We start from the raw sequence: 142,320 nt of genomic DNA, 5'->3' as shown, positions 1-142,320 counted from the left end.
ACAATTGCAGCATTTGCTGGGGAGCTGCAAGGAGGAGAAAAAACAAAACCCAAAACTAAAAAGCCAAAGCTGAAGAGTTTTTTTTTTAAACAGCAATTTATAAGCACAAATTCTAATTAATAAGAACCACAGAAAGCCTGAAGGAAACGGCAAGGCAAATTCAACTGCTCCCAATAGGATCAGAAAAAATCCATAGAATGCAGAGTGTCAGGTCTGGCCTTTGATTACATTTGCTGTTCTGGTTGTTTGCATCAGCTTATTTTTAATTGCTGGTTGCTGTGTTACTGCGGCTTCAATGTGATTTCCCACAAACCAGGATTTCACCTAAAAGGCTTTTTAGCCAGGTGAAGGAGAAGGAATGGAACTATACAATTTTAAGGAAATATGCTTTCAGTAATTAAAGACAAATTAGGTGTAATTTGTGTGTATGTAAAGGAGATGTTAAATAATATAAATCTAAACTGTCTGAACCCATGTGTATAATAAGAAAGGCAGAGATCAGGGCTTTAGAGTGCTGGGAACTGTAGACAGACACGATACAGATACACATGTACATATACCAAATGTATTTGAGCACATACATGATGGCACTTCAGAAATCTCTGCTACTTTTTATTCTTTTATGTTGACTTAAATGCAGCTTTGAGTTGTAACTGTGCACAGAGTGGATCATATTGAAATATAGATAAATGAGAATAGAACATTGAGAATATTGCTTTGAATCCCTGTTGCTTGTGATGGCTTTTAAAACCTGCCTAAAGACAGTAAAACAAAAAATTCTCCATTGCATCAGTATGTCTGCTTATATTCTCTCCATTATTACAGCAGAATTTTCAGGAGTGACAGGAATTACAGCAGCAATTGTCAGAAAGTTAAAAACAATACTCAGATCCCAGGCAGTCACAAGAATGATGCAAACCCAGGAAACCACTTTTGTTCAGCTTCTAGTTTTGATCTATCTACCTTTTGGTTTTTAAAATCCACCCCCTCACCCTTCCAAGTTTTGCATCCCATTTCATATTGTCAGCCCCCCAGGAGATTTTTTCATCCCGTTCCCTATTGTTGGCCCCCCAGGAAATGCAGAGGGAGGGCAATATTATTCTGCAGGTGCTTGTTGACACCTCTGTCTGCTTCTGGATCTCCAAATCAATCCTAGCTCTGCATTTTCCCAGCAAATCAGTTCTGCTGTGCCCCATCACATGCTCCCCTTCCCACAGCTCCTTTGGGTCCATTAATCCCCTCCACAGCAAGGGTTGCAATGAGGATGAACGTGAAAAGTGACCCCAACAATCTCAGAGTAGGGAAGGGGAGTGGCCTTGTCCTAGATTCTGTTTTCCTCTCCTCTTTTTGTAAGAAAGTTCCCTGCTGGGATGTTCCCAAAGGAATGCCTGCCTCTCATTAAGCTGAGTTTACCCCCAGGTAGGTCTGATCCATTCCAGAGGGCAAAAGCTTCTAACATGGCAAGTCCTGACTAGGCCACTCACAAAACAAGACAGTAAATCATCAGCATTTACAGCAGGGCTGTCATCCCTGGGCAAGGACGCCGTGGATCATAAACCGCCCTGCTGGAATCACAAACCACCACTTATATCCAGAGACTGAGCAAACACAGCAACCTCAGAAATGTCAATATCACTGTTTCTATCAACAGAAATAAAAAATGCTTACAAGAACAAAACTTAAATAAGAGATGTTAAAAATAATTGAATTGACTAAAGAATGCGGCCAGATGAGGAATGAAGACACAGCACACATGACTCAAAGCTGATGGAAACAAATTAGTCAAAGGAGTCCTTGCCAGTGGTATTCACCCAGCTCTTGGCCAGAGAGCTCAGGATTTTGTTCTGTTTGGCAGGATTTGAGTGTTTCTCTAAACGTGATCCCTCCGAAGTGTCCAGCTGGTTCCTGGACATGAACTGCTCTCACAGCTCAGACTCCATCCTGCACAAGGTCTGCCCAACACCTGCTGAACACAGCAGGGGCACAGCTGCTCCTGCCAGGAGGATGCACGTTCTGCCCATCTCAGCCATTCTCACGAACCAGGTCAAACTCCTTGGTCACACACCTGGCCACAGAGGGGTAGATTGGCCTCTCCCACCCTATAAATGTAGAAACCAACAGAAACCCTCCTGTTTCCTATAAGAAATCCACCCTTCCTGAAGGAAAGGTAATACTGGGAGTCAGTTTTTAAACTCCAGTCACAGAAGGTAAAGAACAAAACCCCATAATTGCCATCACTGAAATATCTTAAGGCTTTGAACCCAACCAAAATATGATGAACCAGGCCCTTCCAATGGGAATAGGGGCTGGCTCCCCATATTTCATCCCTGCCTTGGCTGCACCACTATGGGGCAAGAGCAAGTCTTGGCACACGTCTCATTCCCGCGGCTGTTTTGCTCTCCCTGCTGCCAGCAGGTCCAGGCATGGGTTGTTTCTTTGTGTACACAGGGTGGTATTGATGGAAACAAACAGTTGAGGCTTGTGGGACAAGTTCTTCAGGTGGCTTATGGGAAGGTGCTTGGGATTTTCCCTGTTCCTCTTCCTCCTCATTGTTGGAACTGACTGCCAGTGTCCTCAGCAGAATTTACCTGAGCGTCACTCCATCCCAGAAACACTGATACTGTGCCTACTGCAGCTCAGAGGTGCCTTGTGACACTTACTATTGCTTATCCAGACATGGCTGATTTAGCCATTTAAACCAGATGCCCACTAAACACAGTTTTCTCTTTCATCCTGTCAGGATTCCTCTCACTGTAATTCTTTTATCTGGAACTTCCACAGATTTAATTTTTCCTTCCCCAAATGAAACTTTTTGCATAATTACATTAAATAATTATTACATTTTTTGTACCTTTAAATTGTTTTGCTGTAAAGTCCAGCCCCTAGTTTTATTAGTTTACGCTGACATGACTCAAAGACAGAAAGGGCTATCCCTGTTCTGGTCTGACCCCTTATAAACCATGGCTCCTTTGATATCACCCCAGTACCATCTTCATGTGTCCAGCAATGTTGTTTGGCCACGACATGCCCTTCAGAAGGGTTCCAGTACTCTTCAGAGCACAAGTCATGGAGAATCTTCCCCCGTGTTTGACAGTTCCAAAGGTTTCAACACTCACTGCTAAAATCGTATTTCTGTCTTAGACCTGGGTGACTGATTTAATCTTTTATTCAGCTCTTGTTTTAGTTTACTTCACATCATAAATATTCTACTACTGGCCCTTTTCCCCTCCAAATTCCTCTTGTACCTGTTGGGAAAACGGGGCAGGAATCCCCTGCAGGGCAGCAGAGGCAGCCTTTGGCTGAGCACCCCAGCAGCAGCGGGGGAACCCTCAGGGCACCTCAGCTGTTGGGCAGAGTCCTGGCTGCCCCCTGAGCAGCTCTGCTGGGAAACCCTGCCCAGGCCACAGAGCACCTGGGGAGGCACAGGGAGCACACGTCCCATTGGTGTGACCAGGAGGAGCCTGGCCAGGCCTCAGGGGGGTGCAGGAGAGTCCCAGGGACACCAGGGACAGCAGGGACAGCAGGGACACCAGGGACAGCAGGGACACCAGGGACAGCAGGGACACCCAGGGACAGCAGGGACAGCAGGGACAGCAGGGACAGTCAGGGACAGCAGGGACAGTCAGGGACACCAGGGACACCAGGGACAGCAGGGACAGCAGGGACACCAGGGACACCAGGGACACCAGGGACACCAGAGACACTCAGGGACAGCAGGGACAGCAGGGACAGCAGGGACACCCAGGGACACTCAGGGACACCAGGGACAGCAGGGACAGCAGGGACACCCAGGGGCACCAGGGACACCAGGGACAGCAGGGACAGCAGGGACACTCAGGGACAGCAGGGACAGCAGGGACAGCAGGGACACTCAGGGACACCAGAGACACCAGGGACACCAGGGACAGCAGGGACACTCAGGGACAGCAGGGACACCAGGGACACCAGGGACACCAGAGACACCAGGGACAGCAGGGACACCAGGGACAGCAGGGACACCAGGGACACCAGGGACACCAGAGACACCAGGGACAGCAGGGACAGCAGGGACACTCAGGGACAGCAGGGACAGCAGGGACACCAGGGACACCCAGGGGCACCAGGGACACCAGGGACACCAGAGACACCAGGGACAGCAGGGACACTCAGGGACAGCAGGGACAGCAGGGACAGCAGGGACAGTCAGGGACAGCAGGGACAGCAGGGACAGCAGGGACACCAGGGACACCCAGGGACACCCAGGGACACCAGGGACTCCACAAGCTGGATGATGTTTGACATGCCAATAGGATATTTTTTTCAAATAGAGCCCTTAGATAATACACAGACTGAAACATTTCAAATGGGTTTTTTAAATGTTCCTACAAGGTCTTCCATACCTTCTGCACTGCAGTCATTTTCAGTTATTAAATGATTCTTAATCATACACACACAGTTCTTTGCTGATAATGTTTATTCACTGGGAGTTACTTTGGAGTCCTGGTATGACATCATATATTCCAGTTTAAGAGACAATAGACCATGCCTTTTTCCTTTCTCTTTTTTAATGTGGACATGAGATGTCTAAGGTCAGGTCCTCTAAGGAGAATTTGGCCTTTAATGTTTTTGTTTCAGACTCTGATTCCAATTATAGTTGTAGTTCCACCCAACTTGAGTATTTTTGTGTTTAAAAAAAGTTATGGGCTAAATTAATTTCTGGTTTAAATCAGTGTACATGCATTGGGATAAATTTGGATCAGTGAAATAATGATGGCAAAGCAACTGAACCACATGATTTACTATGCTAAATACAAAGGCTGAATCTAACTGCTTCTCCCAGTCCTTCTTTCTAGACACGTGAAAGTAAGGAAATAAACAAAGGCCTGACTGGCAGAAGAAATAGAGCTGTAACAGAGATGTCACATGCTGACTGCCAGGTGATTTTCACAGCCTTTGTTTCTGTTTTTTCTATTTGAAATGCATGTAAAGTATGGTTGTCTCTGCCTTAATCCCCAGCAGATTATGTTAAATTATCCATATTTCTAATAAGCAATATAAATAATTAGGCAACAGTACATGACAAGAAAATTACATTTTGAGCTACTGCTGACATGCCTTTGGTGGTGTTGGCAGAAGCACATTGTTGTGAAATGGGAGCAAGGCTGGAAAAGCCCAGTGAGAAGCACTGAGGGAGCACAGCAGGGTCAGGGCCAGGTACTGCTGCTGCCAGGGTGCATCTCCTGGGAGCCCATCCCAAAACCCAGGGTGCATCTCCTGGGAGCCCATCCCAAAATCAACTGTGCATCTCCTGGGAGCCCATCCCAAAATCCACTGTGCATCTCCTGGGAGCCCATCCCAAAACCCAGGGTGCATCTCCTGGGAACCCATCCCAAAATCCACTGTGCATCTCCTGGGAGCCCATCCCAAAATCAACTGTGCATCTCCTGGGAGCCCATCCCAAAACCCAGGGTGCATCTCCTGGGAACCCATCCCAAAATCCACTGTGCATCTCCTGGGAGCCCATTCCACAACCCACTGTGCATCTCCTGGGAGCCCATCCCAAAACCCAGTGTGCATCTCCTGGGAGCCCATCCCAAAATCCACTGTGCATCTCCTGGGAGCCCATCCCAAAACCCAGGGTGCATCTCCTGGGAGCCCATCCCAAAATCAACTGTGCATCTCCTGGGAGCCCATCCCAAAATCCACTGTGCATCTCCTGGGAGCCCATCCCAAAGCCCAGGGTGCATCTCCTGGGAGCCCATTCCAAAACCCACTGTGCATCTCCTGGGAGCCCATCCCAAAACCCAGGGTGCATCTCCTGGGAACCCATCCCAAAATCCACTGTGCATCTCCTGGGAGCCAGCCTGTCCCAAAATCCACTGTGCATCTCCTGGGAATCCATCCCAAAACCCAGGGTGCATCTCCTGGGAACCCATTCCAAAATCCACTGTGCATCTCCTGGGAGCCCATCCCAAAATCCACTGTGCATCTCCTGGGAGCCCATCCCAAAATCCACTGTGCATCTCCTGGGAGCCAGCCTGTCCCAAAACCCAGTGCCACATTGTAAATAAATAGTGAGGACAAGCCAAGGCCATCATTACATGAGTAAAAGTGTATAGAACTGGTTCCTTCTACTCATGAGCTTACATAACACCACCACCTCCCCAAAAACCTAACTGCCCAAAGAAACAAAAAGAAAAAAATCAAAAACTAAAAGAAAAGTCATAAGAAATGTGAGCTCAAACGCTGCAGCTGCCTGTCAGCAGGGCAGGGGACAATCACCCCTGATGTGTCCTGCTTTCAGTCCCCAGCAGTCCCGTGGCTGCAGTGCTGTTCCACTCCCCAGACTCTCACGAATGGTGATGCTCCAAGTGTGGCCAGCACATGGTCCCAGCCTTTCCTGCCCCAGGCCCAGAAGGGATGCTGCAGCACAGAGGGTGTCTGTGAGATGGGACATGGCATTTCCTCTGCTAGGAAAACATCTCTGAGGCTTTCAGAACAGCAGGAAAGGCTTCATTCATCTTTTCTCTGCACTGGTGTGAAAAACAGGCCAGAGGGATCAGCCAGGGCTGCCAGAGGGGCAGGATGCTCTGTCCTGGGTGCCCAGGGAGGGGAAGCAGCCCCAGGACTCCCCAAACCCTGGTGAGCAGCAGCAGCAGCACTGGCCTGAGGCAGGGGCTGGGCTCATGTCCCTGCTGCTGTCACATCTGCATGGCTCAGACAGAATCACATCACACTGACAAACTGTTTCAGTGGTTTTTGGGGAAAAAACAAAAGCAAACTCTCTCCCGTGGAAGTGCTGGGGGGAACTAGCTGACACTTAAGGTCTCTTCCAGCCCAAACTATTCTGTCTCTATGGAATTTCCTCATGCTAAGTGAAAGAACAGCTCAGGAACTGCAGTCCTGCCTGCAGCTGAGTATTTCACAAGCTAGCCCCTCTGACAGACACCTTCAGGCATCCAGAACTTGCCAGCTTGGTACTTTTGTCTGTTCCAAATAATCTCTTCCACTGAATGTGCCAAAACGTATTCATCCCACAGGGATTAAATGAGGCAGCAAAGACTTCAGGAGAACAGATTTGTTCCCTTTTCATCATTATCAGTTTCAAGACAGACCAAACAGACCAAGAATAAGATTGGCATGGAGGAAAGGAGTTCATAACACTCATTGTAAGTCCCTGGCTGCACTGGAGAAAAAGCTGAAGTGTTGCTGTTTCACAAAGGCAGAGCCAGTCACTGCCTCACCAAACCACATGGATAACCTCAGCCACTGATGGCAAGTTCTGGCTCCTGAGGAGACAGGTCCAAAAATCCAAATGATTTTAGTGATAGTAAAGAGTTAAAGTGGGGCTGCTTTCCCATTTCCCATCCTGCTGAGAGAGTGCAGAACCAAGCCCATTCCAGGTGCTCACCAATCATTTACCATCACTGTACCACAGTATTCTCTGGCAGATGTTTCACTTTGCCCCCACCTCTTCTTCACAGAGAACACGGAATCACGCGTTTCCAGGAATTAATGATTTATGTTAAACAAACATGACCATGCCACTGAAAAGCTTATCAAAAGACCTGAAAAATGCCATGCACATGTCAGATTGCTGCAGAGATCTGCTTGGATGTGCTGGGCTTTTGGCATCAAGGGTGACCTTAGCCAGAAGTCACAGGTAGCTGGCAGTGGTGTGTGACACAGTCTTCTGGAACACGCTGCAGGCCTTGACATTTGGCACACTGCTCACCTGAGTAGCCCTTGCCCAGTTTAAGGAGTGGCTGAGGGAGTGCACTTCATTCTGTTACAGCCAACTGATTACCAAATCTTATTTCCCAAACCAAATAAAAACAAATGTTTCGTTTTCAAATCATTACCACAAGTGTCATGGCTTTCAAACAAATTTCACTGAGCTTTTACTCTGATCATTGTGATTAGTGCTAAGGACCTTGGCAGCCAGCCTGCAGCTGAGCATGGGGAGAATCTAATCTGAACCTAGGATCAAGATCCTCACAGGCTTCGGTGATGTTTCACTGCACTCAGATGTACATGAGGTTTAAATCTGTCTTTATTAATGCTCTCTGTGAACAACAGGCAGGTTGAAACTGTGTTCCACAGTTCCTACTTTCAGTCCACTCTTGGAAGGCAAGACATTTGTCAACACCTTCATAAAGTCACTGTCAGTTTGAGGGTTTGTTTTTTGTTTAATCTGAGTCTGTGGTGAGGCTCAGGCAAAACAGGTCTAATGAATCCACAGCTTCCTCTGGCACTATCGACCACTTGTCAGCCCACAGCGCTCACAAATGTCATTTATTTACCTAGGAGGTGGCCTCCAGAGGGTTACATCAACACATGTTGTGCACACACGGCGCTAGATTATGTGAACCTACGTCTCTGTGGTTATCTCTGGTGGAAGCTGACTCCTGGTATCACAAGCTGACACTGCCCCTCTCTAGTACAAGGTTCCTGTGTTGATACTGATGGTTTCAGATTTTATCCCACAGAAACATTTAGATTCTGAACAGATGCCGCCTTGAGATTTACAATTTACATCAAAACAATACCAATTTGAAAGGTTTCTCTATTGGTTTTCCATAGCTTCACTCTTTAGTTTTATTTTTTTCAGGTTTTCATAATGAATCCTTAAGACCAGTATATGAAAACACAGCCACATAAACAGCTGGAAGTCAGTATTAGCTGTCACAAATTTAGTAAACAGAAATATTTGTAAACACATGTGAGCAGTCTTGAAAAGCCAGCTCAGACCATCTGCTTATCTCATGTATCGGTCTCTCCTGGATAACGAAATCAACACTTTACAAAGTCAGTTAGCAAACCTACCAAGGACCTACCAAACAAAACCCCATGAAAGGCAGCTAAAAGGTTTTAATGTGACAGGAACAGCAGTCCAGTTAAGTTGCTTGCCTTTCCTGATGGAACCAGTTTCACCTTGTTTCACCTTGCTTTGAGATTTCGGTTCCATCCCCACAGTGTTTCTAGACTGTTTGCCTCAAAAACTTGTTTTATGTCTAATATATTACTGTTAAATGGCACTGGGAGTTCTAGTCAGTCCTGAAGTACTTGCAAATGAGCTTTTGCCATTGAGCCTCCCAACCTAAAGATACCCATCCCTGAACATTACTGAATCAATTTCTATTTCATTAATTTGTAGCATCTGAAGCATTTGTGCTTTCCCAGACTGGGCACTCTGGTTCACGTGCTGCCCTTGGCTGGCAGGGTGAGTGCACACAGCATTCCTGGAGCTGACCAGCTCCACATTCATTCCCCAGTTCCTAAAGAGACTGTCCACATTCATTCACCAGTTCCTGAAGAGACTGCCCACATTCACCAGCTCCTGAAGAGACTGTCCACATTCATTCACCAGTTCCTGAAGAGACTGTCCACATTCACCAGTTCCTGAAGAGACTGTCCACATTCACCAGCTCCTGAAGAGACTGTCCACATTCCCCAGTTCCTGAAGAGACTGTCCACATTCACCAGGCTCCTGAAGAGACAGCCCACATTCATTCACCAGGCTCCTGAAGAGACAGCCCACATTCCCCAATTCCTAAAGAGACTGTCCACATTCCCCAGTTCCTGAAGAGACTGTCCACATTCACCAGTTCCTAAAGAGACTGCCCACATTCACCAGCTCCTGAAGAGACTGTCCACATTCACCAGGCTCCTGAAGAGACAGCCCACATTCATTCACCAGGCTCCTGAAGAGACTGTCCACATTCATTCACCAGTTTCTAAAGAGACTGTCCACATTGACCAGGCCACAGCTGGTGGCTCCCCCTTCCACCCCCAGCAGGATGGAGAATAACCTGCAGACAGTCTGATTCCTGTTCTCCTGTGATCTCTCATGCCAGAGCCTGTAATGTGCATTCCCTGCAGAGCCACAGGGCTGCCCTGTCAGACTGAGCAGCTGAGTGTCACCCAGATGTGGAAGGAGCAGAAATCAACCATCAGTGCAATGAGGGAGTGACCAAAGCTGCCCTCACTGCGCATGGTGTGGATGAGCCCACAGCAGGAGCAGAGCAGAGCCTGGCTGCCCTGTCAGCTGCAGCTGCCTTCATTCCCAGTCCTGCTGGAGCACGGGAGGAAGGGGTGTGAGCCCCTCCTGCTCCTTCTGGGCACAGCCCCAGGTGTGAGACATCACATCCCAGGGACATGCAGTGGCAGGAACCTCTGCTAGATGTTTCCAGGCATATTAACAGCTCAGAGGGACATACTGCATAACCTGACCTGCTACAGAAAATCACTTACTGATTTCTTTGAGTTCATTGAATACATCTATTCTACAAAATATTTAGAAAAATATTTCTAGAACTGTGTAAGCAAAAAATCTAATAAAATGCCTGGCCTTTTTTTTTAACTGTGAAATATGTTTTTCATTGCTCACTGAATGTCTGACTTCAGATCCCAATATTGATTCATATTGTGTATCAGATCCAACAGTGAGGGGTCCTAAATCAGCTCTGGTCTGGTTTGGGGTATATAAAACTACTAAACTAAAATAAAGCTAAACATATCACTATGAATTTCACCTTTCAAATACTTCAATCCTTTTCTTAGTTCTTTCTGAATTCTCTGATTTTTTTCAATATAGAGCTAGACTTAGAAGGCTGATTTTACGATACAGACACCATTATCCTCCAGAAGAGAAATGAGTCCAATTGTCTCATTCTGGCCCTAAAAGAGCTGTTCAATTAAGATTGCCATTTAGGCAATAACTGCCTGTTGGAGTAAAATTGATAAGCTACATACAAAAACGCTGTCCAGTCCATTATCAAGACTACTGAGCCAGTTGTTCCCCAGCAGAAATTCTATGTTTACTCTGTGAAAATATTTTTCTTCTTAAAACTTCCATTGGAAAATATTTATTTGTGAACTGAAACAACTGAAATTGGAATAGACAAGGTTCCAAGCTGACCATAAAACTGTCTTTAATTAAGAAATTGGTTGAACTCCAAATCCAGGGCACGTTCTTTGCATCTGAGACAAGCAAGAGAAACAGTTTTAAAGCCACATGCCTCTTGTGACAGATAAGCATTTCACTAGAAAGAGCTAAGTGCTTCCTTCCTTTGTTCTAATTTCAAACCAGAGCAACACCAAAAAAACGACCTGATCAGTAGTTCCTACACTGAGGTCATGATGAGAGGCTGTACCTAGTTTCTGACCTGAAAAGATGTCACACATGTACTCTGCAGGGAGCAGGAAACTGCGTGAGTGCTTCCTGTGGGTTTGAGCCTCACATCACACTCTTGGCAATGGAGCGAGTTGTCTTTACATTATTTGGGGGTTTTCCAGTCAATGGCCTATTTTCTATAGCAGGGCAACTGAAACAGAGCTGCTCTACAGAACTCCTGCACTGCAGTCAGAGGCTCCATTACAAGCACAGTGAGTGACAGCAGGGGGACAGAGAGGCCTGGAATTCAGTGTCACTGTCCCTGGTGTCCCTGCCCCGGTGCCCGGGTGCTCAGACAGCCCTGGAAAGCTGATGCTGCCATTCCACCACTGCTTCTGTTCCAAGGCAGCTCACCCAAGCCCGAGCATGCTCTGGGTTGGTGTAGACATACCCCCAGGGCTTGTTTGAATTAGGATCCCAGCCATGATTACAGCTGAGTAAAGTCCAAGCACCTCGCACAGATGTGACCTAAAATCCTGCTGTGCTGGCTCCAGGGGCTGCACAAGCCTGGCACAACTGTGTCTGCAGGCAGCACCTGGGGCCAGGGCCAGAGCCCCCTCTGGGCTCTGCTGGAGCAGCTGCCACGTGGCTGGGCACAGACTAGGGCTGAACTCGAGTGGTGCCAGTGGGGGCTCATTCTGAACAACAACCAACAAACAGTGCTCACAAACTGTTTGGATGCTTTTACTGGAAATAACCAAGTCATATCCTTGGCAAGGTTTGCTACTCTGCATTTTCTCATGTTCAGAATAAAATTGGAGAAGAATATCCCCATCCCATCCTTCCCTCTTTGCTCATAATTCAGTGAAAGAACACTCACTTAAGATTCCGCTCTCATATTATCCTTTGTTGCTACCTCCCTAAGCCCCACACTCCCAACTCTCCAATTCTGTATTCCTTGTGTCTGAAGAAAATTCCTACCTCACAGAGAAAGCAGGAATTCTCAGGCTGTGAATCCCACATGCCATCCATGGGTGATAATGTCCATTTAGTCAGTGAGTCCCTGAATGGAGGTGAACTCTCCCCTCCCTGCCAGGTGCAAACTCGGCCCCTTGTCCCCTGTGCTGGATCCCAAACATGGCCATTGCCAGCTGTGGGTTCAGGAGAAGGGCTGGAGGACTCTGTAGAAAATTCTCTGTAGAAGATTCTTTGTAGGAATCACATAACCCAAAAAGAATGTGATTTTACAATTTATTTTTTTTTTTTACCAGTGGGGGAAGAATTTACTGGCATCAAGATTTGAACCCAGATGTTTTCATCAGGCACAATTTTGTTTTTCTTTGCATTCAATCATGACGCTGAGTACAGCCTACAGTTGTGTTAGATTAATGCACTTACAAGCAGGCAGCATTCCTTACACATTTTCATTTACCCTGCAATATGCATTTACTTAGTTCCAGCAACACAACAATTCGCTCTGGCACCGGCTCAGCTCAACGCTTCAAAAAGACTCAACTTTAGCTGATGGGGGATTTACAGCACAGTCATTTCTCCTGCCTTTCCCTTTATGTCAGCCCCACTGGTGACCACAGACAGAGGCATACAGATGTGCCTACACATTCAAAGATTTCTAAACTGGTCAGGTTTTAAAACCCAATAAAAAGGAATTCTTGTTCCAAAATCCAGCAGCTGGCCAGAGTTAAGAAGATCTGATACACCAGAAAAAGCGGGAGTCAGGGGGATTACCCTACAAAGCCAAACACAAACTCTCTCAGTCCTAAGAGAATAGGCTTCAAATTCAATTTCCAAATGCACTCAGACTAATACATTACCATAGAAAATCTTCTCAGGAACCGTTACTGAATAAGCATAAACCAACCAACTGAAAGACATTTAATGACCAAACAAAGTTAATTCACAAGTGTCAGGGAAAATATACACAAATACTTCATATTTTGCTTCAGCTAATAAAAAGTCAGGAAAAAAATCTAAATAATTAAATATGTAAATAATTAATTTTTTTTCCCTCACAGAACAGCAGAAAATTGTATAGAATTCAAGGTGCCTTTAAGAAACATAAACCAATGAAGATAGCCAAGAGCAGGAAGCTGCTGCAGCTCCTGGAGAAAGCAAAGTTTAGCCTCCCATAGCTGTGCTGTAAGCACAAGGTCACAGTGGATGTTGGACCTTCTGCTGCAGTTTTCCTGTACTGTGTGAAACATTAAACAGGCCCCCAGAGAGGGATCAACAGAAAAATGATTTTTATTGAGGAGCATGAAGATGAGTGGAGTTGATGCATCACCCGCGTCTCTGTCTGCCACTGGGTCTGTGTTGTGAGCAGCAAGTCAATTAGCGGGGTAATTAACAAACCATTGGTGCAGAGCTCACCCTGCCGGTGTCAGGAGTGTCCTTGGAAGGGTGAGATGGACAATAAAGCAAAAGCAATCTTCATTTTAGACAGCTGGGAACTTGTCCACCTTTAGCCTGAATTACCCAGCTGGACTTTGCACAGGGTACGATCCCAGTTTTCCATCAGCTCTGCAGGAGGATGCTCCAGAGCAGGGAACTGCTGCACAGGATTCCCTGGGACTCTGGGGAAGATGCACCAGCTCTGGGTGCAGCACTGTTTGGGCTGCACCTTCGTTTCTCCAAGATCCTGAGGATGTATGAACTGCTCTGATGGCTTCCCCAAACTAGTTGCAACTAGTCTTTCATGAGAGAAAAAAATAGGCCTTAATAAATCTAGTGTTTGGGCAGAAAATAACTTCCCTCTTATTCAAGTTGTGCCCTGGCTGATTCCAGAACTGGTCTGTGCTTGTGCTAAATGCACTGAGAGCTAATAAAAACTGCCTTGGATTAGAAATAGGACTCTTTATTCAGCATTCCAAATGGAAACACTGAGATGGCTGAAGAGTTCATTTAGCATTTTGATTTTATTCAGAGGCATTATTTCCATTGCAGGCATTTATGAACTGGCAAAACCCTCCATCCCAGGATCCTATAATAGTGCTTTCAGTGCTGTTTCATCCATCCCAGCAAAAGTGATCTCTTCAATGCAAATACCCACAATATACAGTGGAAATGGAAGTGTCACCATTTGGGGTGTGCTCAGCTGGATCATGGCCTGCTCCCCACCACGCTGGGACACCTGATGTATTCCATGACATGGCCAGAAAGTCAGGGGAGTTTTCTTGAATTTAGTCTAGAACTATTCTTTCATTTTCCATAAATGCAGATTTTTAGCACTATTTTTTTCATTTTCTTTTATGTTTATTGTAGCACCACCTCTGCCTGCAGACACTGAACACCCCTGTAGACAATCTCAACATTTCATGGCAAATTTTCCAAGCAATCAAAGCAGCCCATTTCTCCTCTCATTTACAGTGGTATAAATGAGGGTCGCTTCAAAGTAGCAGCTGAAGCAATACATGTAGAAAGGCAGCAGAAGGGGCTGGAAAACAATTCCTCACAATTTGTAACTGCTTGTGAACTAAGGACTTCTCAATTTGTATGGTTTAGAGTAGAAATCTTTTTCTCAACTGAGAGCTCTGTCTCAAGTGACAGAAGCACTGCTTATACTTCCCCCATGGCAAAAAGCAACATAGAAATGGTGCTTTACCCCCAGGGAATTTTATCAGTCAGAATGGGTTTGAATTCACATAAATTAAAGCTCTGCTCCCACCCAGCACTGTCAAACAGCTCCAATTTTCAGCTGTACACAGTGCAGTGTACACAGTGCAGTGACCCAGCTCGCCCTGCTTCAAGAAAAACTTTGAACAAGTTTTCAATAAAGGCCCCCTCCAACCAGTATCTCTGTTAGTCTCTTAGACAAACACTACACTGACATCTTGAAGAAAACCCCAAATGTTCCTGTGTCAATAGAAGGAAATATTCATGTGTCAATATGCCAACCCCAAATCAGGTGAGCAGTGGGCGTGAAGCCTGATTTCAGTAAAATCTGGAGAGTCTAAAACCACGTGCTCTATACTACTGGCATCTCCCATCTGTTCTGAGAGGCAGCTGCATTTTTCCCTCTCTCAAGGCTAGCTGTTGTAAGTCCCATTACTTGCACTTTGCATAGGCAAAAGTCCCTATTACTACAATATTCCACAATTACCATAATGATATATGTGGGTATTTGAGCGCTGTGAGCTCACTCTGCAGCAAACCTCAAAGCACCCAGCTGCTCTGCTCTGCTCTGCAGCCCTTGCTGTGTTTTCTAAAATCACTTGGGGCTCAGTCAAACCTTCCCAGCACAGCCCTCTGCTCATTATCATCCTACTTCTTAAACATTCCCTCCCTCCCGGCCCGGCCCTGCGCTATCTTCCCACACGGGACACACCTCACAACTCCCCAGATAGGAAAGCCAAGCAAACAATCCTCCTGCCGTGCCTGAGCTCCCAGGGTACAGCATGTGCAGCTCGGGGCTGACAGCTGACAGTGCTCACTCAGACACATCTGCTGATAAGGGTGAATGGGTTTGTGCATTTCCTCAAAAACTCCGCGTCCCATTAATCAGCACCTGAGAGGAACCGGTCTGGCAGTGATTCTGACACTGACTCCTCTCCTCGGCCTCTCCAAGAACATATTCCAGAGAGCCGTCGAGTTATCCCATCAAGATCACAGGAATGCTCTGCTTGGGTACCTTTGGTGCTGATCTGGCCTAACACAGAGTTCAGCTTTTCATTCTGCAGCACCTGCCATCAGAAGGGGCCGGGAGGTTGTAACACAGTTCAGGTGTGCGGTCTAATCTATAAAGGTCTCGTGTATAAAATTAGTTCACAATTTTAACCACTGCAGAGCTCCAAAGCCAAAGCCAGAAGACTGTTTTTTTCATTCATAATTAAAATAATCAGTGCAGTCCTTGATAAAGCAAGTTCACAAGTATTTACCTTTCAGTGTTCATTTTTCTCAGGACAAACCTCAATATGCAGAGTTCACCTCTGAATTCTACAGCAGCAGGAGGAAGTATAAGACAGGAATTGTTCCCTATCTCATTCATCACCTCATTATCAATGACATTTATATTTTTTAGTGGAGGTTGTTAAAGCAGGACATGTTAAATGCTTGGGCCATTTGCAGGACCTGCCCAGCTAATTTTTGCAGTTTGTTTGAGCACATAGGTATGTGAGGTTCATGTGGTGATAAGAAATGAATGTTACACTGAATGATCAAGGAAGGAAAGAATTCAACTTTGCGTGAGAGGAGGTGAAGCCGGGACACAGTGACAGAACCCAGGGTGGAGAAGCTGAGTTGCTCTGCTGGGTGTCCCTGGGCTCTGACTGGGTCCCTGCAGGACATGGGCACACTGGGATCCTTGGCTGTTCTGCTGCACAATTCCATGCCCCACAGAGACTCTAGGAAATGATATCCAATCCTGATGTGAAGGTGTCTGAAGAAGGCACATACAGAGTAATTTACCAATCAGAACAACCCAAACTCTGTCTCCTCAGCCTGAGCCCCCTTTACATCATTTCATTTCTGCAGAACCTTCCCTTGGTGTGGTACAAACTGATTGTTCCTCCTTACCCTGCAGTAGGAAAGGGAATGCTCCTGGACAGTGTAACTCAGGTCACTCAGCCCCTTCTGCAGTGAGTGCCAAGTGAAGTTTTATACCTGCCCCTGCAGGAGGCAGCTCTAGTGCTGATTACCTGACCTGCTGCACTGCTCAGGACTCAACTTCCAAACCACAGAGCATTCACCAAGCAGCCATCAGTGCAGACTGACACAAACACTCATTCTGAGCATGGCAGCCTCAGCTTCATGGGGCTTTTGCTAAATTTGTGAGAGGCATTTCAAAAACAGAAATAAGAAATAATGGTACATACACTCGTAAGGACTGTCCCACTGACAGTGAACAGCAAAAGGATAAATAATAACACGAGTATCTTTTACAAATACAAATAATGAGACAATGTAGAGTTAATGAATTCTCAGTCAGCTATCTCTCTTAAAACTTGTTGCAAAGACTTGAATTTCTTCTTTTCCCAGCTCTGCATTCTCTGAAGAATTTTATAATTTATTGTCTCAAGCCATATTTGGTATTTAGTGCCTCAAGAAGCTTGTGAAAAAAGATCTGTTTGTTACATGAAAATGAAAACATGTTGTGGTTTCACCTCAATTTCTTTCCTTCTCCCCTACTTCTAAAGAGAAGAGACAATTTTAAGAAGCAGGAAAAGTAAACAACTTGGATATAAAAAATATACAAACACAAATACAAACAAAAACAACTCCTAAGTTAGGAAAAAACTGGAACTTGTGCCTGGGGTAAAGCATGTAAAAAGTGGTGATTTATTCAAGGGCAGAATTTTGGCATTTTCTTTAGCTTCAAGTAAATAAATAAGACAAAGCAAAGTCTTTTCATCTGATTGTTTTACAGTGCCTGGGGCTATGTACGTTGGACACTGTTTGCAACTGTTTTCATTTAGGGATGAGTGAAGTGGTTCAATTAAAACATGAGCAGCTCTGAACCTTTGCTATGAATAAATCAGAATATTTCTCGGAAGGTTCAAGGAAGTCCAGTTAATTGTCAGTATTTATCTCTTTGTAGTCATGTGTTGTGGCACTGTCTGGATTCAGAAGTGCCACCATGTAGTCCAGCCCTATTATCAGCTGACCAAAACAGACTAAATTGGTTGGGCCAGCAGCATGGAAATTTGGGGGAACTAACCCAAATAAAACACAAAGTTTTGAGGTCCACCCATTACAAAATTCCCACACCCCCTACTGCTCCCTTCACTTCTGTGGGAAAAAAGGAGCTGTGGAACCTGTGAGGAGAGGAGCCCTGGAGCATTGAAGTGGGAGGCTGGGTCTGCAGCACAGCCTCTGGAGGTGAGAGGTGTGAGAGGGGCATGAGGAGTGCTTGGAGGAGCCCATAAGGGAGAAGCATGAATCCTTTCAAAGAAACGTGTAAATAGAAGAATACAGGTATTTTTCTACAACGGGGTATTGTGCATCTCTTGCATGTCAAAATAGTTATAATTGTTATATTGCTTCCTACTGAGTGGAAGATTTAGAAGTGCACCTTTATATCCATGGAAGAGTAGCAGCAATTAGCAAAATTCAATTAGAAGTGTGAATTCTTTCTCAGTCTGGATTACAGTGTCTTTAAATTATGGAACAGTAAAACATTTATTGTAATATCCTGAGTGCACAGATGTGCTCAATGCTGTTCTTTACTGTGTGCCATAAGAACTCTGAGTACACCGAGACAGCCCTAAATTCATCAGTTCCTGGTTTTGCACATCAGAAGGGCCCAGCTGGCATGTTATGCCACAGCATCCATCCGTGTAGCTTCCATATGTGAATTCCCTTATCCCTTATAAATTCAAGGCTGTGCTCTGTTCTCCTGCCAAACCTAAGCAGTAGCTAACTTCTGAGGATGCTCTCAATGTTCCATTTACTCATTCTGTGCAAACAGCTGTTGAAGAGCTCCAGATAATGAAACTGAAGGCAAGCAGGTACAGTACTGTCACAGGAAGATTATTTCTTCCATGCAAGGCTGGGCATTAGAGAGGACATGGAACCTGACTGCAATGACTAAAACTTCATACAGACAATGATGGTGAAACCTTGTTGGAATTTTGATAATTTCGATCCCTCAGTTTTGCAAATGTACAGGTAACAGAAGTGTATTGTCATGCAGAGATAAGGATGTTATTTTAAAAAGAAATGCATTGTTACTACATTAGCTCACAGGAATGTTTACAATTTGGAATGTGTGCTCTGTTTCAGTTTCTGAGCACTAGACAGTAACTACTTCAGGCTCAGGCTTCTTCCACTTACTATATTTAGAATTTAGCAGTCACTTTGCACTGAATGACATCTTTCTTCCTTCATGCTTCTCCTGACTATTCCCAGTTCTGAACCTGAAGTTTATGACAACATTTTTCCTGAACTGCTGTCCATACTGTGAGTCCCCACTGAAGCTCCTTGCAGTGCTTTAAGGAGCACTGATAAATGGCCATTACCCAGCTGACTGAGCACTACAGAGGATTCCTGGCTCTGAAAGAGGCAGCTCCAGTGTGAGCTCAAAAATCCATTCATTCATTCCCTCCTTCCCAGCAGCATTCCTTGGCCTGGAGCCAGATGCCATTTGACGTCACGGCTCCAACCAGGAACATAATGTGCTGGCACTGGGACAGGAGCTCTACTATGGAAAAAAACAGCAACAAGTAGAAACTTATCACCATGCCTGGGAAGAGGGAGTTTAGAGAACGGGGCTGAGGGCAAATCAGCAGAAAATTCAATGAACTATGTCAGGTCCAATATTTGGCTTTTGCTTTTCTGCACAGCACCTTCTTAGGTTACTACTCCAAAGCACCAATCTTATTAACACAGACAGCCCACAGCAAAAAGATGTCCTAAAACACTTTATACTTTCCATTCTACTCTTTGCAGCACTTGCTGAAGTGCTCCAAAAGGTCTGTTCTTTCTTGCTTTTTATTTCAAATTATTTGAAACACAATGATCCAAAGATTTATTTTTTGGTCTGCGATTGATTTGCATTTTAAAAAAATCTCTGTTCTGTTTATTTGAGTTAAATATTAAACAGGTCTTTAAGTAGAGACTCCGCAGTGTTAGTACACAAAACTCAGAAGGTGGTTTAAGGACAGAAAAACAATCTTGTAAGTCTCTGCATAACCATAATTGAGGTGCTGGGTAAAAAACAAAGACCACCAAGCTTCCAAACTAACTACTAAGCACAGAAGTAAAATAATAATAAATATTAAAAGGACTAGGAAGTATTTGAATAGCAACAAGTGCAATGGGTATTGCTGATATGAATTTAGAATGCCTGATTGACAACCACCAGAGTTCCATCACTGATACCCTGATACAGCTGTAGCATTGCAGCCACTGACTTATAGAAGTTTATAGGAGAAATTTCCTGAACTGTCTGTGAATGTTAGATAGTCTATCATGGAATTAATTTTGGAAACAAACGTATTATGTCAGTAATTTAAAATGTAATTCTCAATAAAATCTTCTGGAGATGTCCATCACCTTCCTGACTGTTGGAGTTCTTGGGCTCTTCACAGAAAATGCTGAGTTTCAGCTACTCTGGAGGTTGAGGCTGCTCAGCAGATGCCACCAGACGTGTCTCTGAATGTCAGTGCCTCTTCAAGGAGTCCTTCCTGCTCACTGCAGGCAGGAAGGACACGTTGGGAAATGAGCTGTGCACTTCCTGCCACAGTGTGAGCCTGAACTAGACTCGTGAATATCTCATTACATTCCAGAAGCCAATTTCAGCAATTCCTTCTGGCCCAGGTCATCAGACTCACAGCATCAGTAAGTGGAGTGTCCAAACCCCGTTTCAGCTGAATATACCCAGTCATCAGGGACATATGAAGCGAAAAAAGCTCACAAACATTACGTTTCACTGAAATCTGGAACTACTTAAGCTGAAATGAGCCAAATCTGGACAATAGCATCCCCACTCTTCACAGAAAAATGCCCTGCCCAAGCCCACATATCTGCTCCATGGAGAGTTTAACTGGGGTGCCAGTGTCTAATAAACCTCTCATGCCTTGCTTATCTCATTATCCCAGTACCTGCTAATCAGCAGGAGCAATACAGGCACAGTTAATAATGACTGATAAACCTGAGCCCTGCTGAAATACCATGGGCAGTGTCTCTAGTGAACTGCAAGCTACACCTACCCACATCTATACATGGATTAATGAAAGGGAATTTTTGTCATGTCACATTATCATTAAAAGATTATCCTGGCTTCATGTTCATTTGAGTTAAAACCCCGACATGGGGAAAATATTACCTATCCATTTGACATTATTTCATAATGACTAAATTAGAAGTTATTTTCCTTTTCTAATCTCATAACATTTAAACCATAATTGTAACATTATTTTTCCATCCCTTTTGTGAGTTGTTCTTATTGAACAACTGCTCTTAGTTTGAGCAATAAAGAATACTTTCAAAGTAGCCACAGATTTATCTCTTAATTTGTAATGGATGCTCTGCTAGCTTCACATCTCACTGAGCCACTTCTCTTTGACCAAAGCTTCATTACTGAGCATTTACCACTCTTTGGTCAACATCAACTGCCCTGAGGCTCATACATTCATCCTTCTCCTATGCCTGGCTTTGCATTGATAAAAGCTGCTTCACAAAAGCAAAAAAAAAAAAAAAAAAAAAAATCTTACAATTATTCAACTCAACATTTTCCATACTTTTAAGCTCTAATGCAAAATTTTGATCTCATCTCAGCTGGATTTTGCCTGCCAACAGTTTGGATTTTCTCTAATCCCTAAAAAACTGCTGTATTGAAAAAACAATTGGTTGGATGCCTCTTGTGAAATCATTAATTTGACAAGTTCTGTGATATTTTTGAATAACTTATTTAATGGATTTCCTCATCTTCATTATTTCCTTGGGATCAATGGCTTATGTGCAGAATGTGCAAACCTAAACACAAACAAGCCCCAACCGTCTCATTGTCCCCACACACAATTTTGGTTTTGGGTGTGCAGAGCCCCACCTATTCCAAGCAGGGACACGGTGCCAGAACTCCAGGCCACGAGGTGGATCAGGCATCCCCTGGCTCTGCTCATCTGGGCAGCACATGCAGGACAGGCAGGGCACAAACACTCCCCCAAGAGGAGGAGTGAAACCAAAATGTGCAGTGAGACTGAAAAAGGCTGAGAGACACTGGATGCAACCACTGCCTGAAGCACCTGAGGCTGGCCGGCAATCATTATCTGAGAAATATCCTCAAGTATCAAAATCTGTTCCAAACTGGAACAAACTAAAGATCTTCCAAATCTTTTCCTAGAGGAGAACACGAGCACGTAACCCTTGTAACAGGCAGACAAATCTCAGAGAGCCAATTCTTTGAGAGCTTCTCTGAGGCACGGGAGGCACAAGGCAGAGCTGGGGCTGCCAGCACTGACCACTGCACCCCTCCACCTTCCAGAATGGGAGGGTCCCTCACATCCTCTTCCTTTGGCTACAAATTCCATCTGAGGCTCACATGTCTTTTGTAAAAATTACATATCCACAAGTGTTTTCTCTTCCAGAAACAGCATTTTTAGACAAAGGATGCTTTCTAAAACATTCCCAAGCAGTGCTCAATCCCTGCTCTCCCAAGCTCAGCTACCTGTTTCTATTTCAGACAAGGAAAGTAAACCTTGAACCCCAGACTATTGTGATTCACTGAAGTGTTATATGGTGGAATGAATTTCAGAGATGCTGCCTCACTGAAAAACTGCAATTTCCTGTGAAGACACCGCCTTTTCCTGCACTTCAAACTATGCTCTGGCAGCAGAGATTTTTCACTTCATAAAACAAGATGTTCTAATTGAAAACATTGAAAATGCTTTGCTGTAGCAGAAATGAAGTCCCTTGTTTCAAGTTCTTTGTGGGAAAAAAAAAAAACTACAACAACTAAAAAGCTAAAATTTCTCTGAAACCAACTGTAAAATAGTATAGAAATTATCCTGTTGGGAACAGATCCTCTGTGGATAAAGGTGGTTTCTGTTTTTTTAAGAACCTTAGTCCTTAAAATACATATTAGTTTTGGTTGCTACGCACACCTGCTCCCTGAGAGGTCACTGTGACCCATTCATATTGATCTACACGCAGATAGGAGTGAAATGTTGATATTTTGTAAGTGTTCCATGTTTTCACTGACAACATTTTTCATAGGAACCAGAATAAGTCAGTTTGGTTAAATTTTCTCCTGTTTTATCAGCTACAAAAGAGAGACTCATTCCTGTTAGAAGGGTTTTCTTTATAAAGAAAATCTTGTGATTCAATTCTTTATCAGGAGCACTCAGAGAGGATTCATATGTGGTGTGCCTGATGCCACAGACAGACAAAGGAACTGATCTTTAAAGACACGAAACTGGCACAATCATTCTTGGAGCTTCCTTTGGAACACAGTAGCTCTGAAAGCCAGTGGTGACAGGTTAGCAGAGAACACAAGCCCTTACATTCAACAGACAAAGTGTTAATAGGCTGAAAGAGAACTTACAGGTGAAATACAACCATTTCCATTTCCATTTCCATTTCCATTTCCATTTCCATTTCCATTTCCATTCAGCATTAAGGTAGCTGGATGTCTGGGCTGAGAACACCTGATCCAGGTGGGAGGGTAGAGGCACAGAGCAGATAACTCATCTCAACCATCAGTGCACACTGAGAAGGGGTTTGGTTAGGGGCTTTTTAGTACTTTAAAATATTAACAAAGACCTGAAAGCCCTGTTTCTGTTTCACACATTTGAGAAGGCATTTTCCAGGCTTTGCAGAACCAGATAACTGTCACTGAATAATGACACAGTTGTTCTCTAATTTATACTGACAGTTGTTTCACCTACCTGGCAGGTCAGAGAGAGCACCAGCAGCTCTCCACCACCACAATTATGGATTGTGCAATTTCGTTTGCATTTGAGAAAACAACGGATAGACCCAAGAGGATTTTGGAAGAGCCAACGTGGGTTAAACCATCCCCTCCCCAGTCCCACCACCCTGCCCATTCTCCACCCCAACGCCTCCTCCTGCACACGCACAACTTCTCCCTTCTGTTTATTTTTTGTTTTAAACACTCTAAGCAGAAATTGACTTTGGCTGCTTTTCCTGAACTCTGAAGTGTTTGAGCAGATAAGACTCAGATAACCCATCAGAAGAAAGTTTCATAGGTCCCTCTTCTCCTGGCAGGTGGTCACCAGGGCCAGCCATGCTCTGAGGTTTCTTTGCCCTGCAGAAGGACTTTTCTGTCTCATTTACTTTTCAAACTGGCCCAGACTTTTTTACTGTATCTCACTTGTAAAAAATGTTTCAGCTGAAAGATACTTGTTTATATACAGTGCAGGGGAAATACAATGTGTAAATCTCCCTGCTGCCATCCCAAATGCAGTGGTAGTTTCAGTTTTATTGAGCCCCTCGGACTCAGCAAAAGGGAGTTGATCTGAGCTCCTCTTTCATTATGGGAAATAAATAAAGAGAGACAAAGCTCTCAGGGTAAAAGCACTAAGATGTGCCTCCAGAAACAACTGCTCCTTAGAGGACAGTATAAAAATAGTCACACTTGTTTCAAGGAAATACTGGTTAAAATGGATAAGATCTTATTTTCCTATCACTATTTTTTCCACTTAAAGACTTACCTGAAATGAGAAGGCTTTTGTTCTCCTCCTAGACAAAAAGGAATTCAGGCTGTTCTTTCCACACAAGATATTTGTTGTAACTACAGTTTTACTTATGGCTGGCATGGATTTTGTCACAAAAATAATAATAATAATAATAATAATAATAATAATAATAATAATAATAATAATAATAATTATTATTATTATTATTATTATTATTATTATTATTATTATTATTATTATTATTATTATTATTACAAATAACAACATTTTAGAACACTAGAAATATTGTTTATGTGCCATGTGGTTTACTGTACTAGAGACCTCATCCTTCTTAAAACTAATCCAGAAGAAAACTCTTTTTTTTTTTTTTTTGTGGGGTGTGGTTTTTGGTGGTGGTGGTGGTGGTTTTGGGGGGTTTTGGTCTTTTCCAAAGTAGCTGTGTTCCCACCTGCATTCCCCAGTGCAGCTGCATAAACCCTGGGGCTGGCAGAGCTGCAGGGCTGGGGTACCACAGAAACCAGCAGCAGGTGGCAGAGGAGGTGAGGCTCGGTCGGTATGGCTGCCACACGCTTTGCCTTGGACACCCAGCCTCAAGTGCAGCCAGCAAATCATGAACAGAGCTCACTTTGCTCCAAGCTAAGGCTACTGGCAGCAGGGAACTCAGGGCAGACTGCAAAACCCTGCAGGAATCCCAGGTAAATCTGCAGCAGCTGCTTGCCCTGCCTGCCATGCTGTGCTCGCAGTGCCACCAAGGACACCCCTGTCTCAGGAAAAGCCTGTGCTGTGTCAGTAACCACATAGCTAATGCTCCCCTGCATTTGTAAAACCAGCAGCCACAACTCTGAATGAAATGCAGACATTGAACATTTGTATCTTCAGTGTGAGGGGAAAAATATTTCTGCTTGCCAGACTAGAGATGTGCAGAGTGGAGCACTCACTGTTCTGGAGCCCTGGAAGCGGAGGTGAAATGATTCCACAGTCAGGGATGCTGCATCTGCTGCAAGGAAAAAGGATCACCTAAGGAAAGGGTTGCTGAAAACATTCTCTCATTCATCTAAAACACTGCATAAAGCACGAAACAGTGGCTGAAAGCCTGGGGATAAATTACCTTCCAATCAAACACACACACATCTCTCCTGACACTAGAGAGTCCATCACACCTGAGTCCCTCGTGACAGAACCAACTGCATTTGGAAATCTTTATTTAGAAAACTAAACAATCTAGCAAGATTTCAACACAGACCCCCTAAAGCCTAATGCTGCGAAACTAAAGCCAGCTCTGCAAGTGTAACTGTACTCTATTATCACATTAGCCATAAAAAAGTCTTCCTAATCGTTATTACTTGACTTAAAAATCCTGTGTATGAGTAAAATCCAGGCTGTGATCACCACGAGCAGTAAGGACTGGAGTGCCACCCAACGGTGAGAGAGTCATAACAGCCCTGATTAAAGATTTCTGCCTCTACCTGCTCCTGCCACAGCGGGGAATGAACCACCCTGCAAAGCCATGGGGGCTCTAAAAGATCCGAACCAGCAGAAGCTGCCCAGGCACACACACACACACACAAGTTATTTTCCTTTAACAGAGGCAGTAGCAGAGTTTTTGGTATCCTAGTCCTGTTTACAACTTTCAGGTGCCATCCCATCCCATGCAGAACAAAAGCCAAAGCCTGAGAGCTGCCAGAGCAGCGAGCCCTGGGCAGTCACACCCCACTCCACAGCGCAGTTTGTGCATTTGTGTATTCCCAGCTTTCTCCATAAGTTGCTTGGAGCTGTGCAGGATGAACAGAGGATATGAAATGTAGGATTGAGTTTGGACAAGCACCTGCCTATTCCTTGAAGTAGAAATAAATAACATAATCCAACCCTTTCCCCTGGATTCTCAAGGGGGACATTTCAAGGGTCAGGCTCTAGTGGACAATTTGAAAACCAAAACTTCTGAATCAGACTATACTGGGATGAAAAAACAGTGTGCCTTAAGTTGCACAGGTTGGAATTATTTTGGGAAGGGACTGCCTTCCTCTGTGCAAAGTGCAAGAAGGGTTGTGTCCTGAGACCACAGATCATTTTCATTTACCTAATCCTGCATTATTATATGGATCTAAGTCACCAGTAATACTTTTAATCTCTTCTGTGTTTATTTTTTTTTCCCTGCAATACTTAGCAGATTTTGCAACTTTTAGTATTTTGTAAGGTAGATCATAAATTTCATAAAAGCTGTTAGGAAATTTTTTGCTGCTCTGCATTTGTGTGGAGGCACAATTTGAGGATTAAATATGTATTAAAGGGTGAACATGTTTGTAGGGCACAGATGTCTGATCCAAGTGGCCGTTTCCAGCCCATATTCTTGGCTGGAATATATTTCAGACCTTCAGCTCTACTGGGACAGGTATCCAAAACCGTGGAGCCAGTTGAGTCCAATTCAGCACTGGGGTAAACCCCCTCTGGCTTCAGCTGAAGTTATAAATCCAGAGATTAATTTACCCTTTTTCCATTGCAAGCCAGGACTGGAAATGTCATGAAAACAGATGTAACAATTCCATCCAGACATTCCTATTACCTTTCCTATTCTATCCCAACCATCAATAAATTGTATTGTAAGATGTTTGGGGTTTTGTTTGTTTGTTTTGGTTTGGTTTGGTTTTGGGGTTTTTATTTTTTTAATTTTTTTTTTTATTTATTTTTACTGTTTCCTACAAAGAAAGGATAGAAGGAAATAGTTCAGAAGCCACCAAAGAAACCTTACAAAACAAGCCAAACTTTGCCAGGGCAAATTTTCCCTGCAGAAGCATTTAAGACTGAAATATTCGGCCACTGGCAAAGTACATTTTCACAATGAGGAATGGAAGGGAATAGTGTAAAGACTTGCACGAGGAGGGGCTGTGCCGTGCCCACCCGGCCCCGGCGCTGCTGCGGGAGGGGCCGCGGGCGGCGGGCAGGGCTGGATTCCAGCGCTCCCTGCATCCCGCAGCACCGCGATGGAGCAGTGACACCCAGCGAGCGGCTCCTGCCATGGCTGCGGGGCTGCGGGACGCGGCCGCCGCGGGGCTTCTGCCGGGGCTCCTCACCGGAGCTGCGCCGGGACAGCAACGCGGCTGCGGGCTGGGGAGAGGGGCCCGGGCCGGGCACACCCGAGAAACCCCGGACCGTGCACACCTGAGGGACCCCGGACCGGGCACACCTGAGGGACCCCGGACCGTGCACACCTGAGGGACCCCGGACCGGGCACACCTGAGGGACCCCGGCCCGTACACCTGAGGCACCCGGGCCCGTGCACACCTGAGAGACCCCGGCCCGTGCACACCTGAGGCACCCGGGCCCGTGCACACCTGAGAGACCCCAGCCCGCACACCTGAGGGACCCCGGCCCGGGCACACCTGAGGGACCCGGGCCCGTGCACACCTGAGAGACCCCGGCCCGCACACCTGAGGGACCCCGGACCGTGCACACCTGAGGGACCCCGGACCGGGCACACCTGAGAGACCCCGGCCCGCACACCTGGTCACCCGGGCCCGTGCACACCTGAGAGACCCCGGCCCGCACACCTGAGGCACCCCGGCCCGGGCACACCTGAGAGACCCCGGCCCGCACACCTGGTCACCCGGGCCCGTACACACCTGAGGGACCCCGGCCCGTACACACCTGGTCACCCGGGCCCGGGCACACCTGAGAGACCCCGGCCCGTACACACCTGAGGGACCCGGGCCCGTGCACACCTGAGAGACCCCGGCCCGCACACCTGAGGCACCCCGGCCCGGGCACACCTGAGAGACCCCGGCCCGCACACCTGGTCACCCGGGCCCGTACACACCTGAGGGACCCCGGCCCGTACACACCTGGTCACCCGGGCCCGTGCACACCTGAGAGACCCCGGCCCGTACACACCTGAGGGACCCGGGCCCGTGCACACCTGAGAGACCCCGGCCCGGGCACACCTGAGAGACCCCGGCCCGTGCACACCTGAGAGACCCCGGCCCGTGCACACCTGAGGGACCCGGGCCCGTGCACACCTGAGAGACCCCGGCCCGTGCACACCTGAGGGACCCGGGCCCGTACACACCTGAGGGACCCGGGGCAGCGCACACCTGAGGCACCCGGGCCCGTGCACACCTGAGAGACCCCGGCCCGTACACCTGAGAGACCCCAGCCCGCACACCTGAGAGACCCCGGCCCGCACACCTGAGGGACCCGGGCCCGTACACACCTGAGAGACCCCGGCCCGTGCACACCTGAGGGACCCGGGGCAGCGCACACCTGAGGCACCCGGGGCAGCGCACACCTGAGAAACCCCAGACCGCACACACCTGAGGGGCCCGGGCTCGCGCACATCTGATGGACCCTGGCTCGCGCACACCTGTGTAACCCCCCAGTCCTCACACACCTGAGGGCCCCCCCCCAGCTCTCACACACACCTGAGCCCCCCCCCCCCCCCCAGCTCTCACACACCTGAGGTACCACGGGACTGACGCGGCTCGCTGATCCCCGGCCCGGCATTGAGTCCCAGCCCGGTCTCTGATGTCGCATCTCCTTGTCGTCACTCTCATCTCTGCTCACCTGCCTCCTGGCAGGTCTGTCCCAGCGGAATGCCTCTGCCCGGCTGTCCCTGCTGCCGAGGGATGCTGCCCGGCTGTCCCCGCTGTCCCCTCTGTCCCGCTGTCCCCACTGCCCGGCTCCTGTCCCGCTCCCCACGCGGACCCTGAGGCCACACGGGCCCCTCACAGCTGCTGCTGCTCCTGCCCTGATCAGGCAGCAAAGGGCGCAGCTGACCAGGCTGACCAACCCTGAACATCCCAGTGTCCCCTCCAGGACTGGGTACCTGAACCTTGCGGGCACAAGGTGCCAAGGAGATTAAGCTTTCATGCTGGAGCATATCCACAAAGATGGGGAAGGGTCTGGAGTGTCCTGTGAGGGGACGGAGGGAGCTGGGAAGGGGCTGAACCTGGAGCAAAGGAGGCTCAGGGGGAATTTCTGGCTCTGCACAGCTCCTGCCAGGAGGGGACAGCCCCACGTCGGGCTCTGCTCCAGGGAACAGGGACAGGAGGAGAGGGAACGGCCTCAGGCTGGGCCAGGGCAGCTCAGGGTGGGCACAGCAGGAATTTCCCCATGGAAAGGGGGCTCAGGAACTGGAACTGCCCAGGGAGGGCTGGGGTGCCCATCCCTGGAGGTGTCCAGGGAATTCCTGGAGGTGGCACTCAGAGCTCTGGGCTGGGGACAAGGTGGGGATGGGCACAGCTTACATTTGATGGTCTTGGAGGGATTTTCCAACCCAAATGATTCTAGGATTTGGCATAAATTGGTATCTGCATATTGTGAGGGTCTCATTTTTCTAGCCCTGGATATCGTTGCATGTAAAAGGAAAGCCAGAATTCTGTAGCACATCCATCAATTTTCTGTGCTTCACCAAAGCAAGAGTCACAATGTGTGCCACTCTGCAAATTGCTTCTTACTTCTTTTATATGGGCATATACAGATAAAAGCAAATATTTATGAAGTAGTCTATCCGCTCAAAAATTTCCAGTTATTTAGTAAAATAATTTCTTGAACCAGACTGACATATTTAAACTGTTACTTGTCACACACCTTGCCATTGTGATGGACAGAGATTTATGAAGAAATGTAAGATACACTGATTTTCTAGTTTACTCTGTGAAATCTTCAACCAAATATCAATTTGTTTGGGATATATGACTTGGAGTATCTATGTCTGTATGGTTGGAATACCTGGATTTCAAATTCAAGCACTGTGGATGAGGGCTTTCTGAGATGTGTAGGCTACAACTGCATTTGGAAATGAATGGCCTTATGGAAAAGCTGAGGTAGACTGACAGGTTTGCCTCCTCGGACAGGACTATAACACCTGGGTAGCAATGGCCATTTCGGAGCAGGAATGCAAGCGCCGAGAACAGATGATCCAATACCATCCGGAGCTTACATCAAAAGGCACGGGGAAACTGACACGAGTGACTTCGTTCTGCAGGCCGTGTAAGAGCGGAAAGCCCCTCCATCTTCTGTCTGCAGCAAGAGAGAATCAATGTCCTGCCGGCGGCTGAGCGAGCCCCGGACCCGCATCCCAGCCCTGTGCGCTGCCGGACTCGGCCCTGCGGCCCCTCGGCCGGTGCCCTCGGTGCCCGTCCCCGCGCCGCCCTGCCCGCAGGAGCACGCCAGGACCGCGGGCCGCGCTGCGGCGGCAGCACATGAATGACCCGAGCCGACCCGAGCCGCTCCTGGCGGCCGGGACAGCCCGGCCCGGGGGCAGAATGGCCCCGCTCCGCCGCGTCCTCGCCATCGCCGCCGCCCTGCGGCCCCTCCGCCGGGCCGGGGCCGCCGTTTTCGGGGCCGGCCCGGGGCCGCGGGGGCTGAGGGGCCCCCCGGGCCCGCCCCGCTCGCAGCCGGCGGCGGCCGCGGGCCCGCGGGCTCGGCGGCGGCCCGGGCGGAGCGCGCTGCCCCCGGCGCGGCCCCCGCAGCCCCCCGGGCCGCGGGGCGGGCCCGGCCCCGCTCCCGCCGCCCCGGACGTCGCGTCGCCGGGGCGGGTGCGCAGTTCCGGCGGCAGCGGGAGGGCGGGGGCCGGGCAGAGCCGCCGCGGCCTCGGCAGCAGCTGCAGCCGGAGCGGCGCGGGGGGCCAGGCCCCCGCCATGGAGATCGAGAAGGAGTTCCAGCGGCTGGACCAGGCCGCCAGCTGGCCCGCCATCTACCAGGTGAGGGGCGGCGCCCGCCGGCTCTGCCCGGCCCGGCCCGGCCGGCAGCGCTCCCTCCCGTCCCTCCATCCCGCTGCCCGCGATGCCGCCGCCGCTGCCCCGGCCCCGAGGCCAGCCCTGCCCTGCCCTGCCCTGCCCGGGCACCGCCGCCCCCGCTCCCCGCTCGTTCCCCGCTTCAGGGGGCGCCGGGAGCTGCCCCGCTCCCCGGGCGGGTCCCGGCGGGGCAGCCCCGCTCGGCGCTGCCCGCCCGGAGCCGGAGCAGCTGCCGCGGGCACATCCTCAGCCCTGGAGCCCCGCGGGGCCATCGGCCCGCAGCGCTGCTCGAGCTGCCCCTCCCGAACCGGGGCAGCCGATCCGCCAGATTTGTCTTTGGGTTAGAACGGAGGAGCCGCGAAGGGGGCATCAAATGCGTTTGGCTTTTCAGTCACCTTAATCATAGAACAGAGCCTGAAGCAGCGTATTAGCAATACTTGTGCAGCTAGCTGGTACTGGGTTTTTATTGTGTCGTTTACTGCATTTAGATTTTTTTTGGTGATATTTAAAACAACCCTGTTGCAAACGTGAATGCTTGCAACAGTATTTGCCTTCTGGATCCAGCTTCACGTACAAGCCACAGAAGTTAGTGCTTTTATCTTTAAAAGTTCTTCACACCTTTATCTAAAATGAAGTTTAAGAGAAGCTGAAATACATGAATGACTGGGCGGATGTGTTCAGTCAGATCAGGCAGCGTTGCTGTAACATCCATTTGAATGTTTAAGCTGGTATATTGCATAAATGAATGACTCGAAGTTCACGTTTGCAGCACAGACGTTGAGCTTCGCTTCTTTCAGTGTGAATTTCTCTGGCAATAGACCACTGAGGGAAGGAGGTGTGTAAAAGTGAAATAAATGGACTTCAGTTTCAGAATCGCAGCAGGCAAGTTTTAACATCAGTAGCTTGCAGGGTGAACATCTCCAGTTGTCTGGCATTTAGAGAATAAGCATGACATGTTGAGCCTGCTTTTCGGAAGGTCCATCTCCTACATTTCCCTTCCCTGCCGAGTGTCAGTGCATGCTGACTGTATCAGTTGAAAGTCATGTGGATATATGACGTTATGTTTTTGCTGAACTGTTCTGGATGATTTGGTGTGTTGCAGGCTTAGTGCTCAGGAAATGATTTTGAGTAATAGAGCTTTGTAATTGAAGTGGTACATTTCTACAGGTACAATTTAATTACAGAAGTGAAATATCTAAGTAGAATTAGAGAATGGCCCATTTTCAATGAGGGATCAGCATTCAGTGATATTTTAGTCCTGCTCTCTTTGAATGATATGACTCAGTGGCCTGCTCAAACTGTGGCACAGCATGAGCTTTGATTGAGGACTAAAATTCAATTTAAAAAAGGACTAAAGTGATTCTTTGATTTGCATCCAACTATTGACAAGCACAGGGGGTGGGTTTTTTACTTGGTTTTTTCCCCCTGATTGATTAGTAAATATGTGCATCTATGTCATGAGATTCAGTTTCTCAACTGCATCCTGCTTTTAAATAAGCTGTTGAAAATGGCATCTTGGCAGGTCATGTACATCTGGAAGAACAAGGTGCTTCTCTATAAGCCGTGCTTTTGGTGTCTGAGCTGTGACATTAACAAAACAGTTTTCCTACAACGCTGGTTTTTGCTGAAGAATGCAGTAAGTAGAGCAGTGTATGTGGTTGGTGCAGAAAAACATCTTCCCCCAGGGTAATTGTGCCACGGCTCCTGGTACCTCAGTGTTATGACTGTAACTGCAGAAATGCAGAAATGTTCACCGGTGCTGCAGGTGAAGCATCCTGCCTCTGGCCCGTGTTCCTTGTCCCAGTCTGTTATCTCGAGATGCAGCCCAGCATCTCCAGGAGGAGCCAGCAGCAGACAGGGAGGAGTGGCCACGGGAGACGTGTCTGGGTGCCACATGACTTGCAAGGGTTAAAATTGTCCATGCTGCTTTTCTTTGGACAAGCGGAAGCTGTGTTCAGCTATGATAGTACAGCTGTGAAAGAATAGAATTTAGATTACCTTCTTTTTTCAGCAGAAGTAATCCCAGGATGGGGACACAAACATTTCAAAATGCAGACCTTGTTTAGGTGATTTTGTGATGATCATGTCTTGGGCACTGCACAATATGGAACCATTCTCTGTACTGCTGGTCAGAACAGGGTGAGCAGTGATGAACTTCTTTGTGTTTTCTTACTCTGGGGTTTCACGGAATGTTTATTTGGTTTTTAATACCTATTTCTATCCCTTACTTTCCTCTAGATTTACTTGTTACAAGAACTGTGAGCCATGAGTTCCTGTGGAGGTTGTTCAGGGACCCAAGTGAGAAAAATAATTGCTAGGTTCTGGCTGTTGCTTGTATTTTAGGGAAACATAAGCATAAGAAAGGCACATTCAAATTAAAATCCTCTTCCATGAAACAGTGAGTTAGAGGAATGTGAGCTTTACCATGTGTGCTAACTGTGGTAAAGGTGTGCAACAGAGAACAAATGCTTAAGGGTAAGTGAATGATATGCACCCTGCAGAAATATCATTAGAAGTATCTGTTGGAATGGGAAGCATTCACTGTGGAGATGTCACAACAAAAAACCCATACCCCAAAGCTAAGGAAAGCACAGTTTAGGCTTTTAAAGCAGGGAAGAAAAGTAAATATTTGTCCAGAATATCAAAACAACACTGGGTTGTCATTTGCTCACAGTGAGTGCAGTATCAGATTTTCATAGTAATTTTACATGCAGAAGTCTTTCAGAACTTTAGGAGGTATTTCAGTTTCTAACTTCTTACACAGGGTGATAGAATGAGATATTATCTTAAAAACACATCCCTCAAGTACAGGTAGAGTTGCTTCTTGTGTTTATATAAACCAGATATGTTGACTTTAGCATGTTGGCCAATGATATTAACATGGATGTGCTTCTCAGGAGCAGTAAAAATACCTCTGAATTATTTACTGATGTACCATTCAACTGGGGATTCCATTCACTATGGATGGAGGCAGAGCTGTCATTTGGGGACAGCTCATGCAGAGTTTTCCATGTGAAGGTAGCAAAATGAAACTAAAATGAGCATTATTTTCTAGTTTTTATAGTTAGTGGAATTTATAATAAGAACTGGATATAGTTGAGATTTTCCAGCATGTTTGGAAGTGAGTATCCTGAAAACAGAACTACCTATCTCTGGAAAGCTGAAGTGTAGTTGGAGTTGGGTTTGAGGCCTGTGAATAACTGTTCTCAGTTTCTCTATTAATTTTTAAGGGTCTTTTAACCAAATATTAATGTGAACATTAGTTTTTCAAACCTCTCTAAGCTAAACTAAAATACTACAAATTATGAAAATTAATGAACTTCATTCAGATTGTGGGAGGAAGATAGAAAGATATCATGGACATTTTGGATATCCCTATGTCAAGACAGAAAAGGCATGGGAAGTTTTTTAGGTATTCGCTGTCTCTGGAAAAATATTTGTAGAATATTTTCTTATGTAGGTGGATTTTGATGCTGAAAGTAAACTGTGAAATGGTTGACCCTGAAGAATTGTAACAGTGTGGCTGTGTTGTGTATTTAAAGTCAGTGGACAGGAAGCTCTACAAGGGTTGGTTGGTTTATAAGCTGCAGCAGGAGTGCAGGCTGCAGTCTGAAAGCAGTTGGGTTACTCCTTTGCTTGGGTGCTAAGCGGCAGATAAATTGTGGCATGAACATGACTTCTCATAAATGCATCTTTGTGCTTTATTCTGCCAGTTCTAGCTGCAGGTCTCTGCATGCAGTGCCTTGCCACTGCTTAATTCGTGCTCTGTTGATTCATTTGAGGCTCAGCATAATTGGCTCTGGTTGTGGAAAGCTGGTTTTAGACTCAGGGTTGTAGGGAGTCTCTGTTCCTTCAAGCAGCTGAAGATATTCCATGTTTTCCTGTGCTGTACACTGATCTTCCTGCACGTGGGCAGGGTTAGTGATGTGTGGCTCACAAAGTCAGGATCCCACCCTCCTGAAGAGCAGAGCTGCTGTTCAGCTGCAGGTGATGGCACCTCTGTGCCCCGGGGCTGGCTCAGGGCGCTCTGCGGCCTGGGTTAGATTTTACTGCTGCCTCTCTCTTTCAGAGCAGCACCAGTTGTGTCTGCTGCTGGCAGATTTGAGATTGGGTAATATATAAAACATATATATATATATATATAAAGCCACCTGAGCCACTTACTCTTGCTTTTTCTACAGAGTTTAAAATCTAAATACTTGAACCCAGAGCTTCAGTGATAGTCTTGCTGGAAGCAGAGCATGGAAAAATGGAGCCTGTTGTGGTTATCATTTGCTAAAAATTTAGAAATTATACAATGTACACACAGTGCTCGCCTGCTTCTGAACATTTTTTGCAGGGTTTTATGGTGTTAGTGTGTTCTTGCACATGGTACTATTGCCTCCTCTGTGTGCTGGAAGCACAGATGTATGGAAGAAAACTGTTAAGGAGAAAGCAGTGTTGGACACATGCCAAATGATGGTAAATTTCAAATAGAAATAGCCCTTGTAAGCACAGAATAAAATGTGGTAGTGGTAGACCAAATATTTTTCAAACTAAAATAACTTTCTAAATGTGCTGGGTAGGTTTGAAATAACAGTTCATCCTATAGTTAACTAAACATTAAAATTAAATGTTTCCCTTCCTAATACTTGCTTTGCAAATGGACTTTATCCAAAGGTTCTCTTTAGTTGAGTCTTCAAAAGATGTGGCTTCCACTGAAATATCACTGCTACTTTCTTGTAGACATGAGAATTACCAGGTTTTAGATCAGTGTCACTTGCATGACCTAAGTATCTGCTTGGGTTGTGAATTTAGCCTCATTAAATACCTGAGGATACTCAGTGCTTCCTTACCCAGTGATTGCTTCTCTGCAGTGTTCACAATGAACACAGACTTGGTCTGATCCCTGAGCTGGGATGTTTGCAGTGCTTACCACTGAGGTTTTCTGGGGTTTTTTTAGTCATTGGTCAGCTTGTTTCATGTTGATTTGCAGAGGTGGTTTTTTCTCCCTGGTGCCAGGAGACATGCCCTTGCTGGTTTGACTGGGAGAGGCACTTTGATAGAGCATCCAAATGCCTCTGTGTGTTCGCTTTGTAGATCGTGTAGTACAAATGCCAGTTCATTTTCTACCATGCTCTGTGAATTCAGATGTGCTTTTTCTCTCACCCACGCAGAATAGAGCTAAGATTCAACAGCTTGCCTGTCATATTATACCAAGAAAAACTGGTAAAAGCGATTCTTGGAAATGCATGTGATTCTGCTAATAATGATAGCTGATCTACTTTCAAATTGGGTTGCATTTTCTGCATTTAACAAAGCAGGTTCATAGAACAGTAGAAAAATTTACATCCTGGTTCGGAAGGAAAATGAGCAGGCATAATATGAAACTTTTTGAAATCTTTTTCTATTTTTTCTTACTTTTAATTCTGTACACTTTCCATGTGAACAGTTATCTCAGCTCTTGGTCGTTGTGGATGCTTTAGGAACTTGTAGTTTAAGGGGTCAAAAGTCACCTTCAGCACTGAGGGTGAAGAGATCAGTGATGAAGATTTACCTGTTTCGCTAATGATGAAGAGATCATTTAATCAGATTTACATTGTTCTGTGCAGATTTTTTCTTTTCCTTAGAAGGTTAAAACAGTTTCTACATCAATAGAAATAGAAAATAAAGCAAGAATACAGCAGATGTTGCATTCTGCCAGTGTAGGCAATTACAGAAAAACTTCTGTGGAGTACAGGGGTGAGTGTGGGGCTGGGCAGACCTCACTGCAGGCAGAGGAAACCTTCCCCTCTGGGCTGACAGCTCTCTGTACTTCGTGGACTAAAATAATTGCTAGTTCAAAATGCTGCTACATAGTACTGAACCTAAAGCAGCTATTATATTTGTGATCTGTCAGGTGCTTTTGCTTGTATCTGAAGTTCCCAGAATTTTATGCTGCTCCTGTCAAGTACTTGATGCATCAAGTACTTGATGCTGAGAGCCATCCTACAAAAGCCACTCTGTTTCTCAGATTCTTTATATTTATATGGAACAAGTGCTCTACACATAAAGAGGAATGTTCTCATAACCTTCTTCCCCTGTGCACAGTTCAATGAGAATTGCTTGTTTATACCATTCCTGATCCCGCAGTAACAGGTTACAGTAACATAAACAGCCTGACCTTTTAATGCGATGGCAGGAAGTAAAATGTGAAATCTATTTTAAAAATGCATCTTTGACTAAGGAAGAGTATACTTCCTTTTTCTGACAGGAAAAATAACCCATGCTCGTTCAGAAGATCTCAATTCCATTTTACTGTGTGTGGCCTATTTTTTCCAGTCTTCTGTACAGTCATTGCAGCTGCTGGAAGTAGGACTAAACCTCTGCCATCCTCACGTGGAATTGTATCTCCTTTGTTAACATTTGCACAGCCATCAGTGACTAAAGATGGGGGCTACAGGAAAAACACAACTCTGACACAAGCAAGAGGTTTTAGTAAGAGGAACTTCTTTTGGAAAGAAGGAAAGGGTGGGTCATGGGAGCAAGAACTGGAAAAATACTACATAGCTTCTTCACCAGCTGAAATACAGATTGACACATTTGACAGAATTTCCCCATATTTCCAGAAGTGGAAGAGATATGGGGAATTCTCTACCCAGTAAAGGAGTGGGGGTGGACAGCTACCCAGCTCTGGAAAATGGTTTTGTTTTCTTCCTTAAGAGTTTAATTAAATTGGAAATCAACAGTCACTTCTTTCTTAAGCTTCTGCCAGTGGAGGATTTTCACAGTAAATTGCAGCTGCTACCTAGAACTTTGTGGTCTGTGGGGTGTCATGAACAAGAATCGTGTTTCAGCCTGTACTTTTTTCATTCCCAGTATTGAAACCTTCTCAGAACTGGCCTCAGGTGTTAGATGAGCAGAGCAGATCTGCCCTGGTGCTGTTTCCTAGGGAGTGTGTGCAGGACTGGTGTGTGTTGGGAAGCAAGAAACCCCTGCCTCTGATCCCTGCCCGTCCCCTGAGCTGGGGTGGCATCAGTAGGGCACTAAAGTGGCAGGGCTGGGGTTGGAGTGAGCACTGGGGCAGTGCTCTCTGGCACTGAGCAGCCTTACCTGCCTGGCTCATTAATGATTTCCCTTTGGGAATCATTGCCTTCTGCTCTCCAGCAATGCCTGATAACTGCCACACCTGCTGAGAGATAAACCAGGGCAGCATGTGGCACCTGGCTCCCGTTGGCACAGCAGGGCACGGCAGCCTCGGGCTGGGCAGTGCTGCCTGGGGAGAGGGAAGCTCTGATCACTTGGAGGTGAAGCCCACAGTGCTCAGCCCTTCTCTGGAGCGGGGCTCAGGGACGGGGCTCTTTTCAGGCACCCTCAGCTTCTGCGGCTTCTTTGCCCTGTGTGTCCATCAGACTGATCTGGTGCTCAGCAGAGGCAAAAGATTGGAACAGGAGGTTGAAAATATGTGAAATCTTTAGAGCTGCTGAGTTGCTGGATTTATTAGCCCACGTGAGAGCATTAGTAGAGAGGTCTAATCTTACCAGTCTTTTTAGAGCCTGTCAGGAAGCAGACAGAGCAGAAAGGTTTCATGGAAACTACTGACTTATGTCTTATCTGTCATTGATTTTGTGTTTTAATTTGTGTAAAGCTGACCATCAGGGGCCTCCACTGGGAGCCAAGCCCGTCAGACAAGGCTTTGCTTGGTCACCACACAGTCCAGTGCACAGGATACTCCTCTGTGACTGACTGGCTACAGCAGGACATTCCTTGTGTGCTGCTCTGCCTGCTGAGTTCTCTACCACATGGAATTTGGGGTGGTAAAACTGTTATGTGCTTGTTATCTTGTAAGAATAGCTAAATAAGTTAATATTACTACCCAGTTAGGAGCAAGCATTCAAACATTTATTGCTTTCATGTAATAACATCTACATCTTTTGGGTTTTCTTGTTCCAAAGTCTTTGCTAAAAATGTGTTCTGCATATTAAACTCTCTCTCTACAGGCAAAATTGTCTTGAAATACTTACAGAAGAATAATATAATCTAGAAACGCTTTGCTGTCAGCAGTGTTGATATTAAAGGAGGCATTTGTGTGTGATTCTGATTGTTGATAACCTTTATTTGTGGATTAGTGCTCAGAAGCCTTTGGTGTAGCTGTCTTTTGGAAGTGGGGAGTGAAAAGGGTTGTGATAGATGTGAAGGGTTTATTTAAAGATATTTACTGCATTTTTCAGTATTATTTTTTTTCTGTAAGTGTTCCAGATCTGTTCTACAGTTGCAAATGAGGATTTGAGGTAGACATCAAGTGATAAAGCACGTTTAGTCACAGCTGATAACTGGCTTCGGCTGGCAGGAAGTGGAACACGATGAGCAAGAGTCTGGTGGAGCCTGGGGTGTGGTGGGCTCAGTGCAGCCCTGCCTGGGCTGCCAAGGAGGGCTGGAAGCAATGGGAGTCATGTGTTTCCAGAGAGACACTGCCACGACAAGAGGTAGAAGCTGTGAGAGTTGCTTGGCTGTGCTAAATCAGCTGGTTTAGTTCTCAGAATTAATTCTCTTTAAGTAGCACGATGAGTAGATGTATGAAGTGGCAGAACTGTTTATCTCATCTGATGCACACAACTGACTCTCACTGCAGTCTGTTTCATTAGCATGGGGAGCATTCACCCGTCCTTTGAAGGCCTGGCTTGTCAAGTTTTGCAGTCTTTTTCATGTGCTGGAGTGCAGAGTATGAATCTGTCCTGCATTAGGAGGTCTGTGAGCATTTATCTTGATTATGTGATGTCCCTGTTTAACACTGACATTTATTTTTATAAACTCTCAGTTACTTTCAGATGAGAAGATGTCCTGTACAGCTGGGCATGAAAGCTCTCTGTCCCTGTAGTGATAGATAAAACATCCTATAATAACACAGGATTGGTTCTGTCAGTGTCTTGAAGCATTGCTTTGCAGCTTGGAGAAATAAAAATACTGAATACATTTTAGCTTGTAAGCTGGCTGGTTTGGGGTGGTGTTTGAGCCCAAACTGTGTTTGGGCCTGGAAGCTGAGCAGCTCAGAATGCTGTAAGGTTTAATATTAACCTAGCTTACTTAGATTGCTTTCCTAAACAGAAATTAGACAGTCATGTGGAAAAGCAGGAGTATCCTAATTCTGCTTTATCTAACATCTGTTTTCAGCAGTACTATTTGTTCTCAGCAGGTTTTTGTGTGCATTGCAGTAGCTTGGCAACCTGTAGGTTGCACCATTCAGTGAATTCAGTATGGTTTTAATCATCACTACGATTTTCCTTTCCAAATTTGAATATTTAAGTACAGTGGAGTGGGCATCTGTAATTATAACTGCAACCCCATGTTAAACAGATCCCAGCTGAAAGAAGCTGTTCATTCAAATTTGTAATCCAGCAAGTTCCTTCAATTGCTGTCTGAAAGTCTTTCTTAAGAGAAGATACTTTAAAACTTCTTTCTGGAAATGGTAGTTAAGCAGTTACAGCTACTTTAGGTTCCCAAAGAGGGATTTGGGCAGTGTGCTGAGAACCAAAGCTGCTGGAAGCAGGGCTGGTTGCTGGTTCTGCTGTAGGAGCAAAGCTTGAGTTTGACCTTTCCCTGCATGCAGAGGCATGAACCTGCATTGTGCAATCCTGGTAATTGTACATTCTCTTTAAACTCATGGAATCTTGTTAGGTTGGAAATGATAAAAAGCTTTTAGTAACAGTGTAGTGAGCATGCTTTGGCAGAATGATTCTCTAGTTCCATTGCCTGTCTACTTACTAATGGCCAACATGGTGAAACATTCTTGTGCCATAGATTAGAACTTGCTGGAGTTTGGTCTTATACCCTTGATTGTAGGGAACAGATAGAATGCAGACCCACTTACATTAGGGAGCTGGTGCCTGTGTAATATATGCTTCATCATTTTGAATGCATGGGGCTCCTTGATACTAAATAAATTCAGTTTCCCCCCTTGTGCATCTGACTTAAAGTCTGCCTCTCAGGAGTAAAGCAAGGCATGGTACAAACAGCTTCAAGGAAATGAAGTTTGCCACTGAAGAAGATGTAGATAATGATATTTTTTAATAGGTAAAGCAGAGTTCACAATTTCCTATATAACAATTCCTCCACTCCCTTTCTGGTGTGTTTTAGTACTTCCTCCACATACGACCTTATATCTTGGAGAATTTTTATGGAATTAGTAGAAAGTTGGAAATATAGCTGTTGCTTGTCCCACAGCATTCTAAATAGAAAAATAACACTGACATGATCTGAATATGTGTCCCACTGTAGTAATGCTGTGACTATTTCATTAACCTGTGTATATGCATTAGAAAGTCCAGTTTAGCTTTTAGATTCACATTGCAGTACCCAGTGTGAATGAAATTATTTATGCAGAGGAACACCCCTTAGCCATGAGGGAAGAGAAATGTGCTTCATACTCTGACTTTGCTTTGTGTTTCAAAATAATGAACAGTTTACTTGTGTTAGAGCCAAGACCTTTCTTTCTCATCTGAAGCAGCTGGGAACTGGAGCTTGTCTTTGCCTTTCAAGGCAGGCTCTTCTGAATGCTCCAGGTGGAGGGGAGTTGGCCTTTACCTTATCAAATGAGAATATTTGCCTTTATAAATTAAACAGAAAGAGTAGTGGGAAGTCTCTCAAGTCCGGATATTCTGTTGCATCTGGTGTGGTAACAGCACTGTGCTGTGAAGGCTAATTTAGTAGGTTTTGGAGAGGGGAAAAGTCTTTGGGGCTCTTACAATATGCAAACTAATTACAGGTTACCGTGAACACAGCCGTTTCTGGCCAAGCTGACTAAGCTAGGAATTCAAATTACTATTTTTAGCCATCTTACAAGGTCTCTAGTTTTCAATGATACCCATGTTATTACTTCTAAAAATTATATTGTTGTATTTATCACCCTGACAATAAGCATTTTTAGTGAAACCAGTCCCTTACTTTAAAATCGAACAAACTGTTTGCAGTTCTGTGAGATATTGTGAAGATAGCTTCAAAACCACATTCTGAACTAGTTTCTTTTTTTCTAATAAGCTTTGTTTGGAACTTTCTGCAAAGATTACTGGATGAGAGAAAGCATTCCTCAAAATCTGAGTGTACTGAATAGACCTACTTCATGCATAAATTTATTCCTTTAAAAAAAAAAAAATCAGTCTAATTTTAACATAGCATATGGCGAGCTGGTGTCTAAAACTGCTTCAACTGGCTGTTCTTTCTAAATGCATATATAGCTCATTTAACTGCAGATAAGTATTAAAGAAAAACCATTGTGATTCGTATTTTCTTCTGTGAACACTAGCTTGCTTATTCTGTCCTATAAATTACAATAGATAAAATCTGAGTTTAGTTTTAGTCAGTGTTAGGGGTAGAAAATGAGGCTTACAAATTTACTGTTTTCACAAAATCCTGTTTCCATGATGGTAAGAGACTTTCAAACCAACTCAGACCAAGAAAATAAAAATGAGGCAAACTCCAGAAGTTCTGATTCCTAGGTAAGAATCATTTTGTTTCTGGCTTTGTGTCATCGTGGAAAATAGAGAAATACACCACTGAGAGCAGATCTAGAAGTGCTTTTGTATTTCCGAGGAGTTTCTCACCAGGACTGCAAGAGGAGTGCAGGATTCCCTGAATGGTGCCCCCTTCCAGGGCCAGTTCTTTGTTCCACAGTGCTCATGATGGGGTAGGGGAGCTCATCTAAAGCTTTCTTCCCTTGCCTCCAGGAACCAGGCGAGAAAAAGAGCCTACAAAGAGCCTGAACAAATTGCCCAGAGAAATGGCCTCCCTGCTGAAAGGAGAACTCCAGAGTTGTCCCAGCACAGCCAAGGGCTGGGCTCCCGAAATGCTCGTGAGACAGTAAGTTAGCAACTGAGGAGCTGGAGCATCCCAGCTGGGAACAAACCCCCTGGGAAAGCACAAGCAGCTCCCTGGGAGCAGCCAAGGGTGTTGCCTGTCCTTGCTGGGGCTGGCTTGGGGCACCACTGCTCAGGGAGGACACGAGTGCTGCTTGCAAGAGTGGAGATCAAAACCCCTGCTCTAGAATGAGGTCTCATTCTCATTGAAGCCCTGTAATGTTTTAGCAGTCCAAGAAGGCAGAGATGTTTATTTTGGAATGTAATGACAACAACAAACTTGACATTAGGGTATTCAAAGGACAATAGCAGTGATGTGAAAAAATGTGTGGTATTTTGCTTTGTAAACTCTAGAAGTATGTTTTTGTAGCTCTGAGTCTGAGATGAGCAAAGGGTTATGTGTGTGCACGTTCTCACAACCAGCCCATGTTTTCCCTTTGCAGCAAATGCTATTGATGTGTTAACAGCATAACAAAAAGGAATTGATGATAAATCTTGGAGTGTAACAAAGTCTCCTCTTCCCCTATTACTCACTGCATTGCCTGTGGTTTTGGGAGGTGTTGTAAGGTGCCAAGTCATGTTGTTGAATTTGTAAAGAGCTTGATAAGTAAATATGTGAAGTGTGGAGCTCTTTGACAACTCAGATTTTTTGTTTTGAGGCAAGTGTGGTTCTGTAAGGCCTCTCTGACACTGGTGAAGGTTTTGCTCTGACTTTGTCTCTGTATAGACATCACTTATTCCACCTAGTTTGTAATACTTACTTTGAGCACCCACCAGAATTTCTGAGCCCAGATTATTTCCTGTTTTCAAGTAGTAATGTAAACTTCTTTGGTCTTCATTACTGGTAACCCCTTTAATGTAGTCAGTGGCACCTTTCAGGAGAGGTGTCTGTTTACTTCTGTTGAAGCCCCCTCACCTCTCTGCGACAGAAACAGTGCTGCAGAATGGGCTGAGAAGTGTCAGAAGCATTGTCCTGTTTTCTAAATCCAGGGTTAGAAATCCTTGGGATCTTATTCAGGGAATCACATGCCTTCCAGGGAATTGTCCTGGTGCTAAATGTATGGGTATAAAACCAAACTGAAAAAAAAACCTCAACATCACCACTAGGAGACCATTTAAAAACCTTCTCTTTTTCTGACTTGTTAGGATTGCCTTGAGGATTAGAACTGCAGAACGTCCCAAAGTTTGACAAATAATTTATCTCTGCTGGATAAGCAAAAATGATGGGTTAGGAGAGATGATGACTTTGTAGTAGCTGGAAGTTTTAGGCACACCACAGATGCTGCTCAGGTCTTGTGTATTTGTAGGTGCTGTACCTGTCCCTGAGGGAGTCACGTTCTTACTCCTGACTAAACTCCCTGGTGCTTCATGGCTGCTCCCTAATTAGCTCCAATTAGGGCCGAAAGGGAAAGCTAATGAGTTGGTGAGGTTGTGTTCCCAGGAAGGTGTGGCTGGTGTTCGGGAGTGCTTTACAAACACTTGTCCCTCTCCTTCAGCTCCTGTCCCAGCAGAGGCCTCGGGTTCAGCAGCGGGCGCTGCGCTGGCAGCCGGGCAGGGAGCAGGATCGAGTGTCCTGGCAGCTGCAGTGTCTGGGCAATCACCTCTGCTGGGAGCCCGGGGCTGTGTTCTGCTCCCGTGGCTCATTTCATGACTCCCTGGGAAGGGGGCTGTGAGCTCGTATGGGCTGTGTTGTGGGAATGGCCCTGGTGCTGGCTGCCTCTGGAGCACAGCCCCCCTGGAATGCTTCTGCAGCCTGACTTTGGTTTTCTCTGTACCTTTGGTCATGCTGTGCTAGGCAAGTAGCTCTCTCACATATGGTACCTTATGTTGAAAATTATCTCAGCAAGGCTAAGATCACTTGGGAATGGCAAACTGCCCTTTTTTCTTTGATAGTTCTGGTATTTTAGCAAATTCTGCAAGTCACAGATGAGCAGATGTCACTACTGGACTTGTCTCGTTATCTGTTATTGTGACCAGTATTTTTAAGATACCAATTGGTAACCTAGATGTGTTAAACTCATGTAATCTCCAAAAGGATTAAAAATAATGCTGTGATAGTTCTGCATCTATGTGAGTTTAAACCGCTGATGAGACTACACAAATGTTGCCATTTCTTTTTTGAAAAATGAATCGAGCATTGGCGATCTTATTTTGTTTCTTGAAAATATTTGTCCTGAGTGAAATGACTGCGGTGTTTGTCTGTTAAGCAGCTAAAGTGCTGTGCTGTTTGTTTGGCTTTTAGTCAACACACTTTCCAGGAAAAGGTGAAAGGACACAAACACCACAGACGAGTTTCGGTTGTAGCTCAGTGCATGTGAAGTGCACCTCTTAATCTGAAGTGAAGGCTCTTTTTAAAAACCTTCATTGAGGCTTAGTAAGAAGAGTGGAACTCAGATACCTAGGGCTGGTTGCTTTCAAACTCACTTGTGATATTACTGATGGAGTGCACAGAGCTTGTTCTGTGTCTGTGCTGCTGCTCCCTGCAGTGGGGCTGGCACAGGTCATTAGACGAGTGTATTAATGATCTTCCCAACTGATTTAGGAGCCTTCAACTGTGACAGTGAAGATCCAGTCCTAAGCAGAATCAGTCCTGGATTCTCTTGAGGCAGAGGGTGATAATGTCCTTCTCTGCTGGGACAATACCTGGTTCTGCAGTGGCCTTTTGGATTCCTCCTCAGCTGCAGGTAACCCCAGATATGCTGCAAATCCGTATTCTTTCAGTGGGCAGTGTGCCAGCATGCCCAGCTGAATAGAAGAGCAGGATGTGTTCAGAGCCAGGGGTCTTGGAGCAGATACATACACTGGGATTAAAAATGGGAGAAAAGGAAAAAGAATCTGTAAAGATCAGTTCTGCTTTTAACTGGTAAGACCTTGAATGTGTTACCTCGTGAGGAAGCAAGACTTACATTTGATTATCTTATTTACTTATTAATCAAATTAGTTCATTTATCTTAGGATTACATGGTGGTAATGGATTACACAAGATTTGGGGAATGGTAGTAATGGATTATGCAAGATTTGGGGGAGATAGTACAGTCTTGTTTTCTTACATTAACTGAGGTTATCAGCACAGTATCTCTGAAAGAGAGTAGAGGGCTCTGAGTGAGTATAGGTAAAAATTCTGTGGTAAATCATTCCATGGTTCCTATTTCATGAAGCCAGGGATCCCCTTGAGAAACTGTAAGCTATCTGCAGTGGGGGCATTTCTTATCCTTTTGTTTCCAATTTGAAACACGCCATTTGCAGCTTGTCTAAATTCTAGGAAATACCTCGGTTATGCAGCACATGGAAAGGTGTGAGAAGTGTTTCTTATCCCTCCCTTAGGTCTAGCATTTGCAGGGTTCATGTCTTTTTTTTTCTCCTCCAAAGCCTCCAAAGCCTTGGGTTTTGTGTGTGGTTTTTTTTGGTGGTAGCTCTGTAAAAGCTATAATGCTCTTAGATGGCTTGTGAGATGTCAGAATGAAAATATTAGGTATCTAGGAAAGCAGGACTGTTTATAACCACAGTTGTCAGTCTGTGAAGCCTGGAATGCCCTATGGGCCAGCAATGATACATTTTTAAACTCGTACAAAACCCATACTGCAAACAAATGAAGGTCTGGATTTGCTAGGCAGACTAAATTCCTTTAGGAGTTATGTGGATATCTGGTCTGTGGGATGCACCAGTCTATTTGAGATGAGGTTAAACCAGAACTCTTTATGTAGAGACCCCTAATGTTTGGGCAAATGAAGATGTGGATCTCATTGCAGTGGTTACTTTTCTTACAGAAGAAGAGCAACTGAGTTAGAACCTCTTGACACTTTAATGAGAGTGTGGTTTATTTCCTGGCACTGACTTTGTTTGATGATACAGATAGCAAAGCTCTGCTTTTGCACAGCAGCTGTCAAGAAAAAGCCATTTCACAATCTTAAACGTCTCTATCCTTCCAATAATGTCCAAGATGCACTTCTGGAGCAGATTGAGTATCTGGGAGGAAAAATAGAGATGGATGTGAAGAAGAAGAGGGGAACTTGAGTTGTTTTCTTACGCTGACACTCCATTCAGTTGTTTCCTGTTTTGGCAGTGAGTACATGGCTACAAAACAGCAGAAGTAGAATGTTCCTGCCAGCAGCTCTGAACTTCTTCTGTTATGGGTCATAAATTTCAAGGACAAACTATATTTTGAACTTACTGAAATTTGAGAAGTCTCATGTAATTCTTTAACCTGATACTAGAGTTTAGCTCTTTGATTTCCCTGTCTGTGTTGCAACACTCATAAGAACCAGAACTGAAAAACCAGTTTTTACCCATTGCAGATGACACCGAGGCAATCTGAGAATCTGAGCAGCTGGGCTGTGCAGCGTTGCTGTGGTTTATTGACAGCAGTGCCTTCCTTCTGGGAACGTGCAAGATAATGCACTGCTAAAGTGTGGAAGTGGCACAAATCTGTGGCTTTCTCCCTTCTGGAAGTGCTGCCAGGCCCTGAGAGCCACTCAGGTGCAGGTGTTGAAGTGAGCATGTACAGTGTGCAGTTATCTCCCTGATGGAGTGGCTGCAGTGGGGGACCGCAGCGTTTGCTGTCAGGAGCCTCTCAGTGAGGCGTGTTGGAACTGGTCAGTGCTGAGAGACAGTCTGGAATACCTGCTAGCTGTGATAAATACAGCCCTGGGAAAAACGAGCCCACTTTGCCGCGTGTTGAGATGATTTAATGTGGCAGCCATGGCCAGTTTACATTCTCCTGGGGGTTATTTCCGTGCTCCCAGCAGCTGACTGGAGTCACGAACCCTCTCAGGGCCGCGCCGGCTCACGGTGCCCGGGCAGTGCTGAACTAGCAGGGGGCTTTCTAGGAAACCGTGTTGCAAGTGTGGGATTTCTTATTTATTTATTTATTCTAACCTCCTGTAAGAGTGCTGTTGAACTTTAAACAAGCCTGTCCTTTCCTCTCTGTGCTGCTCCACCTCAGGAAGAAGCTTCACATAGCAGGCAACTGGTTTCTTTTTCTTTTTTTTTGAGGGAGATTAGTAAGCAAATCAACACTACCATATCTTAGTTGAAAGCAAAATTAGGAGACCAGATAAAATGTTTTTAAAGGGTATTAAAATCCACATTTATTTCACTTAGCTGGCTAAAATTCTGCAGCTGCTTGTTAAGATTTATGTTGTGTGGTGCAGCTGTCTGTTCATTTATCTGATCTTTAGATGACCTTCCTCTTACCTACAAGTTACATCCTCATTTCTTGTTCTTGCCCAAATACCCTTATGTAAAGCTGAATGTAGGATAAGAAATCAAATCTTCCTTGTCAAGGGGGGCTGCCTGAGCAGTTGTGTGCTTTATATCTTCATGAAGTTCTTTTGTTGGGGAGTGAGTTCAGGGCCTCAGGTTGCTCTCTCCCATGCTGGATCTGAAGACCTTTTCCCATTTGTGTAAAGTAGGAGTTTGTTGTGAATCTCTTGGTACTTGCTGGTTTTCTTGTGCTCTTCTATACAGCTCTTTGCAACCTCATTGGACTGTAGGGATATTTCCATTCTGAAACCAGCCTGAGTGACATCATGGGGAAAGAGCACCTTCCACTTGACTGTATTGTAACTTTTTACTCTTCCACCTTTTCCAGCAGTATCATGTCATCATTTTCTTCAGTGGCAGCTTTAAGAGGAAACCTGTTTTTTAGCTAAGATTACTTTTTTATATAAGTCTTTATATATAATTTTTTGTGAAGTGCTGTCCTTAGTGTGAGTGCCTCAGTAGATGGATTAGGAGCAATTCTGTAGCCCCTGATAAGGTCTTGGCATTTACTGCTTCCCGTAGGAGCAGAACTGCTAAAATGACAGTAAATTGTTATCTCTGAGTCTGATCTGCTCCAGGCTTTATGGTACAATTAAACAGTGTGATCAAATTGAGCCCTGCTGCAAGGTTTCCTGGGAGTGAGTCTGGTGAAGCTGAGACTGCACCTTTAGTGTCTGTTCTAAACACTGATACACAAATCTACACAGTGTGCTTGAATGGCTGATGGCATGGCCACTCTTCCTGTGGTCTTACAGAATATTTACTTGGAGATTTTGAGGTGGATTTTCTCTTTCTGAATCTCCTGCTGGCATCTGAACAGGATGGGGAAAGTGAAGCCCGATGTGCTGTTGTGCTCGGAGCTCAGGAAGTTCCCTTTTGAAGAGCAGGGCTTCAGCAGACTTCCTCTTTCCACCCCAAAGTATTGGGGGACAGGGCTTAAAACCAGGAGATGAGTGGCATGAAGTGACTCATGCTCCAAACCCAAAGCATTTGATTTTGGAAAACTGACTTCAGTTCTAGCCCTTCCTCTTCCAAGTTTTATATTGCACGACCTTTTAAATGAAATGTCAAGCTTCCTTTTCGACAGGCAGGATCTCTGCAGTGTGACTGGGTGTGATTCAAGAAGGTGTTTGGTAACTTCATGAATCCCTGCCTTCATCCACTACCTCCAGTTCTCGTGACATCTCTGCTTCAAGTTCCTCAGAGCAGAATAATTCCCTGCTGTGAATGAGTCTGGTTTCTCCAGCGTGGGGACCTTGTGGTCCTGTTAGAGCGTGTTCTGAGCCTACCCTCCCAGCAGTTGAGTGGTGTCAGTAATGAGGTGGCTCCAGCAGTGACCAGGACCAGCAGTGTTTGACAAGGCCCTGACATGGCCCCACAGCTCCTGTGGGCCCTGGGTTCTTCTCTCCAGCCATGTTCTCTGTTGAAGGCAATTGCATTTCCACTACAGTCAGCTTCATATCCTGGAAGTGACCTTGGATGATAAATTTTCTTTGGTCACTTTAGATGTTCTAGCAGCTTCTGTATCCAAAAAAGCCCAACCAAAACTCCAAACCGCTTTTCCCCCCATTGCTGAGGACAGTGTGCCCTGTGTGATGTGCAGGCATGCCTGCTCTCCTGGATTTTCTCTTTTCCTGTGTTCCTCACGCTCAGCAGTGGGGTGCTGGGTGCTGGCTGGCTTTCCACACCAGGCAGAACTTGCCTGTTGCCATGCTTCCATCCCTCTTTTGTTACCATCCCACCCCCAGCCCGTGGTTTTTCCTGTTTCTTGAAACATGCTCCAGAAATACACTGCTGGTTTTAAATAGTCTGCTGAAGGCACTCGAGTGACTTGTTTCTTTCCATTTTCTCTGTGCCTGTGGGAGCTCAGCATCTCTAGAACTCCATTATTCTCCAAGTACCTTTAGGCACTGTGGCATCTTGAAAAAGATCTGATATTTGCTGGTGAGGTAATAGCCAGCTCTCTATTCCCTGCACAATAAATTGCCACTTTCAGTTCCTGAAATACTGGATGTTGGTGTTGGTATCTGTGGAACTCCTGGGGACTGGCAGTAGTTTGTGTGTGCACATACATGTGGATGCTTCAGTGTAATATTTTTGTATTAGAGTTCCTTTGTATAATTCCATTTTATAAAGAAGCATTTGATCAATTTAGTTTTAAAAGAGGGGACAGATTTCTTTCAAATCTGTTAATTCTGTGAAATGAAACTGTGTATTAGTGCTGCTGCTAAAATAGCCCAGTATTTACTTTCCCTAAGGAAAATTCCTTAGGGATCTTGGTTTGGTTTGCATTTTGATGCTTTTATAATATGAATCCTGTGGGGGGGAGTTGTTTTGGTTTTGGGTGTTAGGGATTTTCAACACACATTTGGGAAATGTGGTTAGTGATCTAGAAAACCATTTTTCCTAGTTCCCTGTTTTTTTCTCTTGTTAATCCTGTACAGTCAGTATGGAAGAATAAATCCCTGTAAAGTACAAAGTCACCAACCTAGTGTCAGAGACAAATTTCTGAAAACACCCATTTTAGCTGCCTCATGTTTGAGATATTAGACTGTGGCAGTCCAGATCATATTCTCCAGACTGCATTCTTCATAAGCAGAAATACTGGCAGCCATGTGTTCAGTTATAAAAAGCTGGCAGCTGATGTCAGCCCTTATTTCAGGTTTGGAATACTGTGCTAATTTTGGGCAGGTTTATGTAAATCAGAACTCTTCTCCTGACATGCAGCATTCAGGGTAAATTGGTACATACCTGAATAATGCAGCACAAGAGATAAACAGGTAATGTGCTGCAGTAGATGGCCCACTTGAAAAAAATCCTGATTCTTTATATGCAGAACTGTGCTTACACAGTATTTATTTACAATGTGAAGTTCTGTTTCAGCAAATTGGGACTAATGTCCAAGGACAGCAGAATTCTTTTTATTTTAGCTTCTGAGATGGTCTCAGGTAGCTGAGCTATTATATGCACCTGAAAAAAACCTATCTGAGAGAGCCCTGGTGATCTGTTTGAGGTGCTGCATCTGTTTTAGCTGAGCACAGCTGACTTCTGCCACTGCAGCTCTGTGACATCGTGCTGATAACTCAGGATAATGATGAACGTGGTCTTAGACAAATCACTCTGTGTCTGTGTGATGCCAAGGGGGGCAGACAAGTTCTTTTCTATCACAATGAATGTTTTCACTGCTGCTGAGTCAGAAGCAGGGTTGATATTTTCACTGATGCTGCAAACAAGGGCTTAAAGCAGTTTATGTGGCAGTGCTTTGGGGCAGAGACCCTGCTCCTTCAGGAGCTGAAAGGCATCATGTCTGGTGAATGTTGTGCTGCTTTATTATGCAAACTAATAATATTTTAATAAATAATGTTAGTGTTGCATTCTGAGAAATTTAAACTCAATTCTTAATTGGAGGCCCAAAGTGCTTTCTGTCCAGAATTCCCTCACACGAAGATGTGAAGTCAGATGGGGATTTGCCTTGAAATAGCCAATGGTATGAAATTAGATGGATTCATACCTAACAGAGTTGGTTTTTTTATGTTGCAGGACATCAGGCATGAAGCCAGCGATTTTCCATGTAAAGTGGCCAAACATCCCAGAAACAAAAATAGAAATAGGTACAGAGATGTCAGCCCCTGTAAGTACACTTTCTTTTCCATTGTTTGTAAGACTGTTGACTTCTAATGACTTTTCACAGCTGAATGTTCATTGTAAGAACAAGATTCTGTTAGGTGGATAAGCACCCAGGACAACTCTTTGTTATTATATTTATTTATTTGTGAGACTGGTGTCACAGGATGCATTTATATCCACAGGGTTATACAAGAGCAGCACACAGTAGAGTCTGAATTTGTGGGCAGAAACCTGAAGAAGGAAACTTGCTTTACCTTTGAGAATGGTGGCTGAACTAGCATTTCCGAGGTTGCAGGGTGGTTTCTGTGCAGCTCTCAGCCAGCAGAGCCTCCTGCAGGCAGCACAGGTGGCAGCAGTGCCCTCCTGGGAGCAGGGTGGCACAGAACTCTGCCACAGACAGAGCTGAGCTCCGTGGAGCACAGCAGGAGCTCATGGTGATGCTCCCAGGCTGCAGCTGGGTTTGGAAATGGCTGTGTCCCCTGTGCTGGGGGAGATGCCTCTCTGAGCACGGGTCCTGTGCAAACACAGCTCACCGTGCTGCTGCAGCCTGGCTCTCCTGCTGCCATCCCAGGGACAGGGACAGTCCCGGTGCCACCTGCCCGCAGCTGCTGCCATCCAGGGCCTTGGGCTGCAGCCACATGGCAGAAATGATGCTCCATGGACTGGTCAGCAATAATATTTAATGTGTCTGACACTGCAGGGAGCTCCCAGGAGGTCTCTGAGCCACCTCCTCGGCACAGGACAGTGCCAGTCCTGGCCCACGCGTCCCTCAGGGCGCAGCACTCCCTGAGCTCAGCAGTCCTGGCCCAGGCCAGAGGCCCAGCTGCTGTCCCTGGGCCACAGAACTTCTGTGCTTAAAGCTCCTGAGGCCGTTGGGGCAGTTAACCAGAACAGCGATGCTTTACTGTAATTGCTTTACTAAGCACTTCTAATGTTTGAGGTTGTGAGCAACAAATTCCTTCTTGCCTTCAGATAATCCTGCTCCCAGTCTGTTTGCTTTCTTGCAAAATGTGGGAACCCTTGTGCGTATTGAGGTTTTTTAGTTGGTGGTTTGGTTTCTTTAGTCCCAGGTTGAGCAAGTGACTAACAAAAGAGCAAATGCTTTACATTTGCTTTATTTCTTGAATTTTGATCACTTTTTCTGTACATGAAAGGGTGGTCAGGTTGGGAATAGTAACTAAATACCTATAAGAATAAAAGGTCTCTGTCCTGTTTACCCAATATATGTTTAGACAAACCTTTAACAACCTTGAACAAGCTGTATTTGAATGTTTAAGCTGAAAAGATAAGCAGTTGTGTAATTAGATTTATTTAAAACCAGCAACTTGATAACTGAATGGATAGGTCAGGGTGATCTGGTTTGCAGATTGCAGTGGGGATTATTGCAGGTGCCAGGGCCTCACCCCTGTGGTGTGTTCCTGGGAGGTGAAGTGGGAGCTGTGCTCCCTGCTCTGAGGGGCTGATCCCAGTGGGCACTGCCCAGCACAGCTCAGCTCCTGACCCCTCCTGCTGGTGAGGATGTGCCTGCACTGTGTTCCATGCTCATTAACCTGTGTTTTCTAATTGTGCTGCAGTTGATCACAGTCGAATTAAGCTAAACCAAGGTGACAATGACTATATCAATGCTAGTTTGATAAAAATGGAAGAGGCCCAAAGGAGCTACATCCTTACCCAGGTAATTGCTGGCAGTGGATTATAAAAATATTGTGGTGGCTGGAGCTGTTTTTCATGGATTTTCTGTTTGTTTTCTTTATTGTAAAGCTACTTAAGTGCATACAAACATCTGTGTGTGTATAAAAGCCACTGCTTTTCCCTGAATCTGTCAATTCCCCACCTATCTGTATAACAAATTAAAAGTACCCACATGCCCTGTTGTCTTATTCTGAGAGCCAGCAACTGTGCCAGGCTTCTTGTTTGTGCTAAATGTTCATTTCCCTGGAGACTGTCCTGATCTCTAATCTTGGCTCTTTTTTTACCCCTTCCTCCCACGCTTTAGATAAAGGTAGACTGGGATTAATATTTTCAAGTGACAGCTCTTCCTTCCTGTTTCTAAAGAATAGAGATAAATCTTCTCAGGAAGAAATGGGCAGAGCAGTGTGCAATGTGAAAATGGTCCTTTGAGCACAGCTGCCATTGCCCTGCCTCAGGCTGGGGGGGATCACAGGGCTGAGCTCTGGGGGCAATGGTCAGATGTGCAGCTGACTGATACTGGTACTCTCCTGATCCACATTTAATGGCTTTGAATGGCTTCATTTAAATCCAGTCATTCTTTCTGAGGACCTGCTGTTCTGTTTGAGCACAGGAGTGGATCCAACCCAAGCTTCAGAGCTATAGCTTCAGAGTAGAAAATAGCAAAGGAACATAGCAGAAGTAGGAAGTTGTAAGGAAATCTACTTTGGGAATAGATAGTCTTTAAAAGGAGTCACTATTTCATTCAGTCCCAAGGCAAATCTGTGAAGATTGTGGAAAACCATATAATTTGTTACTGATTTTGCATCCTTTCAGTCTTTTGGATGTTTTAGTCAAGTAATTTTCAAGTATCATGAATAAGGATGAGGGATTGCAGAGTAGTTTGACACAGATGTTATTTTTGCTTTTAGTCAGTGGGGTTTATTTCCCCATGACCTTTGTATATCTTTCCTAAGAAAATGCAGCATTTTTCACTCCCAGTTCTGTTCTCACAATGAGACTGTGTCTCTCTTCCTCTTATGTATGGGGGGAAAAGATTACCCATGTTTTCATGGGTAAATTCATAACATGGAACTTAAAGCTGTCTCACTGCATTTTTTTACAGTTTTAAGTGAGAAGTTGCTTGTTACTTTTTTAAATCTATTGCCTTGTGCAGGGACTGTTACTGGGGAAGAATGCCCTGACATTTACAGAAAATAATGCTTATTTCTGGTGATTCTGTCTCTGCAGGGACCTTTGCCAAATACTTGTGGTCACTTTTGGGAGATGGTTTGGGAACAGAAAAGCCGTGGTGTTGTCATGTTGAACAGAGTGATGGAAAAGGGATCCGTAAGTACTCACCCAGCTCTAGCTGTGTGTTCATCACATTTATGGTTTTCTCTAATAAAAAACCCAAGTAAAACCGACCCAAAGAATGGGATGGGATGACTGCAAGTAGTTTTGTCTGAGAAGTTGTACCTGGAATTGAATACTTGGTGAACTGATCCTGCTGCAGTCAGAAAATCACTGGCTTTGTAATTGTGGGGCCTAATTTCTCGTGAATTTGGCTAAAGTAGAACACAAACACGCCGTGACTCCACACAAATGGAAGTCTCTGCTGCTCACCAGGGGCTCTGGAGTTGTTCTCAGTGTGCACAGACTGCACCTCTCAGGGCTCTGCAGTGTGAAGTGGCTTTGCAGCAGAGAGAGAAGCTCTGGGGCTCCAGGTTTCCATCGCACACTGAGCCCCGGGGCACACTGTCCCCTCCAGGGTCACTGCTGTACACAGTAAAGTACAATCATGTGTAAAGACATTTTGCAGGAGGGCAGTGAGGGTGTTGGGTGTCCACCAGTGATAACTGGGTGGTACATGCTTCTGCATCATCAGAAAAACATTCCAAATAATCAGGAAAATTCTTGGGCAATGAGCTGTGCTTTAATAAACTGCAGTCTGGAACTTTCAGTGTTTTGCTGGGTTTTGTACTACAAGTGAAATTTAATCTTCAAAAGAGATGCGGTAACCAAATTTTTCAATAGTTTCTTCCTTTCCAACCATTCCTGCTCCCTCTCTGCACTGCTCTAGTTCTGAACAAAACAAATTACTGTGGTCCCTTAGGGCAGTGCTTACCCTCCTCAGCAAACAGCAGTGGGAGACTTAGAGTGGAGCATGACAAAATATTGTTTGCAGACACATTGTGGAGAAATTAGACAGAAAGGAAATTGCTATAACTTTTATAAATCCACACAAAAAGTGCAGAGAATTGGAACTGTATTCTACACCCTGATAAATAAGAGGATGTATTTTCAAAATAAATTAGAATTAGTTTGAGCAAAACCACTCTTAGTCTGCCTATGAAGAAAATGCTGCAGGGGTTTTCTGTTTATTAAAATGGTGTCTGAAATCACCTTAGTCTTGGGCCTGCTGTTGGTTTAGCATCGTTCTGCCACTTTTGGTTTGGCCACATTGTTTGCCCTTTAGCAGAAGAGGCCTGAGCCTCGTGCAGAGCCTGGGAGAGGGGAGGGTCAGGGGCTGATCCTGGTCCCAGGGCAGAGCAGGGGCTCAGGGGCAGCAGGAGGGGCCAGTTCTCCCAGGCACAGGATCCCACATTTCAGTGTCAGGAGCTTGGGTGCAGACTTTCCTCTTCATGCTGCTGATGAGTATTTTAGTTCCAGGTTTTTCCTGCACACTTGAAAATGTGCTGCTTTCCCATTTGGTTGGCTCATTAAAGTCCCTGGCATGCAGCAGTCTCTGCAGAGCTCATCTCTCTGGGAAACCTTAATAAGAAAATTGCAATGCAGTCAGGAGTGGGTAATGACATTTATGTATCTCCTGCTTGGCTTTAGGTAAAGTGTGCACAGTACTGGCCACGGAAGGAAGAGAAAGAAATGTTTTTTGAAGATACAAACTTGAAACTAACCTTGATATCGGAAGATATCAAATCCTACTACACAGTACGACAGCTGGAATTGGAAAACCTGACCGTGAGTACCGGGTCTCATCCAGTCCTTGTTCTCCTTGGGGTGAAATTCATCTCCTCACCAACAAGGGCTGGAAATTGGTGGTCATGAATTGTCCTGGACTTGATGATCCTGCATGAGATGTTGTGGAAATGGAACTCTTGGGTATTTGTGAGATGTTCCTGGGGACCCTCCAGGCAGTTTCATGTCTCAGCCATACCCAGAGTGACACAAGCTTTTGAACTGTACTGAAATAACTAAACTTGAAACAAGTAAAATCCCTTTGCTCCCAGTGGAGCCCTTCCCAACAAGAGACCATTACTTGTAATGAGTTTCTTGGCTGTGCAGCTATAAAAGCTCCCTCAGTCTGGTGAAACTTTGGAATTCAGTCAGTGTTCCCAGTCCTGACTGGTGTACCCAACCCCTGTTTCTGCAGACCCAGGAAACTCGAGAGATTCTGCACTTTCACTACACCACCTGGCCCGACTTCGGGGTGCCGGAGTCGCCGGCGTCGTTCCTGAATTTCCTGTTCAAGGTGCGGGAGTCGGGCTCGCTGAGCCCCGGGCACGGCCCGGTCGTGGTGCACTGCAGCGCGGGCATCGGCAGGTCGGGCACCTTCTGCCTGGTGGACACCTGTCTGCTGCTGGTAAGGGCACTCTGCTCTGCTCTGCTCTGCTCTGCTCTGCTCTGCTCTGCTCTGCTCTGCCCAGGGGGAGGCTGCAAAGGGCCAGGGGCTGGGCAGGGTTCCTGTCACCTGCCATTGCTTTACCCCGCTGTCCCAGGAGTGCATTCCAAGGCAGGTCTGGTTCCTAAGTGGCCATTCTGAGTCTGGGGAAGGGAGGTCTCCGGTTTTCAGAGTGATTCACAAAGACAGGCTTTGCCTTCAGGAAAGCAGCATATTTGAGGCCCAGTTTTCCCCTCAGTGTTTTTGGAGACCCAGTAATGAGCTGCTGATAGCAGCTGTGTGTGAGTTTGTTCATTCTGTAGTGTGGAGGGTGGTATGAAGGCCCTACCACAAAATGAGTCACTGTAGTGAACCTCCTCAGAGCAGAAAACATGTTTCACATTTCTATCTGCAGATGGACAAACGGAAAGATCCTTCTTCCGTGGACGTCAAGCAGGTTCTCCTGGAGATGAGGAAGTACAGGATGGGGCTCATCCAGACTGCAGACCAGCTCCGCTTCTCCTACCTAGCTGTTATTGAAGGGGCAAAATTCATCATGGGAGATGCTTCAGTGCAAGTGAGTGCTCCTGGCAGCTCCAGAGAACTGCAGCAAGTGGGTGGGAGGAACAGGATGGGAAGAAGCTTCAAATTTGGTGCTTGCTTCAGCTTCAGTACATGTTTATATTATGGGGTTTTTAGGTACACTGCTTTACAATCTGTCACGACCTAAAGTGCTATATTTTATTTATTTCCAAAAGTTCCTGTTTTGTAGCAGTGCCTCCTGTGCTTTCCTGCACAGTGACTGGGGTGGAGCTGCTGCATCAGCCTCCCCTGGAATTTCAGACAGTACAAGTTTTCTAATATGCCTGAAGTTGAAGTGTCATGATTAAATTCATCAGGGTTTTTTATGGTAAGCAGAACTCTAGGAAAGTAGATTTTATTTTGTGCTTAAGTTTTTTAGAAGCAGATTGGAATTTCTCAGTATGTTTTGTGTAGTGGATGTAGCTTGGACTTTTTGTGTCCGGTTTTTCTTTCCTTTTTTGCAAAGCAAATGAAGAGCCACCGTAAGAGTTAATTACAAGGTAGAGATTCTGCCATGGTAAAGTTTAAAGTTAGAGCAGCTTGAAAGAGAAAAGCTTAACAGAGTTTGTCCTTCCCTGAAGGAGCAGTGGAAAGAGCTCTCCAACGAGGACCTGGAGCCACCCCCTGAGCACACCCCCCCACCTCCCAGGCCCCCGAAGAGAACCTCAGAGGTGCACAATGGGAGGATGCACGAGCACCCAGAGCTCCTGGGCAAGTCCCAGTCAGTGGAGGAGGAGATCAGGAGCTCACTCAGCAGCGTGGAGGAGGCAGCTCCGGACAGCAGGGCCCGCTCAGCTGTGGCCCCCAGCACAGACAGGTAAAGCAGCCACTGCCCCTGACAGCTGGGCTCTGCACACAGAGCCACAGGCAGGCAGTGACAGAGGGGAGGAGATGTTCACTTCCACCTTGAGATGCTCTTTGGGGGTTAGGGCTGAGCAAGCAGCCACATTCCGTCCCTTTCTGGCTTTCTGGGCAGGTGCTCGAGTTTAGAACTTTGGTGTTCCCCTGACCCAGCTGGGGGTGTGAGCTGGGTTCCTTCACTGCCTGTCTTGGCAGATTTGTGATGAGCAGTGAAAGCAGGTGGTGGTTAAAGCTTATTCTTTAAAGGGCACAGAATCCTCCCAAGCTCTTCCTAAACCTCTGTTGAGCAGCCAGATGTCTCCTAACTGGAGACAGGCTGGGCTTTGGTGGCTGCTGCAGCTCCGAGAGCTTTCCAGCTCTGTGGTGTTCCCTGCCCTTGGAGCACCTGCATGGCTTCTCTCCTCCATGGCCAGCCCAGCATGGAGTATTCATTCCCAGCCAGCCCTGAACGTCCCTCCCTCCCTCTGTCCTCAGCACTAGTCACGACACTGAAGCCCGGAGGAGACCTGTCGGGGACAACCCGCGGCTCTCGCCCCGCAAGGAGGAGTCCGTGAAGGAGAACTCGGAGGAGGAGGATGAGAGCGTGGTGGCCACCTGGAAGCCCTTCCTAGTGAATATCTGCATGTTCACGTTCCTGACGGCAGGAGCTTACCTCTGCTACAGGGTGTGTTTCCACTGAGCAGCGGCAGGAGCGCCGCCCCCGGCTCGCGCCCGGCTCCGCGGAGCCCCTCCAGGCAGGGCAGCCTTGGCTCAGAGCAGGTAGATTTAGGGGAAAGGCCAGAACTTTGGGTAGGGCTTCATGAGAGAATCGATGCACTAGGGTTTTATCCAGCCCTGTGGTCCCAAGAACATAATATTGTAATCTCAGGGCCTTGAAATATTCAGGAGTAAGCAGAGAAAATGCCAAATAGTCTATTTTCCTTTTTTGTTTTCTTTTTTTTTTTTTTAACTAAATAATAGAATTACAACACATTGTTGTTTTTAGCCTTTTTTAAAAAGCCAGTTCATTTTCTTTTGTTTCAGAAAAACTAGGCACAAGTGAAACTTGCTTGTACTCTCCAAGTGTTGTAACCAAATACATGACTTACATTGACAAGTTCCCAAAAAAAGAAAAAAAGAAACCCACATACCTGAAGAATGTAAACTTCTGGAAGGGGAGGTGTGTTTGTAGTTGGTTTTTGGCTTGTTTTTTGTCTTTTTTTAAATTTGCTTCATCTTTAAAGACTGAGTTGTGGGCAGTGCCTGTGGTATTGATATATTTAATCTTGGCATAACTGTTCTTAAAGAGCTGATTGTTTTCCTTGTGTTGATAGAACCAGGCTTCTGCATTTGCTCAGGGTATCCCAACACGTCCAGCTCTTTGATTTTTTTTCTTTTTTTTTTCTTTACTAAGTGTATCTCCTCATTGACTTTTGTTGCACTCTACTTGCACATATGCCTCTTTACATTGCACCATCCTCTCTAAAGCTGTTTTTACTTTTATATTCTGGGTTGGGAGAGGTCGAGGGGAGGGAGAGAAACAGGAAAGGGAAATTCAACCAAACCATGTCCACCAGCAGTGGGGCCATGCCCGTGGCCCGTGGAAGGACCAGTCCTTAAACCTCAGCATTTGGAATGTAAAATGCAGTTTCACTCTGCAGCTGCTCCCTCGGGCCCAGCGTGCTCTGGGCAGGGAGGCACTGGGGAGAGCCAGAGCAATCCCTGCTGGGGCAGCTTCCCTTGGCCAGGAGCAGAGCAGCAGCGCCGTGCTGGGCCCTGGGCAGCCCCTTGGCTGTGCTGGCAGTGCTGGTGTGTCCTGCTCTGCTGCAGGCAGGGATCCCAGCCCCGGGGGCTGCCACAGCACCTGGGCTCAGGGGCGAAGTGCTGCTAGGGGAGGGTTGGGTGTGTGGGGAGGACTGGCACTGGAGGCAGCATTGCACCAAGCAGCCAGTGCTGTTCCTTGGGTAATACCAAATTATTCATACTTTCAACAATAATAGCAAAGAGTTCTTTGCTTGTGTCATGGTGCAGACGACAGGAGCAAAGTCACTCCTGGGAGCTGTAGTGATTGAACTGCCCCATGACAGCTGATCTGCAGCAGTGTTACTGATTTGTTTTATTTCTAAAGTCTTTCTAGCTCTATAGCACTTAACCACCCTCAGTGCAGCCCTCGCTGTGGAGGAGCCCAGGGGAGCCCCTCCACTCCGTATTTATTTTTGCCAAGCTGGCTGTAGGTGTAGCTCTTCCTTCAGTGGGTGAGTAGGTGAGGGGGTGGGCGGGGGTGGGAGTTCCTCTATTCTGTGTTTTGTTAAGCTTGCATCAAGGGCTTTTCAAGAGTACAATAATAAATCCTCAGGTAGTACTGGGACTCAATCCTTTACCTGTGAGACTGTTGGTCAGACCAGTACTTGAAAGGAGGAATGTTGTAATCAGTCAATATTTAGTTATATTATTGGAAACAGGAAAAATGAGTATAGAAAATGGTAATATATAATGGCTCATCTGTGTATTTAAGATACATTCTGTGATTGCTTTGTCCCCACTGTTCTCTGCAGCGTGGGCAGGCCCCTGCCCTGAGGCACCATTTGTACCCCTTTGTATTCAAGTGCATGTGAAGTCTGCGGTGTCCCAATGAAACACCACCTGCTTGAAAGGTGACAGAACTTATATTCCTGCTTCCTGATGTGCCCAAATGATATTTGCATGACCTGATCCTTAGTGGCTGTGGTTCAGAGGGTGTTGCTGAGTGTCTCTGTTCAGCACTGGACCGTTGGTGTTTATCAGAGCCCGTGTACTCGCCTAATCCTTGGCATGACTTCCCGTGGGATCCCGTGTGCTCCGTGTGCCCGGTGGTAGCATGTTCCTTTCAGCTGAGTGAGTGTAGTACAGACATTCCAGAGAGCTCAGGCAGCCCTTCCACACCTCCCCTGGCCCTGGGACCCCTGGGGAAAGAAACAAACCCACCCCAGCTCTGGCCACCTTCCCAAGAGGGAATATTTTAAATGCCAGGTATGGCTGGAAAGAAAGGATCCTTCCTTTGAATACAGACTTATTCAATTGCAAATTATGCTACCCAGACCAAGCTCCTGCAGATGACAGAGGAGCTTTGAGCATCCTGCTGGTGCCTGTTTCTTTCCTGTGTTCCAGGCCCAGCTCTGGCCCTGTCTGGGACACGGTGAGCGTGCCCAGAGCCCAGGGAGGTGTGGGCAGGGCTGGCCATGCTGAGCTGTGCCCATTTTGTTTGCTGTCCTGTACTGTCTGTGGTAGTTGGGGGGTGTATATACCGTAGCACAGTGGGGTGTTGGGTAACCTGTTCTTGGAAATGGACAAACATCCATGTTAGACTCGTTAGAAAGTTAGTGAGCTGCTCTGCTATCTGCCTTAAGCAAATATTTACTCATCAGGTCTTTCTTTTTTACAGATTGCCATAGAATAAACTTTTATAAAAAAATATGTAAAAACTCAACAAAAAAGCTGAATGTTTTGGTATAATACAGTTTCAGGTATCTTGTCTTTTGTGTAAGCCGCTGCTGGGCCTCCCAGGTTAGAGTACAACTGTACAGTTTTTCAATCTCCCGTACAAGTTTTCAGTTCTCATTTTAGTTGTAACAATAAAACTCTTTTTTTAAAGAACCCATTGAATGTGTTATTGCTTCAGGGCTGGATCCATGGGCGCCTGTCTGACCCACGTGCACATGAGGGCTGGGGGAGGTAGGTTTATAGCATAAAGGGATTTAAATGCTGCTGTAAGAACTTCCTCTAATCTTTTACTGGAGCTCTGCCTCCAGGATCCCTAATCCCTCCCTGCCACTTCCATTTCCCTCTTCTGGTCTTTCACATTGAACAGGTAAATTTTAAGGGTAAGAAGTGCAGGAACTCAAGCACCCTGGTTGGTTTGTGCAGGAGCTGATGCTGACCCCGTTTGCAGCTGCAGCCTGCACAGGCTGAATTCCAGCACTTACCTTTGGTTTATATTTCTAGGGAAGCCTACAACTGGAGGAGAGCGTTCACCAAAGTGGAGCAGGACAGGGCAGATCAGGGCCCTGTCCCTTGGGGTTTAGTGCCTCTTACCTGTCGTCCCCAGGGCTGCAAGCACAGCAGTAGGAAACACTCCCAGGACCTTGTCTCAAATGGTTTATTAGAACTTTAGAAAACAGTATGAAATCCACAAATAAATACCAAATAGAAAAGTTTTATGTGTATATATATATATATAAAAACATGTACACACAATCCCAACCCCCTTTCAAGTATTGCACCTGAAGCCAGGCTGCTCCCCATGGGCACCCTGCCAGCCAGGGCTGGGGGATGAGGAGGACAAGTCTTGGGCTGTGACTGAATCCAGAGTTTTAAAAGAACAAACCTGTCCCTCCCTCAGTCAGGGCTGCACATGGCAAAGGGCCGTGCAGTGAGCACACAGAGCTCTTACAGAGCCTGCCTGGGCCTGGCCTGAGCTGCAGCAATTACACAGTGACTCAGGGAGTACCAGGTTCTCTCTCCTTCTGCAGCTAAACGGCCCCAGCAAAGGAAACCACCAAGCAGTGGTGCTGGATTTGTGCTACTGACAGGGCAGCTGCTCTGGGGAGTGATCATTTCTCTCCTTGGAGAATGCCAAATCAATAAATCACTTCCTGGGAAAACAGATCATATTGGACAGAGCAGGGGCAGCTAATTCCAGCAAGATGGAGATTTGAACTCCAGATAAGACCTGGATCCACATTCTGAGAGATCCCAGTTTTCATTTGTCCAGCACTTGGTATTTCATCATGTGCTGAGAGACTGAGAAAATACATTCCAGGCTGCATCCTGGAGATGACAAACTGTCCCCTTTGGAAATAAACCTGTGCTGGGTCAGGAGATGGCAGGGACAGGACAGAAGAGAAGGAAACCAGACAAAACCAAACCCTCAGGTGCCCGTGGGGCTGTGAGGACAAGGGGATTCACTCTCCCATTCCACTCCTAAAACACTGTGATTTCAACCTCGGCCTCCTGAGCAGTTTCCCTCAGCTCACAGCAGATCCTGTCCATCTTCTCAAAGGCTTGTCGGCCCCGTTCCCCTGGGGAGAGAGAAAACAGCCCCTGCTGAGGGACAGGCAGGCACCCCAGGACCCTCTGGGGACGCTCCTGTCAGCCTTGCTTGGCAGGAAGGACTCGACAGCGACAAACATCCCTCAGGGAATAGTTCTCCAAAACCTGCTGGAAGGCACCATGGAAAATCAGGCCTCCTGCAATGATTGCCACGAGTATCAGAGCTGGAAAACCTGTCTCATGTGGGCCTGAGTGTTCTGTGGGGCAGGGCTGGAGATGCCCAGAACTGAGCCTGGCTCCAAGTGGGCTCTGAAAGAACAGAACAGAGAAGTGGGTGTCTCTGCATGACCTGGCCATGCTCTGGCAGCATTCCAGCTGTTGAGCCTCCAGGAAAAGCACGAATGCTGGGCAGTAGGAGATGGGGAGCACTGACATTTTACCAGGTCCCCTCCACTGTCAATCACTTGTCACTTGGATTCCAGTGAAGTAACAGGTAATGAACCAGCATCACACTGTCAGTCCTCAGCTACAACCTTTTCAAAAGGTTCAGTGGTTCCTAAAGCACTTAATCCTTCAGGATCTCCTTGGTCTGGTTCTATAAACTTCATCAGGGGCCCTTGGCTGTTATGTGTGATGTAAAGTTTATCTTCATGGTATGAAACAGCTGTTCATGAAATATTTCCGTTGTCCTGGATGTGTTCAGGCTGAACTTGAGGCCCCTCCTGGTCCTGCACTATTTCACATCCCTCTTTCAGACCATTTTAAAGCTGTACAAAAGCCTTACCAAAGGACAGTGTGGTTTCCCTGGCTGCATTCCTGACTTCCTCTGTTTCAGACTGGCACAGGTGGGCAACCTGCTCAATGCTCTCCACAGCCTGTTGGAAAAAAGAAGAATTTGCCTAAGCAGCTTTTCAGCAGTTTGGTGGACATTTTCTACAAAGCAAACACAGACACAAACTCCCATCTCCTCTGACATCCAAATTCCACCAGGACTTTTCCCCAGCATACTGGGTTGCAGTCACATTTCCTGGTATGATCTCACCTCTGTTACCTTCTCTTCTGTTTTAGGGCATCAGAAAGTGTAAAAGTTCCAGGGTACAGGTCACGGTTGTGGGACCATTAAATCAATAACAGTACCAACAAGGACCTTCACTGAAAGGGTTAATCCCAGCTGGTGCTTTGCAAATCGACCCTGATTTGCTGTTGTGTGAGGACCTGTTTGCAGACATTGGTTCCCTGTTTGTGTGCAAACCTATTACAGCTTAGGGCCCTCGGGAAGGTTTAAATCTGTGTTGCTTCTTATAATAGCACTGCAAACATTAGTTTTGTTTTCTGACTTTAGTGAGCTATTGTTAAAAATACCCCCTGATTTAACCTCAGGTTTCTACAGTTCAATGTTTGGGACAGAAATGTTGCTGGTTTATGCTCGTGCTGGATGTCCCCGGTCAGGCACTGCCCTTCAGCACGGAGCATCACAGGAGCTCTCACACGCGCCGTGCTGTGCCTGGCAGCTCGGGCCCTCCCGCAGCTGCTGTCCCGCTGCCCTGGCAATGGTGGCATTCGGGGTCTGGTGGCTCCCGGCTGCCGTAACCCCCGCCCCGCTAAGCCCAGCCCAGCGCATTCGATCCCGGCCTCGGGGCAGAGCCCGAGCGCTCACCCTGAGGTTCTTCAGAGCCAGACACGCAGCCTGCTGCAGCCTCGCGTCACAGCCGGACAAAGCATCCGTGTAAAACAGCACGGCCTGGGGCAAAACACGGCACAATAAAACACAAAGTCAATTTAATACCCAACCCCATGGCAGGAGCGGGGTTACCCGTGAAATGAGCCGAGGTAGAGACACCGGAGCACCGCTGCCTTAGGGGCTCGGCCCCGGGCAGAACACGGCCAGGAAAGCGGTGCCGGCCCGGGGAAGCTCCCGCTGTCCCCTCGCTGTCCCCGCACTGTCCCCGCACTCACCCGGGCCCGGAGGCTGCCGCTGCCGCCGGCCCGGGCCAGGCAGGCCGTGGCCGCTTTGCCCACGCGGTGGTTCTCGTCCAGCTGCAGCAGCCCCAGCAGCCGCAGCGTCCGCGGCAGCGGCTGCAGCCGGCTCAGCCTCTTCCCCTTCAGCCTCTTGAGCGTCTTCAGCCGGCCGGGGCACTGCAGCTCCTCGATCAGCATCACTGCCAGAGAGAGCGGCACTCGCTGGGGAAACGCCTCCGCCAGGGGCACAAACCGGCCGGAGCCGGGACACAAAGCCCGGGACACACACACAGCCCTGGGACACGCAAACCCGGCCGGAGCCGGGACACAAAGCCCGGGACACACACACAGCCCTGGGACACGCAAACCCCAGCCTGACCCGGGACACAAAGCCCGGACACACAAACCCCAGCTGACCCGGGGCACACACACAAACCCCAGTCAGCTCAGGATCTCAGCCCCCTCCACACGAGTCCTCCGCATCAGCACAAGCCTGCAGATGCAGACAATACCAGGACTGTTTTAAAATAATTCTTTTCTAACACAGAGAACGTTGTGGAGTACTTTCACATGTTGGACAAGACTCCAGTGAGGCACTGGCTACCTGAGGCTACAAAATGCAGGTCAGTAACCTCGGCAATTTTATTGTTCTTTTCCGTGTCTGAGTCCAGCTACAGCAGTGAACCCAAGCCACAGACTGTGCTCAGTCCTGAGATCCAGCTGGAGGCTGCTCCTGACTCTGCTTTAGCTCTGGAATATCCCAGAACTATTTTCAGGGCACTCAAGATAAGCCCATCCTTCACAGGGGGTTTGTTTGCACATGCTCACATACGGGAGTCAAGCGTGCTTTTCCTGTTCTGATTAAAACTTCACGGTCATAAAGGGAATAAAAATGGAAACAAGTTGTCAGTGCAAGGGCTGGGCTGTTTCCTGCTCCGGAGCTGTATCTGGAGCGGGAACCTGGAGGGCGCTGCCCTGCAGGAGGAGCCAAGCGCTGCCTTTACCTTCCTTGGCGAGCTTGGCCAGGTGCTTCTCCAGGCTGCCGATGCGGTGCCTCTCCAGGTACCGATAGAACTGGAACAGAGTAACCGGCTCCGCTTGGAAATGGGAGGAGGGCAGCAACCCATCACAGGTGAGGATCTGCTCCAGCAGCCTCTGCAGCACTGCAGGGAGCGGGACAGACACAAAACAGCAGCTGGGTTATGTGGAAGGGGCTGGAAGCAGGCGACAGCTTTGGGGTTGGGGTTTTTAAATGCACAGGGACAATTTTCAGCGCTGAACTGCACTGCAATGAAGGCAGCATGGCTTGGTGCTCACAGGGTACCTGTCTCCAGGTGGCTGGGGTACTTCTCCTTCACTTTGAGCATCATTGTGTATTTCAGAGCATGACGGAACCTTTCTGCCGAGGTCACCAAGATGCTGCTGCCAGGCTCTGCAAGATCACTCCAGATTTTCAGATACTGCTTCTTCTTTTTAGCCTTCTGAATAACTGAAACCCAACATTTTAAAAAGTCAGCAGGCTCTAGCAGCTTTGGGATTTCACATGAGAAATTAGACAGCAGATGGCCTATCAGCACTAACTTGTATTTGTGTTAGAGACGATTTTGTTAAAAATTAGACATTTGCTGCCCAAATGTTCACAGCTGCAAGCACTGAGCTCCTGAACTGCCATCAGCAGCTCCTCTGCCTCTCACTGTTCCCTTTAGCTCTGAGTCAGTTCCAGAAGAACATTCTGGGGCTGCCCTTCTGTCAGCCAAGGAGGTGCCACTGCCAAAGGTTTTTGGGATGCTGCCTTTGTTCCTTACCCAGGGCAGAGCTCTGACCTAAGGGCTCTCAGACTCTTCACAAGCTCTTCAGGAGCCCTGTGGTTCCTCATGTGCACCTCCATCCTCACTTTTACCTGCAGGCACGGAGCTCCTGCCTGCCAGCCTCCCACACTTCCCTGTCACTGCACCAGCCCCTCTGCAGCCCTGCTCAGGAACAGCTTCTTCTCACATCTCCAGGATAAAATCTGGCAGCAAATGCTTCCAACTAAAATTTGCATTCTTGCTGCTGCACTTACCAAGATGGGAACAAAAGCCTCCCAAGCCTCTCATTGTGCTTTAGCATTTTGTCACGTCCAACAGCCAATGGAAGAATTTAATAGTGGGAAGACCTGAGAAAAAATTCTGTGCCCACCAAACTGTTCTGGCAAGAGGGCACAGAATTTGGGCTGTTTGCTTACCAAGGAAAAGCACAGATGTAAAAGAGGATCTTACTAAGCTGCTCTGCTTCTCTTTGACCATCTACAACACCCCTGTTTAAAACATACCAGTTCAGCTACTCTTTCTCTGAGACAAACTTCTCCAAATTTTTTCCTTCTGTGTAGAAGAAAGAATGAACCAAAGAATGAGCCCTGGTTCAATGCTGTCAATGTTTGCAAGGAATTTAGAATGAAAGCCCTGGGCCTGGGGAGGCTCGAGCAGGCACCCCGGGGGTGCAGCTCTCCCATCTCTGCATGCCTTGGGGAAGGGCAGGTACTCACTTTTCTCAACAGACAGATCCAGGACATCCCCCAGGACCCGTGTCTGCTCTGACACTTCTTCCAAAATGCTCTCCTGGACCACCTGGGCTACGTTTGGGGTCCTCAGTTTCTGAAATGCAACAGTCATAACTCAGGAACTGAAACAAGGGCAGGATCAAGCTCCAGATAAACAAGGATTTCTCAGAATCCAACTTTTAAGACAAGTGAGAAACCCCCAGGTGCTCTCAGAAGGCCCCTTGCCCACCAGAGGCTCCCTGTTGCAGCAGTTTTCATTTATTAAACACGGCCCAAGCCAAGTCTGTGTGTTTGCAGCCTGCTTTGGGCACAGAGCTGCTGCTGCTGCTTAGAGCTTCAGCAAAACCCAGAGCCTGAGAAGGGCAGCAGAGTTTTGCATGGCACTTTCTGTGTGAACACACATGTACGCTGCATTAATGCACCCAATTTCCATTCTGAGTCTCTGTGCTGTTATCAAACAAACCAAACATCAAATTCTGCTGTCATCAGAATCAACAATGGCAGGCAGTGCCCTGGGAGCCCCCAGGCTGCTCTGTACCTGCAGGAGACCTTTGCACAGCCTCAGGTGTGTTACCAGCAGCACGTCCAGGTTCTCATCCCCAGTGGTCACGTCCTGGGCTTCTGGTCTGGTGTCACAGCTCAGGGACTGGAGCACGTTGTCATTGTATGTGCTGGTGAGATGAGGGGAAAAGAGAGTTACAGCTCTCATCACTGAACAGAATTGAAATGGACAGTCTCAACAGGAGCTGTGAAAGAAACCACGTGGCATTGAACAGAAACCAGCATTTTCTTTAACTACTTATACTTATAACCCTCTATTATATTTATATTTATTACTCTCTCCAAAACCATGGGCAGGCATTTCTGTGCACCACAGCTGCTGTGGGACCCCTTTGCCTGTCCCACAAAGTGCAGCAGCTCATACCTGACACTGCCTGTCCTTACACTCCCAAACAAGGAGAGCTCATCAGCACTGCAGTCATTGTTCAGGAAATCAAAACTCTCCAGCACTGTCTCCACCATCAAACTCTCCATAGAGGAATGTTTGTGAAGTGTCTTCAGCTGTTGATGAAATGGAAAAAGAAATATTGTTATTTGTAGTTGGCCAGCCATTTTGCAGTTGTTTTTTGCCAGTTCTGAAATCATTCCTAATAAAAAATCACTTTGCTTTTCTGATTTCTTTCTTAACAATCAGGGAAGTCTGCTCTTGGTGCAGCTCTCTGACCCCAAAATAATGTTGCTAGTTAAATTCAAAACATGTTTCAATATTTTAATCTCTGTGGATTCTTTATCTCCATGCCTGCTAAGGCTGGTGAGAGCTGATATTCTCTGCATCCTCAGTCACTAACGGAGTTTTCACTCATTCCCTGTTTCTGAGCTCAAAGCAGAAGCCTTGCGGGGCTGTTACATCCCAGCACAGCACCCAAGAGTTCCATATCAACACTGAATTTCATGGAGCCACTACCTTTGTCCCCCTTGGAAAGGCTGCTCTGAGGCTACTTGGTTTGGGTTTAAATGCTGTTTTTCTAGGGGTTTCACTGGAGCAGGAGGCCAGGGCAGTTGTGCTATCGTCAGTTCCTGGATCCTCTCCCCAGCCCAGCTCCAAACCTGCAGTGCAGCCCCTGCCTGCTCTTCCCCAGGGCCTTTCCTCCAAGGGCAGGAGCGAGCTCGGGCCCTGCCAGCCGGGCAGGAGAGGGGCAGGGGCACAGAGCGGGCAGGGGCAGGGACACAGAGCGGGCAGGGGACACAGAGCGGGCAGGGACACAGAGCGGGCAGGGGACACAGAGCGGGCAGGGGACACAGAGCGGGCAGGGGCAGGGACACAGAGCGGGCAGGGGCAGGGACACAGAGCGGGCAGGGGACACAGAGCGGGCAGGGGCAGGGACACAGAGCGGGCAGGGGCAGGGGCACAGAGCGGGCAGGGGCACAGAGCGGGCAGGGGCACAGAGCGGGCAGGGGCACAGAGCGGGCAGGGGCACAGAGCGGGCAGGGGCGGGGACACAGAGCGGGCAGGGGACACAGAGCGGGCAGGGGCAGGGGCACAGAGCGGGCAGGGGCAGGGACACAGAGCGGGCAGGGGCAGGGACACAGAGCGGGCAGGGGCAGGGACACAGAGCGGGCAGGGGCACAGAGCGGGCAGGGGCACAGAGCGGGCAGGGGCGGGGACACAGAGCGGGCAGGGGACACAGAGCGGGCAGGGGACACAGAGCGGGCAGGGGACACAGAGCGGGCAGGGGCAGGGGCACAGAGCGGGCAGGGGCACAGAGCGGGCAGGGGCACAGAGCGGGCAGGGGCGGGGACACAGAGCGGGCAGGGGACACAGAGCGGGCAGGGGACACAGAGCGGGCAGGGGCCACAGAGCGGGCAGGGGCAGGGACACAGAGCGGGCAGGGGCAGGGACACAGAGCGGGCAGGGGCAGGGACACAGAGCGGGCAGGGGCCACAGAGCGGGCAGGGGCAGGGACACAGAGTGGCCTTTCTGAGCTGCTGCGGTCACCTCGAGCCCCGTCGAGCTCGAGCAACACCGAAAGGCTCAAAGCCAGCCCAGACGCCGGGAGTCAGACACCAGCCCGGGCTCTGCTCAGCCCGAGCCGCCTCCGGGGCTGCCTTTGCTCCCCCGGTCCCTGCCCGGCCGGGATTGCCTTGGTTCCCCCGGTCCCTGCCCGGCCGGGATTGCCTTGGTTCCCCCGGTCACTCCCCGGTCCCTCCGTGCCCGGTCCCGCAGCCGCCCTGGGTCACTCCCCGGTCCCTCCGTGCCCGGTCCCGCAGCCCCGGTAGCTCCCCGGTCCCTCCGTGCCCGGTCCCGCAGCCCTGGGTCACTCCCCGGTCCCTCCGTGCCCGGTCCCGCAGCCCCGGGTCGCTCCCCGGTCCCTCCGGTGGCCGAAGTTCCCCGCTGGGGCCGCGTCCCCGCCGTGCCCCGAGCCCAGCGGGACCAACGCGCCCCCAGCGCCCGCCGGAGCCAGCGCCGCTTTTACCTTCAGCCGGTCCCGCAGGGCCCACACCTGGCCCTGCAGCGTGTCCAGCTGCGCTCGCCCCTCCTCACGCCACCTCAGCAGGGCCAGCACCTCCTGCAGGCTCCTGTCCATGCCCCTCGCACGCCCGTCCGCTCGGAGGTCGCTCGCAGCGTTCCAGCTTTTCTGGCTGAGGTTTTCCTGCTCTGCCAGGCGGCCCCGGGCCTGGCCGAAGGAATCTCCCCTGCCCTTGTGGCGGGAGGGGAAACCGGAGGGGCTCCTCGGGAATCCATCCCCACACGGGGTCTTCTTCAGGATGTCCAGAGTGCTGTGGTCTGGGAGGGGATGCTGCAGCTCTTCTGCTCCAGCCTCTTGAATAATCACCAGTGGCAGCATCCTGTGGTCCAGGGCTGGGGTTGTGCTTCTGGATTCTGCCCCTTTCTGATCCTCAGAGCTGAACGAGTCCCCCTCGCTCGTCTCTGCGGGGTTGTGGGGCTTGTTCCTCCCAGGGACATCGAAGTCACAGGCAGCCAAGTAGCTCAGGATGCTGGGAGGCTGGGCTTCCTCCCCTCCACCCCCTGAGCTCTGCCTCTGCTGCAAAACAGACTGGGCCAAGAGATGCCCAGGTGAGCCTGGAGACGCTGCAAAGCCCGGGGTCCCACCTGGGAGAGGGGACTCTGCCTCCCAGCTGCATTCCCAGCACACACTACTGCAGCAGACACCCCACCCCTGCCCCCCAGCTGCTCAGCAGAGTCTTGGTGAGGGGTTTTAAAAAATATTTTACAAAATCTAAAATAGAGCTCCAAAGAATAGGGGTTAAAAGAAAAAATTAACGAAGCCCCAAAATAAACCGCAAAGGTGGCAGAGTGCTGTTTTCACGTTTCTGAGCGTGCTCCTGGACAGCCTGATCCAGGCCAAAAGCCAAGCCCCAGGTCTGTGCTGTGCCTTTTGCTCTCCCCAGGTACTCACCAGGTAATACCTCTCTCTGAAGCTGGGCGTGTTGGGGGGGGTCCAGTTGTACAAGGAGCTCTTCCTGCTGCCCACAGAAAACTTGGCAGTGCTTCCAGGGGACAGGAACAGGTTCTCTGTGTCAAAGGGGCTGCAGCAGAAAACAAAGGCCCGAGTGTGAGCAAAGGCCCTCAGTGAGAGCAGAGCACAGAGGTGCTGGTAGGATTTGAACAGGGATGTTTAGTCAGCAACACACAGAATAAAATGAAACAGAAACTGCCTCTCTAGCCAGAACCTTTGATTGCTCCAGCAGAGAAAGACACAGGCAAAAGGGCTGTGCTTTGTACACGGATTTCTCAACACCCTTTAGACAGAAACCTGTGCCAGAGCCTTTGGAAGAGGAGCCCAGTGGGCCCAAAGCAGGAGTGCTCTGCCCTCCTGACACCAGGGCTGGCCCAGCACTGGGCAGGGACAGCCACAGAGCCACAGAGGAAGGAAATACAGCACATGTAATAAAGGAGAGCTGCCAGCTTCCCTCCTGCAGAGCACACACCACCTGGAAAAACCAATAAAAGCCCTCATCATCCTTCAACTATTAATAAGCAATTCCTGGGCTGGCAGAGGAGACCTGTGCAGTGCCACTTGGCAGGGTCTGTGCTTCATACAGGCAGGGATGAGCCACTTGCAGCCCCAGAGGAATCTGCCTGTGGTCTGCAGGGTTTGTCAAGGGCTGCTCCAAAGGCTTCCTAATTACCTACTCCACCTCAGCCACTTTCAGCTTTCTCAGCTCCTTGGCAAAGCAATCCAAGGAAACTCGCATGAATGATCCCCTGGGATGCAGCTCAGCTAACCAGGAGACAGAAAACACATGTCAAGTTAACAAAGTTCGGTTTTTATATGTGTTACTTTTTGTTGCCTACTGAGATGCCTTGTGGCACCAAATGAAAGTCTGTTCTCCCACTTGAGTACCGGCATTTTGAAAGCAGTGAATTGTTTGCAACAAATCTGCAGCCTCAGTGACTGAACATAACAAGAAAGAGCAGGATAAAATCAGCTGAATTCAGCTGTACCTTGCAGGAGATGCAGGTGATAACGAGGACTAATCAATCGCAGGGAAATGAATTTCTGCCCTCTAGCAAAAGCTGAAAAGCAGAGTCCCAGCCCTGTCCGGCTCCCCCGGCTGCACGGGGCCAGTCCTGCAGAGCAGGGGACAGCAGGAATGGAGCAGCCCTGCTCCCCTGGGCACAGGGAACGCCTGGAGCCACCAGGCCAGGGGCACCGGCCGGGCCAGGCAGTGTCACCCAGCCGGGCTCCATCAGCCCCGCTCCCAGAGCGCAGGAACAGCCATCTGCACTGACTCATGGGCAGAAATAAATCGGGTTTCTGACAGCAAGAGCCTTCTAGCCAAAGCCTGCTGTGTTTACTAATGAAAGCAAATTACTCCTACCCATGGCATTCTTAACAAAAGTCACAGGGATCCATTCCTCAGATTCTTCATTTTCAGCTTTTAATACAGTGATGCAGTAATGCAAAATGACACTTCTAGGAGAGGAAAAAGAACAAACAAAATCTGCTCTGCCCCTTTGACAATTCCTAAAAGCCTCCAGCAAAACGCAGCCCTTCAGCTGGCTCCAGAGCAGCAGCAGCCCCTGGTCCTGCAGGAGGGACAGAGCAGAGCAGAGGGACAGCAGGAATGGACTCTGCTCTGGAGCTTCTCTTATCTCTGGGCTCTGACTCCTTGGGCACCATCCATCACCTCCCTCACATTTCCCCAGCAAACAAACCCCCTCGCTGGGACAGCTCCATGGCTCCATCTCTGCCAGCCCTGCGACACTCAGAGCCAGCAGGGGATGCTCCAGCAGGGCCAGGCAGAGCGGGCAGGGGATGGAGTGGGCTCTCCCCAGAGCCAGGCTGCTCTCTGAGCCAGCCCAGGGCTGGGAGCTGTCATGCTGCAGACTTTGCAAGCAGACTATTGTCCTTAATTGTCACTGGCTTTTCCTCAGTTTGTTTAGTCACTTCCTGGAATCATTGACATAAATCCTCTGCATAGGTAGAAACTAGGCAGGAATGTCGTTGTTTAACCTTAAATTGTGGAGCAAGAACGTTGATGGGGGTGGGGGGTGGCTGTGGCTGAGCTGAGAGAAAGAGTGGCTCCACATTTCCTGTCCACATTTCCCAGCCAACATCCACATGCCTGCACAGGATTATCCAGCAACAGCTTTTCAGGACTGAAAAACTCTATTAAAAAAAAAAAAAAACAGAACTAGTGACAGCAAATTGGATCATCTCTGCTGTCCCCATTCTGTGCCCCAATTCCCTCCTGTCCAGCCACCCCATGGATTCCATACCCCCAGAGCAGAATGTGGACAGGATTCCCTGCCTGAACCCAGGCTTACATTAACACCTCAAAAAGCCAATTCTGGTCAAGTGGACTGGACTTGCTGTTAATAATGAGATTTTTTTCTTTCCCCCATGAAGCCCTGGGGAAATGCCCCTGGAATTCAACAGGAAGGGCTGTTGGGTCTCAGCCACCCTTCCCAGCCTAACAGGAACCACTCTCCAGGTTACCCAGCTCAGCACCAGTGAGGGCAGAGATGCTCCAGTGGATCACTGCCCGAAGGTCCTGCAGGAGGAACTGCCTCCCCACCTAAGTCTGCATCTGTAAGAGCAGCACTGGCAGTGGGTATGCAGCCCAAGGTCAAAGCCAGACCTTCCTCTCTTACTGTGCCTTTAGTTTCTGTCCCTCTGCTGCAGGAGCCCCTGTGAGCCAGCACTGCTCAAGGCAGAGCCACCAGGGTGCCTCTGGGTCCCAGTGCAGGGCACGACTGGAGCTCTGAAAGGAGAATACAGCTCTCTTTATCCTGCATGTGAGACACAGGACTCAGACTGCTGTTTAGGTTGGCAAAAAACCCAAAGCCTTTTGCCAAACTGGCCAACAAAGCCGTTCTGCAAGGGCCCAGCTCATTCACACTCCTCATGGCACCATCTATAAAGGAGCTGAAGGCACTTTTGTTTGAGCCCAGAAGACCAGAGGCCTATTTAAAGAAAATGTACATTTAGAAGCAGAAGAGAGATCTACATTTGGATTCCTCACAAAGCAGGTCTAGACTGAAAAATTGCCTCTCAGGGAACTTTGGGTAAATCAGATGGATTTGTTTAGTTATTCTTAAATCAGAGGAGAAAGCAGCTGTTATTATGAGTGCTTTATCTCTGAAACAGAAACACCCTGAGCTGTCACACACAGCTTCTCTCTTCTGTAAACAGCCCCAGCAGACAGACTGTCAGAGAGGAGAGGCCAGCTCTGCTCTGGAGAGCCCTGGAGAATCCACTTGGTGGGACCCCAGCACACCCCACAAACTCAAACAGAGCAGGGACACAGAGCTGGGCTCTCAGGCTCCGAGAGATGCCAGGGGGATCAGCTCCCAAGGACAATGAGTCACCAGCAGCCCTCCCAGCTCCGCTGCTCCAGCTCCAGGGCTGTGGGAGGCTGTCCCACATCCAGGGCTGTGCTCCTGCTGCCAGCCCCAAGCTGCACTCTGAGCTGGACACTGCAGCCAGGGAGTGCCAGCAGCGCTGGGATGGCAGCTCTGTGCCCAGTTCTGCCCCAAATGCAATGTGCTGAGGAGGTCCAGGTTAGGAGGAGCTGCCACGGCCCAGAAAGGAGGGGGCTCTCCTCACCCAGTCCTGTGTAAGGACAGCTGCTGGGCACGGTGAATTGTGGAGTTGTGGGCAGGAAGGGGGCAGATGCAGCAGTGTGAATGAAGGACTCTGCCTGCCAGTGCCACTGCTGGGGTCACAAGGAGAGAGCAGAAGTGAATCCTTCCAGACTATAAACTCCACACTGTGGCCACTGTCAGACCTCAGGAGGAAGAAGCATCATAAACAGGGGCAGGCAAAACTCTGCCAGGAGAGCTGGCTCAGGCCCTGCTGCGGTGCCACAGCTGGGGTGACACAAAGAAAGAGCTGGAAGGTCACAGGAACAGCTCCTGTCCCCTCCCCTGCCCAGGGCTGGCTGCCAGGGGCAGGGGCTGCTCTGTAGCCTGGCTCAGACACAAAGGGGACCACGATGCTGAATGCAGCCCAGGGACAGCCCTGGAGCCCTGCACTGCTCCCCAGGTGTGTGCCTGCTGCTGCCTGGGGCTGTACTCACCTCCAGAGCACCTCCAGGCGCAGCTTGATGGTGCCCAGCTCGGTGATGTCCACCACGATGGCCTGGGGCTTGGGGCTGAAGAAGCTGCTGCTGTCACACGTCACCACCCCCACCAGGATGGTGGCCAGGCCTCGCAGCTCTGTCACCTGCAGGGACACAAACACAGCCAGCTCCAGCTCAGCAGGCAACCCCAAATCACCTGCACAGAGAGGAGAACAGCCCAGGTCACACTGCTCGGGGCCACAGCAAACCCAGCCTGGCACAGCCCCGAGCCACCAAAGCTGAGAGCCACTGTCCCCACAGGGACACTGACAGAGGAGGGGCCCAGGAGCTGGGACACACAGCTGTGCAGCTCTGACTGGCCTTAAACCTGCTCTTTTAATCATGGAGCACTGAGTGGAGAGAGCAGGAGGTGAGGAGGACGTTTGTCAATGACTTTCATCAGCAAACAAAAATCCCTGAGCACAACCACATATCCCAGAGCATGGGAAAGCAGATGAACTAATACAGGTGCTAGTGCCAAAGGAAGATCAGAAATTATGTCCCTTCACTGGGCAGAGCATGCATTAACTGCCATTTTTTACATAGTTAGAAAAGAAAACTATCTAAGAATTTTGAGAAGCCCTTGGTAACCTAGGAGGGAAGTGGCAGAGAACCTGTTAACCCTGGTTCCAATCCAACCATTATACACCACACCTTGATTTCAAACTTCTCATGCAGATTGGGGATAAAAATCTTCTCTTCCTCATCCCATGTTTGGCTGTCATCAGTCTCAATTTTGCCTCTCAGCCTCCATTTCTGGCGCCCCAGTCGCACAAACACCTGGAAACCAGAGAGGAAAGAGGGTCACAGCACGTCCCAGAGCATCCCTGCAGCCCACAGGGGCAAAGCCATTCCCCTGCCCACTGGACAGAGCAGAAAACTGGAGCCAGGAACGGGGCAGCAGGTTTAACCCCTGGAAAGAGCCCAGAGCACACTGCCCTGCAGCTGGGCTGGTGCTGAGGCACAGAAATCTCTGCTGGGATTCCCTGGGAAAGGTGAGGGCAGGAGAGCCCCCAGGGAGAGCCTGGCTGCATTCACATCGTGCCGAGGGCAAGCTCCAGGCAGCCCCTGGGGCCTGATGATCCCAGGGCAGCTCTAAGGCCAAGCCCTGGCACTGGGGTTTGGTGGGCAATCTCTGGCATCACTTAAAGCCTCCCAGGACACCAGATCACATCATTTAAAGCCACCCAGATCACATCATTTAAAGCCTCCCAGGACACCCAGATCACATCATTTAAAGCCACCCAGATCACATCATATCATTTAAAGCCTCCCAAGACACCCAGATCACATCATTTAAAGCCTCCCAGAACACCAGATCACATCATTTAAAGCCTCCTAGGACACCCAGATCACATCATTTAAAGCCTCCCAGGACACCCAGATCACATCATTTAAAGCCTCCCAGGACACCCAGATCACATCATTTAAAGCCTCCCAAGACACCCAGATCACATCACTTAAAGCCTCCCAGGACACCAGGTCACATCCAGCCCCCTCTGTGCCTGCCCAGGGCACAGTGATTGTGCCAATGCTCTGCCCTCCTCACAGCAGAGCCTGGCTTGTCACAGCCTGCTCCTGCCCTCCTTCCACACCGCCCAGCCCTGCCCCTGTGCTGCCACTGCCTCTCCCTGCAGGGAGAAGCACAAAACGCACAAAGCTGTGTACTGCACCTCATACTGGTCTCCTGGGCAGAGCCGAGCAAAGCCCACCAGCCCTGGGGAGAGAAGGAAAACTCTCAGTGTTTGCAGAGCTTTACAAAGCCCCCAGCAGCTCAGCAATGAAGCAAGTGACCCTCTGGGGAACAGCCCCTCTTGTCCCCAGCTCTGTGCAGAAGCTGCACCACCAGCCCAGCACACTCTTAAAAGGACAGCATTTAATTGAGCCGGAAAAGAAAACTCATCAGCTTTGTGTTCAAATATAAGATACTATGGCTTTTAATTGAGCTGGAAAAGAAAGCTTGTCAGCTCTGTATTCCAACACGAGACACCATGGCAGGTGTGTTTGATGGCACTGGAGCAAAACCAGAGTTCCACCCAAGGTCTCTCTCAATGACTGGGCTCTCGGGGGTCAGCCTGCTCCCAGAAACCCCAAGCAATGAACCAGTGCAATCCCCAATCAGTGACAGAGGAAAGGAGAAGGGACCCTACCTTTCATCTTCACATGGAACTCTCCCAGGTGCACCTCCAGAGCCCCCTCGATGAAGCACATGTCCTGGAAGAGAGGCTGCACAGTCACCAGCTCTGCAGAGCAGCTGCTGCTCCACACATGCTATTGCTCTTAAAGGACTTCATTTTTTATTTTTTTTTTCCAAAGGGCACACAAACATTTCACCAGTAAAGGCAGAGAAAAGTAAAGTGAATGGATTGGTACAACAGAAAATCTTCCACAGAAGAGTGGAGCTCCTTGACTCAGCACTGCCAGTTACCCTCCATTACTGGTTTTGTAAAACTAGCACAGCTTATTCCTTCAGTTCTTATCCACATTCCATGGAAGTCATAAGAGACCCCAGCACCAAGGGCTTTTGCACAATGTATTTTTCCTACAATGTACAATGTATTTTATTCACACACATTAGGCTTTAACCCCGCTAGTCACAAAAGGCGGCAGCAGCAGCCCCCAGCACGGGGCTGTGCAGGAGCAGGCAGGTCCTGGCTGTGGCTGGGAAGGATCTCCTACCTCTGTGCACTCCTGCACGTTCCTGTAGAGCTCCACCAGGCTCTCCCTGGAGGCTTTGGTGGCAGGGGACAGGGAGAAGGCTTGTTTCATGTTGGTGGCCCCGTCCCGCAGCCTGCACTGGATGCAGTAAGCCTCATAGAGCTCCTCTACCTTTGGGACAGGGGAGAGAAGGCACTGGAGTTACCCTGGCATGGTTTTGGAAAGGAACTTCAGCAGCGTTTCCTGGCAAAATCACCAACAACCAACCCCAGTCCCTCTGTCAGAGCTCTGCAGGACGCTGCAGCTCCTGCATTTCAGTTTGCTCCTCAATATCCCGGGCCTTTTACAGAACACAACCAGCTCTGCTTTTTCCAGAGCAGAAGACAAGAAGTAGAGTGACGCTCTGCTGGCACAGAGGAGTCACAGAGCAGGAACCCAGCCCCTGGGCACAGCCTGGCAGCCCTGCAGGGCTGCCTGTGCCAGAGGGGAGCCCTGGAAGCCCTGGCAGGCAGCGGACACAGAACTGCCCCGTGGGAAGGGGGGAGAACATGCCAGGCTTCCCAGAGCGGCATTTTCTGAACAAACTGGCAGAAAATGCAAACTGGTTTCACAGGAAAACTCAGGTTGGGCCGTGCCCAACTTTCAGCCTGAATAGAGCCATTCAGGGAAATAAATAAATAAATACAAATCCCCTCCTGCTGTAAAAAGAGAGGCTACAGCTCTCAGCAAGCCCCCAGCTGAACTACAATCGGAGTGTTTTCCACGTGGATAAATCCCTTACAAAGCAGTGGGAGCCTTACAGCACACCGTATAAACCCTCACCTTGCTGATGTGAAACTCCAATTTCCTGATGTATCTCTCCACAGAGCGGATTTGCTTTTCAGGAAGGCAGAGAGAGAAAGGGATGTGAGAAATTATTTCCCAAATGAGACATTAGGTAACACAGCAGAGAGAAAATCAGACAAAGTCACCCATTTCTCCTCTATTGACAACATCCCATCCCATCCCCAACAGCCTTACCTTGTCCAGGTCGTAGTAGAAAGCCTGCAAGAGAAATGGCACAGGCTGAGGAGGAGAGCACCTGGATTTGTACCACTAATGAGCCTTTCATGGGTACTGCAAGAGTCACTAGGAGCATCCTAATTTGCACTCAGTTGATATTACAAGCACTGATCAGTGAGCAGACACAAGGAGATACAGCCCAGTAAAGAAACAGGATCTGAAGGGCGCTGCTGGGTACTGAAAATGAGAAATGTCAAGGTAAATTCTCACAGCTGGGACTGCCTTGCTTGGGACATTTCTGACCGTGCTGCTTTGAGGATCCCACCTCAGTGTTTTAACTGGGCAGCCCTGGGAGTTGCAGCTGGGAGAAGCACCTACTCCTGTGATCTTTATTGCAGTATTTAACACTGAAACCACCTTACCAATCTAGAGTTCCTTTTTGTGTCTTTGTGCCGCCCAGAGAGATAATCCAGCTCAGCCTGGTGTGCTTCCAGGTACTCACTGGGGAGAGAGGAAGCCATGTCAGATCCTGGGCATTCATTAGAGATTCTCTGGGGAGCTGCTTCAGCAGAACCTCTCAGGTGATGGAGGAGGAGAATATCAAGTTCTAACACATTCACAAATCACAGATGTCCCTCTCAGGTTTCCCTAACTGCTCCTGCCTGACCCTTTCCTGGGAGGCAGCAGAAATGTTCACCTGCTCACAGGTCCCTCAGCAATGAGGTTCACCTGCCCACAGGTCCCTCAGCAATGAGGTTCACCTGCCCACGGGTCCCTCAGCAATGAGGTTCACCTGCTCACACAGGTCCCTCAGCAATGAGGTTCACCTGCCCACGGGTCCCTCAGCAATGAGGTTCACCTGCTCAGAGGTCCCTCAGCAATGAGGTTCACCTGCTCAGATGTCCCTCAGCAATGAGGTTCACCTGCTCATGGGTCCCTGAGCAGAGAGGTTCACCTGCCCACGGGTCCCTCAGCAATGAGGTTCACCTGCTCACAGGTCCCTGAGCAGAGAGGTTCACCTGCTCATGGGTCCCTCAGCAATGAGGTTCACCTGCCCACAGGTCCCTGAGCAGAGAGGTTCACCTGCTCATGGGTCCCTCAGCAATGAGGTTCACCTGCTCACAGGTCCCTCAGCAATGAGGTTCACCTGCCCACAGGTCCCTGAGCAGAGAGGTTCACCTGCCCACAGGTCCCTCAGCAATGAGGTTCACCTGCTCACAGGTCCCTCAGCAATGAGGTTCACCTGCTCACACAGGTCCCTGAGCAGAGAGGTTCACCTGCTCACACCGGTCCCTCAGCAATGAGGTTCACCTGCTCACACAGGTCCCTCAGCAATGAGGTTCACCTGCTCACACAGGTCCCTCAGCAATGAGGTTCACCTGCTCATGGGTCCCTCAGCAATGAGGTTCACCTGCCCACGGGTCCCTGAGCAGAGAGGTTCACCTGCCCCAGTGCCTGAGGAGGAGGAGGAGCCCCCAGGCAGCCCCACCTCAGAGGCAGAGCCTCCCTACATAGAGCCCTGCAAGCCCAGCTCACAGACCCTGCCCAGGTGAGGGGGCAGATGCCGCCCAGGGCTTCAGCAAACAGAGCTGAAGGCTGTGTTAAGGCAATTTCTTGATCCTTTTTCCAGGTTGAGATCCGTTCTGCAAGGTGTGAAGCACTGGGTGCCAGTTGGCCTCTCCAGAGCTGCTTGCATGCAAGGGTTGTGCCTTTGGACTCTCCACAGGGCCTGAAACTTTTCAGCTGGGACTCCTCCAGCTCTGCTTTTAATGCAGAGCAGACTTAGGTAACTTTTTCCTGCAGTGTTTAAAAGGGACCAGCATCACCTGGTAAACACTGCATTCTTAGACACGGTCTCTGAGCTGTCCAAATAACTTCATTTTAGACAGCTCCACTTCCTCACACTTGCTTTGATGCATTTCATTTTCTCCCTGTTCCAAATCCAGGTCCCCCAAGACCACATCCCAGCACTCAGCTGGAGCTCCCAACACCTGCCCAGAACAGCCCAGGGCAGGAGCCAAGGCTGGAGGCAGAAAAGCACCACTCACCTTTCAGAAAAGCTTCATCACTTTTAGCTTTAGTACGTTAGAATTAGCAGCTTGCTGGAATGGCAGCCAGATGGTTAACAGAATAAAGAGGTATTTTCTAGAGCTATAAAGAAACTGGCACGTAAAATATGTTCTGTGCTGAAAGCTCAAATCACTCCAGCACCGAGTGGACTCGGTCTGCATTTACTTAAAGCTTGGCCTCTGCTTTGCTGTTTGATCCAGTTGTTTTCTGTAGGTTCCTCCAGTCAATTAGTCACCACTCACTGCTGGCAGGAGCCTGAGCATGTGGCACTCGCTGCAGAACTGGGAACACATCCTGACCCACTTTATAGCTTCTCCTCCCCAAGCTCAGATAAATTCTCAGCTCTGCAAAAACATTTGGTTTCCTTGTTTCTTTTAAATCTAAATCCTCTATAAGACATTGGTGGGTATTTTTAGGGGGAAGACTTCATAGTTTTTTTATTGGACTCAAAACGTGACACATCTGACTTTATAAAGTGTTACTACATGCATTTGATGTTCTTTGCTTAAGAAAACAAACTATGACCAAAATGAGCACAGTAGCAATATGTGGAGGACAGCAGCACCACACTGCAGGGGCTGCCAGGAGCTCCAGGGCTCACAAACCCAGGGAAAGGTATTTTATCTTCTGAGAGCAGCTGTAAATGAAGTTCCTGTGGTAACAGACCCAGAACATTCTGGGGAATCAAAAAGCTGAAGTTTTCAGGTGAACCTGCTTAGACCTTTACCTTACGAGGCACCCAGAGATCACAGAGTTATTTTGAACTTCAGAGTTTAATTCTCTTAAAAGAGGGAGAAGAAGAAATAAAAAATCAAAAGGCCCATCCTGACACCCTGCTAGAACAGCTGACTCTGTAATTAGTTCAGCAATTAGCACAAGGAGAGGAGAAGTGCTTGGCGAGCCAGCCTCCCCTCCCCACTCTGCCTTTGCAGGGCACACCCTCACTTCCAGGCTGGGTTTTAAGTCACTTTTTGAGCTAAAACAAACTGCCCACAGCTCCCTTGCAGAAGCTTTGTGCCAGTCACTGCCCAGGTCTGGCTGTCCCCTGCCCACCGTGCCACCCTCAGCTGCTCCCAGGACACGGGCAGTGTCACTGCCACCTTTTAGGGTGTAATAACCAGGAGCTGACACACCACAGAGCCCTGGCCTGGCCAGCAGCCTGAGAGGGACTGAAATTCATTTCCCAGGGCCCCAGGAGTGGGGCAGTGAGCACAGGGATGCCCGAGGGGACAGAGCACAGTGCCACACACACTTCAGCTGCACCACCAGGGAGGGCAAATCACAAGATTGAAAAAGTCCTTACTTAAGTCCTTTCTTCAAAGCTTCAAAAATTTTCTTCACCTGCAGTGGCTTTGGATCCCAGACGAGTGCCCCCTTCTGCAGGGAGTTGTAGGCCTTGGGGGGCTTCAGGGCCATCCTGGATCTCACCGAGCTCCCTCTGAGGGCCTTGCTGTGGGAGGAGAGGAAATTCAGGAGAGGTGCAGAGCCCAGAGCTGCCCGAGGCACACGATTCAGGGCGCACTTCCACAGTCCCAGACACACTCACTCAAAACCTGCACGAGCCTCAGGGCACCTGAGAGCACCGGGCAGGAGGGGAAAGCCCCAGTGCTGGCTGTGTGTGCCCTGCAGGCAGGGCAGGGCTGGGCTGGGTCACCCCAAGGGAGCCCTGCTGGGCCATGCAGGGCTCTGACCCCCCTGCAAGGCAGGGAACGAACCTGTGACTGCTCAGGGGCCGGGGCACAGCTCCCCTGAGCAGCCTCAGCAGCTGCTGCTTCCTGCCCTGCGCTCACCATCCATTGAAACCATGGCCCAGAGCACACTCAGTTTCCAAAAGTCAGGTCCAGACTGCTCACAAGATATAATTATCAAGGGTTCTTTTCAGCATCTAACACCTCAGCTAATTACTTTTAAAAGCAACCGCAAAATCAAAATTCAATATTGTTTCTACCAGGAGTCCCCCACTTTTTTATTATGGACTTTTTTGTGCCACCCTAAGGAGTTGAACACCCTGAACCATCAGTTAGAAGCACCTTTAAAGCAGAAAATGAGCTCTCTGCAAATAATTCCTGCCTGGCTTCCCTCTCTCTAAATCCTCCCCTAAGTCTTGGCTATTTTTACATTGGTTTGTTAATAATCCCTGCAAGTAAAGCCTCTAAAATAACATTACCTGCAGAAGTTTCCCATCTCCCAAGGAAAGCCAAACCAGCCAGTTGCTCTCTGAAGAGCTTTTCTACCTTCTCTACAATTTCCACCCTAAATTCCGCTCACCTGGGGGAATGATGAGCTCCATCAGGCTCAGCAGTTACCCCTGGCTGGGTTCAGCTCCAGGCTTTGGCTGAGGCTGAGCAGATTATTGTGCTGGCTGATTAAAGCCAGGCCCAGCACACCTGAGAGCTGTCCCCAGTCCTATCAGAGAAGCCCTTGAGTACCTGCTTTAATTATCCTTGTCCTAAATTTCCACTTAACTCCAGTTTTTAACAGCTGTTCTGTAAAAGATCTCATCAACTAGGGCTTGCCAAACATTGCTAGATGCTTAATTTCTTCACACCACTGATTATCTTGGTTTTTTATGATGCCTTAATGGAAAGTATTAATTAACCAAACCATTTGGAGCTCAGGTTACCCACAACAAGGAACATAACTGCTAAATTAGAACCTTATATTAATATCACTTTTCTTTACTATGATAATGTGTCTTTGGGAATTCCATGCAAAGTGAGACAGTTTCAACAGGAATAACCCTGGAAGGGGCAGTCTGACCAATAAGAGCTGTTGAGAGGCTCCTAGAATGCTCATTGCTTAAAATTCTTTCATGCTAAGAAGAAATAGCATCTAATTCCAAGCTCTAGAGTACTCCAATTAGCAAGATACCAAACAGAAGAGACAAGACAATTCTGTTTTGAAATTAAAACCCCAAATTAAAATTTATTTTGAAATTAAAAACCCAAATACTCCTGGGTTTTGTTTCTTTGTGGAATTTGCCTTCAGATTTTTGGAGTGCAGACCCTAAATTCTGGAGGTGACTTCCCTTGCACAGCATCTCAGTCCTGCACACAGGGCTGGGATTTCCCACTCCCCCCACTCCCTGCAGCCCATCTGAGCACTGATGTTAATCCCATTTCCATGCGTTTCATACAAAAGTGAAGGAGCTGACATGGCCTGGAGGGCCAGTAGCTGAAGGCTGGATGTTCCCATGCTGCTTTCCCTTGTGAACCTGGTAATTTCAGGATCAGATTTCCCACTTTACAGATAGCAGCAATAACATTTACTTCCTGTGGAGACCGTGGTGGGGAAACACAAAATCGAGTCTGACTGAGAGACCCAAGGGGAAGCTGCTAAGGAAAGCAAAAGTACATTTAGCATGTGCAGAAGAATGTCCATGTGGGCCTGATTTGAGTTCATCCTTGCACAGGGCCCTGCCAGCTCCTGCTGAGCTTTGCAACAGTGCCTGGGGGGAGATGAATTAGGAAAGGGGGATTCAAAAATCTCTGCTCTAGGCCAGGGCAGGCTGTCATGTTCACTGGGCTGTGACTGAGTGCCTGGGACAGAAACCTTCCCTATTGCGGTGATTCCTGAGCAAAACTGTCTCAACACTCAAATAATGAAAAACAACGTCACAGAAGGGCACGAGGAGAGGCCCTGGGTCAGGAAAGCTTTGCAGCCAGGAGGACAGCCCTAGGGGAATGTGAATTATTCTGTCTGGAGCCCTGGACCCTGCTGGGCTGTGCCTGCTCCTGGTGGGTCCTTTCCTGCAGGGACTCCTGCTCTGACCGCAGCTCGAGCCTGAGCTACACAATCATCTGACAGAGCTTTTCTATACAGTCTGACAGAGTTTTCTCTCCAGCTCTTAGCAGTTGGTGTGATTTTAGTTATCCAGTCTTTGCTAGGGGTAATGGTAATTTTCACTTTCACCAACAAATCCATTTATTCAAATCAAAGACTCCCCAGATGCATCACAATCACACAGAGATTTCGGTTTTTTTGCTCATATTTTGCCATGCTGTGTTTACCCAAAAGTTTAATTCAGTTATCTGGTTCTCTGAAAGGATATTTCATTACCTGAGTCAGGTATTTTACTGACACACAACAGGATGTGTTTTGAGTACACTTCCCAGTACTTCTGTATGGGGCTGCTAAATGACTCCCTTTGTTATTGCTCTAGCCATGCGTGGCAGTCAGAGATTGTATTAATTTTCCATTTCTAGGTCATATCTTCTAAAAGCACTCAGGACCTACAGGGATTTACAGGGATTGCTAAATTCACAAAAAGCACATGGTTTTTAGTGGGAAGGCTGCATTACTACACAGAGCAGTGCTGCCCAAGGGGGTTTGGGAAGGGAATGGGACCATCAGTGCAGGATGCTCCAGCAGCTCCAGGGCCAGCTGGGACTGAGGGCTGGGCTGTAGCCTTGCTGGGCTCTGGGCTGCCCTGGGAGCAGGGAATTGGCAGTGTTGGAGTCCTCCCTCCCCTCCTGTGGCCCTGCCAGGACTCTGCCCTTGCTGCCCGTGCTGCTGCTCTGCCCAAAGCTCCAGGAGGCTCTGGCTGGGGCTCAGCTCCTCACCCGGCCAGGATTCACCAGGAGCAGCCCAGCAGAGTTTGGTTCCCGTGGCTGCCTGGAGGCTCACCCAGAGCTCAGCAGGCTCTGGCTGGCACCAGGAAGGGCTGCAGCCCCTCACTCACCCGCCCAGCAGGATTCCAGCTGCCCATCCCTGCTGTCCCTGCAGGCAGTGCCCACCCTGGGAGCACAGCCATGGGCACCCAGAGCTGCAGGGCAGAGGAGAACCAGCACCCCAAGGCCTGGTGGCTGCAGTGCCAGCAGCAGGGCTCTGTCCCCGTGTCACTCACCCCAGTGTGTGCAGTGCCAGCAGCAGGGCTCTGTCCCTGTGTCACCCACCCCAATGGGTGCAGTGCCAGCTCAGGGCTCTGTCCCTGTGTCACCCACCCCAGTGTGTGCAGTGCCAGCTCAGGGCTCTGTCCCTGTGTCACTGACCCCAGTGGCTGCAGTGCCAGCTCAGGGCTCTGTCCCTGTGTCCCCGTGTCACTCACCCCAGTGTGTGCAGCGCCAGCTCAGGGCTCTGTCCCTGTGTCACCCAGTGTGTGCAGTGCCAGCTCAGGGCTCTGTCCCTGTGTCACCCACCCCAGTGTGTGCAGTGCCAGCTCAGGGCTCTGTCCCTGTGTCACTGACCCCAGTGAATGCAGTGCCAGCTCAGGGCTCTGTCCCTGTGTCACTGACCCCAGTGTGTGCAGTGCCAGCTCAGGGCTCTGTCCCTGTGTCACTGACCCCAGTGTGTGCAGTGCCAGCTCAGGGCTCTGTCCCTGTGTCACCCACCCCAATGGCTGCAGTGCCAGCTCAGGGCTCTGTCCCTGTGTCACCCACCCCAATGGGTGCAGTGCCAGCTCAGGGCTCTGTCCCTGTGTCCCCGTGTCACTGACCCCAGTGTGTGCAGTGCCAGCTCAGGGCTCTGTCCCTGTGTCCCCGTGTCACTGACCCCAGTGTGTGCAGTGCCAGCTCAGGGCTCTGTCCCTGTGTCACTGACCCCAGTGGCTGCAGTGCCAGCTCAGGGCTCTGTCCCCGTGTCACTCACCCCAGTGTGTGCAGTGCCAGCTCAGGGCTCTGTCCCTGTGTCACCCACCCCAGTGTGTGCAGTGCCAGCAGCAGGGCTCTGTCCCTGTGTCCCCGTGTCACTCACCCCAGTTTCCTGCTCTGCACGGTGCTGAAGCCGGTGAAGGAGCAGCTCCTGCTGATGCCACCCCCGTCCCCAGGGGACACAAAGGTGAGTTTCACTGACATGGCTCCCACTCAGAGACCCCGCTGCCTCCTGCAACAAAACACAGAAACACATCAGGCCAAAGCCCTCGGCTTGGTGCTCGTGCTGCTGCAGGGAAGTGGAAAGTCAAAACAACACCCAGCAGGATAAATTGGAAAAAAGGGCTTGTCTGCAATTCACATTTCCTGTGTTGCCATCCACGGTACCATTAATAAAGGATTGAATAGTCTAAAATGAAATCTCTCATGCCCTCTTCAATTTCTGATCGATTTTACAAACTCACTATGCAAAAGCCAGAATAGCCTCCATTCAGAGGCTCTCTACATTTCTGACTTTTTGAAACCCTGTAATTGTCCCAGTGCTTCAGGAGTGGGGGCCAACCTGTGCATTTCCAAACCAGTGTGCATGCCAGAACCATACTTCAGCTGCAGGCTCAGCTGGGTCCCCAAAGCAGCTCCCTGCATCTGTGCAGAGCCCACTGCACTCAGTGGTAGGATTGGCTTGTGGTGCTTAAGCCCAAGGCAGAAGTCTGGTTTCAACAGTAAATTTCAGGTTCATGCTCCTCCTCTGGCAGGGTTTCTCTTGGATTGCTCTCTTGTTTTCCATCAGTCAAACTCCTTTGCTTTGTGGAGAATTGTGTTCTCTGCCATATGTCTCCAGATTCCAAGTCCCAATATAAGTAACAGACATATCCTTCAAAGCAGCTGTAGAAAATCACCCAGACAGTTCATATACAGAAAAATTCCCTTCCTTTCCCCCTCAAGCTGGTGTAATGTAAACACCACGAGTGAGTAAATCTGGGTATAACCAAAAGCTGGAGGATGTGTTTGGAGGGAGAAGGACAAACTCCAAGGAGGACTCTGAATGCTGCATGCAGAGGTTTGTCCCACATCACAGGATGTGCTCTGAAGGGACCAGGCTCCATCGCTCATCAGCCAACACTGAGTCCATCAGAGAGGGTTCTGGGGAGCAGCTCTGCCCTCAGCCTGCCCTGATCCCTGCAGTGATCCCATGGCTGCATCAGCAGGCTCCAAGCCCAGAAGGGTCAGTGCAAGGCTCTTTCCTGGCCCTGCTCTGCCCTGGAGAGCAGCCTCCTCCCCGCCTGCTGCCTGCACAGAGCTGCTCAGCACATCCCAGGGGGATGTGAGAGTGTTGTGCTGGCTCTGGGCTGGTCCACAAGCACAGGGAGTTACTGCCAGTGAGCAGCTTTGGGGACCACCACCCAAAGCAGGAGCAAAAGCACTCCTGGATTTCCAGGAGCCTGTTCAGGAGCAGCCTCTCATCCTTCCCTGGGCTGGGTTTAAGCTCCCACCTCTTGCCTGTTCTGTGGGCTGTGCCAAGCTCAGGAACACAGCTGGGCAAAGCAGGCAGAGCCCTGCAGAACAAGGAGTGACAGTGACAGCAGAGCCAGCAGACACCCTGCAGGCCAAGAGGGGCTGGGCACGGCCAGGCACTCCCCAGCTCAGGGGAGCAGAGTCCATGGGACCCCAGAGCCTCAGGAGGATCCACAGAAATCTGTCACACAAAGTTCAGGTGCCTCTCCCCACCCTTCATCAAACCACACAGCTCTTACATTGCCTTGCTTTGAAAAGATCCCCCCTTCATCAGAGCTCAGACTTAGATCATAGCTGAAGTTTCAAAACATTTTCCATCCTTCCCTCTAGATTTGAGATGTTTGTAAGCCTGTGAACTGTCACCCCATCAAAAGGAGCATTAGCCTGAAGAAAGCATGCAACTTACTGAAAAATGTAATTGCATAACAAGCTGTTAAAGGAAGAAATAAAAGGAATAGCCTTGTGGTTATTGACCACATCCCTCATCAAGGCTAAGCCAGATTCCCAGGATCTATTTTTCAGCTCTTTAACCTGGGAAACTCAGTTCATGGGTATAAGGGAGGAGGAAAGTGCAGGAGCAGCTGCTCTGAAGCCCACCATGGCTCTGAAAGCCTTTGGAGCACACAGATATGGGACAAACACACCAGGCAGAGCCTTGGCAGGGAACAGAAAGGGGAGAATTATGAGAAGACTCCTGAAGTGAAATCTGTGGCACCGAGCTCTCGATGTGGAGGACTGTGGGAAATGTAGAGACCCCAAAACTCTGAAATAGCCCAGATTGCCTGGACCTGGCCACGTGTGTTTATAATCCAGTGCCATTCTGGATTCCCAGGAGCTGCACTGTTGCAATTCAGCAGAAGCCAGAGGTGCCCTGGCCCTCACATGGGCATGGCCCAAGTCGTGCCAGCCCCTCCGGGGTCATTTGCTTCTGTGGCTGCCCAAAGCTCAGGCCCCAAGGCCACTGCCCTGCCTGCTCTGATGCACTGCCCCTCTCAAAGAACCCACAAGCACAGCTTCCACCTCCCTGAGAATGAAGAGAATTTGAATAGAGCACCATTCAAGGGGTTATCACTTCAAATCATGCCAGCAGAGTCAGTGCCCCTTGATACACACCTGCACATGGATTTTTTGTGGTGACCTAGAAATCTCACAGCTCATTTCACACTCCGAGCAGAGGACCATAAGTTGGATGTCAATAAAACATTTTATTTGTAAGGAAGACTTACAAATGCAGTTGTTTAAACAGAGGGTTTGCTAGCTGGAGTGTCTGTGTAAAAGTGCTGAGCTGCACAAGCGCCCCTGAGAAGAAGCATCTGGACCCATCTCAAACTGTACCCTCCCTTTAGGGCAGAAATAAATCAGAAAAGGACCCTGACAAAGCTCAGCTCAAATCTGCCTCCAACCTGAAACCTCTGCTGTGCAGGCCAGAGGGTCCAATCTCATGAAAGCAGGATTGTGCCCTGGGGAGCAGAGGAACTTCCCCCTGTCACTGTTCCCCAGGAGCAGGAAGGTGGGTGGAGCAGAGGGCCAGGGCTGCACGGGCACAGCAGGACAGAACTCAGGAGTTATTGCCAGGGACAGTGGAACCACAGAGTGCTGGGAAAGCAGCAGCCTCTGGGCAAGGCCCCACGGAGCTGCTGAGCCTTGGAACAGCTCCCACTGCCAGGGACTCTGGCTGGGGGGCTTCAGCGGGGGCATTTGTACCATTCAGGGCTCAGAAATGGATATTCCAGTCGAAGGGGAGTTTTTCCAGATGAAATGGGCAGGTTTGTCTGGGCTGTGTCCGCGCTCTGTTTGCTGTGGCAGGTTCTGCGTGTCCCGGTGTCCGGGCAGGCTGGGGCTCCCTGGGCAGCCAGGACTGCACCTCCTGCTCGCCCCAGCAGAGCCCAACGGCCTTCACCTTCCACAGACCCCATCGTGGTGTCTGCTTGTGTTTATGGCTAAACTTTTCCAGCCCTACTCACGTCTTTAATTGTTTCTGGGCACAATGGTCTCAACAATTTCATGCGGAAAATATGACTCACCACTTGCACAACGTTTCTGCTCGTGTTTTGTGCTGTAAGTGAGTGGCCATGATTTGGTGTCAGCCTCTCAGAGAGGTCCACTGGGTGAATCCCTGCTGGAGGAAAGGGTTCCTGTTTCCCTAGGTTTGTGATGCTCCAGCTGGGAGTGGGCAGTGGGTAGGGGACGCTTTCCCCTGGCTGCAGTCCTGCACAAACTGCCCCAGCTCTGCTTCCCTGGCAGCCTGGGCAGGCTCCAGAGCTCACCATGGGCACCCCTGCTCTTCCCTGGCACGACAAAAGCCAGGCTGAAATCAGATTATTGTCACTGTAGAAAATAACAATAGAAATCTACAATAACAATATCAATCTACAATAACAATATCAATCTACAATAACAATATCAATAACAATTCCTGACAGACATCAGCTGTCCGTGACTCCAGGGGCTGAGGCTCACCTGTGTGACCATGGACACCTTTTGTGATTGTGACAATTTGCCTCCCACTGCCTGCTCAAACCTTCTCCTCACGCTTTTAGGCCCTTGTTATTTTTGTCCATCGTTTCATTTGTAAACACTGCACTCGCTTTGCTTGGAAAGACAAGAGAGCAATTTTATCTTCTGGCTGTGGGAACCAAGCAGAGTTGATTTCATTCTGTACTATCACAACATGATACTTAATTCAGTATGTGGGAAGCCCAACAGTTTATTGGAGGGACTGGAGCCCTCCTGCTGGAACCTGGGGCTTAGGTTGGTGCCCATCAGGAGACTCCCTGTGCACAGCAGAGCACATCAGCTTGGTGCACAGCTGCCACCTGGAATTGATGTCTTTGACAGCATGGTTTTACAAAATTCCCTCCATGACAGCCAAACAAAGGTGACACTGGGCTGTGATGGTCTGCACCACCTCTGCTGAAACCCAGCTTGGACTGCACAGAGCCAAAATCAGCAGTGATTCAGTGCCTGGACATTTAGGGCCTTCAGAGACCTTCCCTGGACTTCAGGAATGAGCTGTGATTCCAAATGTTTAAAAAAAAAAGTCACTCAAAGCTGCTAGGTTGCCACTCTGCTTCCCTGAACTTGCTATAAATTCTAACAGAAGAACAGCTTTGCTGCTGGAATTGCATCAGGATCAGGGTTTTAGCTGGAAGAAATCCACACTGCAAGCACTTCATGGGTGAAAAGACAGCCCCAGCACAATTACACCAGAAAGCTTCAGCTCTGAGACTGACTTTGCAAGCTGGGCTATGTTTGCCTACATCACATTGATGTAATCACAATTATTTTATTATTATTTTCCTTCTTGCTTGTTTCAAACCACAGGGACAGTGGGTTTGCCTGCCCCCCCTGTGCTGCTGAGGGTGCTGACAATGGCATTTCTCTTTTGTGATTCTGATAAAGGGAAGATCAGATTGCCACCCTGCAGTACAGCCCTGCCAGAGCCTCGGGGTGCTCCAGGCCTGACCCACCGAGGGTTTTGTGATTTCAGTCCCTGCCTTGGTCGTGGCAGTGCTGGACATTGAGGCACCCAGAGCACAGCACGGGAGGGAGGTGAGAAGGGCTGAGGCAGCCCTGGGGTGTGATGGAGGCTGGGGCAGGCAGCGCTGAGGGACCCTCTGGGCTCAGTCCCCTGGGAAAACACACCCTGAGTTCAAGCCCTGCCTTCCAGCATTCCTCAGCAAAACCATTGACCTCAGGAGCAATGTCTGCTGTGCTGCATAAACATTCCAAATTTATCATCCAGACCCCTCACACTTCAAGTGGTTTTGTTCAGCTGTTTGACAAACATTCTATTTATACAGCTATGGGCAGAAGTAAGAAAAAATTATCTTTCAAAAGAAGAAAAATAATTTGAATGTGGGAGACACACAGCGCCCTTGATCTCAGGATACATCTCAAAATGGGTATTTCAGCACAACATCACACCCAAACAGGGATCTTTTCTTCAGACAAATCCAGGCTGTGGCAAGAGCTCCCAGCGCCAGGATTGGCAGCAGAATGTGAGCAGGTCTGGTGCAATTCCTGCCAGATTCAGGGACTCTGCCCTGTGGCTGCCCCTGCTGTGCAGCAGCTCTGAGCTGAGCTGCCCACCACACATGGGAGAGCCCCTGCAGATCCAGATGGGGAATGTGTGCTGCAGGTGGAGCTCTGTCTGCTAAAACAGGTCGCTGAAAAGGGACAGGAGGGACACCAGCAGCTTCCACTCGTTCAGCAGGCATCTCTGCTGGGTTAAGATTGAGCAACATGAGCAATTGCAGCACAGTTCTGCTCTAGATGGAAGCTTTGGCTCCCCTGTGTAGCTGCACATGTTCCACAGAACTTCTTGACCTGAGCCTGTGTAACTCAGATCATGAGATGGGCCCTTTACTCTGCACCAAACTCACATCTGTCAGGTCCTGTTGGGAAAATATCAAATGATTCAGAACATAATCCCCACCCTCATAGGCACTTCAGGCTCTTAAGAGCAGCTTTGATTGATTTTTAATAAGAATTACATTCAGAGCTTGCACTGTTTAGAAAGACAGGACTTCAGTGTATAACTAGTTTTGGTACTTGTGCAAGTCTCACCTGTGCAGATCCAGCTCTTGAATATATATTGAAATACTGCACATCTGACATACTTTCCTCCCAGCCATACTTGAGTCCGTTGAAAGAGAATCAGATAAAGGGCTTTGATCCAAGTTATTGCTTTACTCATCAGGCCCTCCCTCCGCTCCCTGCCAGCTTCTGGAAATGGCATTCTGGAGTCCAGGCTTCCCAGGCAGCAGTAAATTTCAATATCACAGGCAGAGCTCTCAGACAGCTTGTCCCATGCTGGAGGTCAGGCCTGATGGCCCCATTTTGGGGGCTCTTTGAACACAGGACTCCAATTTCAAGTCCAGGGCGAGCTGCTTTTCAAGGCTGCGCCCCAAATGTTCCTGTGTTTCCAATCACTTTCCATCCCAGCCCTCAGCTCCAAGTTCTGCTCTCAGTGGCAGTGTGCACATCCAGAGGAAATTCATCAGCCCTTTATTCCAGATTCCCAGCAGAACCCAGCAGCAGGAGCTGGCCTGACCCAGTGAATGACCTGGAAATGATTTTCCAAGGCACGGTGCCGTGGCCTCTGGGTGCCTCCAGCAGCAGCAGCTGCTGCCAGGGAGCCCTGGGGGAGCTCAGCAGGGCTCACCCATGGGCAGTGCCCTCTTCCGCATGGAAATGTGGTTCTGGGGGTCCCAGCTGGCTCTGAGCCCCTGCATTGGACTCAGGAAAGCTGCAGGGAGTGCCCATAGCCCAGAGCTGAGCCCCATAGCCCAGAGCTGTGCCCCCATAACCCAGGAGCTGTGCCCTCCATAACCCAGAGCTGCCCCCATAACCCAGAGCTGAGCCCCCATAGCCCAGAGCTGCCCCATAACCCAGAGCTGTGCCCATAACCCAGAGCTGCCCCATAACCCAGAGCAGCCCCATAACCCAGAGCTGCCCCCATAACCCAGAGCTGAGCCCTCAGGCTGTGCCCCTAACCAGAGCTGCATACCAGAGTTGAGCCCCCATAACCCAGAGCTGGCCCCCATAACCCAGAGCAGGCCCCCATAGCCCAGGGCTGGCCCCCATAACCCAGAGTCTGGCCCCCATAACCCCAGAGCTGCCAAGGTGCCCCCATAACCCAGAGCTTGGCCCCCATAACCCAGAGCTTGTGCCCCCATAACCCAGAGCTGGCCCCCATAACCCAGAGCTGCCCCCATAGCCCAGAGCTGCCCCCATAGCCCAGGGCTGTGCCCCTGCTCTGCCCTCCCATGGCCCAGCCCTGGCCCCTCTGTGCTCAGTTCCCAGGTGCTGGGGCCCTCTGCACTCTGCCTTCCCTGCTGGGCAGGCACAGCTCCGTTCCCCCAGTGCCAGGTGATTTAGGAGCACGCCTGGCCGTGCTGCCCTGGTTCCATGCCCAGCTTGCTGCCAGCCTCCAAGGCTGCACTGGGGGCTCAGGGGCTGCCAGGCTGGCACTGCCACACCTGCAGGTCCAGCTCAGCCTGCCTGGCAGGACGCTCCCAGCCCCAATCTCCAAGCTGGGCAAGCAGAAGGAGCTGAGCAGAGCAGTTTACAGTGGTGCACAGGCTCCTCCATTTGGGACAAGGAAAACTTGTCTGGCACTGAATCCCAGCAGCTCTGGCCTTGAGAGATTCCTCCTTAATTTTAATTCCTTTAATTCCTCCAAGGATCCTCCCTGTGTCCTGCAGAGCTCAGTGTCCCTGCTTCCCCAGCCTGTGCCTCAGGTGTGCTACAAACCCTGCCAGGTGTGCTCCTGTCTCCAGGCAGCCTGGCCATGCAGGAGCCACTGCAGGTTAATCCTGACACAAGGAAGGTCCTGCACCTCAGCCTCAGGGCTCTGGAGTCCCAGGGCTAAGTTTCAATGGCAGCACATGATGGACAGATAAATGCTTTGATTATTACGCTGAGAAGGGTGTTTAACCAAATGTGATGACAAACTTCCAGCAGGAGTGAAAGCTGATGTCCAACAGCATGGGGGATGTAATTTGTTATCTCCAAAACCTGAATTCTGTGAATCACAGCAGCCTGGTGCTTCTGAAGTGGGCCAAACCCTGTGTCATTTACCTGTCTGACCAGGAAAACTGTCCCTGTACTGGGAATTGAACCACCCAGCCCATTCCTGTGGCAATCATGGTTTATTGCCATGAATGTTACCAAGACCATCTTGTGCCATAGAAATAAAGAAATTGCTAAGTTAGGATCGGTATCCCAAAGAACACTGGAAAAAGAGGAACAGTATATAAAATTCTGCAGAAGAGATAAATAGAAGGGACAAGAGGTTTATGCTTTAAAGCCAAATATTTACTTCTGGGAAAACCCAAGAATCTGAATGGATGTGGGTATATCTGTACTTTTCCCTTCACTTCTTACCAGTTCCTAATACACATGCTCTGACATTCATGGCCCCACATTTTTTACACTGTTACTCTCTGCTTTTATTTGGTTTGGGCTTGTTTTTAATGAGGTGAACTTTGCACAGCCCAGCTCTAGCTCCTATAAAATCTGTGTCTTAAATGGCCAGATTTAGTGATTTTTCTGTGGAGAGGAAAAAGCCCCCACGCTAACCACACTGCTGTACTTGGAACCAGATGTCCCACCCCCCTTAAACTGAGCTAATGAGGACAGGAGGATGGTCAGGAAAACTCCTGTGGAATTGTGGAAAGAGTGCTGCAAAGCCTGATGCTCCCACAGAGGGGAAAGGGAGGGCGATGGCAATTCCAGGAGGAAAATCTGCAGTGCTGCACTTGCACCCCAGAGCCCTGCTCACCCCAAAACCACTTCCACCCCTCAGCCCACACAGGAGCCCACAGGGAGCAGGGTCCCCAGTGATGGAGCTGCTCTGACCCTGCTGAATCCATCTCATACCCCAGGGCTGGGAGCTGCTCTGACCCTGCTGAGCCCATCTCAGACCCCAGTGCTGGAGCTGCTCTGACCCTGCTGAGCCCATCTCAGTCCCCAGTGCTGGAGCTGCTCTGACCCTGCTGAGCTGCCCTGACCCTGCTGAGCCCATCTCAGTCCCCAGTGCTGGAGCTGCTCTGACCCTGCTGAATCCATCTCAGTCCCCAGTGCTGGAGCTGCTCTGACCCTGCTGAATCCATCTCAGTCCCCAGTGCTGGAGCTGCCCTGACCCTGCTGAGCTGCTCTGGCCCTGCTGAGCCCATCTCAGACCCCAGGGCTGGCTCTGCTCCCCTTTGCATTCTCCAGCTCCAAAGGGACTCCAAACTGCTCCTCCCAAGACTCCTGTAAAACATAAAGCAGACCAATTCTTGAGGATCGGACGCTGTGAAAATCATAATTTCTCATAGAAATCTGACTGAACAAGAGCATTTTCTAAATTAACTTGCCCACCAGTGTGTTTTTTAAATATTCTGAGTCCCCTGCTGCTAGCTCAGGAAGAGATAAGGTTTTTAGGGCCATCACTTTGCCCTCAGAGCCACTGGGAGCATTGCCATCACTTCAGAGATGCTCAACGAGCCCTTGGAGGTCATGACTTGGCACTCAGACTGGAAAAATACAGAAGTGTGGCTTTTTTTCTTTTTAGAAAAGCTGCATCAGATTCTCCCTCTGGTGCCAAGCTCAAGCTCCTTTAAAACAATGATTCTTGATTTGTTTTCATGTGCTCCTCATCAGCCCTTTCCCTGCAGCGTGGAGCAGGTCCCTGCACTGAGCCACAGCAGCAAGAAGGAATCTTCTGCTGAATAAAGTCTTGTGAGACACAGTCATTACATGCAGAGGAAACTGGGTTTAGTGGGGCCCTGGTTCCCCTGGGGACTCCCATCATATAAATTATTAATAATAAAAATAAACATTGGCTAGCTTGAACTTCTCTTCATTCCCTTAGAGCTTATTTTTGTGATGGAATTAGCTAAATAAAGCCCACTTGAAAGAATGTTTAATTGCAAACTATCCAAGGAAAACAAAATGGAACTAATTGGTTCTTAGATATTAAACATTCAAAAGGAGATGGCTTTGGAAACAGCTGAAAGGCTAATGTGCATTAGGATACAAATGGTGCAGTGAGCAGCTGAGGAAAATGCAGTCTAAACTGGACTACATTTACTTTTAAACCAGATATTCAAGTTTAGTCAGTCTGGCCTGGCCTAGAAGAAAGCTTTGGATTGTTTCAAGCCTAAACAGAATTGCAGCACCCTCTGGAAAGTTATAAAATCAGAGGGGGCAAACTTGTGCACTGACTCTGGGCATCATTTGCCCAGGAGACCCTAAAAAACCCCACCAAACCTACAGGGATTGCTGCTTCCTGGAGTGCCCCTGAAAGCTCCTCCAGCCTGAAGAACGCATCCCAGCAGGGGCTGATCCATGTGGCTTTTTTAAAGCAGCTTTTCCTGCTCCCAAACCCCTCCTGACAGCACATCTCCAAAGGAGGGTGGCTGTGCTTCCACTGCCTGAGACCTGCCCTGGCCTCTCCACAGCCCCTGCCCTCGGCCCTGGGCTTTTGTCACTGCTGTTTAGTTCAGGTGTTTCACAGGCAGCAAATGGAAAATGTCAAAACTCCCTCCTCATACTCCTCAGACGTTAAAGAGTTGCCACATTTGTTTCAGAAGTGTTTCCAGCAAGTGATGGCTCCAACGTGACTGAAATTTGCAAACAAGAAAAACCCCTCTGCACTAAAAGGGAGCAAGAGTAGATGAGTTATAACAAGAATCATACAGCAAAGACAATTTTAAAACCAATGAGTGGCAGAAGAACGTTTCCCTGGAGGAGCCCAGCGTGCAGTGGAATCAGGCTGCTGCTCAGCCTCTGAAGGGACACTGCCTCACCAGCAACATGTTTACCTCCCCCCTTATCAATGGGTGACAGTGACGAGGCCTCTGCCAGAGATAACAAATTCCTGGAAATGTCAGGGCCCCCAGAACACCCAGCCCAGGCACACCAGAGCTGCTCCCTGGAAGAAAAAGGCAGACACAACTGGAAGTGCTAAGCAGAAGTTGCTCAGCAGGATCAGGCAAGATCAAACCACTTCAACATTTAGGCCAAAAGCTAATGTAATTTAAGGTCCCTTGAAATGTTATGAATACCATCAACAAACACGGCGAGAGTCACTCATGAAAATGCATTTCAGCTTTGTGCACAAAAAATCAATCAGCTCTCTGTCTCAGACTTCTTCAAAGACTGTGAACCCAATTGTTTGTTCCCTGAGGACCCAGGGCTTTCACTGCAACTAACACATCTGCTTAGTGTTTCCTATTTTTCAGCATCACAAGGAGTTTTTCTTAGACCTTGGATGGTTTGCTCAGCACCTATGGGCCAGTGATCTCCTGAGCCCCACTGGAGATGCTCTGCAGAGCTGAGGACAATGCACAGAGCAGGGACCCTCCTGGCAGAAAGGCACCCTTGGGTTGTCATCCAAATTCAGAAATGGCCATTCAGGTAGAAAACACATTGACAAGTGACAGCAGTGCACTAATGAAGAACCAGGGCCAAACCCAGAGTGAGCCAGCTCCAGCAGCAGGGCAGGCAGTGCACTCCTTGTCCTGACAGAAATGTGGAGTTTTGCTCCATGGGACTTGGCTTCCTCAGGACAGATATTTTACAGGAAGATACAGTTTTACTGTACTGTAAACATAATTTGACAATTACAGGTCAAAGTGTCCTCACTTATTGCTTTAAGTGAAACTAAAAGTAGTCAAATTCATACATAGACACACATGGAAAAGATTCATCATGTGTTACTACAGCTCTGGGGAAAACAGCACAGAAATTATGTCTGGAGTGGAGAAGATGCAGTGTGTGTTCTCATGCAGAGCCTTCTCCTGCAGAGCATGTTCTCCTCACAGTTGTGGTTTTGTTCTTGAAGAACCAGAGCTCAAGCAATTTTGAGATACTTTGCATTGCTACTTAAATGTTTTGCACTTCTGCTGTTTGTTTGCAGGCAGCTGGGATGCCCAAACTCATTTTCTAAGGTTATTTAAATTCTTCTTTATTTGTTAACAAATTATGTTGTTGCACAACACATTGGCATGTGAACCCTTCAGAAAAAGGGAGAGGCACAACTCGGCCTCAGTGGAATTAGGAAGGAGCTCCAGTGACCTCAGCAGAGCTACACAAAGGACAGCTCAATTGTCCCAGTGCCCGCTGTCCTGACTGGAGGAACAGTTCTGTCTATCAGGGCTCTCCAGAGGGGACCTCACCTGCCAGGGCAGTGTCTGGGGCTCCATTTCAGACAACAGTGACACATTTCCATCCCTCTGGCCATTTGGGGCTGCACTAACAGCCCTAGGAAATGTGCAGTTACATTTACAACAGACTTACACAACACTGTGTTACTGCAGGACTCAAAGCCAGGCTTTTCCACACGTGATCCACCCAATGTAAATGCTCTTCTCTTCTCTGCCATTCCAGAAAACCAGGTCACTAACTCGTTACAAACCACTTGCCTTCAAAACTTTAGCAGAGCACTGAACTTTCTGTCCAGATCAAGTCTCAGCCACGTGCCCTGGGCTGCATTGGGAATATCCCTTTGGAAATCCCCAGCCTGCTAGTTTAACTTTACAGAGCTCAGCAAACAAAATCCTTCCTTACAATCTGGAGAAATCTTCTAAATTCTCTCTGTGAAATTTCAGTTACATAATGGGAGCATCTCAGAAATCCAGTGCCCAGGGAAAGCGAAGGTTATGGAGGTGGTGTTGTTCTGCACCAGTAAAAGTACAAACCTATTCACACCAACACTAAAGCAGAAACATTCAGATTTTAAAGCACACTGAGGCCTTGGAATTGCCTCCCTGTTTATCTGTTCAGGCCCAGTATTGGAAAATTATATTTCCCTCTTCAAGTCTGTAGCAATTTCAATAATAAAACAGAGGTTATGTAAGTGCAGAGAGTTATGGAACAATGTAAGTGGAAAATACATAGTTTTACATTTATTTGAATAGCTCAAGTACAGCTGAACTGACATTATTCACACTTTCCAGTCTTAGTCAATACTGGATTGAAACCAAGCACAAGACATTTCAGGCCCAAAGGAGGTTTTTAAGAAAATTACAAGTACCTATATTTCCAGTTTACAGTGCCTGTCTGGGAAAGCTGCACTGCCTAAGGGAAGAGCAAGCTGCCTTCTCATGGCATCAAACAGCAGAGATGTGAACTAATTAAGGGCACCTTTGGATCAGCCTGCAAACACAGGGCTGGTTCCACCCCAAAGAGCAGAAACCTGGATGCAAATACCTGCGGTGTCCCAGGCAAGCAGGGCTGCAGAGCCACATTTCCCTCTGCAAGCTCATTTCTAACCTGGGCAGACACAAGCTCCAGGCCCAGCTCTGCATTCCTTCCACACCCGGGGCTGGAGCTGTGCCTGCAGAAGGAATGCAAGAGAGAAATGAGTTTCTTATCGGCCTGGCAGATCTTGTTGGGTGATGTAGATGCCTGTGGAGCTGCCAGGACTCCAGTGTGGGACATGGCATGCAGCCTAGCTCCAGAGCTCCAGACTGCAAGCCAGGGCACTTGGAATAAGGTTAAACTGCTTTCTACAGCACGAGAAACTGCTCCTGACTCAGGGATACCTGGATTTATCTCTGCTAGAAAGAATTGTCATCAAAGGAAAAGTGAAGATCCCAGATTTGTACAAGAATGAGTAAAAAAGGGAATAAATTGTGCATTTCCAGACTCAGGGGCATTTGAGAGTCTGGCTATAGGAAAATAGATTTCATAATCATGACTCTCCCGGAGGGGTATCCTAAACACACAAATAAGGACAGGAGGTTTCTCAGGACAGCCCTGTGTGTCCATTCCCTCCCAAGTCACAGGCAGCACCATGCATACAGCTGCATATGGCAAATCCTTCCATCCCTCCAGAGACCCAAACTTCACCTTGGCTGCTGGTGAGATAAAGCAGTCATGGCTCTTTCAGTTCCACAGCCAGCAGTATTTCAAAATGTGCGGGGACAAAGACCTCCCAAATGCATGAAGCACAAAGGGCTGTGGGAACAAGGCTCTTGATGTCTGGGCTGTGGCCTTTTGGAAATTTTGCCAGGGCTGGGACCCTCCTGGATGTTCCTCTCATTACTCTCCCCAAACAGAATGCAAACCTGCAGGATAAGGATGTCATGCTGTGGTCAGGAATGTCAAAAGGACATGTTAAGGTAATTCACATTGCATTTTGTTCAGAGAAATATTTTCATAGCAGCTGAGAAAAGAGTGTGTTGAATAGAGCATTCACTGGTTTGAGAAAAAGAAATGCTAGCTAAAATCAAGGACTTTGGCTACTTTAAGGTTTCCTAGGCAAGATTAAATCAAAATATTTCCTGTAAACATTCCCTCTTTTCATCAGCATGTCAGTTGTAGTAAGGAGAATGTGATCCTAATTCTCAGCATCCAAATCTGGGGTAACTACAAAGTCAAATGTTTTCTTACTTTCACAGAAACAACTGTGACTGGAAATATTTTCCAAAGCATGTTGCAAGTGGAGGTAAGTAAATCAGCTAGCACACAGCACATTTTTAAAGGAAAAAAGTTTCTAAAAATGAATCAGGATTTAATAAAAAATGTCTCTGAGGTACATAAGTCATGCCCATAATAGAGTATTTTTCAATTTTCAACCCTGTATAGAGAATTTTAAACCAATAGCAGATGTAGGAAACAAAAGCAAAATTGTCCCTTATTCTCTGCCGTGCACACACACACAGATAGAAACAGGGAAACCAAGGGGAGGCTCTCAAACATTTTCCACAAGAAAGACAATTTGCTCACAATTCCTTCTCCCTTTAAATTGTTTCTGTGGCAACACATCTGGTGCTGTAGTTCTGGGCCAGAACATGAACTATCCTGCAAGAAGAAAGTGATGTTGTTGTTCTGTCTGCGAGGACGTGAGGCAGAGAGGGATCAGTGAGCACACGGAACCAGGTCACCCCTGTGCCTCCCCTGGCACACAGAACAGCAGCCATGGATGTTTGTGCACAGCTCAGAACTGCACGTTTTAAAGCATTTCAGCAATGGTCAGAGAAAACTCTCATGGTAAACACAGTCTGTAAGCCAGGGGTTTTTAAACTAAAATGATGAGTGCTCTGCTACTGCTCTTCCTACCGTGTGCAATAAATCAGTTATGCAGCTGAGAGGAACAAGGTTCATTCCCTAATCATAAACATGACTCTCCCTGTGCAATGGAGCCAGGCTGGTGTTGATCTCTGATCTCCAGCCCTGCACAAACACTGCTGGATCATCACCATTCACACCTGACCTGTCAGGAGCCACGAGGCCAAGACCCCTCAAGTGTCTGTAAAACTCAGCTGCCCCTCCCAGAATCACAGAATCACTAAAGGTGGAAAAGCCCTCCCAGAACACCAAATCCAAGCTGTGCCCATCCCCACCCTGTCCCCAGAGCTCTGAGTGCCACCTCCAGGAATTCCTTGGACACCTCCAGGGATGGGCACCCCAACCCTCCCTGGGCAGCCCCTGCCAAGGCCTGAGCCCCCTTCCAGTGAAAAAATTCTCCCCAAAACATGCAGCCCTGGGCTCTTCAAGCTCTTGAGAACAAATAGATTTTACATTGTGGAAATAATGGAAGTGGATTTTTGCTACTTCATCAAGCAGATCAGGGATGGATTCACGGAAAGAACATATTGAATGAGCAATAAAATGTTACTGACACAGTTACTGTCCCAATAATAATTGCATATGTTTTCCATAAAATAGTTTTTATTATTTAATTTGAAACAGCTAAATTCACATCTAGAGCAGTTACATATAAATCTGTTTGCTAACTACACTTAGGGTACTTCTGTATTAATTACAAGATCACCTCAGTGTTCTGATCTTCTGAATTACTGGTGATTAAATGCCTTGTCTGTCTGAAAACCAAGTTTTTGCCCTGAAAAGTTGAACTGAATAAAAACGATAGTTTTCAGGCATTCTGTCTTTGAAGACATACTGGTTTAAAGCAATCTGTCCTCAGGGAGAATAAACTGGCAGCAGAAATGGAAAAGTTGAAAAAAGTGGATAAGACCTGGTATTTCATAAATATGGATGTCCCTTCTGCGCTTCTGGAGGCAGCATCCAGGGCTGGGAACTGAAGCCAGGGCCCCGAGCACCTGTAGCCATTAAAGGCTGGCTGACACCCTCTGCACAACTCACTGTCCATAATTCTGGATTGTCACCAGCCAATCACCTTCCAAAACCCAGTGCTGGCCAACAACAGTCTGGATAATTCAACTCTGTCTGCTCCCTCAGCCTTTTGGCTAAGATCAAGTGTGCAGATTCAAATAATATTAAACCTACTATTTTACACAAATTATGTCCTTCAATTCCAGTCTTTCTATTTATTTCATCCAAATGCAACAAATTAATAACCCTTCAGAGACAGTTCCCCCTCCCTTGCTTTATCTTGGATAACTTTCTATACCCAGAGCCTCTGCCTTGTCCTGGTGCTCTGTGACCCCACATTGCCACTCCTCAGACCCCTGAGGGACACATGAGGATCACAACTTTCCCCTGCCCTCAGACTGAGCCTGGTTTCCCTTTCTAGAGTGGCTCTAGTCCATTTCTCAGACTCTTTGTGAGGATATTGCAAAGGAGCATTTGTCAAGGAATTAATGAGCTGGGAAGGCAGTAAAGTGGCATTGGTGGATGTGTGTTACAGGATCCCAGCTCCCTGCCTGGATTGCTCCACAGGAGCCCAGGGCTGGGGAGAGCACTGCAGAGCAGCTGTGCAGCTGCTCTTTGTCCTGGCAGGAGGAAACCATCCCATCTTCCCCTTGGGGAACCCATTGCATACCCCCCTCCTGGCCTCCCTCCCCACAGCCCTGCCCGTGCTGCTGCCAGAGCAGCCCTGCAGCTCCTGACCAGCGCTGGCCCAGGATGAGCCCTGGCAGCTCAGGGAAGCCCTTCCATTCCCCCAGAGGGTACCCAGGCTGTAGCTGAAGGGGAAGGCTGCCAGGTTAACGTGCACCACCAGCTCACACGTGTTGCATCCCACACGTTCCTCTCCAGACCTGGGGCACAAAGAGGCTGGGCCTGCCACTCCACGGCAGCTCCAGCCCTTTCTGGCAGGGTTTGTGCAGCTTTTCCTGTGCTGCTCCACGTGGTGCTTGTGTCAGCCACTGTGCAGGAGTCAGAGCAGCAGCAGGGAAGGGATGAACTGCATGGCACAGGAACACAAGAGAGAGGAGCTCCCCACTGCACACTCCTTCAGCCACAGCATCTCTGGTGAGCCTCTCCAGCCAACATGCAATATTCCCTCAGACATATTTTGCGCTGTTTACTACCCTTGCAAATGATCTTCCTCTGCTTTTCTTGGTTTTAATTAAGGGTTTTCCAAAAAGAAAAAAAAAAAAGGTAAAGCACCTCATCAATAGGTGTAGCTCCCATTTTGCAGCTGTGAAAACACAGGTATGGACAGATTTAGTCTTGATCCCAACAAAGGAAATGACTGAATCAGGAGTTTGAGTACTGGTGCTGGTTCAATACTCAAGAAATGGCTCCAGAAATGTATAACCTTATTTTTCAAACTCCTTCAAGATTCTTTGGTTCATTAACAACTCTACTTCCATATGGCCCAACTTATTTAAAACACTTCTTAAAAGGGGAAATTAAACTCTGTCTGAATCAAAATGTAACTGGGCTGTGACCCAAAACCTCAACTTGTATTTACACGAATAAGCAATAAAAAAAAAAAAAAAAAGGCAAATAAAATGTAGTCTTTGCACAGACAAAGAGAGTTAACTAAAATACAACCAGCTCATGCAACAACACCTCCAAAAGGCAAACTGGGATGGCATAAACCTCACCCTGCTCCTCTCACAGTCCACCTGCCCCAGCCAGGTGCTGTCCTGCCGGGGTTCCGGGCTGTTTCACCCCGAGTAAAAGCTACCGAGCCTCCCTGCGGGGCTGCAGCTCTGCAGGAGCCCCGGCATGCCCTGAGGTTTGCCCGCTGACAGCCCGGGGACCGCATCCCCCGCAGGTGCCCCCTCCCGGCCCAGGTGTCCGTGTCCTGCCGGTGATGTCCCCTGCCGGCCCCGCGGCTCTCCCCGCGCCCGCTCCGTGCCCAGCTGTGCCCAGCTGTGCCCAGCTGTGCCCTACCTGTGTCCCACCTGCGCTGGGGGCGCGCAGCGCGGCTCGGCTCCGCTGCCGTGGCGGCTGTCGCGGCTGTCGCGGCTGTCGCGGCTGTCGCGGCGGGTGCGGAGGGCCCGGACAGCCGCCCTTATCGCCGCTTATCGCCGCTTATCGCCGCCCAGCCGGCTCCGCTTCCAGGAAGCCGCGGCTCCGGAGCGCTCGTTTGCCGCTGGATGCCGAGCGCTCCGCGCCGCTCGCTGCTCCCCTTCGCTCCCCTCCCTCCTTCCCTCCTTCCCTCCCTCCTTCCCTCCCTCCCTCGCTCCCCCTCGACCCCCCTGGCGCTGGCAGGGGCGCTGGGAACGCGGTCACGGCCCGGACCCTCTGCTGTTCACCAGCAGCGTCCCGGGCGCCCTCTCGCTCCTCCGGCGGCGGCTCCCCCGGGCAGCCCGGGCCGGGACGCCCTCCCTGCAGGCCGGGGACAGCCCCGCTCCCCTGCTGCCCCTACCCCCTCGGCTCCGGCCGCCTCCGCCGTGCCCGGATCCCGCCTTTCCCACCTTCCCCAGCCATTGCTCCCTCCTCCTCTGCCCTCACCCCGCACTGCCTCTTCACCGTCCCTTTAAAGGTTCCCTCCTCTTGCAGCCCTCGGTCATACAACGCTAACCATCATCATCACCATCATCATCATCATCATCATCATCATCATCATCATCATCATCATCATCATCATCATCACCATCACCTTTCTTCCTCTCATTGCCTCCTGCCTTCCCCATCCCGCCCTTCCATGGCTGGGAGATGTCATCTGCTCGCTTTGAGTCTCTGCTGAGCAATCCTGCTCGAGTCCTTCCTGCTGCACCCACTACTGACCTCCTTCTGGGGCAGGTGCCGCTCCTTGGGCATGAGCTCCCCTCTGCCAGCCCTCGAGACCCCTTGCAGGCAGTCCTGGCAGGGGGAGGTGAAGCTGCCATGTGGAAGCAGCCTGGGATCTCCCTGCTCCTTGTCTCACCCCATGACACTCACGCCTCTCTCCTGAACAATGCCCGGCCGGGCCTTTTGCAAACAGCCCACACAAACCCGTCCCTGCCTGGGCACAGCACCTCGGCTGCCTCTGTGCCTCATCCATCTTCCATTTTCCCCTGGTTCCTAGCAGCACTTCCCCGTGCTGACTGACTGAGAGCACAGGCAGCCAGACACTCCCCACGGGGAAAATGAGCTGACTGCATGGAATTTGGCCATGCCCTCACCATAACTTTATTACTAATGGTGTTTTCTTCCCTTTGCACCATCCAGCTCACACATCCTGAAACCCACCCCACTGCAGGAGACTGAAACACAAAGTGAAGCTCCCAAAGCTCCAGCTGACCAGAGATCCCATACCAGAACCTCTCAGGGCAGGGTTACTGCTTTCCTTCTCAGTTCTTTATGCAGTTGGTCAGGATTTGTATTTTCCTGTGCACATTGTTAAAGGAAAGTCTGGAAGGAGGCAGAGGAAGATCTCTTGCACAGCTGAACATGCTTGTGAGGAGAGGCATGAGGGAACTGGCACACATGAAAGTGAGAGCAAAACCAGATGGGCAGATGGAATTGCCTGAGCCAACGACTCGAGCACCCTGGGTTTTATTTGTGTCAGAAAGAACTGTGCTGAGATGCAAGCAAAAGTGGCTTTCACACCAGGTCTTCAAAATGCTTGGGGCTTGGAGCCCTGCAAAGGGCAGTGATGGAACACCATGGGTGTCACAGCTGGGGCACCTGGAGCACAAAGCAAGGAGATGCAAATCCATGGATCTGTACAGGTGAGTACATGACTGTACAGTCATTGTAACTCCAACTCTTGGCTTGATTTCCCTGGCATTTGGGGGTATGGTCACACCCACGGAGTGCCTGAAGAGCCCTGCCCAGCAAACGCCTCTCAGCTGTCCTGCTGCTCCCTGGGGCTGTCCAGGCTGCCCAGGCAGGGCCTGTGTGCCAGCCTCAGGAGCTCCTGCAGCCCAGGACAGAGCTGGAACACTGCTGGCCCTGCAGCTCAGGACAGTGCTGGACACTGCTGGCCCTGGCCCCAGAGCTGGGACACTGCTGGCCCTGGCCCCAGTGCTGGGACACTGCTGGCCCTGGCCCCAGAGCTGGGACACTGCTGGCCCTGCAGCCCAGGACAGAGCTGGGACACTGCTGGCCCTGCAGCCCAGGACAGTGCTGGAACACTGCTGGCCCTGCAGCTCAGGACAGAGCTGGGACACTGCTGGCCCTGCAGCAGGGCCCTGGCCCCAGTGCTGGCCCCACAGCAGCGTGGAGCACACTGGGACAAGCTGAAATCAGCTGGCTTTGTAGGAGGACATTTGTCACAACACCAAATCTCTGCAGGAGCCCTGTGCAACCAGTTGCCCAAAAAAGCCATTGCTGTTAATGTCATTTCCTCCTAACCATGAGCCTCTTGACAAAATGCACAGAGCAGCCCCTCAGCAAACACCAATGACCACGGTTCCCTCACTCCTGGTGCAGATGTCCCCGTTTACTTCAGCTGAGGAATGGCTTTATGTGTTTTTATTCCAGTTTACTTTTTATGATCTTCATTTGCTGTGTCTTCATCTGGTGTGTTTATGTGGCTGGTGCTTGGTTTTCATTATTTTTAACTGCATTTCAGATCATTTGCTCTATGGTTTTGTTCACATTCTCCTTTTCCACGAAACTCTAATAAAACACTTGGCTACAGATTTCCCAAATTGAATACTGATGTTTAGTGCAGCTAATTATGCAGCAGGGTTCAAAGTGAGTTCTATAATGTAACAATTTACATATTCCTGAAAACAATGGACACAAACCTACAAATTATTGCTACAAGCTAGTTTCACATTCTTCTGGAATTTCTTTAGAAATACATATGTTTAGTATTCTCACGCATATGAGAAGCAGTAAATACTGCATTGCTGGCACCATTATAATATTTACAGTGAAAAAATAAAACACACTCTGATGTGTCTCAGACCTAAAGGGACATTAAAAAAATGCCAGTATGTTTCCTCCAGGATCTCAGCACGCTTCACAAAAACCCTTCCCAAATTCAGCCACTCAACATCCATCACTGTAAGCCAACAATACACAAAGATAATTTTACAACAAAGCATTCACCGTGGCTGCAACAACATTAAACATTCAGTGCTTCAGCATCACCAGTGCTCTGGCATAACCAGATTAATCATAACTTTATTGTTTAAATCCTGAATAAAGTTGGTTTTGTTTGTTTTCTAAATGGACCAGATTACAGGGAGCCAACCAGCAGACCAGCCCAGCTTCTCAAGATCCAGACTAAACTGACTTTTAGAAAGGCTGCTGTAAAGCAGAGCTCTGTTTATAAAAGCAAGAGCTGAAACTCAGTAGCTGGGCCCGTTGCTGGGATCCTTTGCACCAGGCTTCTTGCAGAGACAATAATTCTTGCTGCTCCTAATGCAAGCAATATGCATGCCAACATTTGCCTGTGCCTCCACCCCACCCCTTTCTAGCTGGTATTTTTTTAATTTTAGAATGTTACTTACATCTTCATAATGTGGAGTGATCTGCAGAGAGGTGGATTCTCTCTCAGCCCATTGGTGCATTGACCAGGCACTTTCATTGCTGTAACACAGCAAACTGCAGAGCATGTTCCAGCAAACCATCCCTGCACAGAGCATTTGCTCTGAGCCTCTGAGGGGGGGTTATTGGGAGGTGGAACCGTAAATACACATCCCAGGTCCAAGCACATGATTATTTTTCCCTCTTTGTGCATCTATCTGTGCTGGAGTTTTTAGTTACTGCTATTATAGCTCAGGAGGGAAGCTAGAGACCTGCCAAGAGAAGCAAAGAGTATCTTCTAAAACCTCAACACAACTGGGACAGTGGCTGAACTCACAGGATTCAGTATTTCCAAATGTGACATGCATGGAAAATTTGAATTACTTTTCAAGTCTCCTTGCCTTGTACTTTTGTAGTTTTACTTACGACCACTGCCCCAGCACTATCTGGTTAATTAACAGGGGCAGTTCTGTTGCACTAATGTGTACACACCTGACTGTTTTCTCTCTGGGGTCTCAAAGGGAGCTGGCTTTTTGTGTATGGACACATAAAACACTGAGACAAAAAAGCCTAAATTAATCTGATCATCTGATTACAATAAAAGTTTCATATTTCCCCAAAAAATTGTTCCTTATAATTGTTTAGTATTTTTCTAAAGTGTTGATAACTTCATTTTATGATTACGACAAGAAGTCTCTGACAAATCAAAGAACTCAAACGGGTGTGCACCCTCCCTGGGAACGTTGTCCCATCCCTGGAAGTGCTGCATCCCTGGAAGTGTCCCAGGCCAGCTGGGATGGGGCTTGGAGCAGCCTCAGATAGCAGAAGTTGTCCGTGGCAGGGGGTGGAACGGGATGAGCTTTAAGGTCTCTTGCAGCCAGAGCCATTCTGTGATTTCGTGAGTGACATTTTAAAGCACGGTGACAGCAATGTGACACAGCCATTACAAATACAGGTAAGGCTGTGGGGGCGGTTCATGTCCTGGGCAGTCTGGTGCACCAAGGCCGCTGCTGTAATTAATTAGCGGTGTCATTAATGGTGTCATTAATGGTGTCATTAACGGCCGTCGCTCCGGTCGCAGCAGCCCCGGGTGACCGGGACAGCGCGGGCACGGCGCCCTCTGGCGGCGGCGGCTCCCGCTGCACCTGCGGGGGCGCACGGTGGCGGCAGCGGCGACAATCGCGACAGCGGCGACCCCGCGCCATGGACACGGCCAGGCCGCAGCCATTCCCCTCCCAGGTGTCCGATGCCCTTCTCAAGCACTGCGGCGCTCCTGGGTGAGCGCTCCCGCCTGACTCCTGTGCCATCCGATAATAGTGCAACCTCAACAAGCAACGGTTCACTACTTTCTAAAAGCTACCATTATTTTTGCTATCATCGTATATGCAGGAATCACTGGCACAACGCATTCATTGTCCCAGTGAGGCACGGGAGCAGTCCAAGCTCCCAAAGGGAGGCCAAAATAACACCCCGTGCTCACCCAGCACACCTGGGGGACAGGGGACACCTCACAGCATGGGCCACTCCAGCTGCGGTGCCAGGCACTAGAACAGGAGCTGCTGCTTGTAAAAGATTAAACTGGGGAGTCCACAGAGGCTCCTTCACTGTAATTTTGGGTCTATCAACCACCGTTCATGTAGAAATGTTCCTTTGTGGCAAAAGGTGCAAGTGCTCCTTATTCAGTGCTGGCACTTAAAGGTGTCATTTTGTCACATTTACTGGGTGACAGTCACTAGCAGAGGACAGAGCTCTCTTCACAAATAGCCATAATATGTTTTCCAGATAAGCATAACAGCAAAGGCTTTATTCCAAAAGGCTTACTAAGCAGAGCTTTTTATCTAAGAATATGACAAAATTTAAATCCCAATCTGTACCAAACAAGGTTTAAAGTAAATTTTGCAACAATTATTCCTTTGATTTGCCTTCCCCCCGCCCCCCCCAAAATTCTGGCCCGGGAATAGGGAATACTCAGTGAGTAGTGCAAAACCAAGCAGGAAACGTTCACAAATTCTTTTGTGTAAAGAACCCCTGAAGTGTCACCCGCCGAGCTGGACAGCTCAGCACCAGCGTGGCCTCTCTGAGCTCTTGGGGCAGGAGAGTTAAATCATTAAACCCCACAGCAGTGCAAGTGTGAGGAGTCAGCTGGGCTCAAACTGCCCTGTTTAAACAAGGGGGAATTCCAAAGGAATTCAGAGTCATTGGACACAAATGGATTACTAGATGAAGGGGAAGAAAAAGCTTTAAATGCTTTTCATTATTTTAGTTAGAAACCTCAGAGAATTTAAATTAATGTATCAGTATCGGCTTATGACTTGCTAGGAAAGTATTTTCAGAAAACTTCATGAGTTTATTGCTGGATCTTGTTTGTAACTGGATTTATAACACACCTGAAACAAATGTTTCTTTCACAGGCAGCATGGTATGGAGACAACCTTTCCCATAAAGGCAGACAAAATAAAATACAAAACGAAAGAAAACCCCCCACCCCAATAAATATTTTATTGGAAAAGATCTCATATATGAGCTTTAAAAACAATAAATTCATTTTGTCACAGGTAAGTAAATATTGCATCAAAGTAACAACTGAAGGTTCCTGGAGGAGGAGTGGGGACGAAAAAAATGCTGCTAGTTTTCCTGACAGGAAAGAAGAAAGCAAAGGCAGAAACAGAACACAAAAACTAGTTACTAACCCAACTACTGTTTCCCCCTCAAGAAAATAACATTTTAAAAACTCAAACAAACAAATGAACTAAAAACCCACCCCAAAATTAAAATCCTATAGCTGTCACAATTTTGGGGTAAGCAATGCAATTTTTATCACACTAGTGCTATTTAAATACTCCTGCTATTATAAATTAGCTGTGCTGCCATGCCCTGGGGTTCACTCGCTGAGCCCTGCTCCTGTGTTTGTGTGGAGCTGTTGGTATGGAGCGTGTTCCATGGAGATCAATTGTAACAAGCTCCCCTTCTCAGGCTCTTCCTCTCTGAGGCAGCATTTGTGGACTCACAGCTCCTGCCTCAGGATCAGCCCCATCAGCAGAAAGGGATTCAATGTATTTCCCTGGATTCATGGGCACCTGGGAGCAGTGCTCTGCAATATTTCTGCATTTGTGAACATCAGATGCCTTCATGGCTGCACTGGTTTGTCTGCGTCCCTCGCTTACCAAGGGGAGGGCAAAAGCAATTTGAGGTCACGCTGGTCCCTAATATTCTGAAAATGGAGTATCCAAGTGTACACACTGCTGTTGGAAATGCTTCTTTGTAGGAAAATGTAACTGGGACACAAGATTAACATATCAAAATTGCAGAAGGTATCAAAGTAAGTACAGAAATTATTTTTTAAAGAAAGCAGGACCTTATTATCATTTTAAAAATAAAGCTTCTATTTTCCCTTTTAGTTTTCTCTCCCCATCAAAAAAACTCTCCAGTCTCTCATCAACTCCAAGACAAGATCAGATTACAATCTAGTACATCTAACAATCACTCCTCTGAGCTGGCACTGGCAGTGTAAATAAAGACTACTTTATGTTAAATATGAAGTCAGCATAAGCCCTGAACCATGCAATAAAAGATTAGGTGGATCATCAATAACAGTCAACCTATGCTGACAGAAATTTTCTGTGCTTTATTCTTGGAAGTACTCTGTGAACTCCCAGCAGGGCTGTATGGAACAGCCCTAATTCCACTTAAAATGTGGGAAATCTAGGATAGGAAAGCAACATCACAGCACAATCTCGCTATACTGCACGGTGGACCTAAGTGATGGAATTTCTACACCAAAACAAACAAAGAAAAAAAAAACGGCCTCCCAAAAAAGCTCCCCCAGCAGCTCAGAGATCAGGAAACCCAACCTGTCTTTCAACTTCACAGAAACAGAACGTGCCATGAATAGCTGGATCAGGTCTGAATCACAGGTTGTACAGAACTTGTGACTAAAATAGCTCTATAAGCTTACCTTACAGCAGGCACACAGAGCCTGCCTCCCTCCCCACCTTTATCTGAGATCAAATTGTTTATCACATTCCTTCCTCATACGTCAGCTCCTTGTGATGAAAGCTAGCCAGTGATTAATACATTTTATTAGGTTGGTTCCAGTGACTTGAAATGAATTTGCCCTGACTCCTCAGGCTCGCTCCCACACCCACTGCCTGGCACTCCAGCCATGCTAGGAATGCACAATAGAAAACAAATTATCTTAGGCGATACCTCATAAATCTATAGCAGTAAAATTAACTGCACAGCGTCTCCGAGCAGAAATCAGCTTCAGGAGGTTTTCCCTCCCTTTCTCCAGGAGAAAAGAGCCAACCCAACAGCTTTAAAGCCCCAGAGAAATCACTGTTCCCTTGTCTCTTGCACTCCTCTCCGTGCTCAGCTCATTAAACAGAGCTGTAGAAGACAGATATGGAAAGCAGTCCAAACTCTTTGCAATGTTATAATTACAAAGTGACAGAATAAGAGGTTTTATCCTGGTCTTGCTCTCATAGCTGTAATCTGCCTACTACTGCACCAGGATCACAGATTCTATCTGAATTTACAGGCTGAATTCTCCATGCATCCTTCTGCAGTGTAAAACCAAAACATGCTGGATAAAGGACGAGAAGACTTGAATCAGCCTAGACACCGTCTGGCAGCAAACTATACTTAACTATTAACAATATCCTCTGTGCTAATTACAGCTTGTCTTGGCTCGAGTGAGAGCTGCAATTCCTTTGCCTTTGGCGTGATGGGAGGAAGATCAACTGTACAAAAATCAGCACCGACTTAGAAGTGATTCAGCACTGGATGCTTTTTATTTAATTACCGATTACCAAGTGAGACTTGAGAACTGACTAGACACCCGTGGCGTGCCTCAGGTGCAAGGCATTGTTTGAGCTCCCATCACCGCCATGCAGATCTACATCTCCCCACACAGATCTACACCATGAAACCTCACACTGCGTTCTCCTCTACCAGATTTATGGATAATGGAGGGACCTGTAATTCAAAGGTCTGTTGACATAATGAGATTAACGTACATCCTTTCTTCTTGTCCATACACGTGACAAGTCTTTTTCTTTCAGACAGTTTACAATCTCTGGGGATTGTACTTTTGTCAGGGTAGCTTAACTGGCCTTTAGACTAAATTGATCTGTCTCAGAATTAATACAACAAGGAAGGTTATCTCTGACGTTACCAGATCCCACAATCTTATTTGCAACTAAAATGAAAAAGAGCTCCATGAACACCTTTACAGGTGGACACAGAACCACATCCTGAAAGGAAGACTTCAAACTCTTGGCCTGACCAAGATTTATTTATGTAATGTGCAAACATCAACTAACGCTGGTGTGGTTTGTGTGTTACACCCGTGGGACCCCGAGATCCCCGAATCACAGAACTGCTGCGGCTGAAGGGATCCTTGTCCAGAGCTGGCTCAGCCCATCCGCAAGCTCGATGGCTGAGGGCTCGGAGTCTCCAGGATGGCGGCTCCTCAGGGCTGTGGGGTGAGGGTTAGGGTTACGGCTGGCTCCTCAGGGCTGTGGGGTTAGGGTTAGGGCTGGCTCCTCAGGGCTGTGGGGTGAGGGTTAGGGTTGGTTCCTCAGGGCTGTGGGGTGAGGGTTAGGGTTACGGCTGGCTCCTCAGGGCTGTGGGGTTTAGGGTTATGGTTAGGGCTGGTTCCTCAGGGCTGTGGGGTGAGGGTTAGGGTTAGGGCTGGCTCCTCAGGGCTGTGGGGTAAGGGTTAGGGTTAGGGCTAGCTCCTCAGGGCTGTGGGGTGAGGGTTAGGGCTGGCCCCTCAGGGCTGTGGGGTTAGGGTTAGGGTTAGGGCTGGCTCCTCAGGGCTGTGGGGTTAGGGTTACGGCTGGCTCCTCAGGGCTGTGGGGTGAGGGTTAGGGTTAGGGCTGGCTCCTCAGGGCTGTGGGGTGAGGGTTAGGGTTAGGGCTGGCTCCTCAGGGCTGTGGGGTTAGGGTTAGGGTTAGGGCTGGCTCCTCAGGGCTGTGGGGTTTAGGGTTAGGGCTGGCTCCTCAGGGCTGTGGACGACCCGGAGCGCGGCACGGAGGCTCCTGAGGGCCGCGGGAGGATACGGAGCCGCGGGATGGCGGCTCCCCGGCGCGGGAGGTGCCCGCGGAGGCAGCGGGAGCCGATCCGCGCTCCAGCCCCGTGCAGGACAACGGCTGCGGAGGCAGGGCCTGCACCTGCAGCGGGTACAGGAGCACAGAGCCCGCACCGCTCCCGCGCCGCTCCCGCGCCGCCGCCTCCATCTTGCGCTGCGGCCGCAGGTGCGCGGCCCCGCCCGTGCGCGGCCCCGCGGAGGCGGCGCAGGCGCGCGAGGGCCCCGCCCCGGTGCCCGGCAGGTGCCGGAGCCGCGCGGCCCCGCCCCGGCCTCGGCCGCGCTGAGGGCGGAGGCGGCGGAGCGGCCGCGGGTGCCGGGGCTCTTGGCTGGGCCGCGCCGCTGCCCGTCCCGCAGCGCTCCGGCGGACACAGGAGCCAGAGCAGCGGACGCAGCGACCGCGCGAGGCATGAACCGGGCTCAGCGCGGGGCCGCGGGCAGCCGCGGCCTGGGCACCATGGAGGTGAAGAGCAAGGTGGGAGCCGCCGCCGCCGCCTGAGGGCCGCGGGCGCGGGGGAAGGAGCGGGCCGGCCCTGCGGGGCCGTCGGGCCGCGGTGTCGCTGCGGGGACAGGACGGGGACAGGGACGGCGTCAGCTGCTGACTCACCTGCCCGAGGGGCCGCCGGGGCACGGCCCGCCGGGGCCTGAGCGCTCCGCAGGCCACCGGGCTCGGGCGGGCGGGCCCCGGCGCTCCCTCCCCACCTGGCCCCGCTGCCCCCGGCGGAGGTGGTGGGGTCGCTTGCTGGGTGCGCTGTCTGCGGGGAAAAAATATAAATGGTTTTGAGGGGTTTAAAAGAAAACAGGTAAATGGAGTTGGCCCCTGAGTCTCTGGACGGACTGAAAGACGTACAGACAAATATGTACGGAAAGCGTGGGATCACTGGGCCAAGGAGGTGTTTTTAGACATGCTTGGGCAGTGGAGTACATGATCTCCAGAGGATCCTTCCAACCCTAACAGTTCTGTGATAATTTGCAAGCGTCAGGATCCTCTATTTGTCCGAATTGCAATGAGTGCGTTTGTTAGTGACTGTTTCTGTAGTTACCTTTTTTCCCTAATGATTATGTCTTTCTGTAGCTTTTTGTGCGGTACAGCGTAGGCTCACAGTAGAGGTAGAGGTGAGCCCTGGCTAGCTTATCCAAAAGTGGAGTTTGCCTTCTCTTAGAGGCCCCGAGAGACTTTTACCCTGGCAGTGTTGCAGGAGTGTGTGCTTGTGTGTTCCGCAGAGATCACCTATGTCAGGTGCTCACAGCTTTGCCCAGCTCTGTAAATTCTCCCATGCGTGTATCCACTTCTCTTCTGTTTTTAAATTTTTTTTGATGGTTAGACAAAGTTTTTCTGATAAAATTTAGATATTTTGAGAGAAATTAGATTTTTTTTCTGCTTTATATTTGTAATAATTTCCAATTGTAAAACTGCTGGATGTACAGTATGAGGTGGAGTGTCTCTCTTAGTTAAAGAAATGTTGAGTTAAAGTCCCTTTTTCATTGCCTAGGCAGATTGTAAGTGCGTCCACGTGGGAATGTGTTTTCTTTCCATTGGTGGCCACATGGCTTTCTTGGGTTGTTTTTGAAGGGGGGAGCAGCCTGTGCTCTGCCCCCTCCTTTCCTGCTAGTGAGGTGTTGGAGCAGCAGTGCAGGTGAAGCAGTCAGGACTCGAGCTGTGTGGATGTTTCAGGATAATGTATCATTTAGAGCTGGAACTTCTGGACAGTGTGAGGTTGGTCTCTACAGCCTGAATGAGGCTGATTTCTTTAAAGTGTTCAATTTCCCTGTGGCCTAAACCAGCAAGCACAGGAGTTTCAGATAGCAGTTAAGTTAGTACTGTGATGGTGAAGTCTTTCATTTATGCTCTTATAATGTTGAGAATGATCAGTATGATGTGCTTACAAACCCAAATCACTTGTTTCTTCAGCCCTACTGTTTCCCCGCTGTGTGTTTTCCTTGATTTAAAATCTATCTAGGGGATCAGCCCTGGGATGTGTTCCTGGTGTTTGTACAGAGAAATGTAGCCCTAATGAATAGGGATTGTCCCTCAAGTGCATATTATGGAGCAGGATTCAAGGCATTCTTAGAACTACTTGTTACTAATGCATTATTTAACAGCACCTCAATTTAATATCGCAGAGGAGTCATCTTCCTTCTATGAAAATGAGCAATTCTGGAGAGAAAGAAGAAATGCCTGTGTGGGAGGTGGAGGGAGCCATTCCTGTGGAGTGGCCTGGGCTTTGAAGGCTGCTCCATGATGCACAGCTCTTTATTTAGATATTCCAAATCAATAATTGTGCCTCAGCTGACAAGGCTGAGCCCAACTGTGCTTGCAGTTACATGAGCACAATCCTTTTGTTAGTTTAGTTTATTCAGTTTGGGTAACTGCTCTGAGCTTGCCCTGGCGATTCCCGTAGTACTTGAATTCCAGTCAGCCCATTTTCTTGCCATGGAAAACAAAGCTTTATACCCCAGACTACAGTTCCTAGTGATGGTATGGAACCCCCAAGTTTCTAGTTCTATATAGTCTAGTTCTCTATATATTAAAATTCAGGTTTCCCCCTTTTTCATGACTTGGAATAACATTTTTTTCTGAGTACAATCTTAAAAACTGGTAAGCCAGAGAAGATGACTGCAGCTCATGTTCTGTCAGTGATGGAGACTTGCACCGAGCATCTCTGTGCTGTGTTTCAGAGGACTAAAAAGGGTGACCCATAAATGAGTGTTAAGTGAGCATCCCGGGTGCCTTCGTGGTGTGCTCCATGGCTCCCCTGCCTTCTCCCGGGGGAGGCACAGAGGCAGGAGGGCTTGTGAAGAGCTCAGGTGGCAAGGAGCCTTCTCTGCTTAAGTTACTGCTCTAGGACATCAAGTGCAGGCCTGTTTCATGGGATGGAGGGCAGCATGGGATAGAAATGTCTGCAGACATCTCCGCGGTTCAAATAATGGAATTGCGCTGTTGGACTTGTCTTTTATCTGCTTTCTAATAGTATTGAGCAAACTGGGTTAGGAAATACGAGTGGGTTAGGAGTATTTTGGTATTTGCACCAAATGTATATTAAATAACGTGGAAAAAAATAAAAATCACACGTTTGAAAATCTGGACCTTTGCTTGCTGTGGTAAGATTCAACATTTATTCCAACCTGAGGGTGCGGTTGTTGGCTTTTTAAAACTTTTATTACTGAATTGTGTTTAAGCTGTGTAATCCTTGAAAGCCAAACAGTTCCGATGTGTGCCGTGCACGGGCAGTTCCTGCGGGGCTCACAGCTGGGGCAGGACCAAGTCCTGCGCTGATGTCACGACTGAGCTCTGCTGCCTCTGACGCGCCGGGAGTTCCTCCCGTGGGCTGGGCTTTTGTTTGTAAGCAGGTACGAATCATCCCTTCTGCCTCATTAGTCAGTGGTAGGGTAATTGCAGGTTTTTTAGAGCAGGAATGTTCCCAGATAATTCCTTTATTTGAAGCTTTTGGAGGAAGGTGGGGTGTTGAAGGTGGAGCTTGTTTTGGGTTAGGTGGTGTTAACGTGCTAACAACGAGGTCCTTGTCTGCTGATTTTCAGTGCTTTGTTTGTATGTGAGAGCTCCAAGGCTTTTATTCTCCAAAGGATTGTAACAGGTGTGAGGTGAAGTGCACCTCCACACCTCCTGTGTGTAAGAGACACCCGAGTATGTGATACTGAGGCTCAAACGTGCACTCAGAGCATTTTGTTCTGGTGCGCTTCTCTCTACTTAAAACTAAACTTGCTAAAGAAATTATTTAAAATCTTTATTTTCACTGTAGGTTAGCAATAGAATTCACACACACAAAAGCAGCCAACTGAGTGTTTTTGAATTATTAGCTTATTATCCTTTTAATTCGTATACAGTCTGTTCTGGTTTTTGTAACCTGGCTGCTGCTATCTCTGGATTCCTTTTGACGTCTCTGGTATGTTGTGTATGTGCCTGATACGGAGGATTTAGAGTAATTTTTATCCAATATTCTGTTTGCTTTGGGTCCTGCCCTTATTAGGCAGAACACCAACATTTTACTAGCTATGTGTGGTAAAAATCACAATTTGTCTAGTCTACATCAAATGCTCATCCTTTTCTTGGCACCCAGTTGAGTCTCTGCCTGCCTCCACTGTATTATTGCCTTAATAAGCAACATGTTTTAATAAGTGTTTGCTTTAGAGATGATGTAGGAGGCTGAGCTTGAGTGGATTTGTGAGCTGGGTTTTTTGTTGAATGATTATGTTGACTACAAACAAATGCTACCCCTTAAAGTAGTGTCAGTGACTAATTTTTTTTTTTTCCATATTTTCTGAACCTTACCAGATTTGGAAAATCCAGATTCTATACCCTGGATAGAACCCTGATTTAAAAGACCGTTGCAATCAAGACTTGAGCCTTGCTCATGCGCAGGAATCTTCTGAATGCTCTTAAAGGCAGTGGCTGTCGCCTCTGTCATCTCGGAGCCGAGATCAGCTCCCCGGAGCTGGGCTGCACGCGGGTTGTGCTGAAAGGCAGCAGCTCTTCCTGTGGTCCTGGGGCCATTTTCACTTCCTGCCCAAGCAGCCGGGGCTGTGAAGGCTGCTCAGCCTTGCTGGGTGGCCCACGGTTGTGTAACAATCTCTGCACGCTGTTCTCAAGGGCACGGGTAGTTGTCAGAACCGAATTCCAGGTAGGCACACAGCACAGGCTGGTACTCCCAGCCCTGCTTTCAGTGCCACAGCAGTGCTGCCTGCAGCCATCCCTGCCCCGGTCCGTCACTCAGTGCTCCCGTTACATGGAGCAGTGGAACAGCCCTGGCACGCTCAAAGGTACACATTTCACCAGCTACAAAACTAGTTCTAACTTCGGGGAAAAAACAACTGTTTTCACTGACTGCTTTATACCATGTCAGAATTGTTTGTTGTAGGTTTTAGTGCACTTTTAATTCCATAACATTTCTGGTTTAACATTAAATAATCGTTGCTTCCGTTTTAATGATGTAAGATGTATTTTGTTGTAGTTTGGGGCAGAATTTCGACGATTTTCTCTGGAGAGATCGAAGCCTGGAAAGTTTGAGGAGTTCTATGGATTACTGCAGCACGTGCACAAGATCCCAAACGTTGATGTTCTGGTGGGGTACACGGACATTCACGGAGACCTGCTGCCTATCAATAATGATGACAATTATCACAAAGCAGTCTCTACAGCCAATCCTCTCCTCAGGATTTTCATTCAGAGAAAAGGTAAGAGCACTTGGAGAATGTGAATCATCTGTTCATCCAGTTGCAGTGTGATGTATGGAGGAAAAAACCCTTCAGTCCTATTTCTTCATGTCAAATTCCGTAATAATTATGAGTCATGAAAGGTATTCACAACTTGTCTCTCTTGCAAGAGCTTCCTCAGGCAACCTATTTATACTTTGTGATATTTTGCTTATATTTAGTTGAGTTAAAGTCAAGTTAAATCTCTAGCAAATGCTTCTTTCTGGTTTTATGTAAGCAGATGAAAATAAACTTTTAACCTCTAAGTTTTTCTGCTCTGTATGTTGGATACTTTTCACTGAAAATTCCAGTCTTGATCAGACAAGAAGATAGACCATTACAGGATGGAAGGTAATATCAAAAATGTTATTACATGAAGTATTAAATGCAATATTAAAATATAAATTCCAGACTAACTTTGTAATATGCTACTCTTATCACACTTTCCTAATAAAACATCTTGAAGTTTTCAGTTTCCAAGCTTATATCAGTTAGCAAACCTCAGGAGTGAGGGCTGCTTGCTTTGATGGTTTGCCTGTAAAAGTACTGTGTCTGCTCTGGTTACGTGTTCCTACTGTCTGCTTTTGTTCATTAAGGGAAAAAAATCCAATTGGAAGTTTGTATTTGTTCTTGTGGTGTTGTTCCAGGTTGTTGTGAAGACAGGCATCTTTTCCTTAGAAAATGCTTGGGCATCAGAACCTTTTGTCAACTCCCACTCCAAAAAGTGAACAACTCCACAAGAGCCTGACACAAACCCAATATTCATAACCAGTGTGGCTGCTTGGCAGCTGCTGGGTGCTGGCAAAATGTTTGTTTTGTTTGTGTTGATAGTATAGAGTGTGCTCTAAGGCCTGTGCTCTCAGTGCTGAAGTGCCAAAGGCATGAAGCATTTCCTTTAGCAGAACCTGGAGAGAGACAAGGCCTGTGATTCCATCTAATCCCCTACAGTAGCCATATGACAGGAAGGGATAAGCCCCTTTGTCAGACTGGGATTATTGAGTTTATATTTTAACACCATATGGTTTTTAGATTGTTCCTACTGTGACAGGTCCAGCGTTGCCTGTTCCTAGTGTTGTGTTTATCATGCACCTTTAGTTTCCTACAGTCCTTTACCTTGATTTGATCCAGGTGGATTATTTGTTACTACTCTGGTGCCAGGAGTTGATAGAATGCACAAAAGTAGAAGATGATGATTCCATTTTAGTTTATCAGAACAAGAATTGATGAGTAGGAAAAGCTGTGCAGGAAGTTCCAGGTGTCACTGCCTTCCCTTGGGCACGAGAGCCTTCTGCCTCTGGAGTTTCAGGGAATAAAGAGCCCAGGCTGGCACCACAGTCCCCACTGCACTTTGCTGGGAATTAGTTGTGATCACACTGATCACATCCATTGATGAAATTGGGGCTTTGCCTTTACTGACATCTTTGCATGACTGACTACTTTACATCAGAGTAGATGTTTGTTTGATGGAAAATACAGAAACAACTTTATTCTGTATTTAATTTGTGATGGTTTGCCTGTAACCAAGGCTGGATTGGTGGAGTTAAGGATGGTTCATATTTTGTGCAGTGTGATTTAAGTGTCCTTAATTCATGGATTGAAGCAACCTTACTGGCTCTGCCTCTGGAATGGGAAAGAAATGTCTTCGCAGATACCTGCTATTGATGGGGCTGCTTTGATCTGGGCTGGTTTGGAACTATATTAAGTGACACAAGTTACTTTTCCACCTGCAAGGCTACTTGTGGCTTTCATGCATTCTCTTCAATCAGCTGAAAAGTTTTTGTGGGTTTTGTAATGGAACTTTGACTTCTTTTGTATTTCCAGCAGCAGTAGTTGGGAATTTAAGATCTTTGAAAAAAAGCCACTGTGGGGAAAGAGAGAGAAAGTGTTTTGATTCTTTATAATCTATGAAATTTTTATCATACTGTCTTAACTATTTAGAAACTTCAAGTAATTTGTGCAAAGCCAACTTGAGGTATGAGCAGACTGCAGTGAAATCTAATGTAAATAGTATTAACTTCTTAGTATATTGCATCCAAGGAACACCTTGAGGGGTTGAAATGGGAGCTGCAAGATGTTCTGCTTCTACTAATAAGCAATGGTTGTGATAATGGGACTCCAGAATTTGGGAAGTGTTATGCCAGAGTAACAACTCTTCTCTTTCCTGTTTGATTTTGACTTCTCATTTCTGAAAGCTTTGTTTGTCCAGAACACTTATGTGGCTTGGTTGATGTGATGTGGTAAAAAACCTAGAGATCCTGTAATGAAATCACAAATTATTCCTCTCAGGGTCCTCTAACTGTATTTCACAAAATTCCTTTAAAATACTTTATAAACTGCTCCAGTGCTAAAATCCAAATTGGGGCTTGATGTTGCTCAAGTCAGGATTGGCTGTCAGCTTGCAGAAAACATTCCTCGCTGGAATTTCATTCTGCAGTTTAACAGATTAACAGGTACTGTTGACATCTGGTATTTAAAGGTTAAACTGATGTATTGTGATTAAATCCAGATGTATGGGAGTCACTCTGTCTGTGAGAAAAACCCTTCTGAAGAGAAGATGGAGGGGAACAGTCTGCATAGGCTGAAGGGCAGCTTGATGTGGGGAGCTTTGCATTGTAAATACGAGAACAGCAGAGATAACAGAAGATACATTTCATTATAATGTCCTTAACAGTCCCTCGAAGGATTCTAAATTACAGTATCCAACTCCTGCAAGTTCTGCATGGATGTGGCTGTATTTAGAGAGAAATGGGTTCTTTGGTTAATCCACTTGTGCCTCTTGAGAGACACTTTGTCACTGAGAAGCTTTACTTTGCTGGGAAGTAAGAGCAGTTGGCTTTTTAAACAGCTCTTTGTAGACTAGCCTAGCTGTTCTGAGGCCTCTTCCTAAAAACACAGCTTGCTTTCCTAAAACCATATTTTGTTATATTTCATGACTAAATAGGAGGAGATTTGTTGGGTCATATTTAAAAAATGCTAAATTGCATCTCTGTTCAAATACGCTAACTACTTGGGGCTTTGAAAATTGAATTCTTAACGGGTAACTCTACATTGATTTGCAAACGGGTCGGGAAAATATTTCAAAAATCTGTCTTCAATAACATTAAATTGAAACCAGATTTGGCATTTGTGGGCTTTTGTTTTCAATTTCATGTCATAAGTCTGTACAGATCGGTGCCACCTTGAGCTTGAAACTGCTGGGGGGAGAAATCCTTCCTGCCCTGTGTGGACCTTCTCCTTCACACTATCTGTAGTTAACACCTTGTCCTTTGGCTGTAGGCCAAAATATTTTTGCCGGGGCTTTAAACTGATTAGTGAGGTGCCAGAACAAAGATGCCTTTGTACTTGAGAGTATTGCTTTAGAAAACTTGTTTAGCAGTGGAAGAGAGGTTACCCAGAGTGTGCTGTTCTGGTGACGTTTGGGGAGATGAGTTTATCAACCTTCCACTATTTTTTTTCCTCACACATTCTCTAACCTTAACTGTTTATCTTAAGATTTGTGCTAGTTCTGAATTATTTAACTATTAAGAGCAGTTATAATGAAAAAAAACTTTCCCTCTGGTTTGTCAGAGTTTCTTAAATGTTTTGACATCTGGCTTGCAGTTTTGGGATGCTTTTACTTCAGCCATGTGTTCTGTAACTTAAGAAAGTTACTAAAAACAAAACCACCAGCTCAATTTAAGACTTCTGATTTGTCTTCTGAAAGAGACTTTAAAGTTCCTTTCTTTTCCAAGAAATGTTTTTCTACTCTTAATTTTTGTTTAGAAACTCCTTTGGAATCTGTTATTTGCATACAGAGATTTACATAATATTTCTTTCAAAGCCAGTCCTGTTGCAGCTGATCTTTGTGCTTCTCTGCTAACTGGAAAAAATTGATTAGGACAGGAGTTCCCAGCTGATAGTTGTGGAAGGCAGCCTGGGAGGTGGTTTCTGTGAAGGAAGTTGGGAACAGTTCGAAATCTAACTTGGGTAAAGAGCACAAACTGTCTTTGATCATTTACAGGACATGATAGATCTACTTGGATGTAATAAATTTGTTTGTGTATCTAGCTCATGCCAGACTTCCTGCAGGGTGTGTGTCCTGCCATGAAGGTGAAGAAGCCTTATAGCCACTGTGGCAAGCTGGGATCATTGAATGCTTTACATATTTGATATGACAGAATAGGTAAAATACCACAGTCTAATTCTCGGACCTTGTGCACTTTGAATTTAAGGAGAAAACCCCATCAACTGAACACCTTTACATGTTGCAATGACAGGGGAGAACACTCGTGGCAGAGTCAGTCCTGACAAAGCTTTGCTGTCCTGTTTTCTCGTGCCTTTTTCTAAACCAGCAGCTGTACTAAGAGCAGCAGGAGCCGAGTGCTGGGGTGGCACCAGCCTGCTGGGACCTGTGTCCTGGAGCCCTCAGCAGCAGCTTGCACTTCAGCAGGAGTGAGTGCAAGCGTTACCTTGTATTTAAAGTTAGACCTGTCTAGGATTGGATTTCACAATTGTCCTTTCCAGGTTGTTTTGTAAACAGTTGTAGTTCTAAATAAAAAAAAGAGAAGCTATTGCACCTCATTGAATTGCAAAAATTCTTTCAGTGAAACACCAGATGTCTAACTGGAAACTGGTTGGATGGGTTGTCAGGGGAGATAAGGGCAAAACTTCTGTCACTTTTCCCTTTGATCATAAATTTTTAGCAAACATGAAAAGAATTGTTCCATGTTGTCTGAAAAGTGAGTATGTTGTCAGCAGTGAATGGAGTACAGGGGTTTAACCAGCTGATCTTAGTCAGTCAGACATTCCAAAGGGCCATCTACAGAGAAAAGGCTGAGAGTTTGCATTTCTGTAGGTGTTTCACTTCAGACACTGCTCACCTGTTAAAAGGCTTTGGCTGGAGAGATTGAATGGTTTTTTAATGCACCAGCTCTTCAACACAGCTGACCTAACGCTCTTAGACATGTAACAATCAGATTTTAGGCTATTTCTAAAGCCTTTGTGCTTGATGTTAAGATCTAATGTTATATTAATTAAACCTTAAATTACAAAGTAACTGAGATTGCTATAGAAGTGCCTTCAGGCTATAGTAGGGCTGTGTGAATTAGGTATCTTCAGAAATAACTCCTGATTGTGTGAGTTAAATTGTTGAATAACTTTATCTATAAACATCAGTGCAAAAGATGCTTTGTGTTTAGCAAACAGCTAAGCAAGAGCTTTGCCTTCTTTATGGTGTAATTATTTTTTTAAACAAAGGAAATAAAAAAGAGATGTAAATGAGGCCATCATCAGGACACATTTTTCTAAAACATGTTGATGAACTATTGTGTACACACAAGCCAGGAGTTAACAATAAATCCTTTTGAGGGTTTTTTTTGTGGGCTAATTTAAATTTGTTTCTTTTCTTCTTGTCCTTTATCTTTTAGAGTACCAGGTCTAAGACAGCCTTCCTAGAGCAGCCAAAGCACTGTTCTTGTGTTCAGCAGCCCTAAAGGCTGGGAAGGGAAGGGAAGGGAGGAGTTGGTGTTACATGCTGCAGTAGTGTTAGCCTCTTGCTCTAGGAGTACTTTCTCTGGTCTATTTTGCTTGAAGCGTCTGAGGAGTCCAAATGTAACTGGTTCATGTCTGTATATCTCAGCCTCAGAAGCAAATGCACTCAGTGATTTCCTCAGCAGCTGGCAGCTGTCCTGAAATGCCACCAGGGCAGCATTGCCACAGTCAGACTAGTCCACAGATTGAATGTATAACCATTCTTCCACTTTCTTGGCTCTACCAATGGCATCTGAATGGGATAATACAAAGAAATCCCAACTTCTCTGGGTCCTGGGGTTAGTGCAGTCCAGTTCTGCATGATTATTGGGGTTTTCCCCTGCAGAACAAAGATGTGTGTAGTCTGAGTGATTGCATTCTATTTACGAGTGTAAATCAGAGGAAGCTCAGATCTGAATGTATTTAGGTTGATTCTTTTTGGTGAGTTATTGCGTATTAAAATGAAAAATGGAACCTTTGGTAAATAAGCATTTCAGAAATCAGTATTGCTTCCGCAGCACATGTTTTCTTGTCCCTTACAAGTAGTTGTGGGACTAATATGTTTTCTTTTGGATTTTTTAAGCTCTAAGCCATTTGCCTATTCCTGTATCAAGCTGTGGCAGTTACAGCATTGCCTGCATGAACAGTTTTGCTTGAAGTATTTGTGTGCGAGGTCTCTTTGTTTCTGCTCCACAGCCATTTTACCTACATGGCGTGGGGGCAGGGAAGAGTGCAGAATGGAATAAGCCTTCTGGAGTTTGAATCCAGGTCACTTGGCTGCCTCCCAGTAACTAGGCAATAATAGGCACGCTGGCTGCTTTCCCTTTTTCATTCTTTCTTTTCCAATGATCTGAAACCTGAGGAGAGAAAACTAGCAAGTGGAATTACTCTGAATAAAATTAAAATGTTTCTAGGAATGTACTCACTCTTTCCATTCTACCCTTTCTCAGGCAGCTGTAGCTCTTTGTGTCTGCTGCTGACTGCTTTTAATTTCTTTTGCGCACACTCTTTCCTTCAGTAGTAGAAAACCAAAAGTATTCCAAGCTTTGTGTTTCATAACATTAAAGCTTTTGTTTCACGAGTAGAGAGGAATTCTTCTGTGGTAGTAAGGCTAACACCTTGTAGAGGAGCTGTTGGCCTCTGCTGAGCTAACACATGGGAGCAGTGCGGCCTGGCTGCTGCGGGCTCTAATCCCCGTGCGCTCTGTCTTACAGAGGATGCAGACTACAGTGCCTTCGGGACGGACACCATGACGAGGAAGAAGAACGTTTTATCCAATGTGCTACGTCCGGACAACCACAAGAAGAAGCCCCACATTGTCATTAGCATGCCCCAGGACTTCAGGCCCGTGTCCTCCATCATAGACGTGGATATTCTGCCCGAGACCCACCGCAGGGTGCGGCTCTACAAGTACGGCACCGACAAACCGCTGGGCTTCTACATCCGCGACGGCTCCAGCGTCAGGGTCACCCCGCACGGCCTGGAGAAGGTGCCGGGCATTTTCATATCCAGGCTGGTCCCCGGGGGGCTGGCTCAGAGCACGGGCCTGCTGGCTGTCAACGATGAGGTGCTGGAGGTGAACGGCATTGAGGTGTCAGGAAAAAGCCTCGATCAAGTTACAGACATGATGATTGCCAACAGCCGCAACCTGATCATCACGGTCAGACCCGCCAACCAGAGGAACAACGTCGTGAGGAACAGTCGGACTTCGGGCAGCTCCGGCCAGTCCACTGAGTCCAGCCTCCCCAGCAGCACTCCAAACGTGCTGGGCAGTCTGCTGCAAGGAGAGGAGGAGAGCGATGAGGAGGACATTATTATTGAAGACAGCGGCGAGCCACAGCAGATCCCAAAAGCTACGCCTGCCAGCGAAAGCATAGAATCCTTATCACAAATTGAACTCCTCCACGAGTCCACACAAAATGGATTCCTTCCTTCCAGTGAGATGAGCTTGAATCACTCAACAGGCAGCATTAGCATGGAGTATGAAGCCCCAGAGCCAGGCCGTAAGTCCTTAGAGGAAGATGGAACTATAATAACACTATGAAATGACACTGGTGTACTTTGTATAAGTAAGGATGCCATACATGTTTTAATTGGGCTTAATATGTAACACACTTTATACCTCTCCATCTACCAAGCACTGCAGTTAGATTAAAAGGAAGGAAAAAAGTAAAATCAAGAAATTCAAAATTACATAAGTTGACTAACTTCATTAATTCTGCACTTCAATGTAAATAATTCACAAAGCTGGACAATAATTGATAAATAGCTGAAATTGAATGAGGAAAATTTAAATTGAAAATGAAGGATAGCTAAGAGATGGCTGTGAGCTTTCTTTTAAAGGTACTTGATTTTTATTATTTTTTTATGCCGTATACTACTGGTTCTATAGCAGTAACCTTGCTCACCTGTGTGGCTGACCACCTCCCAGGCTGTGGTTTCACCTTCCTCTGAAGGACTGCTTTGTGTGATGGAGCTGCCCCAGCCACATCACTGCTGTTCTGCTGCTGCTCCGCTGGCAGAGCTGTGCGTGGGCTCTGGCAAGAGGGACCTGGAGAGGGCCAGAGGTGGCTGGGAAGGGATGGGGTGACTGGTCTGGCCCTGGCTGACACAGGGGCAGCAGGGCTCTGTGGGCAGTGGGGTTTGGAGGTCACTGTTCCTTTGTGAGTGAATGTGCAACCACAGGCGTGATAGTCAGGCACCATTACTGGTTTTAATGGCCAGGCTTGCTTTTAATGACTCTGATTTGGAAATTCAGATGTGAAAGTCTTAACACTAATGCATCAAAGACCTGTTCTCATTCTAGTTTGTAATATTTAAGGATATAATTTGATTTAGTTATTAATCCCAGTAAATTACAAACAAATCAAATGTAAACTTAATGCTATGGAAATAGCATAATGCAATCTCTGTTACACTTGCAGTCCTAGTAGAAACTGTAATGATTTCTACTAGCAAAGGTTTGTTGGAATGAGTCTGGATTGTATATAAGTGACTTTCTTCAAACCTGAACAAGTTAGAACAGTCTTGTTAAATCCCTGGATTAAAAAAAGTTTTAAATGAGAATGAGGCTTTTCTACACCTTGTTTGAGCCATGTGATTTTAACTTATTCATTACTAGGAACTGCTCTGTAAATGCAGATTGTTCTGTGCCCCTGGCTGGGTGTTGTGGGTATTACAGTGTTGCTCTGTGTGCAAACACTGATGACAAGTCCTGATGCTGCAAGAGCAAAGGTGTGTGTGTGTAACCACTGCACTCACTGGGACAGCTGCAGGGGAGGCTTCTGCCATTGTTTTATCCTTCCCCTTTTTGTATCTCCCACCTTACCCCTTCTGCCCTTGGTTCCCAACCAGACCCTCCTCTGGGAACAGAACTTGTAGCAGGAAATGAGCTGGGACCAATAGGACTGGGGAGAAGGATCTCCCCAGGGATGCCACGGCCTCTGTCAGGAGGAGTGGGGTGCTGCCAGTTCTGTCCTTGGTCCTGTGCTCCCCAGAGCAGCAGTCAGGTGCTTGGCAGTGTGTTCCACCCTCTGGGAAGGTGTGATGATGGGAAGGGAGACTGACCCCTTTCTTTTTTTCCCCTCAGTCTATTTGAGGAAAATCTACCTCTGGTAACTTTACTAACAGGAGACCAACTCAACTGTAAGTTTAATGGTAGGGCATCCGTAAAAGTCCTCACAGACTGTCAGAGCCTAAACCTGTGTTTGTTTCAGGTTTTTGTGATGGTGCAAACACTGCTGCACAAACAAATCCCTGCTGTTTGATGTTACAAAGTGCACATTGGAAGTTAGTATCTGATGAGCAGTTTTCTCAAACCTACAATGCCATTGGAGTCCAAGATGCCAAGAGAGGCATCCGTCCCTCTTAGGGTTTATGGAGAATAGGCACAGCAGGCAGTGATACTCTGCAAACACAGGTGAGGGGCTCTTTTGTTACACTTATTTATGGTTTCTTAGTGTGTGTGTGTGGAGAGCCCTGGAATCTTTTACAAGAGCAAGATCTTTCAAGTGTGTCTTACTTGTTTTGCTAATAATTATTGAAAATGAAGTAACTACATCCCCTTAGTGTGAAATGAGAAAAAGGAATGTTCATTCTGCAACATGGAGACTTTACCTGTGCATGTTTTCTCTCAGTGCTGCTCTACACTTCCTTTCTTTATGGAAGATTGTTTACTTTGACAATATCTTTATTTTCCTTTGTCAAAAGACTTTCCTTCCTGTATGAAATCACCAGTGGAGGGTGAGACTCATTATTCTGCTAGTTTGCACTTCTGTGCCTTTGGTTTACTTGAATGTATTGTGAATAATCAAAGGAATAAAGGCACTTGGATGGGAAGAGAAGAGAGGTCCAGAGGTACAGAGAATGAACTGGTAGTGCACCTAATGCAGGTGAAACGTTTTCATTCCGTGCAAATCCACTCTGGGGCTGGTGCGGCCCGTGAGGATTCTGAAGCTCAGATCACAGCTGGAAGGATGGAGTCGCCTGGGAGGGCTGAGTCTGGCAGGAGCCTGGGCAGGTGCCAGCCCTGAGGCTGCTGTGCTGCCAGGCACGTGTGTGGCTGGTCTGAACAATATTGATGCCAGTATTAAGGACTTGTAGAAATTTAACCGAGGTCCTTCTCTAAACTGCATGAGACTTCATCTCTTAGGACCTGTCCTGCAAACTGAGTAATCTAAACGTGAGATCATGTTCTTTTTGACGTAGATCGTGTTCTGTTTCACAGAAATTGGGTGACATGTAGTAAAACTAAGCATTTGGGACTTGATAAAAAAGAATAAAACTGAAGAATGTGTATTTACAGTTATAATGACAGACTGCACAGCATGCAATTGCTTAACACTGCAGTTACCATAAAGTTTCTAAAGTTCTTCCATATCTTACTAATACATACACTGTTAATTACAAAAGATTTTTAAATTGCTACTTCGGGATGATCAATGGTTGATTATGAGTGGCTAAATTTAATTTTATATATAAATGATACTGGGCTTCAGTATAGGGTTTTTTAAAATATGCTGATATTGTTAGCCTTTCATTCACTACCTCCTAAATTTTTAACATCTATACTGTTTTCTCCCTGGAAGACAATACTTACAGGCTTGACTGTTTTATATAGATTTTATCTATAGCTAAGAAAAGGAGAAAGAATTCCAGAAGTTATAGTGAGGATGCTGCGCATGATTGACAATGTTACGCTGCTATTGATGTAATCTGTGTATTAAGTATCCTGTGTGTGTAAATTGTATTTTCAATCCAGATTTTATAAATTAATTTATGAAATACCCAAATTATTTCAGAATGAAATGAAAAACTAAAATTCCTTTGACTAGTGTTATATGTTGTGTACATGCACAGAGGGGGACAAGTGATTCCTCCCTGGTGGTTGGGAGATCCAAGTGCACCTTAATAGGAAGAACAAATTCTTAATAGAATTAAGATGCATTTACTTTGAAGTTCTGCTGTGGTACTGGAGAAGTCAAGCCTAACTGTGAATCATATGTTTTTTTCCACACCTGAATTAAATTTAGGACAATGTTCTCACAAGCTGTCTTTAACATGTGTATTTTTGTGAATATTATGTATTTTCTAATTAAATTTTACTTGCAATGTGATTTTTACATGAATGAACTTGTTTAAAATGTCAAATATCAGTATTTTTCTTACAACTTTATTGTATAATGTACATTGGTATCTCACCGAATGAAGATTGATTTTACAAAAATCAAGCTAGATGTAGTTGTATATTAGTCTTATATTTTTACAGACCAAAATAATAAATGGATATAGAAATGAAATGTTTTTTTCTTAATTACTTTGTCAGATAAAATGAGGAAGAATGTATTCTTTTTCTCAAGTGTGACAACAGCTGGGGTTACTATTTCTCTGGTGGCCAGGGGAGCAGGCAGTGTTTTCCTGTATTATATTTCCAGTATTCTCCATGTGTCCCTGTGCCCCCCCTGGAGCAGAGCTGTGCCCCTGGGCAGTCCCTCAGTGCTGCTGCTCTCTGTGCTGTGCTGGCTCCTGGCACAGGTTCAGGTCCCTCCTGCTGTCACCTGTGTCAGCTGCTGCTGCTGCTGGGGACGCTGTCACTGCTGCTGTGAGTATCTCTAGAAGTGTCCATGGGACAGCTTGAACTCAACCCCATTTCACTTACAACTGTTTCCTCCTGCCTTGGCAGCCCTAGTAAACATTTACCCAGGGCGGAGAGACCGGGGCTGTGCTCAGCCCTTGGCCTGTGACTCTTGTTCCTGCTGCTTTGGGGCTGAGCACAGAGTTCTGCCTGCACCTCCTTCGTGTCTGTGGGCCTGGTTTGTCTGTGTGCTCAGGGCTCTGCATCCCTGCAGACAGAGGGCCTGGTTTGTCTGTGTGCTCAGGGCTCTCCATCCCTGCAGACAGAGGGCCTGGTTTGTCTGTGTGCTCAGGGCTCTCCATCCCTGCAGACAGAGGGCCTGGTTTGTCTGTGTGCTCAGGGCTCTGCATCCCTGCAGACAGAGCCCTGGGGAGGGACAGCGAGGCTGGGATCAGCAGTGCCTCAGTGCAGCCCAGAGAACCCAGGCTGCTGCCCTGGGCACTGGAGCGGCTTGGAGCTGGGGGAGCTGTGCTCTCTCTGCACAGGACACTGGGAAGGAAGGCTGGAAGCAGAGTGGCGTTCCTGGCACGCTGAGAGCTCTGCAGTGCATCCTCTGCCCTGGTCCCAGCAGAGCGAAGGCTGAGGAGCTGTCCTTGGGAATGGCTGTCAGAGGATGGAGTGAGCCTGACGGGGCTGGCTCTGCAGAGCAGGCACAGCACAGCACAGCAGCTGAGTGGGACTGCCAGGGAAGGAGGCTTCGTGCACTCACACAGGTCAGCAATGCTGCTTCTGCAGAGCACTCGTACCCACTGCAGTCTTCTTAAAACAGAAACTTATTTCAAGGAAGACAAACTTTCCCTCCTGCTGCCTCCTTGAGGAAGGAATGCAGCTGTTAAGTGCATCTGTCCTTTAAACCCAGGAGCATTTCACTTTTCTCAAGGTGATGAGCTCTTAAAGCATTAGGACTTGGGTTATTTTATGAAATTGAAAATTCATGTATGCTTACAGATACAGTATTTTCATAAGTAATCAAGTGGAAGTCCTACTCTCCCTATAACAACAGGAGAAAGATTTAGACCAGTGCTAAATATTCCTTTGAAGTTGTTTTTTTTTTTTTATCCTCAGATTACCTGTGGCATTCTACAGACTTTCCAGAAGTCTTCTGAGTATGTGTTCCTTGCAATACAAGTGTCACACTCAGATTCTGGGATGGAGTTGCACATGGTAATGCTAGAGGGGGAAAATCAGCTTTAAGGTAGTTTCATAAATGGCTTGCAATGCTAACACGAGGGAAGATGTGCTGGATGGTAACAATATTCTTGGATGCTGTAGAAGTATGCAGTAAATGGCACAGCTGGTCCTTGGGGAGGCGAGACTGCAGCCCAGATGTAGGAATTCAGACTCCTTGTGCAGCTCTGACACATCACTTGTGTACTTTTCCTCTCACACAGGAGACAAATCTGTCTCAGGGGACTTGATGTCGTGTGCTTGATTTAAAAGTGCTTTAGGGCCATGAAGCACAAACTGATTAAAGAAGTGCTGTGCTATTAAACCAGCAGTTCTTATACCCAGTTCAGAAGTGTTGCTAATAAGATATCATTTCCTCTCTTTCCAATTAACATTCCTTTCTATTGAATACTATTACCTGATAGCATAAGGAAATACCTTGCATTTCATCAGTGAGAGACTTGTTTCAGGCTCTGGGCTGTTATAAGGAGGTGTGTGTATAAGAGTGTATTTACTGTCCCCCCATCAGAACGTGGTTCTTGTCCTGTGAGGTGCAGTGAGCTGCAGAGTGCTCTCGTGAGCACCTGGCCGTGCCCAGGTACTGATCATGGCTGTTCTGTAATCACCATGGAATGGCAGCACTCAGGGCTGAGGAGCAGAGAGCAGCAGCTGATGTGGAAGGAGCCAGAGAAGGAAGGGACACCAGCCAGTGCAGGGGTTGTGCTTACAACACACAGAGCTGGTGTGCATCACAGTCTGTCCTGCCTAAACCAGGGCTGGAAGTGGCCTGACATCCACAGCTGCAAGAGAAAATGGAGAAAAAATAAAGAGCAGGAAGCAAATGAATTAACTAATAAAGGAGGTGAGAGTCCCAAACACTGCAGAAAGGAATACATAATTCTGCAATGGCCACAGGTTTGTCTGGTCCATGAAGCTGTAGGAGCTGGTCCAAGATCCTATCTCTAACTGCAAGCCTGGTCCCTTTCGACCCTCAGAGCTGTAGCAGTAAATTCTAGACATGAGAAGAGTATTCTTCTTGTGAGACACTGGAATTTCTCAAGACTTTTTGCTTTTTTTTCCCTTTGTTTCTTGGCTATTGTTCTGGATATTGTGTACCCAATAAAATTTTTTTTTAGAAAAGTGAGATTCTCTTTTCTGTTGGAGGGCACAAAGGATTTGAAATTCTGAAAAAGCTGAGGAGAATGGAATGAGTTGAATATAGAAACATAGATTTCTCTGACTTGATGAATGCTGCATGTCATTACATAAAATGCTTGGTGTTGTATTTCTGAAATTTAAAAACCTAATTGCTTAAATCTTATGAAAACCTTGTTACTTAGTCTGCTATTCGTACTTTCTGTCCTGTGCAGCAAAATGAGAAAAGTAGATATATTTTTGCACACTCATGAGTTTATAAGTGAGTGAAAACTTAAAAAACTACTTGCAAAAGACCATCTGGGTTTTATTAAACATTGAGATGCTATTAACTGTCTTTCAAATATGCTTCAGGTGGTCAAAACCCTGATCTCTGTAGTGTAGAAAGGAACACACAAGGGGGCAAGGACAGCACCTGGTTGTGAGCTGGGCACGTCTCTGGCCTCAAATCCTTTCCGTACCCACCAGCGGGGACGGAGAAATTCCGAGCACCTTGGGGCTGCGTTTTCCTCTGCAGCCCTTTAATTTCCCGGTGACTAAAACCGGAGCCGAGCCCGCCCTCTCCCGCCCCGCTCCCGCCCCGCTCCGCCGGGAGCCGCGCTCGGCGCGCTCAGCTCAGCCGGGACCGGAGCGCACCGGGGGCGCTCGGGATGGACCGGGGGCGCTTGGGATGAACAGGGAGCGTTCGGCACGCACCGAGAACGCTCGGGATGGACCGGGAGCGCTCGGGATGAACAGGGAGCGTTCGGCACGCACCGAGAACGCTCGGCATGGACCGGGAGCGCTCGGCATGGACCGGGGGCGCTCGGCATGGACCGGGGGCGCTCGGCATGGACCGGGGGCGCTTGGGATGAACAGGGAGCGTTCGGCACGCACCGAGAACGCTCGGCATGGACCGGGGGCGTTCGGCATGGACCGGGGGCGCTCGGGATGGACCGGGGGCGCTCGGGATGGACCGGGAGCGCTCGGGAGGCACCGGGGGCGCTCGGGATGAACAGGAAGCGTTCGGCACGCACCGAGAACGCTCGGCATGGACCGGGGGCGCTCGGGATGGACCGGGGGCGCTCGGGATGGACCGGGAGCGCTCGGCATGGACCGGGGGCGCTCGGGATGAACAGGGAGCGTTCGGCACGCACCGAGAACGCTCGGCATGGACCGGGGGCGTTCGGGAGGCACCGAGAACGCTCGGGATGAACAGGAAGCGTTCGGCACGCACCGAGAACACTCGGGATGGACCGGGGGCGTTCGGGAGGCACCGGGAGCGCTCGGGATGGACCGGGAGCGCTCGGGAGGCACCGGGGGCGCTCGGGATGGACCGGGGGCGTTCGGGAGGCACCGAGAACACTCGGGATGGACCGGGGGCGTTCGGGAGGCACCGGGGGCGCTCGGGATGCGCGGCCGGAGCAGCCCCGGCCCGGGAGGAGGTGGGTGCGGAGGAGGGGGCGCTGCCTCCCGAGCCGGTCCTTCCGTGGGCACGGCCGGGGGGCTGCAGGTGCGGCCGGGGGTCCCGGCGGGGCGGTACCGAGGGCGCTGCAGCCCAGGACCGGCCCCGGCCCGGCCGATGCTCCGTGAGCGCCGGGGCTCCCTCGGGAGGAGCAGAGAGGGGTCTGCGGGACGCCCGCGGCTGGATGCGGTGCTGGGTAAAGCTGAGCTGCCGGATAAGGATTTGCATGCTTTTGTTCGTTTAGATGTTGTTTTTCTTGTGAATTGCTGTGCCTGGCGCTGGTTTTTGGTTTGTAGGAATGAAGCCCACTGGTGTGCGAGGCTGGGCTGCAGTGCCGATGTGACTGATGTGCAGCTGGAGGATCCGAGGTGCACCCAGCTCCCTCCAGCCGCACCGGTAAGGAGCAGGGACCCCCGAGGGCACAGACCGAGGTTCTGAAGTTGCCCTCTGTAGGCTGAGACACTTCCCCACCACCACCAAAAGAGACAGGAAGGCTCCAAACCCCCAGGTGGGAGCACTTGGGAGTGCTCCCTTTGTGACCTGCAGGAAGCTGATAGCCCACCTGAGCCTGGTGGTGATGTAAAGTTGGTAATGTTCTTTGGGGTAGTTTATTTAAAATTTTCTCTTGTCATGACAAAAGATGTTCTAAACCAACCTTTTAAATGGCTTCCCCTCACACCCTTCCTTCATTTTGACAGTAAAATGTTGATGTGATTTATTTCTGTCTCCAAGGGGAAAAAAGGAAACTCGTTCAGTTTCATTATTCAGAGAATTTTTTCCCAGCCTCTTCCTTAACATCATCTTTCCACGTATTTGTCAATGATTTGCAATAATCGGACCACTTACACATATCCACATCTTGGGATCTTTGTTTTGGTTTTGTGTTCAGCATTTTCAAGGTGATGACACAATGCTTGGTCCAGGATACCCACATCATTTTCATGTGGTTAAACCACTGGCAGTGTTTGTCTTACTTCTGTCATCTACACATCTGCAGTGGGCAAGACACAAATCTCGTTAATGCTGTTTACATTTGCAAAACATGAATAATGAATTTTCAAGCTTGATTAAGATGATGTTGCAAAGTGAACTACTTAGTAGGGAACAAGTTTCATTCAGTTCATGTCAGCTGGAGTCTATTGGTTTCGTCAAGCACCACTTGTACTGGTGTTAAATAAGAAATAAAGACACAAACAGCTTTCTAGTACAGTGCTGTACAGCAAGTGATTGTTAATGCCTGTTAGTTCTGGTGAGAAATACAGAAATAATTTATGTTCTTTGCTCCTTGGAAGTCATTCTGTTCCCTTCAGACTCTTCAGCTGAAATTAAACACCTGGTTTACTGCTGACTTCTCTTGATCCTCGCACATCTCGGTAGCCTGCTCCAAGCAGCCGTGGAATTTGGGTGTTTTCCTGCTTGAGGATTGATCACAGCTTTTGTGGCTGCATCTTCTTGAGCGTCTCTTTGGTCCTGCACCTTAGAAATGGGAATTTTGGCTCCTTTTCACAGAGTTGCCTTACTGTTGTGTTTTTCACATTTTCAGTTAGGAATAGCACTTTCCTCTAGTGTACGGCTTCTGCCATCCGTTCCGATGTTTAATTTCGTGTAGCAGTCGGATGGAGGATGTTGAATTAAGAGTTGTAGCGGGTGAAGCCTGCGTTCCCGATGAGCTCCGTACAGTCCGGTACGAGGCTTTGCCCAGCGGAAGCTCTCGCGCCTGTGCCTGGTTGTGCACGTGAGTGTCCCTGGACAGGGCTGGGACGGGCTCTGGGGGTGTCCCCTCGCTTTGTCCCCTCGCTCTGTCCCGGTTTGGCCCGGCCAGGCCCCGCTCTGGGCCCAGGCCGGGCCCTCAGGGCCCTCGGGCGCCATCTCGGCCGCGGGCGGCGCTGCGGGGCCGCCACCGCCAGGGGGCGCCGGGGCGCGCGCGGGGCCGCCTGAGGGCCGAGGGGAGCGGGCGGGCCGGGCCCGGAGCGAGCGCCGCGGAACCTGCAAAAAACCCGAAAAAAACCCCAAAAAACCCTGAAACACGCCCGAAACAGCCCTGCAAACACCTCGAAACCTAAAACAGCCCTAAATTACCCCTAAAACAGCCCTAAATTACCCCTAAAACAGCCCTAAAGCAGCCCTGCAAACACCCCGGCACAGCCCTGCAAACACCGCGGAGCCTGCAAAAAAAAACTAAAAAAAAAACTGAAACACGCCTAAAACAGCCCTAAAACACTCCTAAAACACACCGGCATAGCCCTGCAAACACCTCGGAGCCTGCAAAAAACCCTAAAACACCCCCAAAACGCCCCTAAAACGCCCCTAAAACACCCCCAAAACACCGCGGCACAGCCCTGCAAATACCGCGGAACCTGCAAAACACTCTAAAAAGCCTCTGAAACACGCCGAAAACAGCCCTAAAACAGCCCTAAAGTACCCCTAAAACACCCCTAAAGCAGCCCTAAAACAGCCCTAAAACAGCCCGGCACAATTCTGCAAACACGTCGGAGCCTGCAAAGAAACCCTAAAACAGCCTTAAAACACTCCTAAAACACCCCTAAAACACCCCTAAAACACCCCTAAAACACCACAGCACAGCCCTGCAAACACCTCGGAACCTGCAAGCACCCCTAAAGCACCCCTAAAGCACCCCTAAAACACTCCGGCACAGCTGTTTGGTCTGCTACTGCAGAACACTTAGAGCACTAAAAAAGTATTTGATCTGCTTCGATCTACTCCTTCTGCTAATAAAAATACCATAAAATCTTACTAGGAGTAATTATATATTATGTTGTTCTGTTTATACTCAGTTGTTAAAAATACAACTACCTAAAATAAGCAAAGACACAAATAAGTCACATTTTTCACAAAATGTGACTCATTTATGTCTTTGCTTTTTTTTAAGAAGTAAAAATGTACAAGTACCCGTTGGAGTAAAATATAAGTGTACAAGTAAATCAGTAAAATGTACAAATACCTGTTGGAGTAAAATGTAAATGTACACGTAAATCAGTAAAATGGATGAGTACTGTTGGAGTTTATAAAGTTTGATCCATAGATCAAATGACCTACAGCAGTCATTTAGGCTTTATTTGAGATTCTAGATTAAATACCTGAAAATGCCCAAAAATTTCCCAGCACTATTAGCCCAGTGCCAGGTTCTCTCCATCCTATCTACAAGATCCTCACTCTTTTCTGTGTGGTTAAAGAAGAATTTCTCCCAGCCTACATCTCCAGGCAGCCCTTCCTGACCTCAGCCCTTCCATTCCTCACAGGTGCCACTGAGCACTGGGCACAGCTGCGCAAATTCACAGCTCTGCCAGGTGCCAGGGCAGGCTTGGAGAGCTTCAGCTGCAGAAGAACCCCGTTCAGAACCCCGTTCAGAAACCTGTTCAGAAACCTGTTCAGAACCCTATTCAGAACCCTGTTCAGATCCCTGTTCAGAATCCTGTTCAGAATCCTGTTCAGAACCCTGTTCAGATCCCTGTTCAGATCCCTGTTCAGATCCCTGTTCAGAATCCTGTTCAGAACCCTGTCCAGATCCCTGTTCAGAACCCTGTTCAGAAACCTGTTCAGAACCCTGTCCAGATCCCTGTTCAGATCCCTGTTCAGATCCCTGTTCAGAACCCTGTTCAGAAACCTGTTCAGAACCCTGTTCAGAATCCTGTTCAGATCCCTGTTCAGATCCCTGTTCAGAACCCTGTTCAGATCCCTGTCCAGAACCCTGTTCAGAATCCTGTTCAGATCCCTGTTCAGATCCCTGTCCAGAACCCTGTTCAGATCCCTGTTCAGAACGCCGTTCAGAATCCTGTTCAGATCCCTGTTCAGAACCCTGTTCAGATCCCTGTTCAGAATCCCGTTCAGATCCCTGTTCAGATCCCTGTTCAGATCCCTGTCCAGAACCCTGTTCAGAATCCTGTTCAGATCCCTGTTCAGATCCCTGTCCAGAACCCTGTTCAGATCCCTGTTCAGAACGCCGTTCAGAATCCTGTTCAGATCCCTGTTCAGAACCCTGTTCAGATCCCTGTTCAGAATCCCGTTCAGATCCCTGTTCAGATCCCTGTTCAGATCCCTGTCCAGAACCCTGTTCAGAATCCTGTTCAGAACCCCGTTCAGAACCCCGTTCAGAACCCTGTTCAGATCCCTGTTCAGCTCCTGAAGGTCCAGGGCAAAGAGGGGCTGCCAGGACAATAATGACTGTTCAGCGTGGCTGGTGCACACTGATTTCATCCTCAGCTGTCGGGCTCCAGTGAATCTTCAGGAAAACACAGTTTATATAGAGTAAAGAATTCAGTAAAGAATTGTAACTTGGCCAAATTCGGTCATATTTTCCTGGAAATGGGAAAATATGTCCCAGATGAGGGTAGTTTTCTGCCAATTTGAAATCCCTGCTGTAGCTGATGAAGGCATCGGGGCTTTTCAAAAGAGCTAAACAACACGTACTTTTCTTTAATTTCATTATCTGAATTGATTTGGTTTTATTCCCTAAAACTTTCCAAAATTGTTAAACCTGCAGCAAATACTCAATCTGGAAAAAAGATCCAAGCTGGAGGTTCTGCAGGGCTGCCCATACAAACACTGTTGTGTAACTGGGACACCAGTAAGAACACGAAGGCCAGGCTGGAAACACAGAAATTTCCTTGAGTTGGGCTTGAACAAGCACAGTGCTTTCATTTTTGTTTTTTTAAGAAAAATGTTGAAATTTTTTATAACGGTGTATTCGTGCTTGCAAACACCTTGGAATGATGGCATTGGGGAAGAAAAGAGAAAGGGATCTAATGCATAGGAGAAAAGTGATTTATCAGGATTTACTCTCTGTGGAACATCCAAGGTGGGCTGAACAGAAAGGACCTTGTACTAAATATAAATTACAAACATGGCTGGGTTGTAAGAATAAAACACCTCCAGAGGGAGCAGAACAGGAGAAGGGACCTTCTCTTGTGAGGTTTGCAGCTCTGTGGCAGAAAAGCCTTTCTGCTGTAAAGCTCGAACTTCATATGGCAGAAACTGTAATTTCAGAGATTTCTCTTCAAAGATGTTATCTGTGCCCTGGCTGGAATGGGGTGCAGCAGTCTTAGAGAAAGGACAGTAAATCAGTTTTAGAGAACTTCAGCTTGTGGAGTTTAAAGAAACCACTGGTATCTTCTGATGGAAGAAAGCTGGACATTAACAACTCTTGCTGTTTTCAGCTTGTAATAGCTGCTGTGTTCTTAAAGCTGGAAATTTTCTTTCAATGACATTGGCTGAGAATCTTATCAAATGTTTATTTAAAGAGTATTTTTTAATACTTGTATAATTGTAGACTTATAAAACATAACCTCAAAAAAAAATCTCATGCTGTTGGTATGAAGAAAAAGTGCCCATTTATTAGATAACATTTCTCGAGGCATTTCACTGTCTTTTTTGCCATAGAAATATTGTAATCAGTAGACCAGCAGCTGCTCCTCTGACGTTTGCTCTCTTGTCCTGGCTGAGGTGCTGGCATCTTGTCCAGGGCTCCTCAGTGGTGGCTGCACCTCCACAGGGTGACCTGAGACCCCTTCTCTGGCAGAACAGAGCTCAGGATTTCAGGTTCTGCTTCATGTGGAGGACAGACAGCTGTGTGTTATCAGAAATAAATCACTGCAGTGAGAGCTCTCTCCTGTGTGGAGACTTTGCACTTTTTAACTTTTGCAGATCACCCTTCAAATGTAACTCGAGGGAGGTGTCAGCCTCACGCTTTGCTGTATATTAGCAGTTTCTCTTCTTGAGGACTCCAGAGCAGCACATATTGCAATTCCTGTTATTCTTTGCCACTGACAATGTGTGATCACATGTATGTCACACTAGTTTTTGTGTCCTGATTTACCTCACAAGATAATATTTGGTGTTTTCAAAGTGCTATGAGATTTTTCTGACAGTCTTGAAGAAAAATATTTGTTAAATTAATACTAAACATACCAGATGGGAAAGATGAGAGGAGGGAAAATAGAGCAGAATATTTCAAAACTGGGGGTGTACTCTATGTTCATATTTAAAATTCATTAATTTTCAAGTGCTGAGTACTACAGACCATTTTTTTAGTAACGGGGTACACAAAAAAATCTAGCACATGCTTAAATATGTAATGTTAGGAACTTTAGGGGCATGTCCAGTTTATTTTACCTGCAGCTGTGCTTGAAGTTCATCCGGTTCCATTGTGACCTGTACTGATGCATTAATTGGTTTGAGAGCCCTCGTTGGCTGTGCATTGAGAAAGAAAACAGTTTAAGATGGGAACGTTCAAGGGAGAGGATGCAGAAGGCCCAGCAGAGATTGCAGCTGTCACAGTGCTGGGACAGTGACAGTTTGCAGTTTCCAAGGGACAAGAACACAAAATACAAAAGTTTTGCCTGTCCCACCTGAACGGACCGTGCTGGGCTGCACTCCCAGCAGTGTAAAAAGGCTTTGCAGCAGATGTGTCCTTGTCACCCTGTCACCCTGCCAGGCAGGACGGCACAGGCACAACCGTCAGCGTTTGTGCAGCACGGGAGATGCACAGGGGACACTGCAGAGCCAGCACTGCTCCAGGACTGCACCTGGGGCAAAGCTCCTGTGTAAACAGGTGCCACTTGTTGGGGACAATCAGCTTTAATTGAGCCATCATGCTGCTATGGCACCAGGGAGAACACGGTCTCATTTATGTGCAACAAAGAAGTTAAAATAACAATCCAGATTCCTTTTTTTAGTCAGTGCTAAGATTGGCTTCTGACTTCCTGTTCTCTAATGGGAGGGATTAGGCCCTTTATGTTTTGAA

At 48.0% G+C, this 142,320-nt stretch overlaps 3 protein-coding genes across 3 annotated transcripts; 2 read left to right on the top strand and 1 right to left on the bottom strand.

The window, feature by feature from the left end:
- Positions 1–30,777: 30,777 nt before the first annotated feature.
- On the top strand, positions 30,778–61,973 carry PTPN1 (protein tyrosine phosphatase non-receptor type 1). The gene is made up of 9 exons (XM_036395775.1): positions 30,778–30,899; positions 51,542–51,632; positions 53,203–53,303; positions 54,548–54,646; positions 56,141–56,278; positions 56,691–56,900; positions 57,334–57,495; positions 58,082–58,317; positions 58,836–61,973. The coding sequence occupies exons 1-9, from the start codon at positions 30,837–30,839 to the stop codon at positions 59,038–59,040; spliced, it is 1,305 nt and encodes a 434-aa protein (XP_036251668.1). The 5' UTR covers positions 30,778–30,836; the 3' UTR covers positions 59,041–61,973.
- Positions 61,974–62,461: 488 nt separating this feature from the next.
- RIPOR3 (RIPOR family member 3) lies at positions 62,462–105,413 on the bottom strand. Its single transcript, XM_036395990.1, has 22 exons — positions 105,339–105,413; positions 87,379–87,507; positions 82,991–83,137; positions 80,040–80,118; positions 79,636–79,659; positions 79,438–79,491; positions 78,637–78,786; positions 78,108–78,171; positions 77,631–77,674; positions 76,612–76,737; positions 75,916–76,061; positions 71,787–71,916; positions 70,842–71,423; positions 68,792–68,928; positions 68,405–68,537; positions 67,852–67,960; positions 66,652–66,816; positions 66,332–66,490; positions 65,325–65,527; positions 65,026–65,109; positions 64,153–64,243; positions 62,462–63,397 (listed from the first exon to the last, which is right to left on the bottom strand). Exons 2-22 carry the CDS (start codon positions 87,477–87,479, stop codon positions 63,300–63,302), a joined length of 2,826 nt encoding a protein of 941 aa, XP_036251883.1. The 5' UTR covers positions 87,480–87,507; positions 105,339–105,413; the 3' UTR covers positions 62,462–63,299.
- A 9,843-nt stretch (positions 105,414–115,256) lies between these two features.
- PARD6B (par-6 family cell polarity regulator beta) lies at positions 115,257–131,459 on the top strand. The gene is made up of 3 exons (XM_036395811.1): positions 115,257–115,417; positions 119,913–120,135; positions 126,876–131,459. Exons 1-3 carry the CDS (start codon positions 115,352–115,354, stop codon positions 127,703–127,705), a joined length of 1,119 nt encoding a protein of 372 aa, XP_036251704.1. The 5' UTR covers positions 115,257–115,351; the 3' UTR covers positions 127,706–131,459.
- Positions 131,460–142,320: the final 10,861 nt, after the last annotated feature.

Source organism: Molothrus ater, chromosome 17, assembly GCF_012460135.2.
Source record: "Molothrus ater isolate BHLD 08-10-18 breed brown headed cowbird chromosome 17, BPBGC_Mater_1.1, whole genome shotgun sequence".
Taxonomy (NCBI): Eukaryota; Metazoa; Chordata; class Aves; order Passeriformes; family Icteridae; genus Molothrus; species Molothrus ater.
This window is presented reverse-complemented; position numbering and strand designations above follow the sequence as displayed.

Coding starts and splice junctions, on each gene's coding strand:
- PTPN1 (XM_036395775.1), top strand. CDS start 30,837: ATGGAGATCGAGAAGGAGTTCCAGCGGCTGGACCAGGCCGCCAGCTGG. Junction 51,633..53,202: donor GTACAGAGATGTCAGCCCCT/GTAAGTACACTT, acceptor ATTGTGCTGCAG/TTGATCACAGTCGAATTAAG. Junction 53,304..54,547: donor GGAGCTACATCCTTACCCAG/GTAATTGCTGGC, acceptor CTGTCTCTGCAG/GGACCTTTGCCAAATACTTG.
- RIPOR3 (XM_036395990.1), bottom strand. CDS start 87,479: ATGTCAGTGAAACTCACCTTTGTGTCCCCTGGGGACGGGGGTGGCATC. Junction 79,660..80,039: donor CAAAAAGGAACTCTAGATTG/GTAAGGTGGTTT, acceptor TTTCTCTTGCAG/GCTTTCTACTACGACCTGGA. Junction 76,738..77,630: donor GCCCAGGAGACCAGTATGAG/GTGCAGTACACA, acceptor TCTGGTTTCCAG/GTGTTTGTGCGACTGGGGCG.
- PARD6B (XM_036395811.1), top strand. CDS start 115,352: ATGAACCGGGCTCAGCGCGGGGCCGCGGGCAGCCGCGGCCTGGGCACC. Junction 115,418..119,912: donor CCATGGAGGTGAAGAGCAAG/GTGGGAGCCGCC, acceptor ATTTTGTTGTAG/TTTGGGGCAGAATTTCGACG. Junction 120,136..126,875: donor GATTTTCATTCAGAGAAAAG/GTAAGAGCACTT, acceptor TCTGTCTTACAG/AGGATGCAGACTACAGTGCC.